Source organism: Tachysurus fulvidraco, chromosome 2 (assembly GCF_022655615.1).
Source record: "Tachysurus fulvidraco isolate hzauxx_2018 chromosome 2, HZAU_PFXX_2.0, whole genome shotgun sequence".
Classification (NCBI taxonomy): Eukaryota; Metazoa; Chordata; class Actinopteri; order Siluriformes; family Bagridae; genus Tachysurus; species Tachysurus fulvidraco.
In genome coordinates this window covers 23,349,834-23,460,540 of record NC_062519.1, presented here as the reverse complement: position 1 = coordinate 23,460,540, position 110,707 = coordinate 23,349,834, and the positions used below count along the sequence as shown (strand labels likewise).

General features: G+C 37.9%; 5 protein-coding genes across 11 annotated transcripts; 3 read left to right on the top strand and 2 right to left on the bottom strand.

Annotated features, from left to right (window-relative positions):
- Positions 1-6,709: 6,709 nt before the first annotated feature.
- LOC113646124 lies at positions 6,710-13,885 on the top strand. Of its 3 annotated transcripts, XM_027152143.2 has the most exons (7): positions 6,710-7,769; positions 8,509-8,862; positions 9,606-9,650; positions 11,178-11,219; positions 11,873-11,917; positions 12,132-12,245; positions 12,802-13,885. In XM_027152143.2, the coding sequence occupies exons 1-7, from the start codon at positions 7,727-7,729 to the stop codon at positions 12,975-12,977; spliced, it is 819 nt and encodes a 272-aa protein (XP_027007944.1). In that variant the 5' UTR covers positions 6,710-7,726; the 3' UTR covers positions 12,978-13,885. The 3 variants fall into 3 exon arrangements, with proteins under 3 accessions (XP_027007944.1, XP_047659698.1, XP_027007945.1); XM_027152144.2 differs by lacking the exon at positions 11,178-11,219 and having other exon boundaries at positions 6,713-7,769; XM_047803742.1 differs by lacking the exons at positions 11,178-11,219; positions 11,873-11,917 and having other exon boundaries at positions 6,711-7,769.
- An 18,070-nt stretch (positions 13,886-31,955) lies between these two features.
- onecut3a (one cut homeobox 3a) lies at positions 31,956-41,765 on the top strand. The gene is made up of 2 exons (XM_027152264.2): positions 31,956-32,985; positions 40,590-41,765. The coding sequence occupies exons 1-2, from the start codon at positions 31,956-31,958 to the stop codon at positions 40,892-40,894; spliced, it is 1,335 nt and encodes a 444-aa protein (XP_027008065.1). The 3' UTR covers positions 40,895-41,765.
- A 7,276-nt stretch (positions 41,766-49,041) lies between these two features.
- atp8b3 (ATPase phospholipid transporting 8B3) lies at positions 49,042-70,280 on the bottom strand. Its single transcript, XM_047807458.1, has 23 exons — positions 70,191-70,280; positions 68,611-68,709; positions 68,265-68,326; positions 67,328-67,419; positions 66,038-66,196; positions 65,809-65,897; positions 64,867-65,060; positions 64,564-64,772; positions 64,380-64,402; positions 63,823-63,979; positions 61,533-61,721; positions 60,778-60,890; positions 60,424-60,588; positions 59,310-59,421; positions 57,258-57,333; positions 57,039-57,162; positions 56,537-56,723; positions 56,174-56,397; positions 53,321-53,404; positions 53,011-53,235; positions 52,767-52,905; positions 50,715-50,845; positions 49,042-50,628 (listed from the first exon to the last, which is right to left on the bottom strand). Exons 1-23 carry the CDS (start codon positions 70,278-70,280, stop codon positions 50,557-50,559), a joined length of 3,015 nt encoding a protein of 1,004 aa, XP_047663414.1. The 3' UTR covers positions 49,042-50,556.
- A 17,108-nt stretch (positions 70,281-87,388) lies between these two features.
- Positions 87,389-106,686, top strand: LOC113646117. Of its 5 annotated transcripts, none has more exons than XR_003441356.2 (3): positions 87,389-87,697; positions 92,410-93,376; positions 106,548-106,673. XR_003441356.2 is itself a non-coding variant. In XM_027152128.2 (3 exons), exon 3 carries the CDS (start codon positions 92,541-92,543, stop codon positions 93,324-93,326), a length of 786 nt encoding a protein of 261 aa, XP_027007929.1. In that variant the 5' UTR covers positions 87,389-87,697; positions 88,619-88,724; positions 92,410-92,540; the 3' UTR covers positions 93,327-94,330. The 5 variants fall into 5 exon arrangements, 2 of the variants coding, with proteins under 2 accessions (XP_027007929.1, XP_027007930.1); XM_027152128.2 differs by lacking the exon at positions 106,548-106,673 and adding an exon at positions 88,619-88,724 and having other exon boundaries at positions 92,410-94,330; XR_007140047.1 differs by lacking the exons at positions 87,389-87,697; positions 92,410-93,376 and adding exons at positions 101,896-101,948; positions 102,159-102,331 and having other exon boundaries at positions 106,548-106,686.
- Positions 102,308-106,662, bottom strand: lingo3a (leucine rich repeat and Ig domain containing 3a). The gene is made up of 2 exons (XM_047810602.1): positions 104,883-106,662; positions 102,308-104,580 (listed from the first exon to the last, which is right to left on the bottom strand). Exons 1-2 carry the CDS (start codon positions 106,660-106,662, stop codon positions 104,393-104,395), a joined length of 1,968 nt encoding a protein of 655 aa, XP_047666558.1. The 3' UTR covers positions 102,308-104,392.
- Positions 106,687-110,707: the final 4,021 nt, after the last annotated feature.

Below are 110,707 nucleotides of genomic sequence, written 5' to 3'. Positions count from 1 at the left end.
AGTTGATGACCAGATTTTTCGAAACTGAATCCAAATCAAAAGAGAATGCTGTGTGGCGCTTGATTAGCTCCTGTATTCTCACCGGTGTGCGTCTACTATTTCAGCTTGGCCTCTTGTGTGCATGATAGACGTCTGGCCAATGGCACCCCGAGACTACAGTACATAAATATAGCACTTTCTCTGTGTGAGGTGTTTGGAGACCCACTTTCAAAGAGTTTTAATGCTGCAAAGTAATATTTACCAAGTCAAAATAAATGAATATGAGGAAAATTAGCTTATTCATAACTTACAGTGAAAGCACAGTTTATTAAAAGTTATCGGTGTTGACTGAGAGCATCCAAAGACTGAGGCAGGACCTAAACAGCACATTCTCCTGCAGATCATCGTACTGTACGTTCGAGCTGTACAGTGAGCAATACTGTGCTCTGTAGTGTATTTGAGTTGAGATCCTCCTCCTAAGTATCTACCCTCTCAGCTCTATTTATGTTTGCTGTCTTTTTTGGTCTTGTGAGATGTACAGTAGTATTATGGCGTATGTCTGAGGGACTGGAGGTCCATCAAGATGTCTCTGATCTCTGATGATGAAAAGAATGCTCCATGTAGCACAGATTATTTCAAGGCTACCACTTTGGGGCTGTTCGTAAGCAAATGATACTTCTAAGTGGTAGAACTATTGTTCTTATCAAAACTATAATAAAAATATGTTGAACAAAATGATCGTAATCTAGGAAATCTAAAATAAAGGAAATGGGTGCCAATAATTCTGCTGCCCGTTGCACTAGATAAACATAGTTCAGGTTGTAAAACAGATCATTAAGCTTAAGCTGAGAGTAGTTAGTTAACAACCTAGACATCTCTGACCCTCATACTCCAAATACTCATAGACTACAAACATATCAACGTATCAAGAGCTTGCCTGGAACAGGGAAACATGGAACCTTGCATCGAAGCTGAGACGTGTCAATTTACCTACCATGCCAACAGGTCAACGGAGGAGGGCATCACCATGCAACTCCATTATGCCGTGACCCACCTGTATATTTAGCAGCTCCTAGGTTAGAAGAAGAACCAGACTCAGAAAGCATCCTCGTTTGCATGACACTGTGATAATGTAAATGTAAATGATGTCCTTTCTACAAAGGTTTGTAGTCAAGCTTGACCTTTAAAACTGTCAACAATTCCAAGCTGAGCTCCAAGCTCACTGACCTTGGCATTGGCACTTGGTGCTACAATTGGACTCCTGACTTCATACTTGTTCGTGGTTTGAACACCATAATCAAGACTGTGCTTTTTGTATTCTGATTTGTATCTCAACATAGTTCTTATACTGTATTTTATCTGTGGCTGACTCCTCACTAACTAACATTAACTTCATGACAGCTAGTGGTTAGAATGAGCTTGCTCTTAAAATCCTGTTAAAGCATCACTGACATATTCCAAACTGAATTGGTCCAAAGAGATGATTCAGCTGCTGTATGTTGGTGAAGGGGAAGGTGACCAATAGCAGGGCTATTCCTGATAGCAAGGGAAGGAGCTGGAGATCCCATAACTCTTCTGACCTTTACCACACAGCTGCTGAAGACTCAAAAGAACAAGAAAGCCTCCAGATCTTTAGCATCAGGGGTGGAAAGGGGATACAGCTGGAGATGTGTTGGACCTCAGGTGCTTCTGGTGTGTCCGCTGACTCTCTGTCTGCTTCCTGCTGGAGGGCTTTAAAGCTCTGTTGCTGTTCTTCCAAAATGTGCCTGAATCTTCCAAAATGGCAGGTTTCCACATCTTTTGCAGAACCTGGTGTTTGAGGTTGTGGATAAAGAATCGAGAGGCAAGCCGAATTTTGGAAGAGCTCCAGGCTCTCATTTAATCATGCAACGCTTTTTTTTTTCACTTACAAATCTCAGTAAAACAAAAAACTGAAACAGGTCCTTCATGAACTTGTGGTATTTGATTGTTCTAGCTCAAGTTCACACTCCTCAGCATAGAGATATGGGTGTGTGTTGCATGCTAACTCTGGTAATCATTGCAATGTGATATCGTGTCGGGCCGATAATAGTGCTAGCTCTAAAACACTGTGTACAGATTACTATTAACAAAATTTTATAATGTCATATGCAAATGGCATAATTTAAACAAGGAAATTTAACTGAATACATCAGCTATTACTGCTGAGCAGGAAAGTAAAGAAATGATGGTTGGATGATGAGGATGATGCTGATAATCAAAGTGATAATTAACACTTACATACTACTAGAAATGTATTTATATTCTTTACAATTTAGCAGTAATGATCTTTTATCAGAGATTATGTTTTAAATATACAGGCTAGTTGTGGCTAGGTGTATAGCTGTGGTATCTTTTAGAGGAACTGAAATGGAATCATTCCCTTTTCATTTCCGAGGAAAACTGAACTGAAAATGATCCAGTCATGGGAAGAAGTAAGTATGCTCTCTTTTAAGGCTGTGCTTTTAGTAATCAGTGCCTAAATGTGCTAAATGACTTCACCGACTGTTTCAAAGAAAAATAAACTTAGGTAATATGAACAATTTCAGATATTAGTGGGAAACTATTGGGACGTCTTTTAATTCAAGACCATGTATGACCACGTTTAGCAACAATTATTTGAAGGAAAGCTTTTCTGTACATTTATCAGTCTCACATTTTTGCCCACTCTTTACATCTTTGCTTAAAGTTGGGGTCTCCGTTGTTTGAGAAATGCTTCAGAAAACTGCGTTGGGCCGCCAAACAAAACAAAAACAAAACTAACGTGTATCCAATGAGCAGAAAGGGGCGTGTCTTGTCAATATGGGTGGTCATGGCGGATAAAAACAAAGAAAGAAAGTGAAGAAAGGCTTACGAAAAGGCAAGAAGTAGGACCCGTGTTAATATAGGATCAGCTTTCCAGCACTGGAGAGAACTGAACATCTTCCGCTTGAAACGGAGCTAAACCTTTCACGGTACAACACACAGTACTACAAAAACATATTTGTATTACCCTGTGTATTACCCCATTACCCAATGTAACGGAGTACAAATACTTCGTTACTGTACTTAAGTAGAAATTTCACGTATCTGTACTTTACTTCGCTATTTAAATTTATGTCAACTTTCACTTTTACTTTTTCACTTTTCTACATTTCCTAGATAAAATGTATACTTTTACTCCACTAAGCACTTATATTTCCACTAAGCATCTTTCGTTACTCGTTTCTAAAAAATAAACTCAGAAGAAATGTGTGTGACTGTAATAAGGGAGGTTTGGCGAATCACTGCTCCTAGATTGATTCTACGGAGAAGCACAGGTACGCGCAGCGTGCACGCACAGTCAGAGCTGGAGGCGTTTATCTATAACGTTAATCGGCGGAAAGCCACAAAGACGGCAAACAAAAGCAGTGAAATTTCACTGTTCTTATTACCAGAGTTGTAGCACAAACAAAATATTAATGCAAACAATCCATTCAGTACTAAATAAAAATAACATTTATTGATTTGGTCTTTGAATTGTGAATATTTGTTTATTAATGACTGCATTCATTGGATACACTGTTAGTAGAGAATGCACACATACATGAACTGATTTGATTCAAGACTGGCATCATTACATCATGCATAAAAGTTTGGTGTCCACTTTTGCCATTTAATAATACCATAACTTTTGGCTTACTATGTAGTCATATAATATATCATATAAAACTCTTCTTGTTTTAAATTCTCACTGAGGGCTAAAACCCCCTAAAGATGAAATCCTAGAACCGCCCCTGCTCTTATGCCTACCGAAAATCACTGAAATTTTACTTTTTATTTTTACTTCAAATACTTAAGTACATTAAATATCAGAAAATGACTTTTGATACTTAAATACAGTAAATATCAGATCCTTTAAGACTTTTACTTGAGTAATATTCTAAAAGGTGACTTTCACTTCTACCAAAGTCTTTTTCTAGCACGATACCTGTACTTTTACTCAAGTATTACTTTCTACTACTTTATACAACACTGGTATTACCATAGTATTACTCATTGAGGTCATTTATTGATAAAAATCTACCCTCTATCAGCTGCCTCAACAGGTTCTGCCATAATACTTGTCTGGGTTATACTTGGGTTATACTTGTCTGGTGTATGTGTGGGGCAGAGCTATAGATACAGGGGTCGGACCCATTTGGGTTACAGGCGTTTTGTTTTGGTGATTTCAAATGTCAACATTGGCTTTCAAATAATGGAGACCCCACCTTTAACTGATGTTTACAGATGTTTTGTTTGTTGAACAAGGCATTCATTTTTGCCCAGCTCTTAAGATCAGCCTCAGCATCTTAATAGAGTTGAGGTCTGAACTTTGACTTAGCCGTTCGAGCATCTCATCTTCAGACATTCAGATTTCTCTGTGCTTGAGATATATTCAGAATATTCAGGTTTAGTTCATTACTGTCTCAATGACAGCAGGTTTACCAGGACCTATGGATTCAAAACAAGCTAAGATACCTCTTCACTTCTCTAACTCCATGCTTGACAGTTAACATGTGGTGCTTGTGATAATACGTTGTGTTTGTTCTTGCCAAACATGGTAGTGTGCATGATCACCAAAAATCTCTACCATGGTCAAACCAAAGTATATTGTTGCAGAACACATGCGGTGAAATTTAGGACTTTTTCCTATCCACCTTTCCTTTTCCACCCTCATATTTCAGTCTTTTTCTCTTTCTAAACAGTTCTTCTTACAGTAGAATGCTAAATTTCTAAATGTTTGAAGATGGTCTAACATTTCCCAGATTGAAGAACAGTGAAAATTTCTTATTCATGGGGCCTCGAGTCATATGACTTGGCTCGAGTCAGACTAGTCACAAATCTGAGACTTGAGACTTGCTTGACAAATATTTGAGTTGATTTGAGTTTGACTTGACATTCATGACTTGAGACTTACTTGTGACTTGCACATGTGTGACTTACTCCCACCTCTGTTCAGGTCATCATTGATCTTCTATCTTCATTGTATGCTATAGATACATACCTGAACACCAAACTGCCAGAAGATCAGCTTTTATAGAGGTAGTCAAGACTCTTGATGATGATTCCATTAGTAACACCTGGCTGGTCAATATTATGTAAAATAAAACATTTCAGCTCATTCCTATTCATGGCACCTGGGACGAGTGAATGGGACGAGAACAACTTTAACAGTTTGTATTCTTTTTCGGATGGCAATGTCACATCCGCTCAGTTCAGGTTGCAAGCAACATGGCATTCATTCATTCATTTTCTACCGCTTATCCGAACTTCTCGGATCTCAGGCGTCATCGGGCATCGAGGCAGGATACACCCTGGATGGAGTGCCAACCCATCGCAGGGCACACACACTCTCACTCACTCACACACACACACACACACACACACACACACACACACACACACACACACACACACACACACACACACACACACACACACACACACACACACTACGGATAATTTTTCCAGAGATGCCAATCAACCTACCATGCATGTCTTTGGACTGGGGGAGGAAACCGGAGTACCCGGAGGAAACCCCCGAGGCACAGTGAGAACATGCAAACTCCACACACACAAGGCGGAGGCGGGAATCGAACCCCCAACCCTGGAGGTGTGAGGCAAACGTGCTAACCACTAAACCGTGGCCCCACAACGTTACATATTTATGGTTAAATATTTTTAACATATTATAGCATATCACAATTCAAAACCGATTTTCCTGCTGGTCATTCAATTGTTGCAAGCAATTGAAGCGCTAAAAGTCATCGGAGCTCGTCATCACTGCCAGTGTTGTGGATGTAAACGACTGAAATTAGGAAGCACCAAAAAAAAAGACTGACAAGACAACATCGTCTACTGGCCCTTAAACATAGTCTGGTACAGTAAGTGGGGCTCTGTTGTGAAAAATCTTAGTAGAAATAATTAAAGTATTATTCCTTACAATACTATAACCAAAGTAAAGTATTAGGCCTTGCAAAATATTACAATTGCTGTCATAAGACATAGGCGATGTTGTAGGCCAAAGATGTTTATTGTAATCATAAACTTAGTAAAAGTAACCAGATTCGGTGCTGTCAGGCCTAGTCAGTCTGAGCTCTCTGATCAACAATGTGTGAGGAAGTGAAAATCAAAATACAAAGCAACGTTATAACAGCAAGGGCTTAGCAAAAACAGTAATACAACATAACCAATATAATCAAGAACTTTTATCATAGCAAGAAATGAAATGAGGAAACTTGCTCATTGTAGATGTAAAAAAGGATTAATCCTCCACTGTGACCAGGAAGTAAGGCTCTTTTGAGCACATTTGTAATAACAAATACAAAATTGTTATGCAGAATGAGTAGACCTTGGTTCCCAGACCTTAGCTCATAAATTGTTATGTAGAATGAAGAAGACCAGGTTTCTCAGACCTTAGCTCATAGCGATAACTTGTTATGTAGAATGAAAAAGAGATTAGTTCACAGACCTAGGTCCTGAGAACTAAGGGGAGGAAAATCCATAAATGGGCATATGGGAAAAAGGTGATGGGAAATAAGGGGAAATTAGGTCAGTGTATTTAGAAAACATAGGAGGTGATTCCGGTAAATAAGGTGATATGGCACCGTGGGACTCCAAGAAATACTGGGAACCAAAGAGGAGGAGCGCAAGGGTATATATTGAGAAGATATCTGGGGCTCGGGGGTGGAGGTGTGTAAGGAGGTTGTTGGCTGATTGACCACAATAAAGAAGTTTGCTCATTCTCATCCAGGTCTGAGGAGTTTTCTCAGTGTTTTTTGTAGTAATTATAGAGTTATCAGTTAAGTCTAACTAAAACAGTCTTTAATAACCAAAACGTCTAAGAGAGGAGGACACCCTGCGATGTGTCGACTTGGAGACGGGCTCTGAGTTACGACAGCTCCATAAAAGATCATATAATATTAATATCTCAAAAACTGAATGAGCATAAAGCGTTTATTTTGCGTGCACAAATGATGCACGAATGAATTTATATCATTTTGAGGATTGAGGATATGAGGATTGTTTTGTTAGTCTCTGATCAGTAAAAACATCAAATTAAAGAAATGTATATGTTGTTTACAGTACATTGCATGACTTTGGGTGCATGGGTTTTATGATGAGACGGAAAGAAAGCTAGACTTTGAACGTGCGTGCACGGGCGGCCGTGTGTGTGCACGCGTGTGTGTGTGTGTGTGTGTGTGTGTGTGTGTGTGTGTGTGTGTGTGTGTGTGTGTGTGTGTGTGTGTGTGTGTGTGTGTGGTATTTTGCTAAATGACACACGCTTCTGAGGTTCATCTACACCAGGTGTTATATAGTTGTTGGCTCTCATCCTTTGTCTGGTTGACTTCTTTTCACACTGCGTTTTTCTCACTGCTCTTTGACTCAAACTGATCCTCTCGTTACTACTACATTCCTTTATGTTAGTGTCAACACTTTTCTACAAAAGTTTTCTACATGCTGACATTTTCCTTATTTTTATGCTTGATTCATAGTTGTTCTGGTGGTTTAAGTGGTTTGTCTGTGTGCTTCCTCTTCACTTCATTTGCTGCTTTAGGTTTTCAGCAGGGTTTCACATGAACCTTCTTAGATAACTCGACTCTCACAAACTAGCACAGACATTTCACACACCGATATTTTCGGTGATGTAGGTGAGAAACTCTCTTGTACTTTTCTCTGGAACTTTCAAAAGGTCCTCGCATTTTGGGTGAACTACTTCACAGGGAAAATGGACTACTTACTCAACAGGAGTTTTCTGCTGTTGCTCACAGGTCAGACGTTTTACATTCATAACCATACAAGATAAATGGAAATGCTCATTACTTTCACAGAATTTTTGTTTGTTTGTTTGTTTGTTTCTTTCTTTCTTTCTTATATTTATTTTATTTTATTTTAATAATAATTTTTTTTAGTATTCTTAGTGTAGAAAGTTTAATAAAAAGCCAGAGCCAATATTAAATATTAATAATAAATATGTGCTTAATATTTTAATAATTGAATTCGATAAAAAAAAAATGTAATTTGTGTTCAAACAACTTTAAAAAAATGTCCTGTTTATTTATGTTTTATTTTTTATATTTTTTATGTTTTATGTCAATTTTTATGTTCCACACAAATAGCAAATGGGTTTGATGATTTGACCTAATTTACTCAAACTCTGTATTTTTTAGATTTATCTACATTGTTTTACATCAGTTTTGAGAATAACATTTTTGTAATCATAATTTAGAATTCATATATTTTTAAAGGCTTGCTGTGCTTATTCCTAGGGTTGTTCTAAAGAAAGTCAAAATATTGGTAAAATATTGTAAAATACACCAGAAACAATTATTGAATGTAATGTGTATGCAATTCAAAAGATATCAAATTCATAATCAGGTACTTCTGTCAGATTCAATAATTTATAGTACTGATTCAAGTGATTGAGGAAATAAATTTATAAAAACATGAAGTTGAAATAAACGTGGACTAAAACCTTCATTTCTTCTCCGTGTTTGGTTTTCTCCACAGTGGCAGCCGGAATTAATCCAGGGACACTTATTAAACCTAAGGTTCCCACGATGGTTACTGCCTGTTTAGGATCAAACCCAACCATCAACTGTACTTTTTACTCAGACATTAATGGACTCAAAGTAAAATGGTATTTTAGCAATACTTCTGACTTTAAGGACCAAAAAAAGATAGAAATCCACTCATCCAATGCTTCCAATGTGAGTCGTTACCATGAAGCCAAAGAAAGGACTGCTTCATATTTGACGATTAGAAATGTTACGTTCAGTGACATGGGATGGTATTTTTGTAATGTCATACAGGATATTCCTCAACTCATCACTGAACAAAGCAATGGATCTAAACTGGTGATCTGTAAGTACTATTTCATATACAGTATATGATGGAAGTTATCAATGTTATCTCAACGATCAAGTTATCTCAACGATCTTTATTCATGCATCCTTTTAGTCTTTATTTACTATTTTGCACTGGATATAAATGGACAAATTTCTTTCTAGATCCTAGACAACACTGAGTGACAGACTCCGACTCGCTGGAGTGAAATCAAGCATAAAAATACGCACAAACATTTATGGAATATGGCTTTAACATTCCTAAATTATAAATGTGGAATATAACAAAGACTAGAAGTCAAGAAAAAAAAAACTGTACAGTTTGAGGACATGCTAATAAGTCTGTAACCGAGTGAAACAGTGGTCATGTATTCTTCAAAGCACCTTTGTACAGTACGTCCCTCTGGATAAGAAAGCCTGCCAAATGCCGTAAATGTAAATGTAAACTTCAGAAGAAGAAGTCAAGAAGCTTTTATTGTCATTTCAACCATGTATAGATGACACAGTACAGTGTGAAATGAGACGACGTTTATCCAGGACCACGGTGCTACACAGAAGAACACAAAGCTAAGGTCTTAAAATAAGCTGCCACATAAAGTGCATCGTGTGCAAACAGTGTGAGACAAAAGACAGTGCAAAGCATCAGCCTGCATGCTGTATATTGTATAATTAGCATTAAATAGAACATGAGAGATATCTCACAACACTATCTCTCACAATCGAACATCTAACTAAGACATATCTCATGTTTCTCTGTTACAGATTCACCCACAGAGTGTAATCTGGAGTTCAATACAACAACTTGTGGTAAATAGAAGCTTTTATAGTCAGATACTTTAGTCAGAATTTATTAGTACACAGTCAGAGCAATTTCTTCTGTACCAGAGCTAGTTTTATACACTTATTAAGATTTAGGTCATGATATTATCTTAGTGATGTCATCTGGAGTAGAGTTTAGTCTGAGTTAGTGGCTAATTAGCCTGTAATGGTCCTATAACATTTGAGTTTTGATCCAAAATCAATTTCATTTAATCATCATTATTAATTTTAATTATCTTCATCAGCATTCCAATATCTCAACATAATTTACATTTAGACAATTATAACGTTAAATGGCAAACAACAACCTAGTAAGTGATAATGTCTAGAATATATGTTGAAATTATTCGGGTTCCTCTGATAATCCAAATATAAATTTATTAAATATATTGATATTTCTAGCCTAACATTTCAAGCCTAAAACGGTTTGGCCCTGTTTGATGGATAACTTTGTTCATTAAATTTTTTGTCCAATAGACTGAAAAGGATTAAGGATTTAACAACAAGATAAAAAAATTTAAAGGGTCAAGCAAAGATGCTGCATTATTGCATCATTCAATTACCACAAGCAACAAGCAAAACTAAATGTATTGGACTTAAATTCAGTTTTTCTTAGACTTGAGCGCAGGTTTGAAATGAGATGCATTTTGTATTTTCTTGGAATAGTCTCTAAATTAATGGCATTTTTACATGGACTTATCACTGGTACTGGTCTTAGTCTCCCCAAAAAATAAATAAATGATGTGGCCCAGTGATAATCTTAGCCAGTGTCCTGTAAAGCCTTGAGAACATACGTTTTAACACCCAAGTAACATTAACCCAGAATTGGAAGTCCTCAGAAATGTCTACAAGGAGAAACCAGTCCTCAAAGAGTTGCATGCCTCCGGCTTCCGTCATGACTTTCATCATCCTGTGGGCCAGTGAATGTTTATTAACTGTGTGTTTTTTATCCGATGATGGGAAAGCTGTAGTCCAACCCAAAATTGGACCATATTCCAGAGCATAAATGTACTGGCCATAACAAGAAAAGCTCTGCCATTTCAATTTAATCTAAAATTTCATCACCAATTCATTGAACTAGGTGATATGACTTTGGACAGAATAATTCACGCAAGGCACAGATGCTGTTCTCCTACTATTTTATTTTTTTTTTTTCAGAAAATATATTCCCATGAAAGCTAATGTTTACGCCTCGCTTGCTAAGCTGAGAATGCATTATTCTCTGGTATATGGAGGTCTGGTTGTGGAAAATGACCTTAAAAGTGATTGTTAATAATAATGCTGAAATTAAAAATATGATATAATGCAATTGTAATTGTTACTATGAGGGAGAACAAAAAAAATGTAGAATTTTTTTAACTTTATTGTGCAGAGAGCAAGCAACATTGTACTAGTGGGAGAGCCTTTGTGCTGGAACATAAAACCAAACTGTGACATCATAAGTGCTCTGTGTGACCAGTCCATTTCTCTGTGCTGGTGTCTAGACTCTGAAATGACTTGTGCTTTTATTTCTAGGGATGTTTTTGCCTCAGAGCCCAAGTCCAACATCCAAAATTGGTAAATAAAAAAAAAAAAATAAAAATAAAAAAAACAACTTTTACATTTCTTTATTTTGTCAAGTCACAGTTTCTATGAATGTGAAACTTAAACCAGAATATCCACCGTCATTAAAACAAAAAGCTTAATTATTGTGAAATTCAATTTAATTCACTTTATTTGTATAGCTATTTTAATGAATCACATTGTCTTAAAACAGCTTTACAGAAGTAAAGAAGCAATAAATAAAAATAAGAATAAAACAAACAAACAAACAAACAAATAAATAAATAAATAAATTTAAAGTTTAAATTAATTGTAAAATGTTAATTAAAAAATTTAAACTCTATATATCTCCAACATCTATCCTTGAAATATTACCTGGTCTTACTTTTTCATACTGTCTTCATGCCATCCTTTAATTTTTCACAACATATCTGAAGGTATATGATCACTATAAATTATAGCAAAAAAAAAAAAAGGCTGGGTTCAAAAGAGTTTAAAAACATCTGGATTTATATACATACACCCACACACATTTTCATTATACTCATAAATATCTAATTAGCATTAATTAGAACATGAGTGATATCTCTCAACACTATCTATGCTACTGTACATTGAACATCTAAATCAATAATATCCCATGTTTTTATTTATTTATTTATTTACAGATTCACCCCCAGTCAGTAATCCGGAGGGCAATACAACAATTTGTGGTAAATAGAAGTTTTATAGTTAGATTTTTGTGCATTCATAAGTATACATCCAGATCTAGTTCATCTGTAACTAGAGATTTAGCTCAAATCATGAGTGTAGTCTGATCTGGAGCTGAGTTTAGTCCCAGTCAGTGGCTTTCAAATGGTCTTGTCCAACATTTAAGTTTATAAACTTTTACTTATACAGTGTTTCTCTTTTCTTTCTTTTTTTCAGCCCCTGAAACTCTAAAACCTTCCACTTGGTGGCTGTGGGTAGCTTTGGCATCGGGTGGGGTTTTGATTATAACAACTGTGATCATCACAACGTTCATACGTAGGAGGAAAAAAGGTAAACCTCATGCCTAAGCATCTAAAATATGTCATACAGCATGACACTGACCTTCAGAGAGCACTTCTTTGAGCATTTATTTACTAAGCGTTGTAAACAGGTTCTCCTAGGAACCTTCTCTGAAATGGCAAACCATCACTGGTAGGATTGTGTTTAGTATCTTTTTGAGTTCCTATAGAGAAACAACCATATAACGAAGACAGTCATGAATGCATGTTGATTTACAGTATTATGGCTGTGTGTGAAAGAGTCATGCACAGCAGAGCAAAACGTCTGTTTGAGGTCAGGTCTGCTTTTAAACTTGCTAGAGCTGCTTTTGTCTTGCTAGAGCTCTTTAGTGTGTAGGTGGCGTGTGGTATGAGTCATGCTCAGATGAGGTGTCCAATTTAGATAAAACATGGCTGTAAACTGCTTGTGGTTACAGAACTGGGGTGCAACGTGTATTTGCAGAGCAAGTTACATGTCCTCAATTATCAGACCTGACCATATAAGAAAAAGATCATTCTAAGAATCTGTTGTTAAAATAATCTGTAAAAATGTTTCTTTTTTTTTTTAGAGTCTCCTATTTATGAGAACACAAAAGATGCCCCGAAGAGACGCTGGAAAGAAGATCAGTCCCTTCAACACTGCATGCCATCAAAAGGATATACAAATAAACAAACAGATACTTTGAAACTACATAAATATGAATCCTGTCCCAAAGGTAGACAACCGAGCCCAAAATGTAGATGATGGATCTGGATTATAAATCTGATTAGTCCAGCTTTATTTTGTCAATCAGCCGTTCAGCTGTAATTCTGTTAGTGGGGTGAGGATCATTGTTCTGTTGCATGAACCACTATAAGAGATGACCTCACATTTGCCTCCAGAATGATTTGGCATAATGAGACGCTCCATGTTTAGTCATTTGTCCAAAAACTCTCTCTACTGGCTATTCTTCCAGAGGATATCCAGAATTGGTCATTTTTTCAGTAATTTCAGTCATTTAATAGAACATTTAATATTTTAACCTGTCCTGCAGATCCCTTGATGACTCTTGGGTTCTTTGCAGTGTTTCTGATCAAACTTTTCTGACATTGGGGTGAATTTGCTGGACCATACACTATCTGGAAGACTGGCAGAAGACTTGAATGACCTCCTTAGTTATCCGTCTCACTGTATGACGATGGGTTTGAATGACCCTTAGGTCTTATAAGGAAACATTTGACATATGGTGTTGATATACTTTTATAAAAGTGGCCACATTTATCCAATGATCAGCAGTTCAGGTACATTAGTTTAGTTTAGCTAGCTTCTGGCTGCAAATGACTGTTAATTGCCCTGAAAGCTGTAAGAGTAAATGATATGGTCTGATATTTTTATTTTTAAGTACTGTATATAATGACAGTGGATTGTGGTGTTTATCAGCTGATGTTAGATTTATTCATTTTTAGGACCTGATGATGTTTTATCATGTTTGAATACATAAAACAGCTGAGTAAAAAAAAAGGGGTAAAAAGGGTGTACTTACTTTTTCTCATCACTGAAAATGCATGAAAAAAAAAACAATACACAATCAACACGTACACAATACTGTATATTATTCCCTATTTGTGTAACGATCAGCCATAAAAAATAAACATTTATTATTATATTGTGAATAACATTGTTTCAGTTTTTAATTTTACATTTTCAAAGAAATCGTTGTTCGATGTTCAAAACAGAAATGTTGAAAGCAAAACAGCAGGTTCGTAGCCATATTGTTTAAAGATTTACGCAGGATTCTGTGCCTTTTATCAGAGCGTGGCATACATATTCCGATCTTTGCTTAATTTTACTGCATTAGTTTAATTGCATAAACCTGTTTGTTTATGCAATTATGCAGTCAGACATTATTTTGCAGCAGGACAATGTATAAAACCATACTGATCCACATCAAGAGCTGCAATTAATGAAAATTTGTGATTAGCATAGTATAGTTGTTAGCAGCAGTATTTCAGAAACTACTGAAGTTTCATGAGTGAGTGTCTAGAGTTTACACACAATGGTCCAGTGAGCAGAAGTTCTGTAGGTTGAAATGCGTTTGATGACAGTGTCATACTGTATCAACACCTCAAACTTAAGTTAACACAGGAGAAGACTCCTTGGGATTACGTCCCTGTCAGCCAACAACAGGAATCTGAGGACACAGCAGTCACACACTCACTGAAACTGGACAGCTAAAGACTGGAAAAAAGACTAGATCGTGTCTGCAAGGTCTGGTCTTGAACCAGTCCATCTAGCTTTAACAACCATGCCACAGTAAACGTCACCGTGATCAAATTTTTGGTTAAAATGTTGATGAAAGCTCTATGTATCTATGTATAATGTTTTGTACTGCTGCAACACGATTGGCTCACTATATAATTGTACACAGGTTTCTATTAAAGTGCCCAGTGAGTGTACTTAGAGTATAGTAGACAGGGCATGTTACTGAAACTAAACATTTTGACTGTATATACTAACAAAACGAGCCTTCTGAGAAATCTGAAATTTTCCTAAAAGTTGTGGTTATAACTGCATGAAAAACATTCATTCTCAGCAGGTGTCTGAGGTCAGAGCTGTTCTTTTCTCTCAAGCATTTACATTGTATGTAGGTGGTAGTACGGTATGAGTCAGATGAGGTGGGACGAGGATGTCCAAATCAGATAAAACTGGGTGCAGTTGCCTGCTTTTGATTGCTTTTGACTTGTGTGTATTTGTAGAGCAAGTTATTTGTCTTCTAAGTAATCTAAGTATATTTTACTAATGTGAGGTAGAATTTGATAGTAATATAATGTGTGAATAACTCTAATAACGTTTTAGTTATGACCATACCTTTTTAACTCCATGGAAACATAATTTGGGTCATGGTGATTGACTATTTCTTCAGGAAATGGCATTAACATTCTTTCAACCACCCGATGCCCTGGTTGACTGCTGCGGCTTGAGACTAAACAGACTAAACATTTTCCGCCTTTTTCTCCTTTTTTTTTTTTTTTGTTTTGTTTCTGTTTGTGAGCTGTTAAAACCTCAGATTGTTGGGTCGTTTTGTACCTGTTAGCTACATACAGTATTAGCTTTACTTTTCGCACTCTTGTGAACAGGGCCGGTCTGACTGTTCACACCACCTTGCACTGACCACGTGTCAATGTGCTGGGAAAATCTAGTAATATAATAGGAATAGTTGGACTATTAAGACATAACAGTTTTTACTACATAAGAGAGTAAGATCCACAAGACAAAAATTATAATGCAGATATCCATTGAAGCAGGTCTCTAGTTTTAGGTTCTCACAATGAACAAGCACACCAGCCAACACTGCAGCACAAAAGCCGTGCAGGCGGTGCAGCTATGTTGAAGGACAACAAGGTAAGCACTTGAGTCGGAAGAGCCCCACTATGATCTGGCTGAAATGACTACTCTAGTCAGTTCACCATTCTGGGAAATACATAAACAATAACATCCTAATATAGACTTCCTGATAGCCAATTTAAGATCGATTGCTCTTACCATCACTTAACAGATATCAGTGTCCCTCAACACTACACTCAAATACAGCACTTCTCAGTCTAAAAGTCTATTTAACACCATTTCCAACAAATGGTTATCCAAACTACACAAAAACTTCCTAAAAACTTCCAACAGTGTAATGTGCACTTGTAACAGTGCAATGCTCACATCCCAACTCACTATACAATCCATCTAGTCATCCATTCGCTTACCTACTGGGTCATAGGGACCTGGATACTATCCCAGGAGACTCTGTCTATCTTATGGCACACTGACTCACACAACCATTCACACACTATGGACAATTCCAGACACCAGACATCATTTAAAACACCAGAAATAAATGCCTAAGGGCAGAAATTAGGCAAACTGGTACTTGAATTCTTTCGAAAAGAACTTACGAATTACATGAAGAAACATGGATCTGCTGACTAACTAACGACGGCTCAGTTGACGCATGCCGTCCTTTCAGTCTGCTCTCCTTTCAGTAAGAAGAGAAACAGTGCACTTGATAATTGTGTAGCATTAAGACAAGCATTATGTGCTGTTGTTTTGCTGTTCTTAGCATGACCCCTATACACAAATACATAAAAAAGACTGATACATAGCTATTTGTTAAAATACTTGTAGAATTAAAAACAACGTCATACACATATGTAAAAATGTCATCATAATACTAAAACTTTGTGCTTGAAAACTTGCCATTATTAAAAGAACTCATTGATTGAAAAATGGCAGAATAGCTAGAAGTACACTCACTGGTGCCACCTAGTGATGTAATGAAGTAGCTTGCAGAAAGGGTCACGGGACATACTGTATCACTGAATGAATCTGAACAAATTACCTATAGCATATAGAGTGACAAAAGAACAGACAGTTGAAATACAGAAATAAACTGAAAATTGATATAATGGAAGAAACTGACAGCCTTTGTTCACCTGCATCAAAATGGACCAACCTAGTGCTATAAAAGTCAAAGACACCTTTGCTTTGATAAGTATTAATGTTCCTGGATTGCTTCGTGTATCTTCAGCATGTTTACTGGCAAGTCATTTATGTATTCGATGAATATATCATATACAACCTGCTCTACCTGCTATTTGCGACCTGTGATCTTTCAGCATATCTTTCTGGCCACTCAACTGAGAACGCAGATCATTACCTAGGTTCATACTTCAGTCACCACCAGTCACCCAGGTTTTCAGAAAACATGCCACCTCTTGTAGTAGTCATACCCCATATTTTCTCAGACTGCTGCTTCTGCTTCTGCTTCTAGCTATTGATTTCATTTTGATTTCCTTGCACACCTTCCCAAGTCTCAGAGCTTCACAGCCATCCTGGTAGTAATCCCTAGCCTACCCTTAGCCTTCGCCACCACAGATCTCTTGTTTAGCCATGTCTTCCCAGAGGACATTATCAGTGAAAAAGTATAAGGAGTCACTTACTGGATGAAGGCTAGCTTTATAGACAAATTAGGGGGTCACACTCAGCCACAACTTAGGATACCATCCCTAATCAAGTAACCAGGTAAAGTGCACCAGCCAACCCAAATGAACGGGCACAGTTCCGACCCTATTCCCCTAAAATGTTCCGACCCACTAGAACCCTTAACGTGCCGCTCACAGCAAACCTGGTACCAGAGCATGACTCACCACACACATGCAAACTTGCCCAACCAGCATATCTCTGCTGTGGGGTTTGCAAAAAAAAAAAAAAAAAAGTAGATATTTTCATCATTCTTAATTATTATTCTCCATCAGTATTAAAATAAATTCTTCTGTGAAAATGATTTTTCATATATTTATAGATCTTTATAGATTTTGTGTGTGGAATTTATGTGATATTTCTGGAATGTGCCAAATCCCAAATCTAAAGTAAATATTATAAAGTATAATTTATAAATGTCACAAATATTCATTCTAAATTACTACAGCGCTTAACAATGTAGCCGAGGCCATAGAGTCATAGAGTCATAGAGGCCATAGAGTCATAGTTTATTAAGTAATCAAATAAAAGATTAACATTTGATTCGAACATTTACACCTGCAAAGAAAAAGATTCGGAAAAAAAGCAGCTAGTTGCTTCGTTTCAATTCAATTCAATTCAAGTTTATTTGTATAGCGCTTTTTACAATGGGCTTCGTCTCAAAGCAGCTTTACAGAACATAAACATAGAACAGAAGGTAAACATAAGGAGAAAAAAGAATTAATATAGTAAATAATTAAGATATATATAAATTAAGATATATATAAGGTGAGGTACTGTATACTGTACATAAAGAATATGCCTTTCCTGGAAGTGCTAATAAAGTGTATAAAGTGATCCAACCCTCGTAGAAGTCGATCAGCGAAGTATATTAGCTACATTAAAAGTTGCTACAAATAAACTCAATTCAAAACAAATTCAATCTAAAGAAATGTCCAGGCAAACGTTACCTGAATAAACAAGGATGATTTTTAGCATAACCAATAATTTGCCTGCTCATATGGATCGGTAGTAGGGGTGATGTACATTTAGTTCATTTGGTCCCACAATCATTAGGAAGGTCTGTCTTTCTTCTAGTTCTAACTAGAACTAAAGTGCTCAGTGAACCATGCATTGAAAGGTTTGATGATGAATGACATTATGTTGGTCATAACCTTAATCATCTTGCCAAAGTCTGCCAGTCTAATTCTGTGTCTCACAAACAAGAACATCCCTTCTGCATACTTTGTTCCATAAAGAGATGCATGGATGTGTTCCATGAAACAAAAGCAACCTGTCCAACTTTCAGTAATATAAACCTGATTTTGATGAAAGTTCTGAAACTTTCTTAGAACGTTATTTCCAGAATGTGACTCAACCATTTTTCTTAGTGTCCTGATAATGAAAGAAACAGGAGATAAGGAGGCAGCTGAAGAGCACCATTATCTTAAAATACTGAAGCAAAACCAATAAATATATCCAGGAATTTAAAACTGGGACAGCATGAGACATCATAAGACAAAGTAAAAGGTGTGGAGTGGCCATTGGAAAGCCCTGATCTTATTCCCAAAGAAAGCTGGCTGTCAATCATGTGGAATCAACAATAATGACAGCAAAGTATTAATATACAGTAAGAAGCTTGTGGAAGGTGTTTGATTTAAGAAAAATGAAGTGAAATACAATAACAGATGTATGAAACACCTTTAAAATGGGGAATTTTTGGTTAAATGATTAAATGGAGATTTTTAATTTTAATCATTTTAATTACTAATTTTAATAATCAGAGAATCTGTTTTATTAAAAAATCAAAATCTAAATTTCAACCCAAAATGTTAAAGTCACTGGGAATACATTTTAAAAATAAAATAAGATAAAAATAAAAAAGTAAGCAGCATTTTATCATTTCATTCTTGTTATACCAGCATTACATAGGAAAATAAAGGAAAATAAATCCAGCATCAGTCTCTAAATAAAAATGTCTGCATGCTCAGTAATAGGCCTATTACAGTAATTATATAACTATACTATATTTCTCAGTCCCTCTTATTCCACTGCTTCTTACAATGTTTTATATAATCACAAAATGTAACGCACAGAAAATCCATCTATTAATCATAGTTTTGACATCTTTTATGCAGCCATTATATCCTTTCATTTTTCCTCTGTGCACTTATTGTATTTTAAGGCTGACAATTAACCTGAGCCATGTTGATCAAACCTTTTGGTAATTTCATATACCAAACCTTCATCTTTTCCCGTTAGGAGTCTAACTCTAGATAACTCTATCAAGTCATGTCAAGTCAAGTCAAGAAGCTTTTATTGTCATTACAACCATATATAGCCGTTGCAGTACACAGCGAAATGAGACAACGTTTCTCCAGGATCATGGTGCTACATAAAACAAAGACAGGGCTAAGGACATGTAAGTAGTCTTAGCCACACAATGTGCAACTGTGCAACATGGTGCAAACAGTGCAGGACAAGACAAACAAGACAGACAAGACAGTGCAGGACAAAAAGTTACAAGACAATACAAACAGTACAAAAAATACAATACACAAAAGACAATAAACAGTAAACAGAAACAGCGCCGACCGACCGGTGTATATACTGTATGTGAATACTGAATGTTCAAACAATATTTCGTGCAGTAACATTAGAATGAACACAGTTTCTTAGCAGCAGGTCTTTGGGATAATATATAGAATTGTGCAAAAAACAGCAAATGGCTGAAATATTGTATAGTATCCTCATCATCCTCTGCATCCTCTACTCTCACACCAATTACCTTCATGTCCTCTTTTAACACATCCATACAGTATATCTCCTCTTTGGCCTTCCTCTTGACCTCTTACCTGCAGCTTCATATCCAACATCCTTCTACCAATACAACCATCTCCCTCCTCTGTACAGTACATGTCCAAACCATCTCAATATCCTCTCTGTCCTTGTCCCCAAAACAGCCAACCTGAACGATCCTTATGACGTAAAAACGCAGCATTAATAGTCAGCTTGTGTAAATAAATGTACATTATTTTATTTCATGTACTTTTCTTTATAATCACTATAATATTGTGTGAACGAAATGAGTAGCGATGTTCTTTAGATTCACAAGATACGTGTGAGAAGTGACCTACTTTGTGGAAATAAACTAAATTCTGGTTAGCCAAGTTCATCAACGTGGTTCAGAAGTGTAAATTAATCCAGCAGCCAAATTAGGCAAATTTTGTATTTACATTGGTAATAATTACAACAAATACAAACGTTTTCTTGGTAGACAAGATCATCCCAAATATTACTCTTTAATTTAAAACACTAACAATGTCAGTTAGCACACTAGCTGGAGAATCACAAGGCTAAGCTTGATTTAGTGTAAAAACCAGTAGCCAGGGTTGTTAAAAGTGACCTACTAATGTGGTCCATATTTTATTGTGGCAATAAACTGAATTCTTAAGACAAGTTTAAAGATTTTAGTGTGTAATTTAAGCCAGTAGCCTAGTTTGCTAGCAGGGTAACTACTGTAGCTTTGGGCTTACCGTAAAACAATGATGGTGACAAGTGCTCTGACAAGTGGTAGAATAAGGTCAAATTTATAATATAATATAAATGTACAAAGTGTTGTTTCATAAATGACCTGTGTTTTAGATGCGTCCTCTTAATTCCTTAATTTCTATAATGCAGTTTTCAGCTGAAAATCTATACTTTAGGTCAGGTCTGAGACGTGGGAGACTGGTAAGGATTCCTTCCCCAATTTCAATACATATACAAGGATGGTTACTCTATTAGAGTTTTACTGAGACTTACACCACATTAATAACAGCTTTATTTCAACATTTAAGAGGAGAATCCAGATTAATTTTTTAAGAAACAGATGAAATATTTCTTCCATCAGACCCAGTATCTGTATGCTTTCTGCATGTATAGTTTAAGGAGCTTTTCCTGATGTATCCCAATGATCACAGAAGAAATAATTACTGTGCCAGTTATCAGGGAGGTAAGAGAAAGTATCTAGCAGAAAGTAAGTATAAAGCTCAGAACAATGAGGTTCATATGAGTAATGAACTCTTTTTCAGTACAAGCTTCATTGCTTCAGAAAGGTTAATTCCTTCATTCTGGTAATCATGTTATAATTCACTGCATATTGATTTCTTGGCCAGTTGCTAATGACTACCATTGTGAGGTTTCTTTCTTATTTAGCTTATTCCAGAAAAAGAGGTACACTCTCTTTTGTTCAGTATTCGTTTTATTTAAAGTTCATATCTTTTAAGTTTGACTGGTTTGAATAAACACCAGAAATAGGTCATATACAGTAATAATGACCTTACTGTCCGAAAACCTTTACCATTCTTTAGGCAGATGAGCACCATTTCCGGTAGTCCTTTCCCAGTGCCAGCTTGTAAGTGCTGGGGGTTGAACCCCAATCCTCCTATTAACAGCTCTGAACGTTAACCGCTTGAGCTACGACTGGCCATAAGCTACTCTATAGAAGGAATGCACATGGACAGCAACATCGTTCAAATAGGCCGTGGTGTTCCAGCAATGACTGTTTGGTATTATAAATTGTTGTAGAAAGGACATTACTTACATTGACATTATTTACAGTCCAGTGTCACCCAAATGAGGATGTGTTCCCTCCTTGGTTCCTCTCAAGGCTTCTTTCTAGATTTTTATTTTGTTATATGCTTCTGTGAAAGTGCTACACAAATAAATTTTATTATATTGAATTGAATATAATGAGAGAGAGAGAGAGAGAGAGAGAGAGAGAGAGAGAGAGAGAGAGAGTGTGTGTGTGTGTGTGTGTGTGTGTGTGTGTGTGTGTGTGTGTGTGTGTGTGTGTGTGTGTGTGTGTGTGTGTGTGTGTGTGTGTGTGTGTGCCCTGCGATGGGTTGGTTATATGAGTTACTGTAGCCTTTCTGTTTGAAAAAGGCATTTCTCTCCACAGAAATGCTGCTCCACTGGAACTCACCATCATTTCGGCATGACTAGCGCCACTAAGGAAAATTACTAAAAGATCCACGTTTTGTATACAATCATCAGAACAACTGACATATAATTGTTGGCCTGTACAGGCGACTAATACAATGCTGTGACAGAGCCACATTTGGTCAGTGAGAATAAAAAATAAAAGACTTTACACCACGTGTCCTGTAACTCCACACCATCTAACATCACATGAATGTAAATAACCTAAATAATTATTCATTCACTGAAAATCTTGTTTTGAATCACACTCTTTAACTTATCTGTAGCACGGATGCAATGGAGCTACTCAAAAGACTGAGACATAAAAATGATGTCTTTACGCTGTACTTGCCTTGTGTAATCTGTAATTATCTTTGTTATTGATTATCTGTGATTGTACCGAATGTGATGCAGACGCCGAGGGTGTTTTTTTCCCCTGGGAATGGATGCTGTGGCTGGGATGGCAATTCAAAATGAAAAAGTTCAGCATTGCACTTTGTTTCTGGTTGATATGTTGCTGTATGAAGGTTTTCTTTAACACAATTTAAAAAAAAGAAAAGAAAAGAAAAGAAAATCTTGCATTGCACACTAGTATACTGTATAATCAGTGTTGAAAACTGAAGCCAAGTTGTCTATGAGGCCCTCTAGTGGTTGGCTGCGGTACATTTTTTACACCACCATTTTGTGCAAGTTTAAGGAATTATTTTGGGGTAAACAGTGTTGTTTTTCCATCTGAAATGAGAGTCTAGCCATCATACATGCACCTGATGCTCTAGCCCAGCAATCTTCATTTGACATTTTCCAGTGTTTTTCAGTATAGCAGTATAGTAAGTCATGTCTTGTACTGTTGTAAACTGTTTTAACAGACCATCAGTGGGGAGTTTTTTTTCCCAAATGTTCTGTTATATAATCATACGTTAATGAATCAACTAGCTTGTTAACTAACTATCTCGCTGCTAGTTAGCTATAGCAAAGTGAAATGCATCCTAGACTAAACAATCACAAGCAGACAAACAGATCCTAAATTGCTATGCAATCATGCATTAGAAAAACAACGCCAATTCTTTTAATTTTACTATACACTGAAAACATGAGTTTGAGATGAATTTTTTTTTTTTAGATTTTTTTTCAGCTTTCATTTCCTGATTTTTACATCTAGACGTGTTAAACAACTTTGAACTTTGAACCTTGTCTCATATCTATAGCAGTTTGTTCTATAACTGTACTCACTCACTCACTCACTCACTCATTTTCTACCGCTTATCCATCATCATCGGGCATCAAGGCAGGATACACCTTGGACAAAGTGCCAACCCATCGCAGGGCACACACTCTCATTCACTCACACACTCACACACTACCATGCATGTCTTTGGACCGGGGGAGGAAACCGGAGTACCCGGAGGAAACCCCCGAGGCACGGGGAGAACATGCAAACTCCACACACACAAGGCGGAGGCGGGAATGAACCCCGACCCTGGAGGTGTGAGGCAAACGTCTAACCACTAAGCCAGCGTAACACCCCCCCCCCCCCCCCCCACAAATGTTGATTTGTTACACCGACACTGGCAGCTTTTTGGACAGATTCTAAATTGAAATATCACACTCGAAATCCACTCTAGACATTTTATCTGCTTAAATAAGGAAGGAATAACATACTCGTGGTTATGGCTGGGTCCAAATACTTTTGGTCCCTTTTACTTTTGGGATTCACAACATGTACAAAGTGCTATGATTCCTACAAGCACAGCGTGATATACTGTATATCCCCTCAAATGAATGCTGAAAGTCTGCATTTAACTATAAATAATTATCACTCTGTCAACATACAAATACTTTTGGACCTGACTGTATATGCAGAAGCTGAAATTATGGGTCGCTTTGGGTGAGTTTAAAATATGGGATGAGTGCATGATTTTAAATACTGTACATGAACAACAACTCCACTAATCCTATGATAAATGGAGAAATGGCACATACTAAAAATATAGGCTAAAGTATTAAGGACTGAGCGTAGAGACCGAGAGATTTATAAATGGCCCGAATGTTAAGAAGCACACATTAGACCCATTATTAATCCATGTCTTTTCCTCTATACCATGATTATAGACTTCTAGTGATGGATGTTTGTAATGGATAAAGATAAAAGGAGGAAGGAAGGCAGGAAGGTTGTTAGGATGATTACAACTTCACATCCACCTCGTCACGCTTTCTCCGAATAAAGCATTGTTTTTATTAGCCCTGTCAGATTGCAATTTACAAAATGGCAAACACACACTGCACGTTTATTGTGAACTTTTGAGTACGGAGACCGTCAAGTCCGGAAACATTAAGGAGATGCAACCAGGTGCCATAAAGATAGATGGAGACCACGAACAGGCGCATGAGAGGAGAAATATGGGGAGAACAGGAAGGTGGGCAAGAGTGCTTGCTTAGTAAAATAGCGTCTGTTTTCTTCAACACTGTCTATTAGAAAACACAGGGCTAAATGATTTTTATGCGCATGAACAGTTTTGCCATGAAAGGCATTAACCAAGGACATGATCAGCACTAAAATGTTTGACATCCTGTACAGCAATCAATAGAAGGCCGGATTAGTGCTTTTGAGTATCGTATCCCCCAGCAATAAGGCTCACTATGATCCAAATATGAATTTTCAAAGATGACCTGACACACACTATGCACCGCTAGATAGATGTCTGATGTCAAGCCTGTTCAGTTCTATGCTTCAGGCATGTGGAAGGAAACATTTATTTGATTCTTATGGAAAGTTAAGTGGACCTCTGCCTTTGTTAGAATAACAATAACTGAAAGCATAGCCAAGAAAGTTCTGCTAGCATTTAGAGTTACTTCATAGAGTTACTGATTTTTCTCAACACATCTAACCTAGTGGAAAGTTTATCTTGAACTTAAGCAATTTCTGATTTATTGCCTTACTGTCTGCTGTTAGAGAAGTGTCAATATGGGCAGAGAGAAACAAAAAAGCAGCTATTTTCAGTCGAGCGTTTATCATCCTCTAAACTGCAAATTTCAGAAAGCAGACACCTCACAATCATCTCCCGTCTTTCTAACACACTCTATCACTCTCTCTCGCTCTCTCTTTCTTTCTCTCTCTCCCTCTCTCTCTCTCTCTCTCTCTCTCTCTCTCTCTCTCTCTCAATTCCCCTGACTCCCGCCAACGAAGATCAATAAGCTATCGATCAACTTGCACCATTTACATTTTATCTCTGGGACAAAAGAGCCAGAGACTCTTAAAACAAAACAATATGTTTTTTTTTTCCTACTCATCTCACAAATACCTTTTTTATTTTTTTTAAAGTATGACCACGTGCATGTATAATCTTTCCACAAAAAAAAGCTGTAAACGATCGTTCGTAAGCTGTGTCTTATTCCGTATACATCCAGACATCGTCTGTGCTATAGGCAAAATCAATACACTGAGAAAGAAAAGGTTCTTGTAAGGATACAAACAGAGAAAATGGATTTTATTTGAAAGAAAGCCTAGTATGTGATAAGACAGAAGAAGCTGAGAGAACTGTGCAGTCCTTTAACCCTATGTTTAAATGCTGTAGCTTATTGCTGAATATACGGTATCCTTGTAGTCACTGTTTATTGTGTATTACAGATCCAAATGATACATCCATGGGACTGTTGTTTCAGAGGATGGGATTGTATTGTAATATTAGTACAGTAGATCTCAGAAAAATCAGAACGCACTGCTTATTTTGTGTTGTTTTCTACAATATACTGTAATACTGTCCAAGCACATAATAGAGATGTGAAACCAACAAGTGGTTGAAGTGTATGTTTATGGGTAGTTCCTACTTGTATAAGCCACTAAAGGAGAAATCAGACATGCCGTGCTGTGCAGGATGGGAGCTAGGACGAGAGCGGGAGGATCGATATCCGGTCGATTTACTCAGCACTACTGTATGTGGTGAGGTGTATGCATGTGTGTGAGTGTGTGTTGCTATCAATAGTGTGTTGGCGTCTGTTTGGGCTAGTGGAGGGTGAATCGGGTTAAAGTTAAAAAATTATCAATTAAAACGCTTTGCTCAATGGGTACAGAGTTAAACACAACGAAGGTGGACATATTTATTCAGAAGAGTGAAACATGGTTGTGAGAGTTTTTCTGATACTCCAAGCTCTCTTCACACATTTCACCTTCTCCCTCAGTATCTCTCTTTAACTGTCTTTCTTTTCCTGCCTTTCTCTCCTCTCTCCTTTCTCTGGAATTGATCGACTGGGCCTCCTCAATCCATCTCTTCCTCAGTCTCCTAGCAACCAGAGCTTTATTGAGTGTGATGGAGGTTGATTTTTTTTCCCCCCTTTCTCTCCTAGTCTAAGCTTAAGAATTAAAGGCTGGTTGTGCACATTTATGCATGTACAGTACACACAGACACAGACACAGACACAGACACAGACACACACACACACACACACACACACACACACACACACACACACACACACACACACAACAACAACAATTACCTGCATGCAAATGAGTTTAGCATCACAGTTTGCTTGCTTACACACACTATATAAAAACTATATATATTTCTGGTGTCTCTTTGTGACCATCTGCCTGGGTGATAATGTGCTACGGAACGACAAAACCCCAAGAAGTGTGTACAGTAGTTCGGATATCCAGCTGGTAGACAGCTTCATTTTATATATATCATCTATTTGTTGACTTTTGGCAGTGATTCAAAGATGGAGAAATGTATACGAGTGTGTGCGTACACTATTGTGAATAGAACTGTAAACTTCACAATAATGCACAGAAAGGATGCAGATCATTGTGATGCAGAGTTCAAAAGGTATTTAAGAAGGTATTTATTTATTTTTATGTCCTATCGCATACCACATATAAAATCCCATTCACAAGGACATATTCCATATTCTCGTGTGTCCACAGGGACTAACACAAACTTAGGGAAAATATGTAGAACCCTTTTAAAAGATTTTCTGAACTTCTGCCCAGTTCAGACTTGCACCTGACACTGTAGAGTAGTGAGGCACCAACGCTGTCCATTCATGAATGAATGTCCATTTTGGACATTCATTCAACACAAAGTTGTAGTTTATACAATGTGATGACATTTTTTTCTCCTAATTTCCCATAAAGGTCAAAGCAGCTGTAATTATTGAGTGCCTCTGGTCTTGGAGGAATAAAGAGTGACAACTTGCCCCTCTCTCCCCTGTAGCAGAGAGAGTAGTGTCTAGTGTCCAGGGTTGTGTAATAAAAACAAATTATGGATTTTTTTTTTCTTCTAGCCACATAATTATCAGGTTTATGAAATGGCTACAGGTGTAAGCCAAGGAACCAGGAACACTTAAATAATCAAATTCGTAGTACTGTGTAGAGTGATGGGGAAACTGAGAAGTAAGTAAGACGAGAGAAAGACTAAATGAAAGAGTATATAATTTAACGAGTAGCCTGAAATGTTCTTTCTTGATGAGACAATAGCATCATTATTTCTTTATAACAGTTAATGATGTCATGCGTCATGGTACGAGAATTTGAGGAGCAGAATATTTTTCCAACCGTGTTTAAAACCTCTGCGTCTCCCTGTAATACTAATAATAATAATAACAACAACAACAACAATAATAATAATCGCATATTTTCGCGCATTAATATATCATATATATATATATATATATATATATATATATATATATATATATATATATATATATATATATATATATATATATATAGAGAGAGAGAGAGAGAGAGAGAGAGAGAGAGAGAGAGAGAGAGAGAGAGAGAGAGAGAGATAGAGAGATAGATAGATAGATAGATAGATAGATAGATAGATAGATAGATAGATAGATAGATAGATAGATAGATAATAAATGGTTTATTCGATTCAACAAATCAAAAATAAAAATCCATTTTAAGGACGTGTCACAAATCGTAAATTCTATATATATATTTTTATTACCCCGATTTATTACCGATAATTTAAGAGAAATCAGACTTGCTCAAAATTATGTAATCCCTCCTATATATCACTATATGTGGCCTTTATTTTATTTATTTATTTTTTTACAATATATATATATATATAGTACAGAATTAGATATAAAACGTTTTTGGTGCAATTTCCTAAACTATTAAAATGATTATATATTGATCCGGTGAAGATGGATGCCGGATTATAAAATTTAATTTATTTATTTATTTGTTTATTTATGTATTTATTTATGGACTTATTTATTTGTTTCTTTATTTATTGTTTCATGAATGTTACTGGCTTTACCTCCGGGGACAAATTAAAGGAAAAACTAACGCTTGCGCCACAAGAAAAGCTTCAGTGTGCAGATGCTGGATATCAGGTCTCATGTACAGTACAGTAGGTCTTCTAAAAGATTCATTATCAGTCTTTTGATGATGATGATGATGATGATGATGATGATGATGATGATGATGATGATGATGATGATGATGGTGATGGTGATGGTGAGGAGTGTCAGTAGGAAATTTCTCGCGTTTATGAATCGGGTTAAGATCTGTTCCTTACACAGCAAAACGTTTTACAACATTTTCATCCTCTTCCATTTATTCAGTGAGTCTTCGTGCGCTGGAGGATGTGAGAATTGTCCTAGTGGAACAGACTGACATGTTTAATCACGCCAGGCTATATATCGATTTTCTTCATTCTGTAGTACTTAAAATCCAAAATATATAGTTTTACTGTGTTTAACCTTGTACTTTGAACATTTTCATTTTAAACTAATATAATCCCTAATATTTATATTTTAATTTAAAGACCTGGGCTAGAGACTCTTTGTGCAGATGTCACATAAACCATGTAATAGACCATGTAACAGCAGCACAAGTCAATATCCAAACAATCGATTCACAATCCAGAGGAACAATTTGTATGGATCACAGAATGAAACAGGATAACACCTAAAGACAGTATTTGTTTTTTTTTGTTTGTTTGTTTGTTTGTTTGTTTGTTTTAAGCTTTTTTGTCTTAAATATATAAACCTGTTAAAATTCTATATATTCGAAAAAATGTAATATTTATGACGCACTGTATGATTTTTTATCAAGAGAAAATGATTCATCTATGTGGGGTAAGTGAGATTAATCTTATAACGAACAACTTAAAGAAGGATGTTATGTCCGAGCCAGTTCAATATTTCCCTTAAAAACCTTCTTTATAAGAGACATTTTTTGACTTCACCCAGTCCGAGTCTAGAGATTAGCAGCAGAAGTCGATAGTCAAACAATCGATCACAGTCAAGAGATGATGTTAATAGAACAATCAGTGATTTAAGCTAAAAAAAAATAAAATAAAAAAAGACGCAGATAAATAGGAAATTTCAACAGGGTTTGTTTAAAAGAGACAGAAAGTTACACCCAGTAATACAACATGACAAACGTTCAAATATCACCAGAAATCTGATATCTGTAGCTAGTCTTTGTACAATAAACAAGGAAAGGGGAAACATTTTACATTGCATTCACTAAATAAACACTGGGTTACCTATTTTTATTAAAAATGAATACACTTAGATTTCGTTTACAGAGCACGGTCTTATTTTCCCCATTTAATATTTCTGTACATTTGGATATTTCTTGCTTTAGTTTGTTGCCATAATCACATCCATTTACCCTCCAGTCCTCCTGGATCTCGATTGGTTTATTCTCTCTAGTTTCTTCATAGGGCCTTATTGTGCCACGATTGTGTCACGATTGTGCCACGACTGTGCCACGATTGTGCCATGATTGTGCCACGACTGTGCCACGATTGTGCCATGATTGTGCCACGACTGTGCCACGATTGTGCCATGATTGAAAGTGAAAGTGACGTGAAATACGGCTAATTTTTTTTTTTCAGAATTTGTTCTCTGCGTTTAACCCATCCAAAGCGCACACACACACACAGCAGTGAACACACACACACCGTGAACACACACCCGGATTGTGCCGTGATTGTGCCATTATTTTATTATGTTCTACATATCTTTTCTGATTAGATGTACAAGTGCATAATTAAGAAAATAAGTCATCTCAAGATGATTTTAATCACCATTCTCGTAATATAGCGAACAATAACTGCAGTAAAAACAATACATTATATAATTACTATGCAGCAAATCATTTACTACTACTAGTACTACTACTACTACTACTACTACTACTACTACTAATAATAATAATAATAATAATAATAATAATAATAATAATAATAATAATAATTATTATTATTATTATTATTATTATTATTATTATTATTATTATTATGATGATGATGATGATGATGATGATGATGATGATGATGATGATGATGATGATGATGATGATTGCCCGAGTTTCCTCCATTCAGGCCCAGGGTCAGTGTGGATATTTGTATGGAAATTAGCGGCATCTGCCTTTTTCTGCTAGAACTGCACGACAGCCCCAGATATAGAGCTACGTAGAGACTAAATAATAAATAAACCTACCTCATAAATTTGCAACAGAGTTTGTCTACCAGGTTAGTTACGGAGGGTTTCAGTAAACGCTCGTTAATTAAATATTGTGAAAATTATTGTACAACTTATATAATAATTAGAATTACGATATTTGGGGAAATATTTCGTTTTTTTTTGTTTTTGTGGCCAAGGACCATCCCAGTCACACTTAGATAACAATTAGATAACTAACAATTCTGTTAGTTACACAGATTCTCTGAGTTAAATAGATTCAAGCTAGAAATTGTGTAAAAACCAAATAAAAGTAGTCTTGTTCTGCCAGAAAATATTTGTAAGATCATTGATTAATGTTTTATTTTATTCTTTTCATTTAAATATTGACTCTTCAATTTTTCTAATGATTATTAGTTCTTATTCATTACAGCTGTCATGAAGGATTTGTCTAAATAGCAGATTAATTAAACACTGAAATGTAGAATATATTAATTCAAATGAATATATCAATTCCAGAATTTTTGCTACCAAATTTGCAAAGATGACAATAATTTGTACAATAGTCATGTGCAATAATACACAGCTGCTCTAATACAACAAAAACACACACATTGTTATCTTTAACATTCAGTAGATGCTGTTCATGAGGTCTTATTAAAACGTTTATTAATATGATCGATACAAAATTGTTTGTGTTTATTTCTTTAATTCCACTTATTTTATTTAATAGCTTATTTCAGTATACATGCCCTGAATCATGGAGAAGAGTTGGAAATACCCGTTAATAATTAACCGTTTAGATGGTTGTCACTGGCGCCAGGTTTATCGGTGTAAACTGATGACTCAAGGAATCCCTACAGCTGTCATCTCGTGGCCTACATGCATATATGCGCCCTTGAAGTGTGCTCAGAAATGTGGAAAGTTCTCTATAGGCTCGACAGCAAGCCTGACAATAGCAGTGGTATCAGTGGTTCCATTCCTGATTTCTAGTAGCGCAGAGGCACAGAGATTAAAATACGAGCATCTACTGCTGGTAATAAAGAAAAGTGTAGAGCAGAAACCACCTTATATAACCATGCTGAATTAACTGAGTAACTGAAGTAGAAGGTCGGATTGAATCGTCCCGTTATTAGCGGCATCGTGAGCTGAGAGACAGAAGAGACGGTAAAAGAAGGTGTGTGTGTGTGTGTGTGTGTGTGTGTGTGTGTGTGTGTGTGTGTGTGTGTGTGTGTGTGTGTGTGTGTGTGTGTGTGTGTGTGTGTGTGTGTGTGTGTGTGTGTGAGGAAGAGAGAGAGAGAGAGAGAGAGAGAGAGAGAGAGAGAGGTGGGCATCTTTCAAGTCATGGAACTTAGGATGGAAAACATCGGGAACCTTTATACGGTTTCACATTCTCATCAAACGGACAATCTGATGAACTCTCCTCACACGAGACAGTCGGTGTCTCACCGTAACCTGGTGCACGGCCGACCATCCAGCATGGTATCTAGCATGGCTTCGATACTGGACGGAGCTGGGGAATATCGCCACGACCACTCGCTCTCCGCTCCTTTTTCCACAGCTATGAGTATGCCCTGCGATTCTGGCATGAGCATCAATAGCACGTACACCACTCTATCACCGCTACAGCACCTGCCATCGATATCTACGGTATCGGACAAATTTGCGCATCACCACCATCCGCACTCACATCACGCGTATCATCATCCCGCGCACCAGCGCTTGGCCGCTGGAAATGTCAGCGGCAGCTTCACGCTTCTGCGCGACGAGCGCGGCTTGGCCTCCATGGGCAACCTGTACGCCCACTATCCCAAAGACATTTCCTGCATGGCACAGCCGCTCTCGCCGCTGTCCAACGGTTTAAGTACTTTGCACAACGCGCAGCAGCCTCTTTGCGCCTACGATCATGGTACTCACCTCTCCAGCGACAAGACGATATCGCGAGGAGGCTTCGAGACTCACGCGGCGATACTCGGTCGGAGTAATTTTGAGAGCCACGGTACCGGAATCACGTCCCCTCTGAACGGCATACACCACCCAGGTCAATCGCATTTTCACTCTAATGGATCTATGCTGTCGGAGCGCGACAGGCATGAAGCCGGTGGCACTCAACAAGCAGTCGGATCCAGCCAAACAGATGAGATCAACACGAAAGAGGTGGCACAGAGAATAACGGCAGAACTAAAACGCTACAGCATTCCGCAGGCTATCTTCGCCCAGAGGATATTGTCTCGGTCCCAAGGCACTCTATCTGACCTCCTGAGGAATCCTAAACCGTGGAGTAAGCTAAAATCAGGACGGGAGACGTTCAGGAGGATGTGGAAGTGGCTGCAAGAGCCCGAGTTCCAGCGCATGTCAGCCCTTAGACTCGCAGGTGTGTAACGGTGCTCGTGATGACAGGTTCATCATAGCAGAAAAGACACTGTATACAGAACATCTTTTACCAACACAAAAATTTATAGGACTTTTATCCTAAAATTATTGTGTCCACTTAATGCTATACATAGACACAAATCATACAGATACAGCATATAAACTGAAATGTATTCTCTAAATGATTTGGGTGACTCCTTATTGCATTCTGTTCACCAGAATGTTCTGAGAGATGGGACTGTAAACAGTCCTTCACTCTCTAAAGTTTGATCAAACCTTATTTATTATAGTCCTTCACTCTCTAAAATGTTCTTTCATATTTTTTGGAAATGCGTAAAAGCCTGGAAATGCACCTGTTTACTAGATAACACAAAAATCGTGTTCCACTTACTTTCCCTTCACACATCTTTATTTTTTAACCAAGACATTCAACTCACTGGATCAGTGAAAATTGATTAAATGTTAATTGTACATTTAGTAGCACTTAAAATATCACGTGAAAAAAATTTAATCCGTCCTCCTCATTAAAAGTGTCGCACTATAGGATTATTTTTTAATAGTAATTAAATCAAGACGTTTGGATTCTGACACCACAGGAAAGCAACCATGAAATATATTGCAAACTAAAATATATACTATATTTGTTTCTCTTTATTATATCCCAGTTGTTCGTAGCATTTTAAATCCGACCTTTTTACAAAATAAGTTTGAACAACTTGTAGGTCTATTGCCTTGATACAGTTTAGTCACCCCATAAACATACACATATATAATCGTAAACTATGCGCAGTGCGCAATATCCATGATACCAGACAGCATTAAAATTCATCCATTGTCATTTAATTTAAGTCAAATAGAATTGAATCAACTTTAAAACAAAACTATTGTGTGGTGCATTTAAGCGCAATGCAATGGCTTCAGTATAGCTGTGCAAACATTACGCGCATGTGTGTGTGTGCAGGTGGGGGGATGAGTCTGGCATGAATCAATGCATTTAAATTAAAGCGCAATTCCAGATTCATCACAGTCACAAAAATCAATGCTCCGTTAATGTAAAACTGTGGGTGTCCAGCTGTCTTTAACCGAAAGCTTTTAATTAAATTGTAAATTCGTTAATAAAAATATATTTTTTTATTTATTAAAGTAAAGAATAATTATTTCAACCAGTCAGAGAAGTGGTGTAAACTGGGAATATAATGAATCGATTGGGAAATGTTTTGCTGTGACGAATAAATGTAATTGTTTTGGCTTGATGTTTGATGCTTAAGACAACGAGAAATTAACCGAATATAACATAGAAAGACCAAGTCAGACAAATAATAAATAAATAAATAAAACTATGCAAAACAAATTCGTATCAGCAGAATTCTAAGTCTAATCTCAGTGTATTTGGTCAGATCAATACAGCAATCGATAAAGATACCCAGGCTATCTATCAATTATTCCAGTTCAGCACTCTGCCACATAGAGACTCGTGTCTCATGACTTTTTAAATAAAAGAAGGCAAAAGGTCTGTGCTGTGTGGCTTCTGATCAAATAAAGAAAACCTGTTTATTATTTAACCTACGTTCATAATTTCACCAGGCAGAGTTAAATATATAGGAAAATAATGGCATCTTCAGCACCTGGATCAAACAATACCGACCAACAGCCTTTACACCTAATCTGCCACTTAGGAAATTAGATTTTATTAATATTTGGAATCTAGATCTAGATATATTTCGTGAAGACAGTTTTAGGTAAGAGTTCATTCATTCATTCATTCATTCATTCATTCATTCATTCATTCATTTTCTACTGCTTATCCGAATTGCAAATGCCTGTCGTAATACGTTATAGATATTATGGTATTAGTGGAATGGAAATGCAGATGGATGCTGGCTGGGAGTCTGACAGTAAACCAAAACATAATGCTGATTATGCATTAGTATAATTATATGAAAATTAAAATGATTTATACTCGGTTTTTCTCAGGAGCAGTGCTGGAACTCCTTGGTTCACACACCACGTAAGAGCTGCGTATTTCAATGTCAACACAAACCAGAGCCACGTGAATAGCGTGGTGGTCAACACATTTCCAGGGTCCAACAGTGTTGCGCATGCATGGCCTAAAATACTGTGATCAATCCATGTGCATTCTTAGTTCGCTCGGCAAACCGATCGATATTAGAGAGAGTGACCTTTAAATACGATTGTAAAGAGGCCAACAGCCTGGAAGCAGCTATAATCAACACTGACTCTGATAAACAAAATAGTTCAGCTTAAATGCCAAAAGCATGATGAACATTTAGGTAGAAAACAATTTGTATCATTATCATTATCTTTTTTTTCCCCAATATATTTAAAAACTAACACCTTCATCATCAAATTGGTTGAAATCTAAATTTATTCAATTCAAATTATTTGTATATCGAACAATTTCCCATTGTCTTAAAGCAGCTTTACAGAAGTATGGAAAGAGAAGAGAGAGAACAAAATAAATAAATAAATAAATAAATAAATAAATAAATAAATAAATAATAATAATAATAATAATAATAATAATAATAATAATAATAATAATAATAATAATAATAATAATAATGAGAAGAAGAAGTAAATAAGGATATTATATATATATATATATATATATATATATATATATATATATATATATATATATATATATGTATGTATGTATATACAATTAAAGTTAAAAATAAAAAAAATTACAATTAATTTTAAAAAGATTAATTTAAAATTTAAAATATTATATATCTATCCTTATCTCTGATGAGCAAGCCGAAGGTGACGGAGGCAAGGAAAAACTCGCTGAGATGATATGAGGAAGAAACCTTAAGAGGAACCAGGCTCAGAAGGGAACCTCATCCTCATTTGGGTGACAGTGAACAGGAAATAATGTAAATGTAAATAATGTCCTTTCTACAACAGTTTATAATAGTGCAACTGAGAGCTCATGAGCTCTTATTACTTACAGAAATTCAGAACCGGTTTTTACAGGCAAGATGTTGAGCTTATCATTTTTAAAGCCATGTACAAATACATGACTCAACAAGACCACTAAACTATTGAACCCAGTGCAATAATAGGCCACAAAAGAAAGTCAGGTAATATCTACATAAATATGTCGACATAAATAAATGCTTAAAATGAAATAAGAATAATAAAGTATTTTATGTTAGTTAAGTATAATTCCAAAAAAAGTCCTAAATATAAAAAAATATTATTATTATTAAAATATACGTAATATTTTTAAAGTCATGAGACTCAATCATAAAAGCAAGGTGAATATGAATCTGAATATTATACTAAAAAATACTTCTTCCATATTTTACAATTATTCATGAATTAACAATAAATTTCTCCCAGATTTTGAACAATATTATTTGAAGGCTACTAAAGCTCACTGTATTATAACATATTCAGTGGTATCATCAAATATTGAATCATTGCCTTAAGAACCGACATTATTTCATAAGCCTGAGGTTAACAGACTTTTTTTTATATACAAAGAAGTATATATTTCGAAAACCTAACACACATGTTCTGTAAAAGATATCAACAAGGCAAAAAGAGAACAAAGAAGAGTTTCATGATATTTTTAATAGAAAAAAAGGGAAAAATTACTCGTCAGTAATCCACAGGTACAAATCAGGATTTGAAGCCAACGAGAACTGCTTTTAAACTGTTCTCTATAGATCTCAGGGCTAAGGACATGTAAGTAGTCTTAGCCACACAATGTGCAACTGTGCAACATGGTGCAAACAGTGCAGGACAAGACAAACAAGACAGACAAGACAGTGCAGGACAAAAGACAGTGTAGACAAAAAGTTACAAGACAATACAAAAAGTACAAAAAATACAATACACAAAAGACAATAAACAGTAAACAGAAACAGCGCCGACCGACCGGTGTATATACTGTATGTGAATACTGAATGTTCAAACAATATTTCGTGCAGTAACATTAGAATGAACACAGTTTCTTAGCAGCAGGTCTTTGGGATAATATATAGTATTGTGCAAAAAACAGCAAATGGCTGAAATATTGTATAGTATGTGCAAAATGGCTGAGATATTGTACAATATGTGCAAAAACAGCTGAAATGTTGGACAGATTGTGCAAAACAGCAGAAAAGTGTGCCAAATAGCGTGTAAACAGATTGACGGATTGTAAGCAGCATGTAAACAGTCAGCAATTCAGCAAATCCTCTTACATTTACATTTATATTTACGGCATTTGGCAGATGGTCTTATCCAGAACGACGTACAAAAGTGCTTCGAAGTCTCTATCAATGAATACATTAAGACTGGTTCCCTTGGTTATAGACTTAGCATACTTTTTTTTTAAATATACACAAATCAAACAAGGAAATCAAATCAAAGTGCTAGTTTAAGTGTTTTCAGGAAGAGGTAGGTCTTCACTCGTCGTTTGAAGATAGCCAGTCACTTAGCTGTTCGGACATCTCTTAAGAGTTTCAAGGCTTGCTTGTTCATGTACGGTACCTGAAGGAAAGAGACTTGGGCCGTGTTTCATGTGTGAGAGTTCATTTAGATTTTTTTGTCCAACAATTTTAGACACACTCAAAATCAATCATTCTTTATTTCAGTGCTTGTTCCCAAACGTCTTGAAGATTTAAAGAAAAGCCAGTAAAAATGCTAAAAGTGCACTCAAAAGACAACTCTCTCTAGTTCCAAAATGACAGCATCAATGAAGCTTTGTTACTTCACTAAAACATCAAGCTTGTCACAGTAGCTCTATCCCAGCATATGGGTTGCCAGTTCCAACTAAACACATTCTTCCACCTTATGTGCTCACTGTTTTTATGCTAGTAAAATATATAATACTAGTTGTTTGGCCAAAGGTAAATAAACAAGTTGTTGGTATTACTATAACTTTCTCACCCCTCATACATAACAAACAGCTTTATACTGTATCAGAATGAAGAAATCTTTCTGGAGTTAAATATTCTGTGGTCAGACATCACATTGTGTAAGAGATTTTGGGAGTTTAATGTGTCTAAAGTGGTGTAATACTTGGGTGTTCATGCACTGGGTGTATCTTATTGTCTCCCCCTGGTGTTGTTTGTTTTTAGAGAATGCAGATCTTAAATGGAAGTAGTGGCTCAGTGGTTAAGGTGTTGGGCTTTTAATCAGAAGGTCATGAGTTTGAATTGTGAGTCATGAGTTGGGGGCATGTGGTATCCTAGTGGTTAAGATGTTGGGCTACCAATCGGAAGGTTGTGAGTTTGATCCCAGGTCCACCAAGCTGCCACTGTTGGGCCTCTGAGCAAGGCCCTTAACGCTCAATTGCTCAGCTGTATAAAAAAAATTTAATAATGTAAGTCGCTCTGATCAAATGATGTAAATATAAAATCTCAGGTCCACCAAGGCGCTTCTTCTGGGCCCCTGAGCAAGTCCCTTAACCTTCGACTAGTCACATGTGGGTGTTTTGACCTGAAACCATTTTAGAGTTTTAGGTTTTGAAGACTATGGAAGGGTTATTATTTAAATAAACTGTAGTTAAGAGTTAAATTTTACTCTATATGTTAGCAGATTTTGAACTCCAGCTCAAAAATCGACTCCAGAAAATTCAATGGTCACGCATGTACACTCAAATGTAGTTGGAATAAACTCACAGAGAGTTTTTGCAGGAATTGCAAAAATCATTTAAATATTATGCAACATTAATATTCTATTCTAGGCACAAAAAACAGAAATCAGTATTTTTGGATATCCAACTGGCCTGTAGGAGCTCATCATGCTCAATCCCTCACCACTTCTCTGGACAATTTTGCGAAGGATCCTGGAAAAAGTAGAACGTTAGTGCTTGCGATATATCAAGAGTGATGAGAAAACATTTAAGCTTAAGGTTGCCAGTTTTAAAGATTTCTTCATACGAATGTTTCATCACTCTCTTCCAAAGTGTCCTTAATCATTCTCCAGAGGGCAAGAAAAGGGGACAACAGCTCCTTTAAGTTTCCCAAGACGAAGCACAGCAGAATATGTGCTGATTTTCAGAATGCCCAGGGCAGGTAGCAGTGGCTGTGTTTGTTGTTCCACCACTGATTGACCCCATTGTTCGAGGACTACCCTGGATCCAAAAACACAATCCGCTATCATCCAGTGGCCACTGATAATTGTGGCTAGCATCCCAACCCCACTCAGACTTTCATAGTTGGGTTAGATGCCTCAGAGAACAGAATCAGTGCCATGCTATCAGAAGAAAGGTTAAAACTTCATCCAGTGGACCTGTTCAGCATTTATTATGACCATCAGGACCTGAAAAATTTCAAGGATAAACCAAAATGGTTATCGGAGAGAACACTGGGCTTTATTCTTCTGAGGGTTTAATTCACCATATTGTATTGGCCCAGATCCAAGAAAACAAAAGCCAACTTATTATCTTGAAGAATCCCTTCTCCTCAAGCATGCTGTTGGTGCCATCACCTGAGACTTCGATCTTAAGTTCATTCATTCATTCATTCATTTTCTACCGCTTATCCGAACGTCTCAGGTCACGGGGAGCCTGTGCCTATCTCAGGCGACATCTGGCATCAAGGCAGGATACACCCTGGACGGAGTGCCAACCCATCGCAGGGCACACACACACACACTCTCATTCACTCACACACTCACACTCTACGGACAATTTTTCCAGAGATGCCAATCAACCTACCATGCATGTCTTTGGACCGGGGGAGGAAACTGGAGCACCCGGAGGAAACCCCCGAGGCACTGGGAGAACATGCAAATTCCACACACACAAGGCGGAGGCGGGAATCGAACCACCAACCCTGGAGGTGTGAGGCGAACGTGCTAACCACTAAGCCACCGTGCCCCCCATCTTAAGCTATTTCAAGTTAATGAGCAAACCGTAGGTGGTCTGTATAAAACAGGGAATCAAGTGTCCACCAGAGACATTGTTTTCTGAGGATGGGGCCAGAGCATACTGTATAACTACACCAGATATCATCTTTTATAATTAAATTACACACCTCTACAAATTTACTCTTAATAACCTTTGACTGATGAAGGTATATGGCATTAGACCCTAGGTGAAAAGCCTATGCTTCACTCTAAGATTACCTGATATGTCCTGTGTACTGTCTCCCTGTATAAACTAAAGCTGCTGGTGGCCTAGCTTATTTCATTGAGTATCCTATCATGTTTCTTAGCTGGTGCATCACTGAGGAGCGCAAGCCTGTCGTCACCCATTTGGCCCACCGTGAGGGCTGAAATGTTGGGTTGGGTTTAGAGGGATTGATGACTGATGATTTCTGGCATCCAGTGAACAGGAGAACTTTCATGCACATATCCTTTTACGCAGTCATAGTATATGATAAAATATGAACAAATGCCTTAAAAATCTATGTTGATAAAATATTTATTCATAGATTTATTTTACTAACTACGCTATTCTTAAATGTTAAATTTTTTTGGTCACAAATGTCAAATCATCATCAAGACTGAACATCAGTTCAGGTCTGAGGAATAACACTGATGATGAGAACAAGTGTAGAGCACAGTGAGTTCTTATATGTTTTAGGTCATTGACAAACTCTCACTCATGATTCTATCTCTTGTTCTCTCTTCTTTCTGCAGCTTGTAAGCGAAAAGAGCAAGAGCAGCTGAAGGAGCACAGCACAATCCCTAAAAAGCAGCGCCTCGTGTTCACCGACCTGCAGCGTCGCACGCTTATTGCCATCTTTAAGGAGAATAAGCGGCCAAGTAGGGAAATGCAGTTGACCATCGCACAACAGCTGGGTCTGGAGCTCAGCACAGTCAGCAACTTTTTCATGAATGCCCGACGTCGTTGCACTACCCACTGGTATGATGGGAACCAGCAAGGTGACGGAAGCGGCACGGGGCAGACCGTCACCTCCACTGCCAATTTCTCCAAAGCCTGAGGATGACGGCTTCCCCACAGGTCTCCCCAAATGTGCTAATTCCTTCAGACATCATGCATAGTGTGCCATGCAATCCTAATTGCTGCCAACAATCAGCAACACTTCGCATCAGTGCAATCTTTAAGCAAGACAACAGGCAAAAATCCCACACACGTGTACCTGGAGTCAGTCAGCATCTTCAAAAGAGGCATCTTGGTCCTTCAGTGGCCTCCTTACAGCATCAGTGTTCCACAAGTAACACAAGGGTCAAACAAAGCGTCATTGTCCACCCAAGACTTCACTCTTCTTCTACCACAGAATACTGTAATTAATTAAAGGCTGTTTAATGCCACTTTTCAGATCATACACTACACTAACAAAGTCCCGATCTCCACCAAAGTCGAAGTATACGTCACCCTTCCCAGCTGTGAAATTGCAGACGGGCCATTTCAGCCTCTTTAGCACAGAGATGTCAGCATGCTCAAAGGACTTTAACACCTCCTGCAACAGCCAAGAAAATTACTAACAGTGCAGGAAAGCTTGGTCTCTGTATTTATAATACAATCAGCATATGACAACCAAATCATTATCCAGGATCTGTAGGATTACACTGCCACCTGGTGGTCATTACAGTGCATTGCTGCTAAAATTCAGTGAGTTAATACAGACAGTTTGTGAACCAAATTAAGCTGTAAAACCTTGAATTCTGTTTCAAACACTATTAAAATGTTGGTGACAAATCCAACTTCCAATTTATACTATAATCATATAATGAACAGCAAAATACAACATGAAATGTTACAGAAAAAAAGAGTGCCAATAATATTTGCCTTAACGTAATCTCAGAAGCTCTTTGCTATGCGCACACAAAACAAATTAGCTCTACTAAAGTGATCGGCAATAAATACCAAAAGAAAACAAAACAAAAAACAAACAAACAAACAAACAAAAAAAAACATGACCAGATTTTCTATTTTACGCTAAAAACAACAAAATGACAAAATATTCCTTTTTAAAATTTGATACATATCAAGGTCATGATTTGTCTTGCCATGCTCTGTTCCATATTATCCACAAAGCTGTTCTTTTTTTTTTTTTTTGTAATACTGATGCGGGTAATTCACATCACATCACATCACTTCACATCAACAGTTCTGTTTCTTCATACCGTTGTGACGACACTTTATGCAGGATAGAGTCAAATGAATTGATTACAATTGATTATAGTGCATTCTCTCTGGTGATGTAGAAGAATTGGCCAGAAAAGGGCTGAAGAGATAGAAGAACTTTTTCACACGTTCATCTCATCGAATGGATTTTAGACAGTAACCGAATCACTACACCGACCAGGAGGAGTCCTGCTGCAAGTCTCCAAACAAACAAGAAGCAACGGAGGAGCATTTCTGAAATACTGAACTGCAAAGGGACTTGAAGTCAAGTTGTGAGCCTTAGAAGTGGCACAAACTTCACTTGTACATTAGATCACTTTCCATTTGAAGTGAGAACCTTCCTCACTCTCCTGGAGGATTTAATTCCCCAGCCACTGATACCAAAGATTTTTCTGCTTGCCAGTCCAGCCCAGTCAAGTCCAGTGTTGTCAAGGGAGGATTAAAGTACATCACAGCACAACCATATACAGTACACCATAGAATTTATTTTCCCCACACACATAGAGTGTAGTTAGACTGCAAAGTGCCACACTACCTACAGGAGAGGTGGCAATCATGCAGACAGTTGAGTGCCTTTTTCCTTCAACTGCAGCTGGACCTGTCATAGTGATCTAAATTTCTCATGATGAGATTTTGATCAATAGAAAATGAATAAGCATAGTTTCAGCCATGTTTACTCATTTCTAATCTGAAATTTTCTTATTCTATTGACATCCTTTTGTTCATTTTTCATTTCAAGCGTTTTTTTTTTTTTTTCTGGAAACAAAAATCAAAAATATCTTGTGAATACAACAAAACAATGCCAAGCTAGAAATGGGCTTAATTTTTAGATATCTGTGAAAAAAATGCTATAAACAAAGACTGCTTTCAGAAATATAAATAATGAGTGTTTATTTCTGTCAATTTACAAAATGCAAACAGAAGAAAAATCGAAATCAAATCAATATTTGGTGTTACTACTGTACGTGACCCCCACAGAACCCTGATCTCAACATCATCCAGTGTGTCTGGGATTACATGAAGAGACAGAAGGATGTGAGAAAGCCGACATCCACAGATCATCTGTGGTTAGTTCTCCAAGATGTTTGGAACAACCTACCAGCCGAGTTCCTTCAAAAACTGTGTGCAAGTTTACCTAGAAGAATTGCTGCTGTTTTGAAGGCAAAGGGCGGTCACACCAAATATTGATTAGATTTAGATTCTTTTGTTCATTCATTGCATTTTGTTCATTTATGAAAATAATTTTTGAAAGCATTCTTTGTTTACAGCATTTTTTCACACCACCTGCCTAAAACTTTTATACACACATATATATATATATATATATACAGTATATGTGATTTTTTTTTTCTTTTTTTTTTGGCATTCTGGAGCTTATTTAAGTGATAACCAAAACTAGTCCAGAAGTCTGAAAGCACAAAGTCTGGGATTTAAAAAAAAAAAAAAAGGAAATAAGCTGAAAGTTTATCTATTAGAGTTTTGAAAAATCTAAAACAATTGGAAAAAATTTCCAGGTCACTAAATTTAAGTAAATACCTTTCATTGAACCGGCGGTTCAGATGAAACATTGATTTTATATTGAAGTCTGTTTCAGCAAAAAAGCAAAAATGTGATGTACTAAATAAATATACTAAGAAATTCTGATCTTCATGTTTGAGTTCAATAATTCTAGAACTCTAATTCCTCTACAAATTATTGTTGATGTTTGTAAAAAAACATTTTTACTTAACTGAAAAAGTAAAAATAGACATTTTTTATAGTATTATACAGCACTACATATGCAGACACATACAAACACACACACACACACACACACACACACACACACACACACACACACACACACACACACACACACACACACACACACACACTCTAAATACATGTGAGAAAACACAAAACCAGGATGCAAAACCTGGACACACAAAATACAAATACCAAATCTATTTCATTTAAATGAATTTATTTACAAAAATAATTAATGGAAGTGGACAACTCAGAATATGTCTCTAAAAATATCAACAAATTGAACATTGTACATTTATCACACCAATCTCATAAATAGCCTTTATTATCAAGACACTGATATTATTATTATTATTATTATTATTATTATTATTATTATTATTATTATTATTATTATTATTATTATTATTATTATTATTAATTTTTTTTATTTTTTTATTTTGTTGTTGTTGTTGTGATTATGATTATTATTATTATAAAAGAAAATCATAAATCATTCACCCAAGATAAAGTATCCATAATTAGGTGATCGTCAGTTTTAAAAGTCTCTGACTAACTAAGTAATGCTTAAATAAAACCCAGTTAATTAAAGGTCCAACAGGAATTTAATTTCTAAATCAATGTTAATATGAATCTGCAACTAGAACACTGTCAAACATTTCTGCTAGTGACATTCCAATATATACAAGGCTACAATGAAATATTCATGAAATATTTAACTCATGACCATGACTTATCAAATGCAAGAGCATTAGAAAATTGATTGCAGCCGCATATTAATAAGGGCTGTACATATAGGTGGGGTTTTATGCACATGGTTAAATGCTGCAGCTCATTTGTTTTAATTAAGAAATGGACAAAACAGTTGTGTATATTCAATTACATACATTACAATTATCTGTACATAATTAATTATTTTAAATCATAGCCATGACTTATTCTAACATTCCCATGCCAGGTTGTGAGGTTTTCAGCTCTGAGTAGAAAAGGGTTGATGAGCTGATGATGTAATGCAGGATTTTGTGCCTCTTTTGTCCCTACCTTCTTGGACAAGGACACAAAGACCTGGCAAGCTTGTGTTCACAATTCCTTCTGAAATACCTCAAATGTTTTGTGTTCATGTCATCTAACTGAAATTACCAAGAATTCTAATGATTTGTTTAGTCATTTCTGACTTTCATTCATTCATTCATTTTCAACCGCTTATCCGAACGTCTCGGGTCACGGGGAGCCTGTGCCTATCTCAGGCGTCATCGGGCATCAAGGCAGGATACACCCTGGACGGAGTGCCAACCCATCGCAGGGCACACACACACACACACACACTCATTCACTTAATTTCTGACTTGAAACTTTATAATGGTTTTGTGGTTTTTTTTTCCCCTTCTTGCTTGTATGTACTGAAAACAAGAAGACATTTGGAATGTTTCTACAGTTCATCATTAATGTTAATTCTGCAAGATGACTGTACGGTTTTGGGATTTAATGTTAATGTGTGAATATGAACCAAAAAGGAAATGGAAAGTGGTTGGAGAAAAGGGTCATGAGTGTTGTGTGTGTGTGACAGAAGAGTGTCAGCAAGAATTAAAAGGAAAGGTGTACAAGCCAGTATTGAGAGCAGCTTTGCTGTATGGGTTAGAGAGTGTAGCAGTGAGGAAAGGACATGAGGCAGAGATGGAGGTAGCAGAGATGAGGACGTTGAGGTTGTCTTTAGGAGGGACGAGGATGGACAGGATTAGGAACGAGCACATCAGAGGGACAGATCAGGTTGGCTGTTTCGAGGACAAGGACAGAGAGGATAGATTGAGATGGTTTGGACATGTACAGAGGAGGGAGATGGTTATATTGGTAGAAGGATGTTGGAGATGGAGCTGCCAGGTAAGAGGTCAAGAGGAAGGAAAAAGAGGAGATATATGGATGTGTTAAATGTGGACATGAAGGTAATTGGTGTGAGAGTAGAGGATGCTGAGGATAGAGTTAGGTGGAAACAGATGATTCGCTGTGACGACCCCTAACGGGAAAAGCCCGTTATATATAGTATAGTTCTATTTTTATTATATATATATATATATATATATATATATATATATATATATATATATATATATATATATATATATATAGTTTTATTTTTATTTTAAATTCAGTGTTATTTGAGGGCTCCAAACATTCAAATTGATGATAGTTTGTTCCTGACCCAATTAGTGACTCAAAAATCTCCATACAACAAGCCATGTAATAGCTCATGAAAAGGTTAAAATCACTGAAACGTTGAATTAGGAGTGAAGTAAACACAGTACTGAAGCACAGTGGATTAAAGGTTTGTATGTTTGTCTCGGACCTCCGAGTTCAGGGGATCAATTCCTGTATCTTCTCCATGTGTGCAGGGTTTACATGTTCGCTCTGTGCTCCGAGTGCTCCAGTTTCCTCTCTGTCCTTCAAAAGTAATGCATGAAAGGCTATTTGGCATCTATACAATTGTCCGTAGTGTGTGAATGAGTGTGTGTATGTGCCATTGTGCCCTGCACTGGACTGGCACCTCATCTGAGGTGTCTTCATCCTTGTGCCCTAAGTCCCATAGGATAGGCTCCAGGTTTCCTGTGACCCAAGATCGAATAATCAGTTCAAATAATGATCCAAACTGTATCCAAGTGCAGACTCATTTCTTTTGTCTGAATTAAACAGCCAATATTTTTATCAATGCCAATATAATTTACAAAACAACTGGTTTTTACAAAATGTTCTTGATGGTGTTCTCAGTTCCTGCCCTGGTGAACTAATTGCTAAATTCTGTAAAGATAAAAAGAATTAAGCGACGCACCTATATAATCCATATATAAAAGTACAGTTATCCATTTTTTGTGAACGATATACAAATAAATTCTTATTAACGCTTGACAAATGAGGCCCGTCGTGCTAAAGTTGTCTAGATGTGCTGATGTGGGATATAAATCTTGTAGAAACCTCACATGGTAAGAAATAAAACTACACATAAACATGCGCTGAACATTGTGTAGCATGTTCAATGCTATATATCGATGAGAACCCTAGTTTTTATGGTCTTCTAACACCTTGTCTATCATTTTGGGCAATTCTTTTGTTCGTTTTAAAGATGTAGGCATATAAAGCTGCACTCGCTCCTCAAAATTTTGGACTGATATAACCTGAAGCATCACTTTACAAACGTTGTGCTGTGCTGTGATTTATCCCCCCCCCCCCATTGTTGCGTCGTCCATTTTCCCATTTCATCGGTTTTCTTTTTACTATCAGCGACGATTTAAATTGATCGTGTGCTTGTATCGTCTCAATTCCTTTTACTTGTCTAACGTTACCTTAAAATATGTTGATGATGCAACATGAAGGAAAGTGTATGAAACGGGCAACAAATGAGTGACACTGTCTTAGGTTTTTATTGTAGTTTCATTTCTATTAAAGAAAATTGCTCTTGCTTGCTAGAATTTATTGGGAAAAAACTGTGCTGGTTACATCTTGGTTTATATATAAAAATATGTAAATATAAACCAACAGGTCCTTAGAAATTGACCACTACTAGCATAAATTCAGCTTAACTAGCAAGTTTTATTATATGTTGTGGTCTCTCTTTACTAGAACCCTATGGTGAATGAAGTGATGGGAGGAAACAAACAGCTTTACTAGAATGAAAGCGATTCTGATTAAAGATGGAGGATGAAACAAAGAGGAAAAGAGATGATGTGCATGTTCACATCTTAGGATCAATGTCCAAATGATATATCACTCATCAAGCAGTCATGAACATGAACTTGGGCTCGGTTCGTGACATCTTTAGCTCTGTTGGTAGACTGAAAATCCCTGGCATGTTAAAAGAAACTGAGAGAAAAGTTTTTTCCAAAGTAATTTGTAGGAACTATAGAATATTTTTTTATTTAAAAGATCATTAAAAGTTGTGAAGGACACACACATATCACTGAGAACATTGAGTACATGGAGCAGGGACACACCTTCAATGAGATACCGGTCTACATAAAAACACATTAACATATCAGTTCTAGTGAATTCAATCCACGTAATAAGAGTCAAAGGAAACCCGAGAACCTGAAACCTTCATGGACATGAGGAGAACATGCAAAACTCCAGACAGACTGAAACAGTATTGAATTAATATTGAACCATCAATTGAACCACCTCACACTTCAACAACACACAGATAAAACATACATTTATAAATTCTAGCTAATCAAATAGCATGAATTTGTTGTTTAGTTAAACTTTTTGCAGCTGTCTGAAATAAAGCGAAATGTTTCCTTTCAGAACATTTTACTCTAGTAAAATCCCAGAGCTCTGCTGTTCTGCTCTCATTGTGATAAGTCTTCTTCATTCAAGAAAACTTTCACAATAGGCTTTTGTGTTATTGTAGTAGTTAAAGAATTCAACACAGTCAATCTGAGCAATCACCGAGTTCACTTCACTTCTCATACGTTTATATTTAGCCTGCATATACTGTATAGAAATGATCGGGAAGGTGGAACCTGCAGACAAAGAATTATGCTATATTTCCCATGATAAAAAAGGTACCATATTTGAGGTCATTTCAGTGTCATAATTTAAAGCGTTTAAAGAAATCATTTCTAGGAAATATCAACATTAATATAGATGAAATAAAAGTAATGAGGGAACATGCAATACTCATTTTCGTTCTCATATATTTTCGTTTTAATTAATTTCCGCTTTAAAGGTGGGGTCTCCGATGTTTGAGAAATGCTTCAGAAAACTGCGTTGGGCCGACAAACTAAACAAAAATCAAAACAAACGTGTAGCCAATGAGCAGAAAGGGGCGGGTCTTGTCAATATGTGTGGCCACATATTCACAGATTGGAGTTTCCAGAGTCGATAACTCCTGAGCTAAAAGCTGTTACTAAACAAATAACACCTCTACAGCTACAACCGCGTTTTGTGTAGTAACAGCGTTTAGCTCAGGAGTTATCGACTCGGGAAACTCCAATCTGTGAATATGCGGCCGACTTTACTTAAGACGCCGAGGCGCTTTTTTCCTTCTCGATAGGTGAGTAACGTTGGTTTTGCTTTGTTACACAGAACTAATATATGCCTTTGTCCTTTACATGATTATGCTTGTGTGTCATTTTTGCTTGTGTGTTTATCTGCAATCGTATTGTTCTTCCCTTCAGCTATGATAAAGACACGTTTCTTTCCATTATTTGCCTGGGTTATGTATGTACTGTATGTGTGGGCGGAGCTATCAATACAGGGGTGGGGCCCATTTGGGTTAGGGGCGTGTTTGTTTTGGTGATTTTATATGTCAATATTGACTTTCAAACATCAGAGACCCTGCCTTTAAGTCGTAAAAATATTTGAATTTTAAAATCAAATTTTTAAGGCAACAGGATTTATTTCTCCCAATACATCTAAAAGGTGGAAAAATCCAAAAATATAACCTAATCTAAATAAGATCTGAGGTTTAGGGAAAACTATCGAGTCATTGACTGTCTCCTAGCAACCATGAGTCATTTATATTTCTAAAATAAATATGTAATACGGGAAATGTTAACATCACGTGTTTAACTGGAGTATCGTACCTTTCCCAAGTGCAGCTGATTGTTCACATTTCACAGTTGTTTTATTTTAAGATTAGATAAAAAAAAACTCATCCTCTTTATGGCTCAGTAAAAAGAGTGGCGTATCAGCTAATTGCATCTATATGCATTTATGTATATACATATATTTTTCACATATATTTTCATATTTTATATAGTTTTTATATAGTTTATACTTTTTTATTTATCTACGTCCTTTTGGTTTAATTTTTATCCTCAATTCCATGCTTGAATACCGGACAGACCTAAAAAGCATTTCACTGCATGTCGTACTATGTATGTGTATGTGACAAATAATTGGATTTGAATTGGGTATTTGTTTAATCTTGTGTCTAAAAAACATATCTCTTTTTTATAGTTATAATTTGACTGGTAGGAATCTGCCGAATTGACATGTATGAAATGTAAGGTTGCAAGGTATAAAAAATAAATTTAAAAAAATTAATTGCTCGATATATTTATATACTATCTCAAATATTCAATTTAAAACTGATACTTTTCCAAATGTGGGTGTAAATGATACAAAAGTAAAAAATAAAAAAAGTTAAAAGAAATATCATTTGCTTTATGATCACTGCTGCTGGGTCAGACACATTCATTCATTTTCTACCGCTTATCTGAACTACCTCGGGTCACGGGGAGCCTGTGCCTATCTCAGGCGTCATTGGGCATCAACGCAGGATACAACCTGGACAGAGTGCCAACCCATCGCAGGGCACACACACACACACAAGGCGGAGGCGGGAATCGAACCCCCAACCCTGGAGGTGTGAGGCGAATGTGCTAACCACTATGCCACCGTGCTCCCCGGGTCAGATACATATTATAAAATTTTTCAGGCAGAGTAAAATGTACAAATGTTATACAAATGTTGTTCATGTTCTGCTGATTGTGTATGAGATTATTTAGCACTTTATTTTTTTATTTATTTCATGAAGCTGGATGAGGAAAACGTCTCAAGAAGAAAAAAATGCCATTCTGAATAATTTAGAAGTATGTTTTAAAAAGACGATGATATACTGTACCTTCAAATAAGCTGACAAATCTATTGCCTGCCTTAGATAATATCATGCTAATATTCCTGGAGGGTATTTTTACATACAGTATTTTTAGTTTCCTCATATGTTTATCCTTCCTGTCTCCTCCAGACAAGACTCCTTACGGCCTCAAGGACTGGTTAGGACAAATGTTGAGGAGAGTTGTTCCTGATCCATGATTGTAGTTCAACTGGCTCCTTTACCGAATGAACCTATTAAAGTCAAAAGTACAAAAACCTTATTATACCGTATGATAAAGATTTTTGACAGACGTAATCCTGCTTAAGAGTCCCCTCACCTTGTGTTTGTTGGGGTTTACCATGATCACATTCAGAGCTCGTCTTGTAATCGAGGGCAAGACAGCGGTGCAGCTGGTTAGGAATGATGTCAACCATACAACAGGAAGTGTGAAGGCATTTAATGAAGCTCCTGCCAAAATAATGAGAACAGTCTATTTATCTAATCTCAAAGAATGAAAGAAAGAAAGAAAGAAAGAAAGAAAGAAAGAAAGAAAGAAAGAAAGAAAGAAAGAAAGAAAGAAAGAAAGAAAGAAAGAAAGAAAGAAAGAAAGAAATGCTGGAGTTTTGCCAGCAAGAGACATGCTTTCAATGTAAGATAAGCAGTGTTGGGTAGTTACTTTTTCATGGTTCACTGTACATTTTATTTTGAACCTAATTTCATCCCAATCTATTAATGACTAATTTGCTTCATTTTATTAACTACCTAAAATCAAGATGATTAAAATCGATGCAGTTACAGATGATTTGGCAGAAAAAAAAAGCCTGTAACATAATAGAAGAAAACAATAAAAGCAGAAAAAAGCCTTAGAAGTTCTGACTAATTTATTTAACCATAAACTGAAAAAAAGATTAGGCCTTCATAATCCAGATATTTAATACTTTGAATGTAGAAGAATAGTCTCTAGAGTTTACACAGAATTGTGAGGAGAGATAAAGAAGGTTTGGTCTTTATCTAGTTTTCAGCTGTTTGGTTTTTCTGCACGCTTGTGTGCCAGTTTTTCAGCAGGAGTGGAACAAAGCATGGTCTGTTTCACTTGTAGCTCAACATCCTGAAGCTGTAATGTGTTGTAGCTGAGATGCTTGTGAAGAGTGGTTACTGGACTTACTGGAGTCTGAACCAGTCTGAGAAGATTAAGTTTATATACAAGTTCCCACAAAAAAAAAAAAAAGGCATCTCTTTTCCAACACAACATTTCCGGATGTCGCACCACTGATCACTGAAAGCTTATCGGTTTTTTTTCTACATCTTTTATGCATAAACTTTAGAGACTGTTGTGTCTGAAAATCTCCAGACATCAAAAGTTTCGGGAAAAAAAACATAAAGCAGCCTGTATGGCTCCAACAACCATGCCATGGTCAAAATTACTGAGATAACACTTTTCCCCATTGTGGCTTGTATCTGGATCGCAGTGCAAATTAAAACTGGTGCAATTTAAAACCTGCTCACAAAGAATAATAACTAAATATAGACTTGATGCATTTCATAATAAAAGTATTATCACTACATTCTAAAATAAAATGCTATGTCTCTCGAAATATACATGATATTATAATATTTACTATATTAAAATGACTAGATTTAATTGCGTAAGTACAGCCATGTTATCCTCAGTAACATACCCAAGACTCGTTATCAAATACGGATTTGTTGACAAATCATAAGATGGAATTTTCCACATTAGTGCCATTGTTCTATGCTACATTTGCTTGTAGGTTAATGCTCATGGACAGGGGTCGGCAACCTGTGGCTCCGGAGCCGCAAGTGGCTCTTTCATCCCTCTGATGTGGCTCCCTGTAGATTTGGAAATAAATATTTAATTTAAATTTATTTTATTTTAGTTAGTTAGTTTTTTTTTTAATGTAATTCTAAATTCTAAGTGAAATTCTAACTGCCGACTTGCGAAATCCGACACACGGAAGCAGACGCAGTTTTGGTTTGCTGCAGACGGCAAGTTAAAATTTTGATGTCATGAATACGAAGAGGACTCAATTAGATATTGGACATTTTATTTGAAAGTAACCTTCAACCCAGCATCTTTTTTGTTAAAGTTAGTTCAAACTGTTCAAAATATTTTTGTTTGCCTGCAGAGATAAAATTTTGTTTACTCTGTAGCAGTTCATTGATTCCATAAATGCAACACACTACAGTTTTTTCTATACTTTCCATAAAGGTAAAAAAAACGATATATGCAGTGTTATCTTCATTTTAGATATCAAAAGGGTTTTGTGGCTCCCTGTGTTTCTTTTTTCTGTGGGAAACGGGTCCAAATGGCTCTGAGTGTTCAAGGTTGCCGACCCCTGCTCATGGATATAAAGAGGAAGTGGAATACCAAAGAAACTGTAGTCTTTGGGAGACCCTGTAAACAGACGAGGGCTATGAAGGACAATGGTGGACAGGAAAAACAGAACCAGACTGACAAAAACTGCAGCAAAATTGTACTTGGTCCAGTATTTAGTGCGTAGACTGATCTAAGAGACACATGTAAGAAAGAGATTTTACAGAAAAATCTATTTTACAAATTTGAAACTTCCAAGTTCTTTAGAAAGATTCAACAATATTAAGAATAAACATACCTCCAAAGTAACTAAGAAAACAGCTGACATTTCCACAGTAACAGCCAACGTCTGATAGTCTGTGTCTGAGTCCTGAAAAACGCCAAAGGGCAAGAAGAAGAGGATGACGGAGGTGTAAATGGAGTAGAGCATTGTCGCGCATATGGTGAGGGGGTTGAAAAGCTCCTGTCTCTGTCCAGTCATGTAGAGCTCTGGCCAGCGAAGACAGCTCTCAGCGCTTATGTTCTGCACCAATAACCCAGATTCATGTGAATCATTCCGCAAATAAAAATCACTGCAATGTTTTGATCTGCTCAACTGTTTTACTCACCTGTTCAAATAAACCCAAGCACTGAACAGGTAGGGATGTGTACAAGATGGAGTAGAGGGAAATAAACCAGCTCTCATACATAAGCTGGAGGATGAACAACAGAAGGTATCCAAAGGTTTTAATCCAAATCAGTAAAATCTCATATTACATCCAAGCCAAACATAAATGCTATCAGACAAACAAGAAGAGGAAGAGAAGGGTAAATGGGTAACTGTTACACAGGGAAGTGTTGTTATAATGTTCGCACTAATCCAAAATAAACAGGTGTTTTGTGTGACTTCATGTCCCGTTCACATGTGGTCTGAAACACTTTAAATTTATGTTTTAATTTGTTATGTTAGCCTTGAGATAGCACCATCATTAGCACACATCCACTTGAGGAAAAGTTGCACACTGTGGATGTAACTTGTTTGCTATGTGGTTACTAGAGTATTCCACATGGTTGCTGGGGTATTGTGGTTTCTATGTTCGCACAGGTGATTGCTAGGGTGTAGATGGATATTCCACCTAGCTATTTTATCCAAGGTGGTTGCTAGGTTGTTGCTATGACGTTTCATTTGATATACCATTTTTTTTTCTGGGGCGTTAGTAGGAAGTTGTTAAGGTACTGCTAGGTGGTTACAGACTGCCAAATGGGATGTTGCTACAGTAGATGGTTGCTAGCATATACAGTACCACTAGTTTGTAAGGGTTTAGAAATGTGGTTGCTATGCCAAATTAGCTGATTGCTAAGATATTCTAGATGGTTGCTGGGGTATTGCTATGCTATCTTGAAAGCTTGCTAGTTTGTTGCAAGGTTGTTTGAAGGAGGTTTATATGTGGCCTTAGGTGGTTGCTTGTTTGTAGGTAGTTGACTGGTAATGACTTTATGCTGGCTAAGATGTTGGTATGCAGAGCAATACTGTTTTCATTTCAGTTCTGTTCACTATCTGCATTTACCAAACAACGACCTGTTTCTTGTGTATTTCTATGAGGAAAAAATTATATGTGGTAATCTTTTCCCAGTATGAAACATGCTCTTCATGCTTTGTTTCCCATTATGTAGTTATATGCTTACATATTCACATGTATTTCTTTAGGTTTGCCTCCCGTTGTGTCATGGGTTCCTTGTTTAGTTTCTGCTTAGTTTGTCTATTTATACAATCCTGTGATTTACATAAGCGTATACAACCTTGTGTGAATTCTGAGCCTTATTTTACTTCCATGTTGAGATTGTTGCTTATGTTTCTACTTTCCAGACCATCCAGAACTATCTTTGGTCTGTTTTGATCCTTGACTGGGATAATGATTCTTGGATTATTCAAAATAAACATAGCTGTCAGGACTTTGGCCACATGCATGTGTTTACGTTCCTCGTCACGTGTCTGCCCCACCTTTGTCTGCCCTTCCCTGTCTCCACACCTGTTTCCTATTGTGATCACCCTGTCTATTTAACTGTGCCCCGTTGCCTTGTGCAGCGCGGAATCTACTGTTGTTTTGTCCTGTCTTTAGTCCGTGTCCTATTTAGTGTTCTTGTGTTATTAAACCCTGTTTATTTCACCCTCCTGCATCTGGGTCTGTTCTGTCCCACGTTCATGACAGAAGATTAGGATAGCGGTAACCTGGCCAATTGGGAGTATTTTTTTTCTTATATGACTTTTTTCCCCTGGACTTCGCGGATTTGGTGACATCGGTCCGCATTTTTTCAGTGAGGGACGCCGCTCCGCATCCGGTTTCTCCGCAGGGGGCACCGCCTCACTTCCTGGTTGCGGGCCATGTCACCAGCCCGCGTTTTGTTTTGTTTTTTCGGTGTCCTGTGACATCGCCCCGCATTTGTCCGGTGGGGGGCGTCGCTTCACATTTGGTTTCCGTGGAGGACGTCGCCCCACTTCCTATCCGTGGGGGGGGGTGTTGCAGGCCCGTATTTCACCCCTATGGATTTTCTGTTCTGTGGAGGATTTTTTGTTCTACCCCGCCCTCCCTCCCCGTACCCCATGCGTCGGGGGTAGCGCTCGGCTGTGGACGTCGCTCGGCCCGTCAGCTCACTGTGGACGTCGCTCGGCTGTGGACATCGCTCGGCCCGTCAGCTCGGCTGTGGACGTCGCTCGGTCCGTCAGCGCGGCGGTGGACGTCGCTCGGCCCGTCAGCTCGGCTGTGGACGTCGCTCGGCCCGTCAGCTCGGCTGTGGACGTCGCTCGGCCCGTCAGCTCGTCTGTGGACGTTGCTCGGCCCGTCAGCTCGGCGGTGGACGTCGCTCGTCCCATCAGGTCGGCGGTGGACGTCGCTCGGCCCATCAGCTTGGCGGTGTACGTCGCTTGGCCCTCTTTGGCTGAGCTGCCGTGTGCCTTTCTCCCCCCACCTGCCTCGCCGTGTGCCTTGCTCCCCCCACCTGCCTCGCCGTGTGCCTTGCCGCGCCTCAGGGGAGGGTACTGTCAGGACTCAGCCCGGACTTTGGCCACATGCATGTGTTTACGTTCCTCGTCACGTGTCTGCCACACCTTCGTCTGCCCTTCCCTGTCTCCACACCTGTTTCCTATTGTGATCACCCTGTCTATTTAACTTTATGCCTTAATGCCTGATGACGCCTGAGGCTCACCGTGACCCGAGGTAGTTCGGATAAACGGTAGAAAATGAATGAATGTTTGAAATTGACAGATAATAGGGGAAAGCAAAGACTACGCTATTGACTTATTTTTCAGTGACAACTCTTAGCATACTCCAGTGTTCAAACGCAGAGCTCCTAAACAAAACAAATAAGCACTGACTCAAAAGCTACCTTTGGAAAGAACTGTAAAATGTGTGCAAAAAGGCAAAACTGAAGATGGAGAAATATCTAAATACATTTGAGCAGTTTTGAGAAATCTGCAGATTTACCTGGGCACTGAAGCCATTGAAAAAGCTGAACCAGATGTTCACCAGGGCAAAGGAAGTGGTTTTATACAGGAAGTAACTCAAAAAGCTGCAGATGCGGTGGTAAGACCACTGGCCATGAACCAGCAGCAGTCTGTTCAAGAAGCGAAACTGTGCTAGTGAATAGTCTGCATTCTGTACTGCCTGACCATCTTCTACACCGTATATACCAACCCCTATATGTGCCACTGTGTTGATAAGTGAGGAAGAGACAGAAGTAAAGTTATTTTTGGATTATTGTATATGAACAGTATAAAATCTAATTAATTAATTAAAAATCAAACTGTTTTGATGACGCTCTTAGTGTGTTCATCCTCTGCTACTTACTTTTAATCATATTCACATCATTGGCACCATCTCCTATCGCCATTGTGATGGAGGAAGCAAACTTCTTCACCAGCTCTACAATTTCTGCTTTCTGCCCCGGGGTGACACGACAACACAGCACTGATTGGCACTGGTTGCACAAAGACACAAACTTTGCACCCAACTCTGGTGTCTTGATCAGTTCTTCCTATAAAAACCATCAATAAAAAGATTTTAGGGGTGGATATGATGTGGATAAGAACAATTAGGGCATATTAGGAAGATAAGAACAATTAGGGCAATTTAACTTATTCCATAGGCATAACGCATCACATCATACGATAAGAAACCTGTCATTTTTCAAAACGTCTACACTGGAAAACAAGCCATCTTGAGTTTTTTTTTTAATAAAAGTTAAGGTGAATACTGCAAGAAATGAGACTGCCAGAGCAGTGCTGTGGTTATTGACAAAATGCTCAATAAAAACTGACATATGCATATGTTCATAAAATCAGATACTCACAAGTTCAAATCCATCAACAACAATGGCAGCTTTACTCCACTGAGACTGTGTGTGTGTGCTCCAAACATAGGACACTTTTCCCTTATTACGACATAATTCTAGGCTGGGAGAATAAAGAATATCTCTGGAAGAAAAAAAGAAGATTTTTTAGATATTTATCACTACTGGATTAATTAATGAAAAAAGTGTGTTTGTATGAAAACACAAATGATACCTCACCTGAGCTCATTCCCTTGAAAAATTTTTGTATCTGCATCCACCAACTTGCAGGCATATCCCACATTCACGGCGGTTTCTGTTCATTTAAAGAAAGAGAAAACGTCTCTATTAATGAAATATCACGTGTAACAGTGCTTCAGATGCTACCATGGAAACTTCTTTTCTCCTGTTTGTTAATGTGTGAATGGTGAATAGTGAATATGCTTGACACAGCTATGGAAGTAAAGTAGAAAGACAGAAAGGAACCGTTAAGAGTCTCTAAATCCTAATGTCCAGCACTTTGTGAGGTTTTTTTGGAAATGTATTACATTAATAGCGGACAGTTCGGCCACGTACAAAGCAATTTTGTCAGGAATGGCTGAGTCTTTCTGTCAGGGCAACATCTGCCCAGCAACTGCCTGGAGAACAGACTTTATGTTCCCAACAATCTGCACCCCCATATCATCTTTGATGTCACAGTTCACCCTTGTTCTGTCACCCAGAAAAGCCCCGAACTCTATTTTCAATAGCGTTTGTGGTGGCCTACGCTCCGTAGGGACGTTTGCAAATTTGTAGGGGCACCACCTGTGCACAACACAAGAACTCCAAGACTCAACCTCCCGGGCTCCTCCAAGGAAGGGGGTACCGGTAACGAAGTCAAGGGCAATGTGGGACCAGGGACGTCTAGGAATGGGGAGAGGGTAAAGGAGCCCAGCAGGTTGAGTCGTGGAATTTCTTGTGTTAGGCACCTGACAGTACCCCCCTCTCAAACAAAAGCACATGGGACAAGACAAAACTGCCAGAACGTCCCCCTAGTGTACAGGCAAGGAATAGTCCCAGCCATTCCTGACGATTTAGTTATAAACCCTTCAAATACTCTAGCACCAGTAACAGCAAGTTGGACATACAATTGCATTAATAATATTGCAATGCAGTGTTGTTGAAACACAATTCCACAATTTTCCGTTTTTTTTATCATGATTTATCATGATGCAGGTTTATTTCTATTGAATATTACTATAAAATATTCAAAATATTTTTTATATTCATTATATATAAAAAAAATATTACTATTTATAGTATTATTTATATTGAATTTTCCATTTAAATTTTTTTTCAACATTCTTTTACCTACAATTTCTGATCGAATATCATAAGGTTTGGAACACATCAACAAAAAAACAAAAAATATTTTTTAGTATGATTTTAAATTTGTGACACAATTCATCCAGAACAGCAAAAAAACAAATATGGTGCCAAAGTTGCCAAACAGGAAGTCGTACATATTCAAACCATAGTTTATACACGAGTGAAGGTCCAGGAGTTAAATCTGCTTTCGCATCTATTTTGAAGATTTTATTTCTTTATTTAGTTTGTAGGGCTGAATATGTAAAGGTCCTTCATTCACTGGTCAGAAATACAGCAATGGAAAAAGTAAACAAACCTTTTGCCCAGTGCATGTAGAAATAATTTTTAAAAATCAGTAAAAATTCTATTATTAATTGAAATCACTTTGCAACACATCCTTGTTTATTTTCTCAATTTGTTCACCAATCCCAATCTCACATCACATCACATTTCTGCAACACTTCATTTGAAAAGGTCACAGCTACAGAAAAATGTCATGTGCAAGCCAAAACACATGGCATAATTGGTTCACTTTCTGTATTTGGGCCAATTCAGGATAGAAAGAATTCCTCACTGCAATAAAAATCACCTGACTTCTATTCAGGCAGACTAAACAGTGCATGTATGAAAGCACTATAAAGAATTCCAAGAGCTCCCTCTATAATATGTAAAACTTTGAATTCAAAAATTTGAGTAATAACACTGTGAGACCAACCAAAACCAAACTTGTTTCTCAGACAATTTGCTCATAATGCCCATAATGAAGTGACAGCATATCTCAGGAATACGTTTTATGTACTTACATACTTACAACACACTACTGTCAACGGCTTCTGAGTTAAAAAGACTTATTCGTCTGCTAAAAGAAGCAGAATTTCCCTAACTTAATTTCAATTAAATGATTCTGCTTTGTGATTAATAATCGTTGTAAAAAAATCAGAATACCAGTCTTATCTCCGGTCAGCACCCACACTTTCACCCCTGCGCGTCGGAGGCTAGAAATGGTCTCTGGGACTCCTTCCTGTAGACGGTCCTCAATAGCTGCCACCCCCAGCATCTTAGATAAAATAAAATAAAATACTTGTTAGCAACAATTCATTGTTAATAAATAGTGAATCTTTAGCTATTTTCCGCCAATGGAACTTCCACCAGCTATTTTCCACCAAGCGTCTTGCTGATGGTCTTAAGCCCATTCCAGCCCTGTACAGGTCTACTCTTGTTTCTGACATCTTTTGACAGCACATTGGTCTTGCCAATGTCACATTAATTATTTCCCCCACTGTGGGTGGGTGGATGGATGGATGGATGGATGGATGGATGGATGGATGGAAGGATTGAAATTATGAGGCCTTTTAAGGGTTGAGATGCTTTGTGAAAAAAGGAAATTAAAGTATCCAGTAGCAACCAAGACTGTACAGATTAAAATGTCAACCCATGTAATTCATCTATGTTACACAGTACCATTGTCTATAAGGCCCAGCATTGAGTAGGTAGTGCAGATACAACTAAGTTCTGTGCAAACATTTGGGTAAAAGATGCACAGATTGGTATTTGTTTTTTTTTAATGTCCAGTAGCAGCAAGTAAAGACAGATTCTGATACTGAATGACTTGTCAATTTGTATAACTTTTTTTAATGCATTCTATGAAGTTAGTTTCAGTTGATCTTATTGATAATTATTGATCATTTGGAAAAAAATTTGTTAAAATGTGAATATGTACCTAAAACAGGGAATAATTTGTTTGTTTGTTTTGCATGTTTACATTGTATCCACTAGCTTTGAGATGCCTAGAATAAATTTCAAATGGATCCCTTCTAGATGATGCAGTTGCTCTAATTTTAATCCATTCATCTTAAAAAAAAAATTCAAATGGAGTATGAATATGTCTTTTCAGAGTGAGCATAGAAAAAAAGTTTTTAGACTGAACTGAAAAAAAAATTAAATGGCGAATCATGACATGACTGGTTTAACCCAGACCATAGCAATGACCGTCTTGATATTTGGTAATGATGAGTAGCGACCGACTGTTAAATCAACATAAAAAATACTGTAATCATACCATCAGTTCTCTTTCCATTTGGTCATGCAGGTCCTCCAATAGACTGTCTTGGCATGTGGTTGCCATGGCACCCTGCTGGAGAATATGACTCCACTCCGTCCATTGAGCCTCGCTTACAAGCCGCACAGCAACACAAAATGTCCGCAGACAGCTCTGAGCAAAAACCTGCCTCCACAAACACAAAAAGAGACTCTCTTAACTTCAGTTAATTATTTTCATTTAATCCTCTATAAGGTCATGGTAAAACAACATGAATACTTCATGAGTTTAGAAATATGTTTAGCATAGCATGGCCAAAAAAAATGAAAAGTACCAAATTTCTAAGTGGATGGTGAATGGTCCATTAGCACTAACCTCAAGTGAATGTTTTACGCTGTCTTCATGCAGAGTGCCTTCATGCGAACGTGCCAGAATGACAGCATCTGCACCTTTACAATAGAGTTTTATTGCTCCCTCTGGTGTTCTCACTACACACACACACACACACACACACACACACACACACACACACACAAATTATGTTGTAACTAACTCAAGGACTTGGTAGCTAGCATTGTTTGGTAGCTTTTAAGACTTGGTCAGTTTTGCGCACAAGTACTTTCAAATCATGGACATGTGTCTATGAGAATTCTTTGGACATGGGGAAGTCATGGACTAATGGTTAGAGAGACTCCTAACCCTAAGGTTGTGGGTTCGAGTAACGGGCCGTCAATACTACGACTGAGGTGCCCTTGAGCAAGGAACCGCACCCCCAACTGCTCCCTGGGCTCCACAGCATAAATGGCTGCCCACTGCTCTGGGTGTGTGTTCATGGTGTGTGTGTGTTCACTGCTGTGTGTGTGCACTTTGGATGGGTTAAATGCAGAGAACAAATTCTGAATATGGGTCACTTTACTTAGATGTATGTCACGTCACTTTAAATACAGTATATGTTTAACTTCACTTTGACAGAAAATTCTTCAGTAACTTGCTATGTACTGTATTGCTACTGTAGCTATGGTGGGCTACAACAATTGTGGAGGTAATTATGTTTCGTATGATCACAGAATCTGGTTACTGTCAAACTTCCAGTAGCTTCAAATAAAATCGAGCTTTTTTCGTGCTCTTACCCAGCACCGACATACGCCTTCTCTTGCTGGTGAACTCCAGCAGGGCCAGCAGTTTGTACTGGCGTGTGATTCCCAGCTCGCTCACCATAAGGGAATCTCGTGTGCGAGACAGAAATACCCAGCCCAGCTCTCGAGCTGCACACACCAGAGCCTGCTCATCTGGAGATGCTGCCTGGTACTGAGGAAACCCTAGATAAAACACAGGCTATTCATGCTACAGTACATATTCCGGCCACAGTCCATTTTTCTTTAACCCTATAAACACTGACATTTTCCAAAAACTCCAGGACCATGAACCTTTTTGTCACAGACAATCATTAGTTACACTTACATTGTCTAATACAATAATTACACAACAAGTACACATAATAAAACAGCCTGCATGCCCATGACATTGAATTCATGTCTATATAACATTCTGTGTACAATTAACTGACAAAATAATGAGGGTAATAATAAGGAATATTGTGTAATTAAACTACGTTTGCAGTGAACTAGGATTATGTATGCAGCCATATAGACTGTCTACTGTATATGCAGTACAGTCTTGAGTACAGACTGTTTTAGATTTCCTTCTGTGCCAGCCAATAGTTATAGGAAGCATATATAAGAACAATACATTTCATGATTTAGACTGAATCGCAGTATTGAACCAGCACTGGTTAAATTAGTAAAAGATCGAACTACATAGATTACAATATGCTAGACAGACTATTAGATTTTATAATTAAAATCTTGTCATTTTGCAGCCTCAGGTCTAATTAGTCTGACTGTTATCAGGTTGTGAATATTAATGGTGACTTTACTTTTTTATTAATGGTGCATTACAAAAAGTATGGTGTTACACAAAGCTATATTAAATTAAACAAGATTTTGAGTTGATTCCTTCTTCTTAAACTGACAAGACAGAAGTACTTCTACTAGGATCACAGGCTGATTAAAGTAAACTTTGATTATTTTGTTTTTGGATGGCCTTTCCGTTGTATTGTGTGCAGCAGTGAAATAGCTTGTTGTGATTTTTCAAGCTCAGGTAGATAATATTATTGAGCCTTTTCCATCGCAGAAACATTTAATAAAGAGATATAATGTTCTTACATAATACAGAATGCATAAATATGCTACAGTTAGTCCATTCTGTTCATGGGCATAGAGGGCTATGATAAACTCTCACATAGTCACAGCATTGCTCATATTCGTAAAGATTCTAAGAATGATCTCAGAGGACCAATCTCATAGCAACTCTGAGCAAGGACAATACAAAATCTTTTATCTTAGAGAGGAGGCGAGGCTAAACCCGTTACTAGCCATGACACATTGTTTTGAAGACTGTGATTGGTTGTGCAATGAAAAAAAGAGCTCTTTTTAAATATGGACTATTATAAGCCTTCACTTTATTACTATGTTAAGATATATTTGAGACTATATCGTGTAGGGATTATGTTCATATTAGAGATGTGCTAACAAATGTAATAAAAATGTAATGTAAAGGTAAATGTAAACATCGCAGGAACGTCATATGCAATACGTTTCTTCTCTCTATTTACCTTTTGGCTATTTTGTCCTCTGTTGAAGAAACAATTAAGACTCTTAGAAGACTCCTATTTTATATATGTATTTTCATGAATACAGTCCCAGGATACAACCTTTTATTAGATTGTCATAACTAGGTCTGCCAGAGTCCCCACTTTCACTCCTATGTGATATACAGAGTTTTGATCTGGGCTAACATTAGGACCTGCAACAAGGAAATGATCCCAAGCATACCAACAAATTAACATCTGAATGGCTAAAGAAGAAAAAGTGTTGGAACGGAAAAAACAATGTCCGGCTCTCAGCCGCATTGAGATGCTATGGCAGGATCTGTGCAAAAATAAACGTCCTCAAACATCGATAACCTGAAGCTATGAAGAAAAGCGGGCCAGAATTTCAAAGCAGCATGTATTTTCATTTTTCCCATGACTGCATATATATCCGAAAGATACCACATAAAGATGCTATCTTTTAATGTACAGTTAAAATCACTGTACAAAGAAAAATCTGGCAACCCCAGAAATGTGAACTATGTACCTGTACAGGTAATTTGCATATTTTGAATGGGAAGCCCTTAAGCAGCTGGACTCTGAATATACACAACATTCCCCATGCATATATCGATGTAATATTTGAACACAATTCACTCTAAACATGGTCTATTGTAAACATTGCACTGTTTCACTAATTGTTCATTCAGGTCTTTATTCAGATATTGTCTTGACATCTAAAACCATAGAGGTAACAGAGAGGCACTGACCATCATTCCACTCACACACGACAGTGTGACACAGTGCCAAGGCAGTGAAGAATTCTCTGCTCTCAGGACATCTCTGTCTACGCAAACGATCCACAAGCCGCTGGTCGGAGAAGGAAAACCCACCGCATGAAAAGCTGTTCCAGCTCAGGTCCAATGGCTGCACAGGAGAGCAGATGGATATACAGTATATAATATCTATATTATGATCCAGATTTATTGATAAAAAAAAAATTGAGTCTGTCAATTACAGCTCCGGTTGTTTAAAATGTGACTATCTTTACCATGATGATAAATTACTAAGAGAATATGGCTTATGTATATATCATATTATATTTATACTCTAATGACTCAGGTCATGGGCTTAAGAGTTTCTGAATCCTTAGGTAACCTTGTATAATACACATGAACTATTATAATGATGAAGATTAAGGGTTAATGCTGTTTTTTTTTTTTTTTGTTTTTAATAAAGTCATTTTAACAACCTTTACATCAGGGGTGCCTGTAGGTCAGGAGCTGACTCTAGATAATGCAAGAAAATATAAAGTTTTGGATCTTACCATTGAATTTGGTGCCAAATCTCCTGGATCAGAAACAAAATACAATCATTTTAATTAATCCTATTGTATTAGAAAAATAAATACGTTGTACTACTCACTAAATACTCATACTCTTAAAAGATCAGATTAGACGGTAGTGAGATGGATAAGATGGATAATTGGATAAGAAGAGAAGTACACAGACCGTAAATCTGGCCGGCGATGCAGCACTGACGAAACAAAAGGTGGTTCTGTGTGAGAGTTCCAGTCTTATCAGTGAGCAGGTGGCCCACTTGACCCAGTTCTTCAGTCAAAGTCTTTGTTTGGGCCTGCGCAGGTTTGTTGCTCTCTTCCGAGTACATCATAATGTCCCAACCAATGAGGAAGCATTGCAAGACATGGATCAGTTCAAACCTCAAAGGGCAAAACATCATAAATCAAGCACAGGTAAAAAAAAACATTACAAGATAATGTCAAGTAAATCGAATGAAACACATAGAGGCTTTACGTGATGTAGAGGGCGATGGGCATTGCAGGGCTTAGTAGTAAGATATAGCCCCAGAAGTTCAGGAAGCCCCAATAGGCAGCATGGAAATTGCCACCAATGGCAGAGAGAACTTCGATATTTGGGGAAACCAAATGCTCAAACAGTGCAGATCCCACAGCCAGGAGTAGAGCAATAATCACCATTGAGAGGACAATCTAAAAACAAATCATTTCTTAGAGAGATGTGTATGATCAATTTTCTATTGCCTGGTCCATTTATAAGAACTTATAACTGTAAGGAATCTTATATTTTTTTTAAATAAAACTATCACAATGTAAATACATTTCTGACCACTGCATATATATTTTGTGACACATTTGGTACCAGAATTTAGTTTAGAAGTAGAAATAGATAGTACAAATGTAATGGTTATCTGCACAATGGGGAACATCTTCCATCATACTTATTTGGTAAAAAAAAAATTGATCTTCTTTTGAAACCCAGTGAAAGCTTTTCTCATTATCCCATGAGGATAGCTCGATGGCTCCAAATTTGGGATTAAATACACTATATCAGCAAAAGTTTGTGTACACATTATTATCACAATTCGGGGAAGGCTTTCCACTGGATTTTGAAACACGGCTGTAGGGATTTGTGCTCATTCAGCCAGAAGAGTGCACGAGGTTGAACAATGATGCACAGCAGAGTTTGATGCTCTCATAACAATATAACACACACTACTACTGTGTATCACTGCTGTGCTAAGATCGAAGCTGTGCCTATCATCTGGTAAACTGTAGTCCGTGGCATTACTGTAAACAACACCCACGTGAGTCAAGAGTCAAATGCGAGTCAGGAAATAAAATCAGTACATACCTTTAAGGTGATCACTGATGGTAGGTCAAACTGATAAAATGCCAGTTGTGTGTATATGATATATAGATTTAAAAAGTCAGCTCTTACCATCCCTACTACTTTGTTAAGAATCTTCTCCACTTGTGTCTTTTTGATTTTCAGACTGCCAGTGTTCCTGAGAATCTTACTGTCAGCTCCTAGGATATCATTGAAAAGATTTTTTTTAATCCTAACATTTTCTTAAAGGTTAATAAATACATAAATAAATTTAGAAATACATATAAGTATCTGAACTGCGTTGTACAATTGATCTATTGAGTATATCAGTATTGTATACCTGTGTAAATTGCAAGGCCATATGCAGTGTCAGTGTTGCGCAGTACAGTTTCCCGGAGCAGTATGTGTTCACTGTCCAGTGTATAACACTGTCCCTGCCACTGTAACTCGCCTCTGAAAGAGTACAAGCGACAGTTTGGCTCCTCGCACCGAACAACCCCTGAGAAAGAGACAAAAATGTTTTACATTAAAAAGTGACGTAGGTTCAGAAATATGTTTGCCTCCTGGTCTCACACTACACAAGTCAGAAGGCTATTTTCTGTTTCTGCTTTATGCAAATGACCTGATGCTCGAGGCCTGCAGTTAAACCTGGACCTGCTGCAGACCTTTTCACTATTGCTCAGAATTCAGACACGTTGATGGCATTTAGAGGACAATTAGCTGCACTCATTCACTTTAAAGCCTTATTTATGAAGACAGTGTTGTGCTAGTTACTAAAAAATAGTAACTAGTTACAGTTACTAGTTACTTCATTCAAAAAGTAACTCAATTAAGTTATTGATTACTTACACCAAAAAGTAACGCGTTACTGTTAAAAGTAACTGTTTAGTTACTTTTTTAAAGAACTTTCTTTAATGTTCCCATTAATGCCCTTTTATGCGTTATGGTTTATACCAACACTAAACCAGACATCCCAAGTATCCCGGATGTTCCGGGAACCTTCCGCATATTGATCCCTGATGCCCGCAAATTAGTTACAATCTCCCGGAATCTAGAGCGAGCGAGCAAGAGCGCGCATGCGCGACAGAGACAAGTATTCAAGTATGTGCTCCAAACCTTGTAGCGCACGGTAGAGAGGGAGGGGGCCAATCCTGATTGGCCTGTTTCGGTAAATCAACCAATCAATTGTCAGTGTGGGCGGGCTATAGCCCATGTGTTTTGGAATTACTTCGGAAACACGTCCATAGCGCGTCTTCTTCGTGTTTGCAAAGCTTGAGGGTTTTCTTACATTCAAAGGATAAAAAGGAAATACTGTAACTTTCAGGAAAAATCTTTCCAGCAAACACAGAGGCTCCTCACTGAGCTGGACCTCATCTTCAGTAAACAAACACTGCATTAACACATACTGACGATGCATTACAAACCCCAACATCTCAAAACTCTTCAGTAATCCAAATTAAAGACTCCAACCCAAATTCAGCTCTACATGAGACGACGGACAAACCAGCGACCAACAACACAGAACCTCAGTGCTAGACCCAGTGCACGTAGAGTGTATGGGGAAAGATGTACCGTATGTAGTTGTTATAATCCATTAAAGTCGTACAAATGTAAAGTCTGATGAGCTAACCATCAAAAAACTGGAGAAGCTCTTCTATGTGACCACATGTCAATTCATTGTGGGTGACAGTCAGAGCCTGGCGAAATTTCAGGTTGGTTTCTCTGCAAATAATTAACAAGATATGAGTCATAAATACATAAATAAATAAAAAAAAAAAACAAATAAATTATATATATATATATATATATATATATATATATATATATATATATATATATATATATTTACAGTATATAGGAAATACTATGTCAGTTTTATCACAAGCACAACATGGTATCCAGTAGTGCTAAAGAAGAATATATATAAATATATATATATATATATATATATATATATATATATATATATATATATATATATATATTTACAGTATATAGGAAATACTATGTCAGTTTTATCACAAGCACAACATGGTATCCAGTAGTGCTAAAGAAAAAAATATATATATATGTATATATATATATATATATATATATATATATATATATATATATATATATATATATAGTATAGATTATATAGATTGTATAGTATAGATACAGTATAGATACAGTATAGATATTTATATATTGCATTGCATTGATTTTGAGAGCAAGCAGAGCCGTAGAACTAGCTGTATTCCTACCCATCTATATCAGCTGTCTCAATATAGCATAAGCTGTGGGGTTCAGTGCTGCATAGGAGGAGCAGATCAGCCTGTGGAACACAAAAATGCCTGAACAATTACTTATCCCTCCCACACACACACAGACACACACACACACTACATACCGGTATCACTTGGTCCCTATAAATTCTCAATATATCTCCAACACATACATCCTTCCACTGTGCTCCTGTGAAGCTACAAGTAAAAAAGAAAGCAAAAATATTGCAGTCTTTGCATAGGATATTTTTACATGAACAGCATAAACAGATATACATTAAAAGATTTAATATTACTAACCCTTGGGTAGTAAGGATTTCACAGTGCCTTTGGTTAATTCTGTCATCACTGCGACGCCGGGCCTGTAAGAAAATTTGACATTTTCGCAATTTTATTCCACTCAACTGTTAGAAGTATAGAAAAGATTCAACTTTCTAAATCTGATACAAAAGAGCTAGTGGTGGGGACGATTTCGAGAGTATTTGGAAGGGTTTGCTGCGGTAAATGTGGTGTTGAAGAGGTACCAATTTTAGACTTAAACAAACAACCTCTCAAGGATAAACTGAAGGCTCCTATAAAAACAGCCAACTTCTTATCAGTTACGTTATTCAGTATGCACATTACTTTTGTGACTAAACTTCCTCACCAGGTCTGTGAGCAGGTCCTTTGACCCTCGAATTGTCAGTACAGTAATCAGAGGCAGCATGGTGATGTACCACGAAAGAGTAGCAATAGCAGGAATACACTGTAGAGCAGATAAAAAAAAAAATGAACCAGTCATTTGTAAAGTGATGCACACAGATAAAGCACCGTTAAACAGCATATCAATTAATAAACGCTTATGGAGACCAATTTAGTGAATACTATGCAAACATGATTTATGATTTTTTTTTAATCGTTATGATATTAACGATCAGCAAAAAAAACTTTTACAATTTTTTAATTGCTAGGTTGCGACATAAAATGTTTATTTAGCATCTATTTCACAAATATTCTTTAAAATGTGTAAAACATGACAAAAAATGCCGTTCGTGTAAACCAGTATGAGCGGAATATAACGTCTTTAGAGTTATAAAGTTGAAACAACAAAAGGTCTCTTGAGCTTTCTCGTATTTTTGGGGCAAATTCCGGATTTATTATTTACTTTTTGTGGAGATGAGTGGTGAATAAAAGCAATGTCATGATAGTCCTTGATAATGCTATTATTAAGGCTAAGTTTAGCACTGTATCATTCTAACTTTAGCACTGTACGTTAAAATGATTCAAATCACATTTAGCTCCTATTTTACTGTTAGCGATCCTATATGGAAGAATATTTGGACATTAATAATCATTATGCAACCTTAAGAGGGCAATTAAAGCCGGGGTACACGATCTTTGAAAGCCAATGTTGACATCTGAAATCACCTAAACAAACACACCCCAACACAAATGGGTGTCACCCCTGTTTTCATAGCTCCGCCCACACACAAGAGTAACCCAGGCAACTATTATGGCGGAACCTGTTGGGGCAGCTGGCCGAGGGGATATTTTTATCAGTAAATGAACACAATGAGTAATACTATGGTAATACAAACATGTGTTTGTAGTACTGTGTGTTGTACCGTGTAAGGTTTAGCTCCGTTTCAAGCGGAAGACGTTCAGTTCTCTCCAGCGCTGGAAAGCTGATCCTATATTAACATGGGTCCTGCTTCTTGCTTTATCGTAAGCCTTTTTCCGCTTTTCATTTTTATCCGCTTAGTCAATGTTTAAATTGCTTTCGGCTAATGTCAGACATGCGCACTGAACACTCTCTCCGCCGGATATTGACAAGACACGCCCCTTTCTGCTCATTGGCTACACGTTTGTTTTGATTGTCGGCCCGACTCAGTTTTCTGAAGCATTTCTCAAACATCATACACCCCACCTTTAATGTAATATTGTAATAAACAAACACACACACACTTTTTTCTGATCAAATAAATCCTGAATAAACCACAGACCTGCATGATAACAACGAGCAGGAAGAAGAGGTTTGCCGCACGCTGGAACTGTTCATACAGGTTCCTAGGCAGGAAGGTCAAGGGAGTGTACTTATAGCTGCGTACTAAATTGTCCTGGTCAAGACAATCCATTGGAGAAACATTTCCAAGGTAACAGCATATCAGTTTCCATTATGTGAGTGACCATTTAAACCATTTAGAAATTATTATATAATTATATAATATAATTTTATTTTCTACTTACGGTATGACGTTTCCTGTGACAGCCTGCGAAAATCTTGGGTTTTAGTAGCTCATGAGGATAACGGCGTTTGGCTTGTACCTGCCAAGTCATGACTGAAACAGGAACAGAGATGACTTCTGTATCATTTAAAGGTTCACTAAAAACACGGTGAATCCAGCAACAGGTAAATCCATCCACCCATATTTAAGAGGCCGTGCTACAGGCTACACATCAAGGGTGTCATGACCTCTGGAACATTTTGTATTTTGTATTTATGATCCGCTTTTAGTCACACAGAAATGAAGAATGTGACACACTGCACTAGCAAGCAATAATGTATCACAACAAACAAGTGCTGTGTCTCAAATCACATACTTATGCACCAGTGTTGCAATGTAATGGAGTACAAATACTTTGTTACTGTATTTAAGTAGAAATTTCACGTATCTGTACTTTACTTCGCTATTTAAATTTATGTCAACTTTCACTTTTACTCCACTACATTTCCTAGATAAGATGTATACTTTTACTCCGTTATATTTCCACTAAGCATCTTCGTTACTCGTTACTACAATATAAAATCAGCAGAAATGTCTGAGACTGCAATAAGGGAGGTTTGGCGAATCACTGCTCCTAGATTGTATTACGCAGCTCCGCACGCTCTATTTCAGCGTAATGTTGCCAAAAGGAGGTGGAAGTACAACTGAAACCGCCATGGAAGCACGTGCTGGACCTCCCGTTATCGTAGACGACCACCCTGACGATAGTGGTGAACTCGGTGAACAGGGTGAAGAAGATAACGTTATACATCCGTGGCCATATTTGCAAGAAATGTTTCTGTACATTGGAATGAAAGATTCTTCCTACCGGATGAAGTGCCTCTTATGCCTACCGAAAATCACTGAAATTTTACTTTTACTTCAAATACTTAAGTACATTAAATATGAGAAAATGACTTTTGATATTTAAATACAGTAAATATCAGATACTTTAAGACTTTTACTTGAGTAATATTCTAAAAGGCAACTTTCACTTCTACCAAAGTCTTTTTCTAGTACGATACTTGTACTTTTACTCAAGTATTGCTTTCTACTACTTTATACAACACTGTTATGTACTATGGTTTTTCTATTATGGTTATTAATATTATTATTTTGATTAGTTTCTGAATATATAAAAAGGCCAGAAGGCCTGTTTCGCTGTTTCTGTTACTGTTTATTGTCTTTTGTGTATTGCATTTCTTTGTACTTTTTGTACTGTCTTGTAACTTTTTGTCTACACTGTCTTTTGTCCTGCACTGTCTTGTTTGTCTTGTCCTGCACTGTTTGCACCAGGTTGCACAGTTGCACTTTATGTAGCTAAGACTGCTTACATGTCCTTATCCCTGTCTTTGTTTTATGTAGCACCTTGATCCTGGAGAAACGTTGTCTCATTTCACTGTGTACTGAAATGACAATAAAAGCTTCTTCTTTTTTTTTTCTTGAAAAAAAAAAACATTTCGGGATTTTCTAAATTATTAAATTATTACTTTAAAATGCAAGAAAGAGAATGTTGGCATTTTATTCCAGCATTTCATGCCACCCTGCCGTGGATGTCCTTCTTTTTTTCCCTCAGATACAATTGTAACAGCATAAAGTACCCCTTCAAAGTACCCCTTCTTACTGAGAGGTTGTCAAGACATGTAAGCTTGAGACTTTTCAGATTTTCTACATAATAAAATGTTTAAATGTTGCAAGTGGTCCTGAATCTTACTCTATTTAAATAATGTATGGTTGGTTACATAATGTCCATTACCATAATAGATTAGGATCCCATGTTATACACAAAATCAGTGCAAAGAGTGAATCACTATAAAATAAAGCCTTGATTCACGTGTCTAATTAGCAAAATGACTTGCTAGATGATGATCACTAGGGAGATTTGCTACAAACACCTTACCTGGAAATTGTTCACAGCTGCCTGGTCTCAGGTGGAAAATTGTTCCTCATTGCCATCTCCAGTGTCTCATCCAGATCGTTTAAAATCTTAACTAATACAGGTTTTCCGGAAAAGTTAATAACTTTGCTCAAAGTGAACTACTTACATTTCTGCCATCCAGTTTGTTCCTCCTCTATCTTCCCCATCTCTCCTAAACTAAGTTGGAAAATTGTTCCTGCAGGTGGCAAAGGGATGCGCTCGAAGCATCATCAATAAAAAAAGAAAGAAAAAAAAAGAGGAGGAGCTTGAAGGCAATCCATGATGTACACAAGAGCACAGCAAATGTACAAACACCAGCACCAGGTCCCCAGAGTGCAAACACAGAACAGTGACATATTAATTACTCCACAATGACTCCCAGGAGTCCCTCGGTGAAAGTTTTATCTTTGAAGAAAAAGAAAACATGATAACTACCAGGTTAAAAATGTCTAAAAAGGATAAAACACACATATACACATAATAGGAACATAGTGGTGACCAGTGGTGTTGCGAGGTTTGGCTCTCCGGGGGCTAAAGCCCCTCTTGCACTGTCAAAAGTCCCGTGTCTTTTAAAAACTGAAAACATTTTACACTACAAATAAAGAAGAAGACTTAAGAGTACAAGAAACTTTAGTGCTTTATTTTACTCATTCATTCCTCTATATGCAGTTTTAAAACATACTTGACCGGAACAGTATCTATTCTGGACAGCATGTGGCACTGTTGTTAATATACAGGCTTTATTAGGTCATCCATCCATTCATTCATTCATTCATTCATTCATTCATTCATTCATTCATTCATTCTTTCATTGGAAGAGTTGGTGACTTAATAATAATGCAACCGTTGGTGAGTCATATTCTCAGGGGCTAAGCCTCACATCCCTTCCAATCCTAGCAACACCGCTGGTGATGACTTTTTGCAGTCTGTTTGTATGCACGTGGTGTCATTAGGATACCCATGTGAACCCTAATGACATCACAGGCATGTGATATGACTCAAATTCACATAACACCTTTCTCCTCAGTCAGCCAATTGTTTTGATATGTCACATGTCATAGCTTTGTGATTCTACTCATTTAAGGGTGAACGTGCACGTGACGTCACTCATCATTAAGCTGGATGTTTGGATATGTAATATTTATGTTGCAATAGTTTTGTGAATTTATTTGTAAATCCTACATCACCACCAGGTGGCGTTAAAGGACGGGTCACTTGCAAAGATCATTTTTGATTAATCAGAGATTAGAGCTGTATGTTACTGGATCTCTAGCTGTCCTGGTGATGGATGAGAAAGAAAACATTTTAAATTTTAAATTTTAACCTTCTTACTTCGTTCAGGTTCGTTTCACTGATAACCTTCAGCGGAGCATGTCACAGGAGTGTATCCTGTGAGTTGAATTATGGAAATTTGTATTCTTTGTGGAACATGTTATCTGCTTGTCCTCCCAGTGGGCTTGTGAGAGATTTGTGGTTTGTTTCAGTTTGGAAGATTAACCAACAATGTAGCCACTCAATCTGCCACATGTCTATTTCGGAGACATTGACACTTCCTCCAACTGCGCAAAATATGTATGCATACTGTACATCACTGGTTACGTGGTGCTTTTGGAGAATTAGACCATAACTTTCGTGCATGTTTGTGACTTGTGGAATCTTTTTACTGCTCCATCCCATATCACACTTGGCTCTTTCTCAATAGCATATCTTTCAGTGCTTTGTCTTTCTTTGCCTTTGTTAATTCAGGGTCAGGGATTATCCCATCTGCAGACAGGATGCACCTTATAAACTTGACCATGTTCAATATGATGCTCGTTTTCTTTGCTCTCTTTCCAGCAACGTGTGCATGAACCCCCAAATTAGCATATCACATCATGTGGCAGACGACCCCTTTTCCAGCTGTCACCATCTGGTTCTCAAAGTGTTCTGAGACTATGTTAAATGGGAGACAGTTAAAGACATAGCATCTGAGAGGTGTCATGTGGTAGCCTTGTGGTTAAGGTGTTGGACTACTGTTTGACAGGTCATGAGTTGGAATCCGAGGTCCACCAAGCTGCCTCCGCTGGGCCCCTGAGTAAGGGCTTTAACCCACAAGTGCTCAGTTGCATAAAATGTAAGTTTCTCTGTAATGCACACGTTCCTTTGATGAGGAACGTACAAATTGTCTATTGTCTATTACACCAATAAAATTAAGGAATAGTGTTACATAGTATATTTATACAAAATTACATAAATTCAAAAAAGAAATATTTTTTACAAAAAATAAAATTTTTATTTAGTATAATATTTTTTTTAGAAACATATATTCATAACCTAATCAAGTTAAAAGCAAAAAACGACAGAAACAACCTACCAAACTGTACATTTCATTATTTAAGACAAGATTTCCGAGTGTAAACGTGGCAGCAGATTTTGTTATTGAGCTTTTGTGTTTGTGTTCCTGCTTTGGTTTCCCAGGCTTAGTAACCCAAATGATCCCTTAAGGATTAATACAATACTCTCTACCCTATTACCCAGTGTACCCAACGAATTCCCCTTGTGAAGTATAAAGTTTGTTTTTAATGAATTCAGATAACGGATGAAAATGGTGCACATAAGCTCACCGGCCACTTTATTAAGAACAGCTCTTTAGCAAGGTAGCTTCACGCATGGTCAAGGTTAGATCACATGATCACGACACTCACGTCACGTGCCCCGATCGTCAGAATCAGATCAGATTTGTTGACACACACAAGGAATTTGGTTCCAGCAGTTTGTGACTCTCAAAGGTACAGACATAAATAACACTATACTATACAAGAAAACAATGCAGACGATGAGATACAATATACTATAAAATATGGATATAGAATGAATAAAATATATAAAATATGAATATAGAATATGACCAAACAGTTATGTACATAAAGTGTGGGAGTAACAATATTGCAAATAACAATATTGTGCAATATTATGCTTTTTGTGCAATATACAGCAGCAGTAGTGTGTAATATACAGATGATGTGATGACTGACAGTTCTGATAATGCAGTACTTATAGATAAGAAGCAGTGAATATAGTTATGGTGAGTTTTTGATCAGGGTGATTGTCTGGGGAAAGGAACTGTTCCTGTGTCTGGCAGTTTTAGTAAGCAAAGTTCTGTAGCGCTGCCAGAAGGGAGGAGCTGAAGAGGTTGTGTCCAAGGTGTGAAGGGTCAGTAGTGATTTTCCCTTCCCGGTTTCTGGTTCTTGTGTCGTACAAGTCCTGGAGAGTGGGCAGGGGGGCGCCAATTTTTTTTTCTGCTGTTTTTACTGTGCGTTGCAGTCTGTTCCTGTCCTGTTTTGTCGCTGCACAAAACCAGATGGTGATGGATGTGCACAGGACAGATTCTATGACTGCAGTGTAGAACAGCATCAACAGCTCCTGTGGCAGACCGTACTTCCTTAATTGGCGTAGAAAGTACATCCTCTGCTGGGTCTTTTTGATGATAGAGCTTATGTTGCACTCCCATTTCAGGTCTTGGGAAATAGTAGTGCCCAGAAACTTGAAGGCCTCCACAGAAGACACAGGGCTGTTGGATATTGTGAGGGGGAGTAGTGTTGAGGGGTCTTTCCGAAAGTCCACTATCATCTCCACAGTTTCGAGGGTGTTTAGCTCCAGACTGTTCTGACTGCACCATAGCACCAGCCGCTTCACCTCCTGTCGGTATGCAGATTCATCGCCATCTTGGATGAGACCAATGAGCGTAGTATCATCAGCAAATTTCAGGAGTTTAACAGTTTGGTCACTTGAAGTGCAGTCATTAGTGTAGAGGAAGAATAACAGTGGAGAGAGAACACATCCCTGAGGAGCGCCAGTGCTAATTGTCCGAATGCTAATGCTAATTGTCATTCCGTCCAGTGATGGAGGGTTTCTTGGGGACCGGGACGATTGTGGAGAGTTTAAAGCAGGATGGGACTTCACACAGATCCAGAGATCTGTTGAAGATATGGGTGAAAATAGGAGCCAGTTGATCAGCACATGCACAGGAGGGGGAGACCCCATCTGGCCCGGGGGCTTTCCTTGTCTTCTGTCTCTGAAAGAACTGATTCACATCCTCTTCACAAATCGTGAGTGCAACTTGAGTGCCAGGAGTAGTTGTTAATGGGGTTCCCAGAGGGTTGATGTCACAGAAAACCGAAGAACAGTCGATTATTCCAGAAGCAGCAGGATGTGGGGGATGTGCTAGCCTAGTGGTTAAGGTGATGGACTTTCAAGTGGAAGGTTGTGAGTTTGAATACCAGGTCAAACAACACCATGCAAGTGCTGGGCCCCTGAGCAAGGCCTTTAACCCTCAAATGTTCCGTGATGTATATAATCATCATACATCATGTATATATCATCTTGACTGATGTTATGGCTGCAGCCGATTTTATACAGTGTTGGGGGGAGGGGGGGCAACACGAGCAGACTGGGTGAACTAGATAGATCGGGTCGAGGGGCATCCTGAATCCAATTTATAGCCAAACCTGATATCAGACTCCTCCTTGGGGAATTTCTCCAGTCTCCCGAGCTGATCGGAGCCACCTCATAATCTCCCTACCCCATCCTGGACGTTGTTCTCCTTCCTGTTTCACTTAAGCCATTCTCATGTCCCTCTGTCCTGCACAGGTCACCAGTGCTCTTAGAATTCACTGTTCCTAGGTTCTCTTTTATTAAAAGCAGAACATATCTTACCTTCATCCTACTGTTTAATGGAAATCACTAAAATAATAACTGTTTTATTTTGTTCCTCAATCTCAATGATATTGATCATCATTTGCTCACACTGAAAGGCAACAAAATAAAGTCATGACTCATTTTATATCAGACTCACAGCCAGAAAAGCATTTGTTTCTTTAGAATGATAGAAAATGTCCCAGAAGTCAATAAGGGTTAAGTGATTCATACAGCATGAAGCAGCAGCAGCAGCAACAACAACAACAACAACAACAACAACAACAACAACAATAATAGTAATAATAATAATAACAATACTACTACTACTACTACTACTACTACTACTACTAATAATAATAATAATAATAATAATAATAATAATAATAATAATAATAATAATAATAATAATAATAATAATAATAATAATAACAATAATAATAATAATTATTATTATTATTATTATTGTTATTATTATTGTTATTATTATTGTTATTATTATTATTATTAAAAATGTAAAGCTAGTATTATTATTGCTGTCTACAATAGAATATGAGTTTAAATAATTAATATGAGTGAGTTTATCTGCCCTGTGAATCACCGTCAACAATCAAGTCATCAATAAATAAATTGACCCTGTTAAGTTGGCCACCATACTCATACCCAGGCTTTAAAATAGCTTGGAGTTCTTTGTAGATGCATCACTTAGTTCTCTGTAGCAATACCATCAACCGGTTCTGTGAAATATCATGCTCACATTTATGGCATACACCCTTGTCCAGAGCAATTAAGGTTTTATATACATCACTGAACATTTGAGGGTTAAAGGCCTTGCATGGGGTTGTTTGACCTGGGATTCAAACTCACAACCTTTGACTTGGTAGTCCAACACCTTAACCACTAAGCTACCACATCCCCCACATCCTGCTGCTTCTGGAAGAATCGACTGTTCTTCGGTTTTCTGTTATTAGACGCAGAAACCTAGTGCTTGCTTTTACATTACTAATAAATGTCGTATTTCCTCGGATCTGCTTAATAATGCTTTAATATCATGATGACAGAATGAAGTGCTTTGTAGTCTCATTTAGTTCTGAAGCAAATACACAGAGTTAGAGCTGTTCTCTGTGTGGTTATTTATTTAAATTTGCTTATTATTATATATAGGCTATTATTAGTGTCATGTCACCTTCGTCACCCAATATGTAGTGAATGAAATGTACAAACTAGTATTCAATTCAATTCAATTCAAGTTTATTTGTATAGCGCTTTTTACAATGGGCTTCTTCTCAAAGTAGCTTTACCGAACATAAACATAGAACAGAAGTTAAACATAAGGAGAAAAAAGAATTAATATAGTAAAAAATTAAGATATATATAGTTCACAGTGTGTATGTATGTATGTATGTATGTATGTATGTATGTATGTATGTATGTATGTATGTATGTATGTATGTATGTATGTATGTATGTATGTATTTATTTATCCCCAATGAGCAAGTCTGAGGTGACTGGTAAGGAAGAGGTGATTGGTAAGGAAGAAACCTTGAGAGGAACCAGACTCAAAGGGGAACCCATCCTCATGTGGGTGGAACTGGGAGTGTGATTATAAATATACAGTCAAACAAATGTTGAATTGGTGTAAAGATCACATGGAGTTCAGATCTCCTCTTAGTATCATAGAGTCCAACTAGTAGCATTGACTAGGTATATGCTTCCAACCTCTGGAAACGGTTCATTGTAATAGAAGCAGAATAATATCACTAAGACGGACGTGTGTAGACAGACAGCCACCTGAAGCAGATCTTGAAACCAACCGAAGGCTTTTTTTAAGGCACAGAAATGGTATATTCTGCAATGTCCAAGTCAATCACCTGACCTGAATCCAACTGAGCCTTCACTTTCTGACCAGGTGATGATTATTATTTACTAATATACAGCAGCAGTAGTGTGTAATACAAGATGATTATTATTTATCCAATTACTTTTGAGCCATTAGTGCGTGCGTGTGTGTGTGTGTGTGTGTGTGTGTGTGTGTGTGTGTGTGTGTGTGTGTGTGTGTGTATGTGTGTGTGTGTTTAATTCCTATTCATTATTTAATTTCAGCTCTAATATACAGTGACAGGAAATAGGAAAGAATAAAGTATTGTCACCCAAATGAGGATGAGGTTCAGTTTTGAGCCTGGTTCCTCTCAACGTTTTCTTCCTCATGTCTTCTCAGTGAGTTTTTCCTTGCAGCCGTCGCCACCAGCTTGCTCATTAGGGATAGCGATAGATATATAGTGTTTTAAATTTTAAATTCATATTTTGAAATTAATTTTAAACTTTAATTGTATATATTCATATATTTATTTTTAATCCATATTTTTTCTTATTATTATTATTATATATTTATTTCTTTTTCTCTCTCTCTTCTGTTTCGATACCTCTGTAAAGCTGCTTGAGACAACAGGAATTGTTAAAAGCGCTATACAAAAAAATTGAGTTTGAATTTAAAATATCAATCATTTTGCCAATATCTAAAATATTTATAGACCTGGCTAAATTCTACAAAACTATTTTTTTTAAAAGATACAAGTGACAGACTTTGATGTTGGCTTTGACGGTGCAAGTATTCGCAAAGGCCGGTGCTTTTTGGAGGCTAGTGGACATAAGGGTCAGTGTTACTTTTGGAGGCAAGTGGACAGAGAAATTGTACACAGAAATTGTGGACAGAAGCTACTGGACCGCTAGGGTGCCAATACTTTTGGAGGCGAGCGGACATGAGCATGTGACGTGATCCGAATACCCATGAGGCAGTTCCCCTCATTGTGCTGAGTGTTTTGATATGTCACATGTCCATGTTGTGCAAATTTTTAATTTTCACGTGATGTCAAGTGATTGCCCCACATGATGTGACCCCACATGAACTGCCCCACATGACGTGACCAGAATATCCGTGGGGCAGTTCCCCTCATTGTGCTGAGTGTTTTGATATGTCACATGTCCATGTTGTGCAAATGTTTGATTTCGCTTGTTTTGGGGGCGGGGCTACACGTGACGTCACGTGGTGTCGAATGACGTCACCAGAATACGACCAGGGTCTACGACATATCCGAATTTGGTGCATGTGGCTCGAAAGCTCTAGGAGGAGTTACTCTTATACATTTTTGGCTAAGAATAATAATAATAATACTAATAATAATTATTATTATTATTATTAGTAGTATTATTATTATTATTATTATTATTATTATTATAACAAGCTTATAACGGAAATCAGAATGTTGGCTTCTACAAAGCCAACATAATTAGCAACCTCTTTTGCATGTCACCTAAGTTTACATCCATCTAGTGGTTGTTTGCTCACACTGCATCCTGGTTACAGTGAACATACAGATAATGCAAACATACCTGGGTTTTTTCAGTGTTCTGACAAGATTATCGGTACAAAAAAACAAACAAAAAAGGGGTTGTCTAAAGCCATGTCCCTTCCAAATGGCTTGCTTACAGTTAATAGTATGTGAATAGAAGATGTGTGACATGTGTGACAAGGAGATAAACAGCATGTATAGAAGCCTATGTGGCCCATCTATTTTTAAACGTGGGCTTTTAGAAACTGAGTGGTTTGCGAGATGAGACCTAGCTGGTGGCAAGTAGTTCCAGACCTTCTGGTAGTGACCATTCGGCCTGGCTGGCTTTTGCTAGTGTTTCCACTTCAGTTTAACTGCTGTTCACTACCTGCTAAACCGCACTGAATACACATCTCGCTCTGCAACCAGACAATCTCCACAAACAGCCTGACAGTTGCAACCGGGGCTGAAAAGATTTTGACAGTTAGCCAGGAAAGCAAATTTTCTAATAAATAAATTAAAAAAAATAAAAAAAAAACACTTGGTAGTAAAAAGGCCAAAACATACAATTATTTAGGTTGAAATAGATTCTGAAGTTATCTGGCCCTTTTTTTGTCAGTCCGTAGTGGTGTTTAAGTAAAAAAAAAACTCGTTTCTTTAACGAGGTTAGTAAACATGAACAAGGAATTAGAGGATTCAGTACATATGTTGCCTATAGCCAAATCTATCCATTTATTATACTTTATTATTATTAGAATTTATTATATAATTATTAGAATTATTATATAATTTATTATTATTAGAAACCAAATCTAAATAACGCTTTGGAGATTTTCCTGTCACTTTTTCTTCTGTGTTTTGCACTATTTTGCACCACTTTAAAATCATGCATCCTTGCACCACCCAAAAACTATCATTACACTTCTGTATGTCCATCCATATTTATTCTGTTTATTCTGTGTGTGTGTGTATATATATATATATATATATATGTGTGTATATATTCATAATGACATTCCTTTTGTACATACCACTTCATACTGTAACATACTTCTATAAAAAACACTCTATATTTCCCCTTATTCAGTTATATGTACATATTACTACACCTTCTGTATAACCTCATACCCTTATTTATTACACTGCCACTTGTAAATAAGCTACAGTATCTATGCACTTCTGGTTAGATGCTAGCTGCATTTCATTGGCTCTGTACATGTACCTTGCACAATGACAATAAAGTTGAATCTAATCTAATCTAACCTAATTTTACTGGAAGATTATTTTTCGTTTTCAGGAAATTCATTTTTGAAATAAAATAAGTTCCATCGCTGAAGGTGCAGCAAAGACATCTAGAAAGGAATGATGATTAAACTGAGCTGTAAGCAACAAGAATACAATATAATGCTCTATCATGCTAAACAGATTGAACTGCAAGCTTTATCTACAACTATCTAACAACAATTTCCCTCTATGGAAGATTTTATTTACTAGGAACATTTGTACCCTTGCTTGTTCAGGCAATTATCCAATCAGCTAATCATGTGACAATGCAGATATCATCAGGTAAAATTCACATCACACATCAGAACAGGTAAAAAAAATCTTTGTGACTTTTTTCACCGTGGTATGGTTTTTTTTAGCTGATAGGCTGATCTTCTGGGATTTCCACCCGCAATAGTCAAAAACATCCAGGGAGCAGATGTGCATTCTGTGGGTAAATGAGATGGTTTGAGCTGACAGGAAGGCTACGGTAACTCAAATAGTCACTCTGGGAAACAAGGTGAGCTGAAAAGCATCTCAGAATTTGATGTTGTGAAAGGGTTCCAAAAGCAGAAGACTACATCAGGTTCAGCCAAGAACAGGAATCTGAAGATCCAGTAAGCGCGGACACAAGGAACATGGACGGTTGGTATTATTTCCAGTCTCTATCTTTCCATGAGTTTGTGTTTCGCCCCATTCTGATGTTTGATATGAAGCTCCTGACCCTTATCTGCCTGGCTGATGCCAAATAATTGTTTGAATTGTCAGTGGTAAACAACAATCAGTCTGTAATTACAGACATAAGCCCTATTCGGACGGGACTGGTTTTCCAAACGACGTTTGAGTTAGAATTTTTTTTCAGCCGACGCCTGTCATTTCATGTATGGATTCGGACGGGACTAACATCTGTGTATTACTGAGGTAGGAGTGTCTGTGTTTTACATGTGGGCGTTGCACAAGACCACATGTCCAGGATGTGTGGATTGCGTATGGTCATATGACCGATCGATAGTAAAATGGCGGCGCAAAAGAAAGCGGCACGACACTGGAGTTGGGAGGAAACATTGGGTTTAAATCCTGTTTGGAACGAACCTACGTTTCAGTTTCGGTTTGAAAATTGTTTACACAACCAGAAGGTTTGGGAGGCAGTTTATAAAAAAGTTTGTGAGGTTTGTCCATCCATACAAAATACCTTTGATTGGGTGAAGTGCAAAGACCGCATGGAATATCTGAAACGACGTTAACAATTTGCGTGATTTGGCTCTTCTTGTTGATTTCATTTTTTTATTTCTTCGCAGGGTAGCAAACACATTTACATCCATTATTGTTGTGCAGAAAGCAGAAACTTGAATACCGATGCGCTAGGGTTAATACGGTAGTTCACATTGACCAAAACAGACAAGAAAACGCGTTTTGGAAAAAACATTTTCGGCAATCACAGACATTCGCATTCAGACGGGATTAGATTTCTCAGAGGAGCGCCAAGTTTGTGAAACTGAAATTTCTCTAACGACCCCCTGTAAAAAAGTCCCGTCCGAATAGAGCTATAGAGCACAGCATTAATATGATAGACTGCATTTGTTTGATATATTAGTCAAGGCTAACTAGCTAACATTGTAATAACACGGGTCTGCGTTCTACTTTAAACAGCTCTTAGGCTCAAGATAGTCACACAAGACTTAAGATTCCTGCTCGTTGATCTGATGCTTTAAGTTTTATAATGAGACAAAATGCATTCGATACTAATAAAATGGACAAAAGGACAGGAAAACAAACAAACTTAATATTAAAATAGCTTGGGCTTATTATATCATTGTCCCTTATTATACTCCAACATGTTTTCTGATTTAAAATCACAAGAATGCGAATGAGAGTCTTATGAAATGATGTTGCCTAAGAGACTGGTGGGAGTTCCACAACAGGAAGTGGTCTCTATTTTCTTGAAAAAGAAAGTATGATTGGTTTTACTGTACACAATGGTGTGCAACACTACTGCAAATCATACCAGACACATGCAACACCGTACAGGCCGAGTGGCTCTTCCATGTGAAATGTCAAGGGTTTGCAAGAGCAAGTTTCTGGTGTTAAAATCCCGTGGGCACTGAGAGTGTGTAATATACTGTATGTGTATGCGAATTTACACCTAAGGTCAGGAAAGCTCTGTAAAACCCTTTGGTTCTAAGGAACTTTATGGTGTAATTATGAGTCATTGTCAGCAGGGCAAAGAATCACAGAAAAACTAAACAGCTTTGTGATGAGTCACCGTGTGATACCCCCTCACACACACATAAACCACAGCAAGATACCCCTATTCTGAGGATGGACGCCTCCACAATTACCACACCAATATCATTCTTATAATCCATTGCTCCATTTTTATCCCCTTTTCGTCACAGACACCTGCTGAAAAACGTTGATGAAATAACAGTCATTGAACTGAATTCTACCCAATTCAGTAGGGCTCTTTACTCCCTATGTGTCAGGCACTGAATAATGGGTTTATGTAAAGTAAGGTATCTACAAGGCATTGAGGAGGATGGAGCTTTGGTCTTAGGCATCCTCTGACAAATTAAAAGAAAAACCTGAGGTAAAGCTTGGAGTAAACGGTGCAATGCATGATACAATTAAAAAAAAGACCGTAAGATCAAAAAAGATCTTGGATAGTAAGTCAGGGTACAAGGTGTTAGGTCCTATAATATTATGGCTACTGGATCTGCATTCGAACTGTCACTGAAGAAGAAAGTACTCTCTTTCTATCCAGATCCGACATCCCGATATAAAAAGTTTTCATAGAACTCCAGCGTGTGAAGGTGTGGATCAAGACGGGTTGATCCAAAGGCAGGCGGAAGATAGGCCGAACCCGTGGCTTGCATTTATTCAATCTTTCAAAAACTCAATGAACAACATGAACGTATTTGTCGCAGACTCGTAGCTTTCGCTACGTCAGGTTCCAGTTCATGCTCCTTGGTGGACCTGCCGAGTATGTTCTCACAAACTCTTTCTCTCAGTGCTTAAATGAATCCATGAAAGCACAAAGAAACACAAATAAATAGACTTGACTTAATAAATGAGAAAGCCCATACTGTAGAATATACAGTATGTACTTTGGTTGGCGCTGCTTTTGTGTATTATATTTTGTCTTGCACAGTTTGCACCAGGTTGCACAGATGCACTTTACTTAACTTACACAAGTCCTTTGCTCTGTGTTGTTCTATGTAGCTCTGTCTTTGTTCTACAGTATGTAGCACCTTGGTCCTGGAGAAACATTGTCTCATTTCACTATGTACTGCTTCAGCTACATATGGTTCAAGTGACAATAAAAGCTTCTTGACTTGACTTGACTTGACTTGACTTGGCTTGACTTGACTTGAATAAGACACAGATGAGAATCATCATGAGTTACCTGTCAGTTCCACCCACCTCCTTATGACCTTCGATAATAGCCAGTCAGCCCCAGGAACAGCCTCACCCCATTTTCTGTCGCTTCTGTCTGATCAATTTAGAGCTGCACCTACACATGTCCCAAATGGAAGCCAGATTCTGTGCTTCCAACCATTCAACTGAACACTTTGTATTTGACTCTAACCTATAGTATGAATCTTAGCACAGCCCTCAGATGTTATAAATCATTACTATAACTGACTTTGACTATGTCATATAAGCAAGCAGTGGCATATTGAACTTATATTGAACTAGCGTAGGTGTTTAGCCACATATTTTTTAAAAGTAGGACACCATTCTGTCAGTGAGTCATAACAATCATAACAATAAACCAGTACAAAAGTTTCCTGCTACAGTTCGGCTCCTGACGGTTGCATCCACTACATTTCATGCATATAGGGCATGTCGTGATGGCAAAATTATTTAACCAACACCCACCTGTTCCCCAAGCAATTCTTCTTGCTTTTTTTTTTTGAGATCTAGATGAATTTAAATATTCCATTGTGACCTATACTTTGCTATGAAAGAGCACTTTCAGATCAGATCTTCTTTCATAACCAATTTTACAGATCAGCAATTGACCGAAGAGAAAGAATCGTTTCTGCTCATCAATCTGGGAAGAGGTATACAGTAAAGCCATCTCCAGACAATTTATATTTCAACATGGTACACTGAGACGGAATGTTCACAACCAAAGAGCCTTCAAGACACTTCAAGGAAGTGTTACCTTTATGGAAAGATAGTCGCTTCATTGCAAATAGTATACAGAGCGCTAATTTATGTTTGCTAAACTTTCACAGCATTTGGCAGACGTCCTTATCCGGAGAGACGTACAAGAGTGCTTTTAAGTCTCTATCGCTGAATACATTAACACTGGTTCACTAGGTTACAGACTTAAGATACCATCAACCTAAATTGTTTTTTATATATATATATATATATATATATATATATAAACATACAGGGAGAATAATAAGTGGTAGTTTAAGTGTTTCAGGAAGAGGTAGGTCTTCACCTGTCGTTTGAAGATAGCCAGTGACTGAGATGTTCAGGGGAAGTTCATTTCACCAATTCGGTGCCAGAACGGAAATGAGTCTTGATGTATAACTACCCCTTACCCTGAGAGATGGTGGGACCAGTCGAGCCGTGCTGGTACTGTAGGTCTGACGGTGCCAGGTGCAGTGTGAGGAGTGATAAGAGCTTTAAGCTAAAAGGGCATTTAAACAAATTTCAAAAGTTCTGGAACAACATCATCTCAATCTCCAAATTCACCATTTACCAATATTGTATGGCCACAGACTAAAATTCAATATATTTCCATAGCTTTTAATTTCATAAAGCTACAACAACAAAGGTTGGGTAAATAAATAAATAAATGTTTTAAATATTTTTTTTTGGTTAATCTTTTCTTTAAAATGAATAGAATTTATTAAACTCAAGTTAGGCCGAAAATGAAAAGCCTGATATTTCCAGTTCTATATTTATCGTATTTCTACTTATTTTATAACTATCCTAGTTAACTTGACTCACATGTGACTCTATTGTGACTCTTTTCCAGAGCTAAAATTCTAAACATTTGCCCATGATTTCTAACTTTATTTCTACTAACTTTAGTTTTATTTTGTTACACTAGTACACCTTATGTAAGTATACATCTTCATATTTTTCCATATTAGTCATAAAAAATTGTATCAATAAAACAAGCTAGACCTAATGTCATTTTGGGGTCAACGTCCTGTTCTTGACCACACGTTCTTACACATGAATGAGGTCATGTTATTTCTATCAAGCAATTTCACAAGACTTGAAGCGCCATGAGATCTGTCAAGCCAAAAAACCAAACACGACGAACTGCCCCAATTCACCTGATGTCTCTGTATCCCATAGCAACACCTCTGAGACAGACACAGCGACAAGTTGTGGGTTAGGTTGGTTGGAGGTCATTCAAACACCGCTATTTAATTATTTATTTTTGTCGACTACAACCAAACTCGAGTACTTCATACAAGTGTGTGCATGAGGCTTGAGGGTGAATTATTGCGTTGCCTGAGCCATTTAATTAAACCTAATATTAGCATTAATTGTGACATTTCTGTCTGTAGGGGGCATCCTTTCCATGCGTAGCTTCAATGTCCTTTTTTTCGATTTGTTTATTTATTTATTTCTCTTTTTTGCCACAGTATGTATGTCTGAAACTGACCATACAGATCAAGCAACTGCACATCATTTGGGAATTTGGGCCTAATTATCATTTTTTTTACATGGTGCATGTTACAGCACAGCTGTACACGAGTTCACCAATCGGCGGAGAAAAGAAAGAAACTGGATTAAAAAATCTTTCCGCTTCACTTATCATGCTAAAAAAAAAAAATATGCTTGCATCTTTTAAAAATGTCTGCAGAAAAGAAGGGAACTTTATTTCTATGGAACATTATGTAAACTCTATGTCTAATGAATCAAGTTGTTCAATAGCAAATGTCATGAGTTTGCTGGCACCTTTACCCTGGTTTTGTGGGCACACACACTCTCACACACACTCTCACACACACGCACACACACACACAAAGGTACAGACATTGGAGCTGATTGTACAGGAGAAGTTGAGCCATGAAAGGGCTTGTGGGTAGCATTAATATCACGTAAGAGGCAGGCAGGCAGATTCATAAAGCTCAAAGCAACAAAAACACCAAAGAAGCCACATGCTAGTAAGCTCATCACCCGATTAACACTCTCTGTCAGGAGCAACACACAGTTCACAGTTTGTTAAGACTGGGTGCAGGAGCGGCAACGAGTGGCAGTCGTTGGCTGAAGAACATTCACTTTAATATCGATGTTTTTACCTCAGTGAGGTTTTGTACACGAAAGGTAAGAGTCTGTTTTTAGTTTTTTTAAATACTTGCATGTCAGACAGTAACACTATAAGATTTGTTTTACCTAGATTTACATCATGGTGTGATTCTGTTGTGCAGTGTAATAAAACAAATAATCAGAAAAATACGATTCGTGACCAAGTTTTTAATTTCACTTGTTAAAATAATGACGTTTCGCTTTAATATTCTCTTCTTTTCATTCTGAAATTTGTAAAAAAAATATATATTTATTTTATTCTGAGCCTATGAAACGCAACGATTTGTTTGTAATTGTTTTTAAATCATTTTGCATATTAAATCTGTATCATCTTATAAAGTGTGTAAACTTTTGGCCTTTGGTAAACTATACCCTCAAGTCAGCTGATATAATAATATCAATAATAATAATAAAAATTATAATAAAAAATAAAGTTTAAGATTCAGGAAATCAAACTAACATTTGATAATCTATTATTTATTTTTTAATCATTTAAAGTGTTATTTTGTGTTGTGCGGCTTCAGGTCTAGCATTTAGCTGTGATTCTTTGCAGAGAATGTGACAGATGACCAACGATATTCATAATAATGTATATAATGTATATAAATATGTATATAATGTATCTCTCCTCATAGCTATACTGTAGATTAAGGACAGATTAAGTGAACGAGACGATCAAAAGCAGGCTCTTTAAAAGCTGTCACTGCGTGGTGCAGAGTTAATGGAGTTTATATAAGTTTATATTTGGTAGTTCAGCATGTCAGATCTTCGGCTATATTTCGCAAATCCGTGTCATTTTAAGACCGTTCACTTAATCAGTAGCAAAATAGAGCACAATATTTTTTGGGGAAAAAAACAAAACAGTTTTGTGATGTAAAACATTACGTCGTTTTGTTTTTTTTCCACTTTTGTAAAATTCCCCATGCATTTCAAATCCAGTTGGATCTGAATTCCATTTGGACCACCAGGCCGTGCGGCACGCCGAGCACCGTCACAGGATCGGAAAGGCCTGTGAGCATCGTGCTGAATTGTAGACAATTTTACGGTATGTTTAAATGTTAGCGAGAATGTTGCATATTGTAATGATATAATTAAAGTGTCCAAAGCCTGAAGAGACTCAAATACAATTCACATCTTTGCATAGGTTCAGTAGCATGCAACAGCATGACATCATGGAAATGTGTGAAAAGTGTGAATATTTATGAACTAGAGACTCTTTATTGCAATGACCAAGCTGATGCCTCTGCAAAAAGATCTGCTAGCAAAAAAAAAAAAAGAAATGATAAGGTTTAGTCAAACTTTTTTACTATACAAGTTAAAGAAAATATTTATTCTATTTATGCTAATTACGTATTGAATATATAAGTATAAATATTTATAGTTACGGTGTTGAACCCTAACCCTAACCCTAACCTGTTTTTGTAAGCTAGGTTATACAAACTTATGTGCGACCTTATGTTTAAGACCTGATGCCTGAGATGGAAGTAGTAAATATAAAAAAGATAAAAATAAACCCTCGTTCAAATGCTAATAAAGATCTACGAAGAAACCTGTCATGAGAAACTGTGATTAAAAAGACATCACCTCACATCCTGTTTAGTAGCTCAGTCTTGCGAGACTTTATCGGAAGAATTGTTATATAACTACGAGAACAGATTTTTTTTTAGTAAATTGTGTACTAAAGCAGTAAATCAAGGAGGTAGAAATAAAAGTCATCTCAATAGTGGGTACTAACCATTTTCTGGGTTTCATAACTACTTCAACCCCCCCCCCCCCCTCCCCAGTTGTACTGCTAAATAAAGTGACTCATTTCATGTGTAAGTGACACATGGGGGGGTATTGAGTTTTACTGTGGTTAGCAAGGCCCACTTAAAAAGGAAACAAAGCTAGCACATTTATTCACAGAATCTTAATGTTAATTACAGTAAGTTTTCATGACAGAATGGATAGTATGTATTTTGTAGTGCCATTTTGTAGTTACTCGACTTATAGCATTAAAACCAAAAACGACCCATACTGAGAGCCACAAAGCTTCTTATTTCTATTGCAACTGACTGGTAAGTGGACTGGCAGTTAGGCAGAACGTTACATAGAAAATGTAGCATCTGTAATGCCACATACGGGCAACGTTGCAACAGTTTGCGGCATTCACATTACGCTGGTTACGACGTATCGGCGTTATTAGATCATGTACTGTTTGATTTCGACGCGCTATGTGTATGAGCTATTAGAACGCTTGTTTTGTATTTACGGATTAAAATGCTATGTTAAAAAAATAAGAAGTGAATATATTTTTTTAATCTTCACAGGGATGTAATTGAATATGAATACATTCGATGGAACAGATAATGTGTTCTAAATAAATAAGAATACAGATTGATTGATTAATTGATCTTATCTATATCTATATTTTTTTTTCATAAAGCTGGTCAGAAAGACTAAGAATAAGTGTGTGGGTCACGAGCTCATTTAATTAATGTGTAGCTCAGAGGAAGCTCAGAACCAGGTTTGCCTACTTCAAATACTGAACATAGCACTAACCCAATCACAGAATGTTTATATGTAACAGAAGAAAAGGTATTTTTTTCTTCCTATTTTAGTCTCTTTAGCAATTTCAATTCTGATTGCATTATCTATTATTATGTGAATATAATATGAGTGTTAAAGTGTGTTATGTTCATTGTGTAGTTTGGTTCAGAACAGTATTGTCAGTTTATTACAGACAAAATCTGGCAACCCTGTCGTAACACATAGCTAGTTCATTAACATCATGTGATTTTATATATGATCCACTGTTTGGGTTTAACTTAACTTAACTTAACTTAAATTAAATTAACCTAACTTAACTTAAATCAGCTTTAACGAGCTCCACATTCAAACGAATCAAATGCTAGCTGCTGCTCCATGTAGCTCATACAAACCGAGTAACTGTGCTTAGAGCTACAGACCTCTCTGAAAAGGAATGAATAAATTATATAAGCATTCCTTATATTCTTCATATATTAAACTTTTATATATAATATATAACCTTTTGGATTCTTCTGAAAGGTAACAATTAACAAAAACCTAATTAAATCCCGTAAACACTTGTTACAGGTTTTATAGTCTTATTAAAAAAATGCTCATTTGGTGAAAGATTAAAAATCAAAGTTTTAAAATCTTCTGCAAAAGATTATTTGTTGTTATGTTTGTTCAGTGGTGTCCAGTATTTCAAGGGCAGTGTGATAGGGAAGTCGTGGCCTAATGGTTAGAGAGTCTGACCCTTAATCCTAAGGTTGTGGGTTTGAGTCTCGGGCCGGCCACGACCGAGGCGCCCTTCAGCAAGACACTGAACCCCCCATCTGCTCCCCGGGTGCCGCAGCATAAATGTCTGTACACTTTGGAGGGGTTAAATGCAGAGAACAAATTCTGAGTATGGGTCACCGTACTTAGCTGTATGTCACTTCACTTCAGATAAACAGATAATGATATTAGGATGCGTCCATAAAACACACACCGGTTGGTTATCCAAACACAGAAACATCATTTTGTTTCATTGCTCATTTTTTTGTAGCACTGGGATCCCAGCGAGACCTTTACGCCAAGCTTAAAGGAACAAGATTGAAAAGAATAGAAAAGAAAAAAGATAAAAGATAGAAAAAAAAGATAGAAAAAAAAAGGACTCTGTCTGGAAATATGGTTTTCTTTGTATCCCTCTAAAAATAATAATTCCATTCATTATTTAAAAAGAACCTGGTGAGTGTTTCTTAAAACACATATTCCAGCATTCTTCCTTCCTGTCTGAAAGCACACCATTTCACCCATCAGCATCACCGCATCCCAGCGTTCCCATTTCTAGAACGTACCATTTAGAACCGAGGTCTCGATTGTTCTCAACAATAAATCATAGAATTGGTAATGGCGATGAATCGAAATCAATTTAATTTACAACGTCTGAGTATTTTAGATCTCTGATGTTTTCCAGTGAAGGATTATCAGCACTTTGTATTAGTCACAGCACTTTAATGTTTCCCTGTATGGGAAATGTCTCGTGAGGACTTTACACTTTCTCCCTGTTTTTAAAATCAAAAGATAATGGATGGCTAGGATGTAATAGCCTTGAGTTTGATTCCTGGGTCCACCAGGCTGCTACTGCTGGGCCTTGAGCATCAATTACTTTATGGTGTAATTGAAAAACTTTATGAATTTATGGTGACTCATAACTGCTGAGAAACACGAATAAACTCAAATAAAATGAAAGTTACTCTGTTAAATGTAATAGTTAGCCTGAAGTTAGATAGTTTTTCCTGATAGCTTGTTATGTATAATTCTTGAAGACACTGGAAGTTCCTCACAAAGAGTGTGTGTGTATGTGCCCAGTGTAAACTATTCATAAGCCATTGTAACGTATATTTACAGAAAAACTGCAATACTGTGATGTTCGGATGACTACTCATGCACTTTCTCAAACCACAAGGGGAATTTTCTTTCTTTTTCTTTTCATTGCACTTCTTGTTGTTCATGACAGACCATTACGGTAACATGCAGGTTAGACCAAGCCTTATGAACCTTAACATAATGGAGCTGAAACCAGGTCAAGGCTTGGGCAACGAGAAGGTCTGTAATGATTTTGAATTGCATGCAAATTTCTGCATCCATTAAATTCGCATCCCATATCACTGCGAGGTCCTCATATGAGATGCACATGTTTATGTCTTAAAAACAGTTATGTTTTTGTGTTTTTCTTCTAGGTTTACGTACTGAGAAGTTGACTGAGCATCCCTAACCCACCCTTACTCCAAGTACCACTTATAAATGTACTGACAGATTATCAGACGCTTCTGAAGTACAGGAGTTCTTCCATCTGCCGTCGTTCGGCAGAATGAAATCTGCATTCTCATGTCCCGACAGAGACTCTGAGAAAGAGTCAGAGGAGTCGTCTCAAAGAGGTCTAGGCTTGCGTCGCAAACGAGAATTTACTCCAGAAGAAAAAAAGGATGCCAATTACTGGGAAAAACGTCGCAAGAACAACGAAGCCGCCAAACGTTCACGAGAGAAACGCAGAGCAAATGACTTTATGCTGGAGACCAGGCTGGTGGCTCTGAGTGAGGAAAATGCAGCTCTACGAGCTGAGATCCTGGCTTTGAACCTTCGATATGGCCTGCTCAGCTCTAACTGTCCATACTCATCGCAACAGAGGAGCTTCTTTCAGATGAATTCATACTTCGCTCAAAAATCAAACACCTGCCCAGACAGAGAGCTTTGGGAAAGGGATAAAATGAGTCAGGAGTCTTCTCATTGGCCTGGATACCAGCAAGCAACTGAGGCCATAGCTGCACGTTATGGCTCAAACATTGTTGCCACACACTCATTCCCCATCAACAGGGCCTATTCCTACCTTCCAGATGTCCCTAGTTTTGTTCAATCTACAAGCACACCTATGGTCTTAGCTCCCGTGTTTCCACCACTGCCTGCCTCTTTCCCAGAAATCCCAGTGTTAAATCCAGTAGGTCAGAAAACAATACAGAAAGACTCTGACCAGCAGCCACCAGTCGGTGGCAGTTCTGTGCTTCCTCACAAGCTGAGGCTAAAGAATCCAATATCATCCAAGAAGAAAGAAGACAGAATCACACCTCCATCCCCACTCTCGTTATATGTGTCCGGCTAAAGAAGGGTGCTTGATATGTGCTACATGATCACATTCCAGTGTAAAAATTGGTTAGTGTTTAAAATAAAACTCTCAATTTCAAATTGTTTTCAGAAAAATAAGTTTAATGGAATGGATTAAAATATCAAACTTTTCAATTAAAAGGCAGCATCATGTCAGGATTGGTATCGATGTTGTTCTTAAGGTTTGTATGGACTTTCTACAAAGCATCATCTGGGTCCACTGAGTTCCGTCCTAAACTTTGGACATTGGGGCCAGAGCACTGGGTCAGCCATAATACAGCACCTCTGGAGCAGTGACCATTAAGGACCTTGCTCAAGGGCCCAAAAGTGGCAACTTGGCAGTGCTGGGGCTTGAAACCCGATCCTCCAAACATCAACCCAGAGCCTTAACCAGTTAAGCCAACATTCAAGGCAATGGATGCATTTCTGGTCATTTTGCTGTGTAAGCAGATGGTCTGGTATAGCTACAGGTGCTAGTATCATTTCTGATCATTTCTCACACACTGCCAGTCATGTTTTAGGTTTTAAACAGTATAGTATGATCACAGCAGGTTAGAATATTGTCACTCAAATTAGGCTTATCTGTACGCCGAATGGTTTTACCCTCCAAAAGGTCCCAGACTTTTGAGACTTTAGGATTTGATACAGTAGCTTCCCCTTAATAAGATTTACATTTCCTTTATTAAACAGCTATTTGATGATATTTGGGTTTGTTTCTAGCACTAATAATGATTCAACAGCCTAAAAAGTAATAAAATCGTTTGACTGTAGTATAGTGTAGTGTAAGTTAGGTAGCTTTAAGACATTTTAAACCGATCGCCTTTAAACTGATCTGCTGAACTTCAACAAGAAACCTAGATAGCGAACTTTGCAAACAGAAATTGAAACTTCGTCTGTTTTCATCTGAATGAACACAACTGTCTTGTTTTATTGTTTATCGCTGTAGTTCTATCGCTGGTCAAAAATATATAATAAATGAACATAAAAAAAAAACTAAAGATCTATTTGACTCCTGGTATTATTGGCAGGATCGAGAATAATATGAATTAAATCATATGAGATCATATGGAGAGATATGATCATTATGAGATCCAGGAAATGTGAGGTAGATGGTATGCTTTATAATGCATATCCGTCTTATCTTTACTGCTATCAGTCATCTTTTTTTTTGTCTGTTAGGGCTCTTGCTAGCAGCAATAAAGCAACAGGAATCAACAGGCAATGTTGTGGTTTAGTAGTGTTAAGAGAGTGGCTACAAGTGAAGTTTCAGTGGCATAAAGAGATGTGTGTGTGTGTGTGTGCGTATGTGCATGGTGGGGGTCTTGGGGATGGAGTTTGGGGGGTTGGGGGTGGGATGGGGGGGGGGGTGTTTCTCAGCAGTTATGAGTCACCAGCCACTAAAACAACACACCGCACATGAACAAAAAGAAATATATATATATACAAAAAAAAAAAAAAAAGCAGGCAGCCTACTCTTAACTCAGGCTTCCCTTACTAGATCTTTGATTTATTGTTTAGGTGTTCTATCACAAGTGGATGTGTTTCTGCAGGATGCAAAGCCGGATGAGAGCTAGTTGAAGGTGTTAGGAGAGTCGTTTCGCTCTAAATTTAACATCAAAATGATTGTTTGCTATAGGAAATCAGCTCTCGAAAAAAAAAAATATCGGCTGGTTTTATAACATGTTTGACATGTCAAGTTTACCATGCAGGGTGCAGGAACTAAGCAGAAAGAAACGAGTGGTTTGCATGTTACTGCTGTTAACCACTAGCTACTAGTTTAATATCAAGCAGCAATTAGAGAATCGTTCCACTTTCCCTGTAGAGCTACTGTACCAGTCACGTAACTACTGTATGGGTTGTAAGTAATAAAAAATGCTGAGTGTGGAACATATATTACTCTTGAGTAACGAAACCTGCTGCCAAAACCTCGGGAAAAGAAAAAGAGAAAAAAGGAAATGAGAACAAGATTAAAAAACATTAAAGCGTGCACAGAAAACACAGACTCGGTACATCTTTCGGTATGTGAAAGCGCTTAAAGAGTGCAAGTGTGTGAGTGTGAAAGCATGCGAGCCTAAGTCAGGTGTGATTGTTAATCGTGTGAATGTGAAGGTGGCAATGCGGAGGCCATGTTGGGCTTTTGTATGCCATGGTGTTGACTGTGAAACCATAATTATAAGCTGAAAGATCTATAATATTATCACAAGGTTTGCTTTTGTTAAATTAACTACAGAACAATAGAAGTGTTCCATGTATATATAATTGTAGCAAGTGGTAATCTGCCGGGGCTGAAAAAACCCTGTGCGGACCAAACCACAGGTAATTAGTTCTCACTAGCTTACAAAGAAGGCTAAAGAGCAACCACATATTAACATAATATTAAAATGTCTTGCTTACTGCTAAAACTGTGAAGTGTGTTCTGCAACCTCTGTCTCACACACACAAACACACACATTTAGTACAATGACTTGTCGAAAGTAACTAAAGCCAAACAGATGAGGAGATATATGCATCTTTTTGTTGTTGTTGTTGTTGTTGTTGTTAAAGTTCTCCCTGTTCGATAACTTAAAAATTGTATATTGTGACAAGAGATTGTCTTACTGACTTTATGTAGCTGACTACGGCCAGACACAGTGTAGGAGTTACTGCTTCACCCGACACAGTGCAGGAGTTACTGCTTTACCGGACACAATGTAGGAGTTACTGCTTCACCCGACACAGTGTAGGAGTTACTGCTTTACCGGACACAATGTAGGAGTTACTGCTTCACCCGACACAGTGTAGGAGTTACTGTTTCACCAGACACTATGTAGGAGTTACTGCTTCACCCGACACAGTGTAGGAGTTACTGTTTCACCGGACACAGTGTAGGAGTTACTGTTTCACCGGACACAGTGTAGGAGTTACTGCTTCACCGGACACAGTGTAGGAGTTACTGCTTCACCGGACACAGTGTAGGAGTTACTGCTTCACCGGACACAGTGTAGGAGTTACTGCTTCACCGGACACAGTGCAGGAGTTACTGCTTCACCGGACACAGTGTAGGACTTACTGCTTCACCGGACACAGTGTAGGAGTTACTGCTCCACCAGACACAGTGCAGGAGTTACTGTTTCACCGGACACTATGTAGGAGTTACTGCTTCACCGGACACAGTGTAGGAGTTACTGCTTCACCGGACACAGTGTAGGAGTTACTGGTCCACCAGACACAGTGCAGGAGTTACTGTTTCACCCGACACTATGTAGGAGTTACTGCTTCACCGGACACAGTGTAGGAGTTACTGCTTCACCCGACACAGTGTAGGAGTTACTGCTTCACCCGACACAGTGTAGGAGTTACTGTATCACCGGACACTATGTAGGAGTTACTGCTTCACCGGACACAGTGGAGGAGTTACTGCTTCACCCGACACAGTGTAGGAGTTACTGCTTCACCGGACACAGTGTAGGAGTTACTGCTTCACCCGACACAGTGTAGGAGTTACTGCTCCACCAGACACAGTGCAGGAGTTACTGTTTCACCGGACACTATGTAGGAGTTACTGCTTCACCGGACACAGTGTAGGAGTTACTGCTTCACCCGACACAGTGTAGGAGTTACTGCTTCACCCGACACAGTGTAGGAGTTACTGTTTCACCGGACACTATGTAGGAGTTACTGCTTCACCGGACACAGTGTAGGAGTTACTGCTTCACCGGACACAGTGTAGGAGTTACTGGTCCACCAGACACAGTGCAGGAGTTACTGTTTCACCCGACACTATGTAGGAGTTACTGCTTCACCGGACACAGTGTAGGAGTTACTGCTTCACCCGACACAGTGTAGGAGTTACTGCTTCACCCGACACAGTGTAGGAGTTACTGTATCACCGGACACTATGTAGGAGTTACTGCTTCACCGGACACAGTGGAGGAGTTACTGCTTCACCCGACACAGTGTAGGAGTTACTGCTTCACCGGACACAGTGTAGGAGTTACTGCTTCACCCGACACAGTGTAGGAGTTACTGCTCCACCAGACACAGTGCAGGAGTTACTGTTTCACCGGACACTATGTAGGAGTTACTGCTTCACCGGACACAGTGTAGGAGTTACTGCTTCACCCGACACAGTGTAGGAGTTACTGCTTCACCCGACACAGTGTAGGAGTTACTGTTTCACCGGACACTATGTAGGAGTTACTGCTTCACCGGACACAGTGTAGGAGTTACTGCTCCACCAGACACAGTGCAGGAGTTACTGTTTCACCGGACACTATGTAGGAGTTACTGCTTCACCGGACACAGTGTAGGAGTTACTGCTTCACCCGACACAGTGTAGGAGTTACTGCTTCACCCGACACAGTGTAGGAGTTACTGTTTCACCGGACACTATGTAGGAGTTACTGCTTCACCGGACACAGTGTAGGAGTTACTGCTTCACCGGACACAGTGTAGGAGTTACTGCTTCACCGGACACAGTGTAGGAGTTACTGCTCAACCAGACACAGTGCAGGAGTTACTGTTTCACCGAACACTATGTAGGAGTTACTGCTTCACCGGACACAGTGTAGGAGTTACTGCTTCACCCGACACAGTGTAGGAGTTACTGCTTCACCCGACACAGTGTAGGAGTTACTGTTTCACCGGACACTATGTAAGAGTTACTGCTTCACCGGACACAGTGTAGGAGTTACTGCTTCACCCGACACAGTGGAGGAGTTACTGCTTCACCGGACACAGTGTAGGAGTTACTGCTTCACCCGACACAGTGTAGGAGTTACTGCTTCACCGGACACAGTGTAGGAGTTACTGCTTCACCCGACACAGAGCAGGAGTTACTGCTTCACCGGACACAGTGTAGGAGTTACTGCTCCACCAGACACAGTGCAGGAGTTACTGCTTCACCGGACACAGTGCAGGAGTTACTGCTTCACCAGACACAGTGCAGGAGTTACTGCTCCACCAGACACAGTGCAGGAGTTACTGCTCCACCAGACACAGTGTAGGAGTTACTGCTCCACCAGACACAGTGTAGGAGTTACTGCTTCACTAGTGACACAGTGTAGGAGTTACTGCTTCACCCGACACAGTGCAGGAGTTACTGCTTCACCCGACACAGTGTAGGAGTTACTGCTTCACCGGACACAGTGTAGGAGTTACTTCTTCACCGGACACAGTGTAGGAGTTACTGCTCCACCAGACACAGTGTAGGAGTTACTGCTCCACCAGACACAGTGCAGGAGTTACTGCTACACCAGACACAGTGTAGGAGTTACTGCTTCACTAGTGACACAGTGTAGGAGTTACTGCTTCACTAGTGACACAGTGTAGGAGTTACTGCTTCACTAGTGACACAGTGTAGGAGTTACTGCTTCACTAGTGACACAGTGTAGGAGTTACTGCTTCACCGGACACAGTGTAGGAGTTACTGCTTCACTGGACACAGTGTAGGAGTTACTGTTTCACCGGACACAGTGTAGGAGTTACTGCTTCACCCGACACAGTGTAGGAGTTACTGCTTCACCGGACACAGTGTAGGAGTTACTGCTTCACCAGACACAGTGTAGGAGTTACTGCTTCACCAGACACAGTGTAGGAGTTACTGCTCCATCAGTAACCAGTGTAGGAGTTACTGCTCCATCAGTGACCAGTGTAGAGTTACTGCTCCACTAGTGACCAGTGTAGGAGTTACTGCTCCATCAGTAACCAGTGTAGGAGTTACTGCTCCACTAGTGACCAGTGTAGGAGTTATTGCTTCACCAGACACAGTGCAGGAGTTATTGCTCCACCAGACACAGTGCAGGAGTTACTTCTCCACCAGACACAGTGTAGGAGTTACTGCTCCATCAGTGACCAGTGTAGGAGTTACTGCTCCATTAGTGACCAGTGTAGGAGTTACTGCTCCACCAGTGATCAGTGTAGGAGTTACTGCTCCATCAGTGACCAGTGTAGGAGTTACTGCTCCATCAGTGACCAGTGTAGGAGTTACTGCTTCACCAGACACAGTGTAGGAGTTACTGCTTCACCAGACACAGTGTAGGAGTTACTGCTTCACCAGACACAATGTAGGAGTTGCTGCTCCCCCAGACACAGTGTAGGAGTTATTGCTTCACCAGACACAGTGCAGGAGTTATTGCTCCACCAGACACAGTGCAGGAGTTACTTCTCCACCAGACACAGTGTAGGAGTTACTGCTCCATCAGTGACCAGTGTAGGAGTTACTGCTCCATTAGTGACCAGTGTAGGAGTTACTGCTCCACCAGTGATCAGTGTAGGAGTTACTGCTCCATCAGTGATCAGTGTAGGAGTTACTGCTCCATCAGTGACCAGTGTAGGAGTTACTGCTTCACCAGACACAGTGTAGGTAGGAGTTACTGCTTCACCAGACACAATGTAGGAGTTGCTGCTCCCCCAGACACAGTGTAGGAGTTACTGCTTTACCAGACACAGTGTAGGAGTTACTGCTCCATCAGTGACCAGTGTAGGAGTTACTGCTCCATCAGTGACCAGTGTAGGAGTTACTGCTTCACCAGACACAGTGTAGGAGTTACTGCTTCACCAGACACAGTGTAGGAGTTACTGCTCCATTAGTGACCAGTGTAGGAGTTACTGCTCCACCAGTGATCAGTGTAGAAGTTACTGCTCCATCAGTGATCAGTTTAGGAGTTACTGCTCCATCAGTGACCAGTGTAGGAGTTACTGCTTCACCAGACACAGTGTAGGAGTTACTGCTCCATTAGTGACCAGTGTAGGAGTTACTGCTCCACCAGTGATCAGTGTAGGAGTTACTGCTCCATCAGTGATCAGTTTAGGAGTTACTGCTCCATCAGTGACCAGTGTAGGAGTTACTGCTTCACCAGACACAGTGTAGGAGTTACTGCTTCACCAGACACAGTGTAGGAGTTACTGCTCTGCCAGACACAATGTAGGAGTTACTGCTTCACCAGTGACCATTGTAGGGGTTACTGCTCCACCAGACACAGTGTAGGGGTTACTGCTCCATCTTTGACCAGTGTAGCTAATTAAGTTAAACTCTTTCTTTGCTATTACCAGTTTATACTAGCATCCGTTCCAGTAATTAAAATAACTGTATAGGCAGCAATTTATTTAGATTTTTACATGTTTAGCTGAAGATTTTGTCTGTTTATCTATACACCTACTTCTGTAATTGAGTGTTACGTCAATATCGAGCTAGCACAAAAAGTGGTGTAATGTCTTGTCACTGGAATCAAATGAATTTAGTCAAAAAGTTTACTCCTTCAGCCAAAGCAGTACCTTTGACATCAGAGGTACTGATACTGTGAACTAGTTTAAAGGTGGGGTCTCCGATGTTTGAGAAATGCTTCAGAAAACTGAATCGGGATGACAAACTAAAAATCAAAACTTAAATCAAAACAAACGTGTAGCCAATGAGCAGAAAGGGGCGTGTCTTGTCAATATGGGCTGAGAGAGTGTTCAGTGCGCATGTGTGACATTAGCAAAAAGCGTTTTTAACATTGACATGGAGGATAAAAACAAAGAAAGAAAGCGAAGAAAGGCTTACGATAAGGCAAGAAGTAGGACGTGTTAATATAGGATCAGCTTTCCAGTGCTGGAGAGAACTGAAGGAGCAGGAAGATGGCCACATATTCACAGATTGGAGTTTCCCGAGTCAATAACTCCTGAGCTAAACGCTGTTACTACACAAATAACACCTCTTTTCTATCGTAGTAATGTAGAGAGGCAGCTACAACCGTGTTTTGTGTAGTAACAGTGTTTAGCTCAGGAGTCATTGACTCGGGAAACTCCAATCTGTGAATATGTGGCCGACTTTACTTAAGACGCCGAGGCGCTTTTTTCCTTCTCGATAGGTGAGTAACGTTGGTTTTGCTTTGTTACACAGAACTAATATATGCCTTTGTCCTTTACATGATTATGCTTGTGTGTCATTTTTGCTTGTTTGTTTATCTGCAATCGTATTGTTCTTCCCTTCAGCTATGATAAAGACACATTTCTTTCCATTAGTTACCTGGGTTACGTATGTATGTGTGGGCGGAGCTATCAATACAGGGGCGTGTTTGTTTGGGTGATTTTATATGTCAACATTGGCTTTCAAACATCAGAGACCCTACCTTTAATATGAAGGTTTGTGTAAAATCTTGCCTGGCAGTCCCTGTTCCAGCCACCAGAGGCCAGACACATCTGGAAATGGGGTTTTATCTATTTAATCATTCTTTTCCTCCTCCAGCAATAAACCACAGGAGTCAACAAGCATCATTTTGGACCTCGGTGTCCATTTTAATGTCCATGTAAAAGACTTCAAATTGCAGAGTTTTGTGATGTTAAAAAAATCCATCTTTAATGTGACATAGCAACCAAAAACAAGAGAGAGAAAAAAAAACTAGAAAAAAAAAATATTTTTTTTTTATAAAGTTTAAAATATAGAATTAGTTAGAGGGTATGCACAATTATTGTGTGCATACCCTCTAACTAATTCTATACATTAAACTCTAATTTTTAAGACGTGACCACATGTTTATTCTTTTTTTTCCCCACGTGATGGGACATGATGTGATCTGAGGGGATTTCCTGTACAGCTCTGGGTTGTACAAAAAAGGCCTGCAGGATTTGTGCCGAACTCAACAGATATGCTTCAGTCCTTGTATGTTGTTCTTTGAGTCTTTTTTTTTTGCACCAAACATTTTGTTTAGTAGTTCTAAGTACCAACTATTTAGTATACACTATGTGAGTATGTGTATATATATATATATATATATATATATATATATATATATATATATATATATATATATATATATATATATATATATATATATATATATATATATATATATATTCTTTTTCTTGAAAGTTCTAGCTTGGTCCCATCAGGCCATAACACATACAGTATTGCTGCATGAGTTGAGGTTACTTGGATGTTTTTCTCATGAGGAAAGGCTTCCTTTTCTCAACTCAATCATGTATATAGAGTGACCAATACTTGCCAGATCATACTATTGCTGTGGTCTCTTGGCAGCGTCCCTGGTAAGACTTTTCTTGTCTTATTTTTTCATTTTGGAGAACATCCTGTTTTTAGTAATGCAAATGTGGTACTTATTGATGAAGAACTTCACAGTATTCCACGGTACATATAAGCATGATTTCGAGATGTTGTCAAATAACATTTTACAGAAACACACCATCTTTATTTGGGGTTAATCAGAATCTGCAATTTATATATATATATATATACATCAAATAACATATTTGATAAATATAGAATTTTTTTAACAATTGGAGTTTACATGCTCTGCTGATGCTGTGTCCTGCTTTCCGACCCTTGAAATTTTGCTGAAGCATAAAAACGCAAAATAGTTTTCGAAACTTTTTTTCCCTTGTATATATTTTACATTTTAAAATATTTGAAACAACAACTGAAATTTAGAAAGGCTAGTTCTGAAAGTCAGAAAGGCTAGTTCTGCAGACTGAACTCATTCTGGACCGTATTAGCTAACATCAAAGATGTCTTTGCAAAGTGCATCTCAATGCACGGCCTAGTTCAAACTGATTAAAACAACGCTGCATTATCAACACCAACAGCTTGAAGCAGCTGCGTATGTGTTGCAACACATGAAGCAGCGCTTCCTCTTCTTTCAAACGTACATGGAACACAACAGATCAGTGTAAAAAAAAAAAGAAGCAATGTAACTATGTTTTAGAAGTGCATCAGTCTGTGCAGTCTTATACACCACAACGGTTACTGAAGCATTCTATGCCATATCTCTTTAATGAAACATGACCCATGCTCTTTGGTCAGAGATGAAGCCTTGTCTCTTTATGGACCAGTAGATATTTTAAAAAAAAATATTTTGTCAGCACTTTAGTGCTTTATAGGCAGTCAGATGGAATTTTCTTGAAGCGGGTCATGTGAAGATGTGAATCTCCAGCAGATGGAGTTGGAGAACTGCACATTTTTCAAGTAACCAGTGGTACTGCCATTCCATCTATCCTCTTGAGCAGCTGTAACCAGAAGCTGTTAGGTGTTAGCAAGGTGTTTACAATGTGAAAAGAGCCTTCATGTAGTGTTACGAGCCTATTGTTGGACAGGTTAAATGAAAGTATCTGCTGCATTTCTCCAAGTCTATAAGGTTGCATGACAGCAGGTTGGTTCACACTATATGTAAGTCCTTTAGATTGACCAAATCACAAAAAAGCCCAAGGTTCAAGAACAGTAAATGGATTGTGGGACAGATTCAGACTTGATAAATGGATATGACTATGAAGGGCTCCATCGGGAACTCTAGTGATGTTGGTGATTGTAATGAAAAGCCAGGATAAACTGAGGCCTTGGAAAACAGCTGTTCTGGCAACAGAAGTAAGGCATGATCTTTGTATACTACATGGTATACAGTAGACAAGGTCCTAACCCTAATGCCTTCTCCTACAAATGTAAAGACTCTTCATCATTACTTAGGTTTCTCAGAATTATTTTATTTAAATGTATATGTGATAAAATGCTTTCTAGAACAATCTGAATGGAATTTGTAATCTAGATAAATCTGATGATATCTAAGGCACTGTGTATACAGTACATATACTGTTAGTTAGTTTAACTTTAGCTTACTTTCCAATAAAAATAAATGTCAGCAGTTTTATAAGAAATTTGGCTGATTGGTAAATAAAATAAAAAAAAGTAAAATTAATTTTACTGAGCATCTCGAATACCGTACCTCAGTTCTTCTGAAGACCATGTTTCACCATTACACAAGTTTCTCTGATCTTTACTGACATGCAAACATTTTTCTGTAACATTTCATTGTTTTTTATATATATATTTATATATATTTTTAGTAGGGACTCAATAATGCAGAAATCGTAAAATTAACATCTATAACAAACTTGGTACTAAAAACACTGGATATATATACGGTGCCTAAGACTGAACTATACGTATAAATATACATTACATGTGAACAAAGATCATTGACCTAAAACACAACGGCCCTGATTTACTAAATGTTTGTCTGTAACAAACTTTATTCACACAACATCTTATTCACAAAACATACAATTATGTATACACACCTTTTTGTGCATTTTGTATTCCTAGAGTTTTTTTTTTATGACACCTGTACTTGCATAATACTCACAAACATGCATACAGAATCTGTGGCACGGATATGTTTGTTCTTCCAGAGGATGTTTGAGATGTAAATTTAACCCGTCTAGAACATGCAATTTTATTTGCAAGCTGTTACCGTGGATGGTAAAGTCACCTGCAACAACCCCACTAACTGCAAAACAAGAAGGACACACAAATTATCAAAATACACACATATAAACACTTTATTTGAGGTCTTAGTAAATCAGGGCATAAATGTATTGCTGGTTTATGTTAAATGTCTCTTTAGAATGTTGTGCTTATGGTAGACAAACTGTATATAAAACATACAATTAAGAAAAAAATACTGAGGAAAACACATACATCATATACATCTTCTGTGTTACCCAGTCATACGCAGAAGACACCTTTGAGAAGACTATTGATGTATACAGTTACTCTATATCATTTTCATATTGAATTTTCGAGCCCCACCTTGGCCCCCGCTGGCTGAAGGACCGTCCACCTTTCTGAAGGAGTACTCCATAGAAAAGTTGTTTTTGTGCTGTCCCCGTCCACGACTCCACACAAACAAAAGCAAGAAGCAGAAAATGACTACCCCCAAAAAAGTTATACAACCCATTGCTGTGGAGACCAAAATGGTCTTGAGGTCTAATGTGAACTTTAGGAAGACCCGTGTGTCGTTCAGATTACTGTCATTGAGGTCACCTACATAGGAGCGATTTGGTAAGAGACCTGCATCCAAGGGTATCCCAGTGACAGTTAAGGTGGCAAAGTAGGTGTCATTACCTCCTGCATTGCTAGCAATGCAAATATAGGTTCCACTATCTGTTATTTGGACATAGTGGATTTCTAATGTGCCCTCTGGCAACACTATAAGGCGACCAGTGCTTCTAGTAGTGATGCGGCGGCGCTGAGGTGAAATCCAGAAGATGGTTGGCGTTGGGTCTCCATCTGCTTGACAATAAAATGATACAATCTGACCCTCCCGTGCAGATAGCTGTTGTAGCTTTCGGTTGCGGATTTTCGGTCGCTGACACGTAAAGTGATCCAGGAGTGCTGTGTCAGAGAAGGCACTAAGAGCTTTACCTAGCACCTCAACCGGTCTTGCACAAACTGGGAACTTGCCGTCAAAGTTAAGGGTCTTCCGACGCTGCAAGATCCACAGCAAACGGCAGTCACAGGACAGAGGGTTACCATCAAGCCGAAGTATTTCCAAGGTGTTTACAGAGTGAAAAGTACCTTCTTCTAGTGTTACTAGCCTATTGTTGGACAGGTTAAGTAAACGTATCTGCTGCAGACCTCCAAGGCCATAAGGCTGCACGCACATCAGGTTGGTGCCCACAAGGTGTAATTCCTTTAAATTGACCAGATCACGCAAAGCCCAAGATTCAAGAACAGAAATGGGATTGTGGGACAGATTAAGACTGGATAAATGGATAAGATTACGAAGGGCACCTGATGGAACTGTAGTAATGTTGGTGTTGGTAATGAAAAGCCAGGATAAACTGAGACCTTGGAAACTATATGGGGAAATGTACTCTAAAAATGGCCAATGGTCAATCTCAAGACCCCGCAGTCCACCCAGCTTATGAAAGTTATGCTCCTCTAATGAGACAATATTGAGGTAGCGTAGCCGTAGTGACACCAATCCACGGAGATAGGACAGTGCTTGCCCTGAAATAGAGGTCAGGTTGCACCTCTCAATAGTAAGTTCCCTTAGGCCAGTCAAGCCCAGGAATGCCTTGTTTGAAATATACACCAAATCATTGTCGCCCACCTCTAATTTTTGGAGCCTCCGCAGATCCTGGAATGTAAAATCCACTAATATGACCAATTTATTTCCACTCAAGTCCAAAACTGTGAGATTGGCAAGATGTGAGAAGGCACCCATTGGCACCAGCTTCAACTGGTTGGCACGTAGGCGTAATATGCGAAGATTAAGTAAGCTGGAAAAAGCATTGGGCTCAAGTACACTGATGAGATTCTCACTAAGATTTAAGTCCTCCAAACGTGTGTAGACTTTCAAGTCACCATGCTCCACCCAGCGCAACTGGTTTCTACCCAGGTCTAGCAATCTTGTGTCAGATGGAATTCCATTTGGAAAAGAATTCAGATGTTTGTTCTGACAATTCACAGACTTTCTCTGGGGTACACAGTCACAGACTTGTGGACAACCCTGGCCATGGCATACTGGAGGCGTGATCTGAAGCAGTAGAAGGCCCAGCAAGCCCAAGACAGGAAAGCCCGCCATGCCCTTTATCTTCCTTATTCAGGTTTGTTCACTGCACCATATACCTAGAGACAAAACCACAAAGGATATTAACACCATTTGCTTTTTCATCATATTCAACAAGTTCATCCACAAAACATCCATTACAGATGTTGGAATTTTGGGTTGCCTTCTACATATGCGTATGTACAGTATGTCAACATTTTGAATGACTAATATGGAAGACTGATACGATGATATACAGTATGTTAGTCAAGATGGCAAGTATTCAAATAAATATCTGGGACACCCAAAGGTCTAAGATCTTAAAAAGGAGAACGTTGGAGGAGAGACCAAGGTCAGCTGATCTGGTAAAAATTACACAACACTATTCCTGATGTAACTTAATCGTCTAAGGTTGATATTGTAATAGTTGATAGTCTAAGGTTGAGAGCGTTTTCTTATTTAGCTCCCAAACTTTGGAATAGTCTTCCTGATAGTGTTCGGGGCTCAGACACACTTTCCCAGTTCAAAAGCAGATTAAAAACTCATCTCTTTAGTCAGGCATACGCACACATATAATACATCCCATAAAATTATGCACCATTACATTAGACTTGCACATTTTTATGAACAGCAGATATGTTAATCTCTCTACACTGCTTTTCTCTTTCTACCCATCTCGAGGCATCCAGACATTGTACCAGCTCCGATCGTCTTGCAATGAAGATTTTGGACCTCCACTGAGATGAGGCCGACTCTGAGAATCCTGAGACATCTGCAGATCTACCAGCTCCAGTTGGACTCTATGATACCAAGAGGAGATCTGAACTCCATGTGATCTTTACACCAATTCAACATTGGTTTGACTGTATATTTATAATCACACTCCCAGTTCCACCCATATGAGGATGAGGTTCCCCTTTGAGTCTGGTTCCTCTCAAGGTTTCTTCCTTACCAATTTATGGGAGTTTTTCCTTGCCACTGCTGCCTGAGTCACCTCAGACTTGCTCATTGGGGATAAATACATACATACATACATACATACATACATACATACATACATACATACATACATACATACACACTGTGAGCTATATATATATCTTGAATTTGTTACTATAATAATTCTCTATATTTTTCCTTATGTTTACCTTCTGTTCTATGTTTATGTTCTGTAAAGCTGCTTTGAGACAAAGCCCATTGTAAAAAGCGCTATACAAATAAACTTGAATTGAATTGAATATTCACCAAGATGGAAATGGGTGCTGTCGTGGTATTATGTTGTTTACTTTAAATAGTTGTATGTATTTAATTTCAAAGTTTTTTTATGAAATCCAATCATGCCTCACCATTGCTTTCTGTCATGGTTATATAATGCAGTTTATAAGTTTTACGCACAAGTGACTTGGGGCCTGTCTAAATCCGCCTTAAAAATCCATAAAATATCTTTTAAACCAAGGTGTTTTGAAAAAATGCACATTCAAAATTCAACGTGGGCCACGACCTTCAAATCTTCAGAGATGGCTTATTCTGTTTAGCCTGTAGCAGTTAACAAGCCGAAGCCTTCATCGTGCTACTGAAGCCAAAGGCACAGCTGTAAACATTGCATCCTCATGCTCCTCTAGAGGTTTCTGTTGAAAGTAAAAGCCTGGGGGTGTGTGAGTCAAACACAGCATACTCAAAGGGGCTCGATGCTCAGGCAGTGCAAAACTGTTGCTTACCATCTGCTTCCAAGGGATTTAGACACTGGCATTGTGTAATGAGCACGGTTCTACTCAGTATGTGGAAAGCCAATTGTGGAGAAGACTTGGTGAAGATCAGTGCATTATCTGACAGGGTAAATCTGTTGAACCTCAGGCCTGCTAATCAGCTTTTGAATCCGTGGTCATAAGCTATAAATCAGTTCTGTATTTGAGATCGCCGTAGTTCACTGTGGGTATGAGGTACAGTAAGAAGAAGAAAGCATCCTTAGTCCATTCATTAAATCACTCGTAAATCCTACATTTTAAAATTCATTTCATGTAACCTTCATGTTATGTTTAATCAGTTAATCAATTTTATTGACTGTCATTTGTAAGGACACACGTCATATTAATTGGCTAATTAACTATAAACAAAACGCTCTAAAGAAAAAAAAAGTATTTAACTCACCTGTTTGTTCGAAACAAACTATTTCTCATGCAAATGTCACAAAGTGGCCTGTCACCATCTGAACCAAAACACCTCGACTCACCTCTCCTACAAAACTGCACAAGTTCACTCCTCTAACGCTATGCAACAACTTGAGGTTTGAGAAACGAGGCTTCAGAGAGACCCCCTTCCTCATCCCTCTCCATCTATGGTAACCCAAACACATGACCTGCTTCTTGTTTAACCTCATATCGGGTAACACGAGGGCCGTCCACTCAACGCAGGTCTTCATAACACACTGGGGTGCAGGATTGTTATTGGACAGTAGTTGCAACACAATGGATTAGATTCCATCAGCACCAAAAATGAGTCACTGAGCCTTTGATGGTACAGTATGAAGGTTTTGATGCCACAGAAATTAAAATTCCTTTTTTATACCCTGACAACTTTCTCCAACCCCTTGATCTTTAGACAAGACTTTTAAAGACAATTCACCGTGCATTATAGAGCTCTCATGCATTATAAATTAATGCTCATGAATCATTTTGCTATACTGTCCCTAAATCTATTCCTAATGTGGCCGCTAAAGCTATCTTTATGTACTTTTGTGAATTTTATTATTATCGGCTTTACTCGAGTAGACCGATGGGGAATCGCAGTCGGTAACAGAAGACCTCGAAGCTTCATTCATTAAGGAAGAACTTAATAATTCATCTCATCATGGAATTCAACATATGGGGCACTTGGCTGAGTGCCAGTACCTGCATTTCTCCACTAGGACCTGAAACTAACAGCAAGTCAGCAGAGCATAGAAAATAAAATAATGACCGGTCATCATTTTCCATCAGACACACCTTCCCAGTTTAAATGTAGATTAAAAACTCATCTCTTTAGTCAGGCGTACACATAATACATCCCATAATACTGTGCACTATTATATCAGACTTGCAAATATTATGAACAGCAGATATGTTAATCCCTCTCCCCTGCTTTTCTCTTTCTACCCATCCCGAGGCATCCAGACATTGTACCAGCTCAGATCGTCTTCCGTGCGATGAAGATTTTGGACCTCCTCTGAGATGAGGCCGACTCTGAGAATCCTGAGGCATCTAGAGATCTACCAGCGACAGTTCGTCTCTGCTGTACTAAAAAGATGTGAACTCCATCTGATCTTTTGCATCTATACAACATCTGTCTGACTGTATTTTTATAATCACACCCTCCAGTGTCACCCAGATGAGGATGAGGTTCCCCTTAGAGTTCGGTTCCTCTCAAGGTTTATTCCTTTACCATCTAAGGGAGTTTTTCCTTGCCACTTCTGCCTGAGTCACCTCAGACTTGCTCATTGGGGATAAATACATACACATTGTGAACTAAATCTATCTAATATTAATCTTGAATTTTGCATTCTATTAAGCTTTATATTATTCTTTATATTAACCTTTTGTTCTATGTTTATGTTCTGTAAAGCCGCTCTGAGACAATGTCAATTGTAAAAAGCGCTACACAAATAAACTTGAATTGAATTTAATCATTTTACTTCTTAGGTACTGAGCGGAGACGTAAAAGCTGGTCAGGATGAAGCGTGTTTGTATGGATTTACTAGTTTTTTTTTACTATTTTATTTTATTTCATTTGCTTGTTCTTTACTGTTTATCAATATTTGTAGTACATTTTAATTTGAGGGGTAAACATATTCATCCTTATGTATTTATTTTTCCTTATTTTTTTATTTCCTTATTATGATTATGTTTGCCCATTAAAAAAGGATCATTATTCATCTTCATTCACTTTCCTAAGGAGATAATCAGCCCGATCAGCCAGATGCTTGTGCTATAACACAGTGTTTTTTTTTGGCAACTCCGAAATTCGATTTCGAGATAAGGTGCCTAAAAAAATATAAAACTGGGTCATACATAAGGTTAAGCTCAAACAGCTCTCAGGATCTGTGAGT

Excerpts from the sequence above, each read along its gene's own strand:
- atp8b3 (XM_047807458.1), bottom strand. The coding sequence starts at position 70,280 with ATGACTTGGCAGGTACAAGCCAAACGCCGTTATCCTCATGAGCTACTA. Across the intron at positions 66,197-67,327 it reads GCTTCTCCAGTTTTTTGATG|GGGTTGTTCGGTGCGAGGAG; the intron begins GTTAGCTCATCA and ends TCTCTTTCTCAG. Across the intron at positions 50,846-52,766 it reads CAAAGACTACAGTTTCTTTG|GAGCTTCATTAAATGCCTTC; the intron begins GTATTCCACTTC and ends TTATTTTGGCAG.
- LOC113646124 (XM_027152143.2), top strand. The coding sequence starts at position 7,727 with ATGGACTACTTACTCAACAGGAGTTTTCTGCTGTTGCTCACAG. Across the intron at positions 11,220-11,872 it reads AAGTCCAACATCCAAAATTG|ATTCACCCCCAGTCAGTAAT; the intron begins GTAAATAAAAAA and ends ATTTATTTACAG. Across the intron at positions 11,918-12,131 it reads GGGCAATACAACAATTTGTG|CCCCTGAAACTCTAAAACCT; the intron begins GTAAATAGAAGT and ends TCTTTTTTTCAG.
- onecut3a (XM_027152264.2), top strand. The coding sequence starts at position 31,956 with ATGGAACTTAGGATGGAAAACATCGGGAACCTTTATACGGTTTCACAT. Across the intron at positions 32,986-40,589 it reads GTCAGCCCTTAGACTCGCAG|CTTGTAAGCGAAAAGAGCAA; the intron begins GTGTGTAACGGT and ends TTCTTTCTGCAG.
- LOC113646117 (XM_027152128.2), top strand. The coding sequence starts at position 92,541 with ATGAAATCTGCATTCTCATGTCCCGACAGAGACTCTGAGAAAGAGTCA.
- lingo3a (XM_047810602.1), bottom strand. The coding sequence starts at position 106,662 with ATGGCGGGCTTTCCTGTCTTGGGCTTGCTGGGCCTTCTACTGCTTCAG. Across the intron at positions 104,581-104,882 it reads TTCAGCCAGCGGGGGCCAAG|TTAGTGGGGTTGTTGCAGGT; the intron begins GTGGGGCTCGAA and ends CTTGTTTTGCAG.